This window comes from Pogoniulus pusillus, chromosome 29 (assembly GCF_015220805.1).
Source record: "Pogoniulus pusillus isolate bPogPus1 chromosome 29, bPogPus1.pri, whole genome shotgun sequence".
NCBI lineage: Eukaryota > Metazoa > Chordata > Aves > Piciformes > Lybiidae > Pogoniulus > Pogoniulus pusillus.
The window spans coordinates 17,853,555-17,958,240 of record NC_087292.1 but is presented as its reverse complement, the minus strand read 5'-3'; the positions used below and the strand labels follow the sequence as shown (position 1 = coordinate 17,958,240).

General features: G+C 61.5%; 5 protein-coding genes and 2 long non-coding RNA genes across 18 annotated transcripts; 3 read left to right on the top strand and 4 right to left on the bottom strand.

The window, feature by feature from the left end:
- Positions 1–7,639: 7,639 nt before the first annotated feature.
- On the top strand, positions 7,640–8,827 carry LOC135188230 (uncharacterized). Its single transcript, XR_010307617.1, has 2 exons — positions 7,640–7,907; positions 8,695–8,827. It is a non-coding gene; the product is annotated as an uncharacterized LOC135188230 (long non-coding RNA).
- Positions 8,828–22,194: 13,367 nt separating this feature from the next.
- On the bottom strand, positions 22,195–27,761 carry CD40 (CD40 molecule). Of its 2 annotated transcripts, none has more exons than XM_064167578.1 (9): positions 27,082–27,761; positions 26,091–26,172; positions 25,402–25,527; positions 25,147–25,290; positions 24,805–24,904; positions 23,817–23,878; positions 23,501–23,602; positions 23,074–23,099; positions 22,195–22,790 (listed from the first exon to the last, which is right to left on the bottom strand). In XM_064167578.1, exons 1-9 carry the CDS (start codon positions 27,118–27,120, stop codon positions 22,638–22,640), a joined length of 834 nt encoding a protein of 277 aa, XP_064023648.1. In that variant the 5' UTR covers positions 27,121–27,761; the 3' UTR covers positions 22,195–22,637. The 2 variants fall into 2 exon arrangements, with proteins under 2 accessions (XP_064023648.1, XP_064023649.1); XM_064167579.1 differs by having other exon boundaries at positions 23,501–23,599.
- Positions 27,762–28,660: 899 nt separating this feature from the next.
- On the top strand, positions 28,661–45,604 carry NCOA5 (nuclear receptor coactivator 5). 5 transcript variants are annotated; one of them, XM_064167420.1, is made up of 10 exons: positions 28,661–28,747; positions 31,637–31,823; positions 32,331–32,438; positions 36,046–36,112; positions 39,258–39,626; positions 39,832–39,947; positions 40,056–40,182; positions 41,012–41,211; positions 42,874–43,197; positions 43,567–45,604. In XM_064167420.1, exons 2-10 carry the CDS (start codon positions 31,661–31,663, stop codon positions 44,211–44,213), a joined length of 2,121 nt encoding a protein of 706 aa, XP_064023490.1. In that variant the 5' UTR covers positions 28,661–28,747; positions 31,637–31,660; the 3' UTR covers positions 44,214–45,604. The 5 variants fall into 5 exon arrangements, with proteins under 5 accessions (XP_064023490.1, XP_064023491.1, XP_064023493.1 ...); XM_064167421.1 differs by lacking the exons at positions 31,637–31,823; positions 32,331–32,438; XM_064167423.1 differs by lacking the exons at positions 31,637–31,823; positions 32,331–32,438; positions 36,046–36,112.
- Positions 45,605–46,205: 601 nt separating this feature from the next.
- SLC12A5 (solute carrier family 12 member 5) lies at positions 46,206–76,549 on the bottom strand. Of its 3 annotated transcripts, none has more exons than XM_064167992.1 (26): positions 76,468–76,549; positions 63,301–63,395; positions 62,949–63,080; positions 62,641–62,787; positions 62,016–62,070; positions 60,958–61,088; positions 60,536–60,777; positions 60,249–60,460; positions 58,014–58,181; positions 57,068–57,166; positions 56,859–56,916; positions 56,011–56,185; positions 55,146–55,264; positions 54,637–54,735; positions 54,411–54,530; positions 54,149–54,253; positions 53,889–54,057; positions 52,909–53,104; positions 52,659–52,828; positions 52,434–52,565; positions 52,157–52,264; positions 51,876–51,998; positions 51,612–51,796; positions 51,331–51,345; positions 50,691–50,824; positions 46,206–50,315 (listed from the first exon to the last, which is right to left on the bottom strand). In XM_064167992.1, exons 1-26 carry the CDS (start codon positions 76,532–76,534, stop codon positions 50,224–50,226), a joined length of 3,348 nt encoding a protein of 1,115 aa, XP_064024062.1. In that variant the 5' UTR covers positions 76,535–76,549; the 3' UTR covers positions 46,206–50,223. The 3 variants fall into 3 exon arrangements, with proteins under 3 accessions (XP_064024062.1, XP_064024063.1, XP_064024064.1); XM_064167993.1 differs by lacking the exon at positions 76,468–76,549 and adding an exon at positions 70,169–70,304; XM_064167994.1 differs by lacking the exon at positions 51,331–51,345.
- An 820-nt stretch (positions 76,550–77,369) lies between these two features.
- On the bottom strand, positions 77,370–81,989 carry MMP9 (matrix metallopeptidase 9). Its single transcript, XM_064167776.1, has 13 exons — positions 81,664–81,989; positions 81,210–81,448; positions 80,690–80,838; positions 80,385–80,513; positions 80,129–80,302; positions 79,873–80,046; positions 79,552–79,725; positions 79,298–79,453; positions 78,984–79,206; positions 78,692–78,831; positions 78,425–78,575; positions 78,217–78,320; positions 77,370–77,930 (listed from the first exon to the last, which is right to left on the bottom strand). Exons 1-13 carry the CDS (start codon positions 81,805–81,807, stop codon positions 77,821–77,823), a joined length of 2,067 nt encoding a protein of 688 aa, XP_064023846.1. The 5' UTR covers positions 81,808–81,989; the 3' UTR covers positions 77,370–77,820.
- A 5,811-nt stretch (positions 81,990–87,800) lies between these two features.
- On the bottom strand, positions 87,801–91,718 carry LOC135188098 (uncharacterized). The gene is made up of 3 exons (XR_010307561.1): positions 91,384–91,718; positions 89,691–89,898; positions 87,801–87,996 (listed from the first exon to the last, which is right to left on the bottom strand). It is a non-coding gene; the product is annotated as an uncharacterized LOC135188098 (long non-coding RNA).
- Positions 91,719–91,987: 269 nt separating this feature from the next.
- On the top strand, positions 91,988–101,659 carry ZNF335 (zinc finger protein 335). Of its 5 annotated transcripts, none has more exons than XM_064167325.1 (28): positions 91,988–92,067; positions 92,460–92,691; positions 93,025–93,298; positions 93,648–93,725; positions 93,922–94,251; positions 94,351–94,485; positions 94,567–94,701; positions 94,824–95,082; positions 95,186–95,363; positions 95,479–95,591; positions 95,750–95,768; positions 95,971–96,087; positions 96,173–96,249; positions 96,350–96,510; positions 96,596–96,831; positions 96,937–97,018; positions 97,097–97,191; positions 97,289–97,569; positions 97,660–97,792; positions 97,861–98,250; positions 98,339–98,481; positions 98,796–98,932; positions 99,431–99,534; positions 99,648–99,725; positions 99,863–99,946; positions 100,085–100,150; positions 100,320–100,401; positions 100,917–101,659. In XM_064167325.1, exons 2-28 carry the CDS (start codon positions 92,491–92,493, stop codon positions 101,033–101,035), a joined length of 4,107 nt encoding a protein of 1,368 aa, XP_064023395.1. In that variant the 5' UTR covers positions 91,988–92,067; positions 92,460–92,490; the 3' UTR covers positions 101,036–101,659. The 5 variants fall into 5 exon arrangements, with proteins under 5 accessions (XP_064023395.1, XP_064023394.1, XP_064023392.1 ...); XM_064167324.1 differs by having other exon boundaries at positions 94,567–94,725; positions 94,824–95,067; XM_064167322.1 differs by having other exon boundaries at positions 94,567–94,725.
- Positions 101,660–104,686: the final 3,027 nt, after the last annotated feature.

Below are 104,686 nucleotides of genomic sequence, written 5' to 3'. Positions count from 1 at the left end.
CATCCCTGGATCTGCCTCTCCCTGCTGGGTCTCCCCAGCCCCGTGTAGCACCAGTCACACATTTATCAGGGTTAATGAGGCGTGCAGCAAACGCACAGACCAGGCAGAGCAAGCAGCAGGAAGACAATGCACGGGAGCAGGGGTGGGATAAGGCAGCATTTTGTGCCTGCCTGGGGAGCAGTGAGGGCCATGTGTGCCCTCGCTGGCTGTGGCTGCACACCAGCAATGCTCCCTGGGTGCACCCGTGGGCATGCAGCAACGCTGCCGTGTGCTCACCACCACCTCTGTGCACACAGGCCCACAGGAGAGAGGGAGCAGCCACCCGTGTTCAGGAGGAGCCACTGCACACTGGCACAGCACTTAGGCCCTATTTGCATACTTGCTTAATAAAAAAGTTATGGCTGCTCACAGCCCCATCATTAATTACCCAGCATATTTTCTTTTAATTCCTCCCCCCTTTTTTATTACAGACTAAGCTGTTACCCTGCTGACTCAGCAAAATCTCCTCAGTGCTCCACCAGGACGAGATGTGCAATAAATATGCACTTATTAAGTGTGCATTACAGCCACACAAGCTGGGAGAAGTAATAAGAGGCCCGACAGAAAGCTGAAGTATTTATGCATGTACCCAGGGCCGCCTCAGCTATTTATTTCCTCACAGAAATCAGATTAGATAAGCTTGATAGCTCCTGGTGTGATTGTGGTGGGCATCTCCAGAGGCCTGCCAGCTGGAGATGTGTGTGATGGAACAAGCTGAGGATGGGCTGCAAAGGTCCTGCCTGGCTGTGCGTGCAGGCAGGGCCCTCTGCCAGGGCAGTGATGCCCCTCGGTGTGGTGTGCTCTGCCCCTCAGTGTGGTACAATGCCCCTTGGTGTGGCATGATGCCCCGTGGAGTGCGCAGCCACCCTGCAGCCCAGCCCAGCTCACCTGCCCGGTCAGGCAGCCAGTAGGCATAGTGGGCAGGGAGGACACTGCCCATGCCGGCACCGTGTGGTGATGCTTCGTGGGGAGCACAGTGCTTGGAGAAAACCTCTTGGGATGTGGAAGGCTTTTCCCAGGAAATTTGCCTTTTCGATCCGTTTGCAGCACCTCTCTTGCCTCTCCCGTTCGCTGCGGGCGCTGCCAGGCAGAACTCAGAGCACCTGCGAGGGCACAGCCGGAGCCCCCCGCCCGCCGCCCTCCAGCAGGCACCGCCCCGCGGGAGGCCCAGCAATTAGAGAGCGACCTGATTAGTGCTGATTGCTCCTCTCCGACATCCCTGAGCTCGGCGCTTCCTGCGGAGCTGCTGACGCTGTCCGCCGCGACCCCAGGGGCACAGCGAGGGGCCGGGGGGGCATCGAGCCCAGGGGTCAACTCCCTTCTGCTCTGGGGGCCGGGACGCCTGCAGCTCCCCCGGGACCAGCTTTTCCTTGTGCCTGTGCCCTCGGTGCCCGCGCCTGCCCTACCGGTTCCTGCCGTCCCTGAGCTATTACCGGTGAGTTTTTAACTGGCACGGGGGACGTGCGAGTTCTGCGCTGCCAGCACGGGGCGCGGGGAGCTGCTGCCAACCAGCCTGGCCCCTCCAGTCACTGTGTGCCTTAACCACAGCTGCCGGCACTCGCTCGGTGCCCGCCAACTCGCAGCGGGGCAGTGGCGTCCCTAGACCCCATGCTGCCGGTGCCCTGGGCACAGGCACGGTCTGCGCTGCCCCTGCCTCGGCACAGATCTCTAGCCACAATGAAACCCTGCCCGGCTGCCTGCCCAGGAGGCAGAGGCGGCTCTTGGAGCCGTGCCCTGCGCCTGCCCACACACATCCCGTGCTGTGCCGGTGCTTGATCGCCTGCGCCCTCCGGCAGCCGCCTCCACTGAGCCCTTCAGCCGGACCAGCAGCTGCCAGGCGCGGGAGATGCGCGGGGCACGGCGGGGCTGGGAGCGCGGCCGGGGCGGAGGGAGAGCTGAGCCGGCTTGGCAAGAGGAGCTCAGAGCCACGGCTGCGGTGAAGCAGGAGGGAGCAGAGCTCAGCAATTAGAGCGCAATTAGCTCCAGCAGCAGGCGGATTGTAAACTGCAGCTCTGTGCCAGCTCCAAGCACCGAGCACACGGCAGGCGGGAGCGAGCCTGCAGCCTCTGCCCGGGGCCCAGCCAAGCCGCAGGTGCAGAGCCACAGTCCCCGGCACCCTCCCTGGAGACTTCTGGCATCCAGCCCTGCTCCCTCGCCCCGACAGGCCGCCGTGGGAGGGCTGCCAGGAGCAGCCTTGGTGGGTGTCGTTGGCCCTGCCAGGGCTCTGGGGCTTGGCCTCAGCAGTGGCTGCTGGCTCAGGGCCTGGGATGAGCAGTGCCACTGGTGGCCTTGTCACAGAGGCCCAGACCACGCTGCCAGGGTGCAGCAGCCTTGCTGGAAAGCTGGCAGTGGGACCCCTTGTCCTGTAGCCAGTGTGGGGACCAGCTCAGGAGTGGGCACCCTGCAGTGAGGGGACCCTGTGTGCCCAGTCCTGTGGTGCCAGAGAGGAACAGGGCTGAGCATGGGCTCCTTGCAGGAGCTGCTGCAGCCGGGCAGAGGAGTGTTGAGTGTTGTGCTGCCAAGGGGACGAGTGGCAATTGAAGTCCTGGGTATGACCTTGCCTCAAGCAGCTTGTTCCCAGCTGCCACCCCAGGAAACTGGGAGTGTGCAGGATGCCAGCGCTGATCCACCTGGAGAGAAGAGGACACACACCCCAGGTGCCAGGTAGCCATCTGGGCCCTTGTGCAGAGTGGGGCAGCCCTGCTGCTTCGTCCCACCACAGGGATGTGGCAGGGCTCCTGTGCAGCCCTGGGGAGGGGCAGGATTCCAGGGACCCTGTTCTGGAGCCCCACATGCTGCCTCTGCTGAAGGAACCCATGGCACCACTGCAGGACAACACCGTGCTGCCCACGGGGCTTGTGGCAGCACTGTCCCTGGGGATGGCCCCCCTCTGAGGCATGCCCAGGGGTGCATGTCCCAGCCCTCTTTGGGCATGGCCATGCCCCCAGCAGGGTGCCCCATAGGTTCTGTCCTGTGGATTGTGCCAGCAGAGGGGCTGGTGTGTGTGGAGCTGCGTGCTTGGCAGGAGCTGGCAGACAGTCACCAAGCCTGCTCCGGGGGGGCGGGGGGGGGCTGTACCCGGCTGCGTGGGAGGCAGTGTCCCGAGGCTGGGGGGGCAGTGCTGTCAGCCTGCTGAGGCTGATGCCTTTCATCTCCGAGTTACTGGCTCATGTCAGGGCAGAGCTGGAAATGTCAGGGAGTGCTGCAGGGTGACCGTGCAGAGTGGCAGATGGTCAATGATGGATTTGTCACTTCAGATTCAGGCAGGTTTTAAATATTCAGCAGGATGGGAGGTGACAGCTGATGGCAGCAGGCAGAATCTCTCTGCGTGTCACTAGGACCTCCTGCCCCCCCTGGGGGAGAGGGAGCACAGCAGGACAAACCCTGGCACTGCCAGGCAGTGGCTGGGGACAGCCCGGCCTAGGACCACGCCTTGGCAGGGGCTCTCTGTGCTCCCCATTGCTGCTGACCTGGTGGCTGTGCAGGCACGAGGCTGGTGCTGTGCCCAGCCTGCCCCTGGCTTCTCCCAATGAGCTGCAGCATCCAGGTGGCACCTGTGCTGCCCATGGCCACCATGCCATTGTGAGCAATGGTGGGACAGGGGCTGTGTGGGAGGGCACTGGAGGTTCTTGCTGGCACCAGATCTTTGGTACTGTCCATGCCAGTCATGTCCTGTGCAAGGGTCCAGTGAGCAGCATTGTGCTGAAGGCTTCTGGGCCTGGAGGAAGGGGGGCCTGGGGAAGTCGATGGTGCCAGGAACATGGGCAGAGCCAGGCATGGGCTCAGCTGGGCACATGGAGCAGCCTGGTCAGAGAGCTGCCCTCTGGAGAGAAGTGTCTCCAGACAGGGGACCTGCAGCCTGCCAGGGTGTGCACAGATGTTCTGCAAATCCACAGTGGCAGCAGTATTAAGGCAGGACCTGGAGCTGCCATGGTGCTGTGCAGCCATCAGCAGGGCTGCTCGGGGCATGCTGAGGAGCAGCCCATCAGGAGATGTTCACCTTCCAGTGCTGCTGCCAGCAGCCCTGATCCCACTGCTGGTTAGTGGGGAGCAGTGCCCGGCCCCAGCACACGCTGCAGTGCAAAGAGTGCTCTGTGCCCCAGGCTGTGGGGCAGGAAGCAGCCCCCCAGACAGACACAAAAGCCAGCATGGGGAACATCTGTTGCAGGAGAAGAGTGAGCATAGTGTCGGCCCTGGCTGGTGTGAGGCTTTCCCTCCCCGGGGCGCTGTGTGACCAGGCTGAGCTGTGGATGCTGGCAAGGGAGGGAGGTCACGGAGCACTAAGGAACGTGCTGGCCTTTGAGGGCAGGCTGTGGCTTACCCACTGCATCCCCTGTGCCTGCTGCCTGGCAGAGAGCTCTTGCTCAAGCCAGCTTGATTGGCTCAGCTGTCCTCACGCTGCAGCTCATCAGGTGGAGACCTTGACTGCAGGGCACTGCCACCCAGCTGCATTTGCATCAAACTTTGCTTCCAGTGTGGGTCCTCCTCTGGTGCTGGCATCTGCCATGTGTGCAGAGGTTCCTGGCTAGGGGAAATCCACTCTCCCTGTCCCTCCTGCTGCAGGCAGGTCTGTGGTTTGTGGGGCTCGCCACAGGATGGTAGGACACTGCCAGTGTGCAGTGAGTGACCCTGGTAGGACACTGCCAGTGTGCAGTGAGTGACCCCATCCAGGCAGGACTGTGCTTGCTAGTGGGGCGAGCATGGGACGCAGGTGAGTCTGCACCCCATGGCGGTGCTGGCCATGAAGGGTGGGATGGGCAGGGCACTGCCAAGCTTGCCAGACCCAGCTCTGCTGCCAGAGGCAAAACTGCTGCCCCTTCCCTGCCAGAAGCATGGCAGGCAATCAGTGATTAATGGTGGAATCAAGCCAAAGCCAGTGGTGCCAGCTCCTCTCACCAGCTTCAGCTCTGAGAGCACTCAGCAGCAGCACTGCAGCCAGAGCCAGGACTCCCCAGGAGCCAGGCTCACAGCTGACTCCAGCTGCACCCTGCCTGCCTGCAGCTCTGCGTGGCAATGCAGAGCTGACTCCTCTTCATTACTGCTGTTTGCTATCAACAGCTTGTGCCTGTCTTCTGCAGCTTCCAGCTCTCTGCAGCCCAGCCCAGTGCCAAACTCTTCTTCCTCCATTAGGTGCTTCTCTGATCAGCAAGCAGAAGGCAATTTGCTGGCCAGAGTCTCCTGGAAGAGCTGAGCTTGGCTCTGGCTCTAGCCTGCACTTAGAGCAATTTAATACCAGCGTCAGGAGGGGATGGGGAATTAATTTTGGTTGCTGCTGCTTCTCCTTGGGGCCACACCTGCGGGCGCGGGCGTGCTGTGCACAGCGATGTGCTGCCTCCCTCCTTCCTCTGCTCGAATTTCCCTGCCCTGCCTTCATCACTCTTTGAATTAACTGTTCCTCGGCCGTCAGGCACTGACAGGACTGCAGCGGCAGCACTGGGCAGCTCCTGGCTCTGAGGAGGCCGTGCAGGACTCGCAGGCAGAGCTCAGCTGCTGGTGGCAGACACCCACACCAGGGCACCCGCAGCCCTGGGGGACGCAGGGAGACACCTCTGGGGACTCACTCAGATGCAGTCAGGACTCTGCTGTAGGGCGGCTGGACAAAGCCCTGCCCATGTGCCAGAATCCCTCAGGAGAGGATTGAGGCAGGGCTGTCCCTAGAGCTTTGGGCAGGGTGAGTGTGCTGGCAGGGTGGCTACAAGCAGCAGCAGTCCCACACAGGTGGCAGTGCCCGAGGCAGCAGGGCTGAACGCTCACCCCACGGAGGGTGCTCTGCCCTGCTCTGAAGAGGTTAAATCTTCCTAATCGCTCCATAAGACCTCTAAGAATTTATCTGCTCTCTGCCTTCCAAGAGCATATGGATGAAATCCCCCGAGCAGGACTTAGAGCATCTATTACTGAGATCAAGGTTAATCCAGAGTAATCTAATGGGGTGAAAAGGACTTTAGAGAAATCTGTTTAAATCTACAGGACATGATAGGCTGACAAGGCCATCAGAAAACTGCTGTGCCACGGCTGGGGCAGGGAGCAGTGCCAAGCTGGCTGGGGGACACAGGAGGCAGGGTTGGCTCCTCAAGTGCCCATGTCTCTGGGATGCAGAGACAGGCAGCTGGTAGGGCTGGGAGGTTCTCCTCCCCCTCTGCTCTGCCCTGCCCTGGCGAGACCTCATCTTGAATACTGTGTTCAGTTTTGGGCTCCCCAGTTTCAGAGGGACAGGGATGTGTTGGAGAAGGTCCAGCAGAGGGCTAGGAGGATGATGAGGGGACTGGAGGGCATAGCTGATGAGGAGAGGCTGAGGGACCTGGGGCTGCTTAGTCTGGAGAAGACTGAGAGGGGATTTGATCAATGTTTATAAGTATCTGAGGGCTGCCAGGAAGGGGGGGACAGGCTATGCTCACTGCTCCCTGGGACAGGACAAGGAGCAATGGGTGTAAGTTGCAGCAAAAGAGGGTCTGCCTCAACACAAGAAGGAACTTCTTTACTGTCAGGTTCACAGAGCACTGGCACAGGCTGCCCAGAGAGGTTGTGGGGTCTCTGGAGACTTTCCAGGCCTGTCTGGATGTGTTCCTGTGTGACTTGAGCTAGATTGGATGGTCCTGCTCTGGCAGCAGGGGTGGACTCGATCTCCTTGGGTCCCTTCCAACCCCTAACGTCCTATGGCTCACTGTGCTGGTTGTCCTGGTGGCTTCAGTGAGGTTGAGTGGCTCTATCCCTGCCAGGATGCTGTGCCATGGGACAGGGAGGCTGTAAATGCTCTTCCCACCAAGCTCTGAGCTGTCCCTGGGAGGTGAGATTTATCTGTGCTTACAGAGAGGGGATGCCCAGCAGGGAGGGGCAGAAGGTGAACTGCAGCTCCATCCTTCATCTGTATTCGCTCCTGAGGACCGATGATCCACCAGGGCCTAGTGCCCACAGCACTGTGCACAGGGCACTGCCAGGCTGGCAGAACAGAGGGACTTCCAGGATGACTCACTGCTGTTCTTCTGCACCCTGTGTCCCCTGCAGCCTGGCTAGCACCTGCTTTGAGAGGTCTGAATGCTGCTGCTGCTGCCCTCCATTCTCCTACCCCTGGGCTTGCTTCAGCCACTCCCTGTGCCAGTCTCGCAGCACCATGCCCAGTGCTGGGGATGTGCTGAGCCCTGGCTGCATCCAGTGCCAGCAGGCAGCCCCCTTGGCAGTGCCCAGGCCAGCGAGGCGCAGGGCGAGTCCCTTGGGCAATTGTGCAGAGCACGGCAGGTCCCTCTGCACCTGCTCAGGTGGAGACTGAGCCGCCCAGCCCCCGGGCCCAGGCCTGCCAGGAGGCAGCAGCTCAGCTAAACGATGCCCAAACGATTTAATGGAGGGAGCTAATCGGGGAGGCCAGGAGAGGCTGCTCACCGCGGGCTGCTGCGAGATTCAATTACAGCACAGCCTTTGTGGGCTTCACCGTTTTAATTTTCCACAAATTAGCTTAAAAAAGGTATGGAAATGAAGATATTGGGATTGCTTTTTTTAAGTCAAAAGGAAAACTCCTTTGAGGATTAGGGCAGCTGTTTGGCTTTAACAAACACCATTTCTCTGCTCATTTTCCTGTGTTAATCTCAGCTGCTGCGATGCTATTTCCACTTCAGCTCCGGTGTCAGTGTTTTGAGTGCAAGATGGGGAAGGTTTAACCCTTCCAGGAGCAGGCCCTGCAGCTCAGCTGCTGCAGCTCCCTGGGCTCCCATGGCACCTGTTTGGGATCAGGATGGCATGGCCAGACCTCCCATCCCTGCTGGGGCACCCAGCTGGGTGCCATTGTGGGAGCACCAGCCTCCAAAGGGAGCTTTGCCATCTGGCTCTGCCAACTGCTGCTGCTGCAGTTCCCTCCACTCTGCCTGTCCTCTCCCAGGGTGAGTACAGCTACTCTCCTCTTCCCACCACTGCCAGCACTTCTGGCACTGCCCATCTGCATCCTGCACCCACCTGCCCCACTCTGTCCACACCCTCCTGTCTCTCCCTATCCTCTCCCAGGCCCCCTCTCACCCACTGCAGCACTGTCTGGGTGACATTCTCCAGGCAGCTCCTGGAAGTGCCTCCCTGCCCCCTTCCTCTGCGCCTGGAGCTGGAAGTGAGCTCCATTTGTCACTGTCTCTTCTGAAAGGTCCAATCTCTTCCACAGGGTCACCTGGCTGCTCTGCCAGCAGCTCCCTGCGCTGGCACAGCTCTGCTGCAGCTACTGCAGCTGCCAGCACAGGGTGCATCATCCCTGTCCACTTGTCCTTGTGGTGCTGCCATGGTTCTGCCCTTCCCATGGGCAGAGGAGAACTTGGAGCCAGGGCCATGGGGGTGCCCGGGGGTGGCTGCAGCTCCCACCAGTCCTTGGGGTCTGAAGCATCTCCTCTCCCTCAGCCACAGAGAGGGGCTGAAGGATCAGGCTGTGCCTTTGGTCAGAGGCAGCTGTGGGGGCATGGGAGCTCTCCAGAACACAGTCCTGGAGCAACAGGTTGTGACATCCTGGCGACAGGGGCTGTGGCTGGACTCTACTGCTCCAGCAGCCCCTCTGCACCCCACACCCGGCGAGGGGAGCTCAGTGCTGAATTAATTTGTCAGGCTGACACTGGCCGCTCGTTGCAGAGCAGAGCCCATTCATTTGGAGAGAGAACATTTCATCTTATCTCCTGCCTTTTCATGCCTCAGCTCTCACTCTTTAACCTTGGACAACGAGACAGTCATCATCTCCTCGCTGGCTCTACGGCTCCCTCAGATAAGGACCTTATTTTTTAATCTTTCTTTCTATTGAATTTTAAACATGTTCTGTTCCAAAGCCTGATGTGTGTGTCGAGAGCCTTCACCCCGTGCTAGCATGGCCGTGCCGTGCTGCAGCCTCTGCTCTGAGCCCGGCTCCTGCCCCTGCCGTGCCTGGCAGGCTCCCGTGGCCAGGGGCCAGTGCTGCTTGCCCACAGCGCCAGGGCCCAGCAGGCACCCGGAGGTGCTGTCACCAGCTGATCCTCTGCAGCAGCGCCCACTTGCTCTAATCTGTTCTGAGCTCGGGGCAGTATTTGTTGTTCGGGAATGGTCCTTGAGGAGCCTTTGCAGCCCCACGCGTGAGCCTTGGGCACAGCAGTGTGGGGTCTGGCTCGGGCCAGGACCAGGTGCAGCTGTGGAGGGACTGATCGCGTCTGTAGCCCACGCTGCTCCCCCAGCAGAGAGCTCCACCAGGACCCCTACAAAGAGAGGCCATGATCACTTTCCACGTGCAGGAGAGCCACACAGATAAGGCTTTCACCTGCAAGGCTCTGATGAAAAATGAGGGCTGGGAGGTGGGAGGGAGCAAATTGAGATAAATGAGAGTGCTGCCTGGCACCTGCCCGCAGCAGCCCGGGCTGCGGGAGCGCTGCGTGACAGATCGCAGGGCCTTATCTGCTCGGAGCCCGCACGGCTGCGCGATAACTAGAACGGATGAGGCTGCCGAGGGGGCCCAGCGGCAGGACACCCACCCGTGCCGAGGGCCAGGGCAGCGCTGCCGCGGGCCGGCGCCTCCCGTCCCGCCCGGGGCACTGCGCCGGCTGCCGAGCCGCTGCCGCCCGTCTCTGGGAGAGGGCTCGGCCCCTTCCTCAGCGTGAAATGCGCTTCTCCGAGTCGTCCTTCAGAGGCAGGGAGCAGGCGGCTCAGCCGCGGCATTAGCCTGCAGAGCTGCGTCCCCATCTCGCTTATCTAACTCGCTGTAACAAGCTCTTTGCATTTATTCCACCAAATGTGCTGCAGAATTGCGTTAGAGCTGCTGGCTGTGAGCCAGCTGCACGCAGAAATCCACTTAGACCTTGTATAATAAGTTCCTGACAATCTTACAGAGGACTCGGGGTCATAAAAGTCTCTGGGTTTTATCACCAGTAACAGACATGGAGAGAAATTAAGTTGTCTTATCAAATTTAGATAATATACATCCCTCTGGAGTGGAAGGCTCCTGGTGGATCTCTCACGGCATGAGAACGTTTAGAGGGGTGAAGAGGAATGCACGGCAAGAGTGGCAGAGCACTGGGGAACAGGATGCCCAGGGGCAGCCAGGCAGCGGGAGCCCGGTAGGCACTGGGCAGAGATGGGCCCTGGGGAGCCCTTGAGATGCAGGAGGAGGTGAAGGCTGTTTGGGGCAGGGCCTGTGCTGAGCCAGGGGCTCTGCTCCTGCCTCGTTTACCTCAGGCACTTGTGTGCCTCCTCCTCAGGAAAGCTGTGCCCTCCAGCAGTCCTGATGTGCAACCCCCTGCCCTGCTGCCTCCTGCCTGACCACTGCGGGGACAAGGAGCAGTGGGAGGTTTGCTGCCTTTACAGGGCCTAGGATCTGCTGCCCTCAGCAGCCAAGCCTTGAGGGAAGGCTGCATATGGAGTGGGTACAGGATGCATGCCCTGCAGCTCCCCTGCCGTGGGCAGGCATGGTGAGGCAGCTGGCACAGGGCAGGAGGATCCTTGGCCTGAGAAAGGCTCTACTCCTGCAGGCTTTGCAGAGCTGGGCAGTGCATGGTGGGGTCATGGCTGAGCTCTTCCAGCTGCTGCTGGCAGGGAGAGTTCAGCTCTGCTCATCCAAGGTCTGTAAGCTCCCTACAGAAGGACTCCTGCCAGTCACATTGCCAAAGGCTTGGCCTGGTCCTTGCACCCATGGCTCAGGTGCGAAGACTCCTGTGGCCGTGTGCAGGACAGGGACATGCACAGCCCCCCTGGCCTGTGTCCCACACTGAGCAGTCCCTCCTGGGACTGTAGCTGCCTGCAGTGAGTGTGCTGCTGGCTCGGGGCAGGGCTGGGATCCTCCACACTCCTGCCCTGGGCTCAGGATTTGGCTTTCTCTGCCAGCAGAGCCCAGTAGCCATGGCAATGGAGTGGGCAGGTCCCGTGTCACCCACGTGCCATTTATGAAGAGCTCTGCAGTCTCCAGCACCAGACATGCAGATATGTGCCCCCTGAGACCTGTGCCCTGCTAAGATCTGTGCCCCTGAGATCTGTGCCCTGCTGAGATCCTGCTGCTGGTACAGAAAGGGATTCTCAGTGCTCTGTTTTCAGAGCACTTACTTTGCCTTTTCCTTTTTTGTTTGCTTTTTGAGGGCCCCTTCCATGCAGGATTATCTGCCTAGGCCATCATTAGTCTAATCACAGTTAACTCCCTCACTCCATTAATAAGACTCCAAATGGTGCCAGATCGTGGGAATGGTCCTTCACAGCCACCCTGCCGTTCTGCCAGGCCTGATGCCCAGAGTTTTTTCTCCTACCAGAGCTGCTGGTCAGTGCTGGCTGTGCTCTGCTGTGCTGTGGTGAGCTGTGCTGCTCTGTACCATGCCATGCTGTGCCATGCCATGGTGCATGCTTCTTCCTAGGCACCCTGGTCTCCCAAAGGTGCTGAGCCCTGCAGCCCAGGCAGCTCTAGGGGTGGGCACACGCTGGCAGCACATCCCTGGCAGGCTGTGTGGTGGGACTGGAGCCATTCCCACTCGCTGTGATGGGAGCAGAGAGGCTGGCAATTAGGATTTAAGCAGAAGAGGATCAAGAGCCTTCCTCACCTCCTCACAGCCACTCTTCAGGGCCTCTGCTGAGCAATGCAGGCAGAAGGGGTTTTATGTAGAACTGTGTGCCCAATGAGCTGGCCATGGGCTGGAGCCTCACATGGGTAACTGGCACCCAACGTTCCCTCACTCAGACTCGTCCATCCGTTTCTTACCACATTAAAACCAGAGTCCCTCCACTTGGCAGTGCCAGGATCCCCCCTCCACTGGCTAGCCCCTGCTGCAGGGACACCTCGGGGGGTGTTATGCAGGGGAATGGTTGGCACAGATGAAACTGCTGAGGTACCTGCTGAGTGTGGGGCCTGCAGGCAGAGAGCGCAGTGGCCAGGGCAGCCCCAGCTGGTAAATGTTTGCCTAACCAAGAGGCCTTCTCATTAACAATTTTCTTCTTGATTTCTTTCAAGAACTTCAGCAGGAAGGCAATTAGAGCCAGCAGATGGTGGAGAACACCCCAGCAACAGCACATCCTGCCATCTGCCACCTCTGGAGCGTGGGGTGGCTCTGTCACACCCACGCATCCCGTGGCAGCTGCGGGTCTGCTGGGCACTTGCTGCAACAGGAGCCACATGCAGCTGGCACCGCTGCCCGCACAGAGGGTGAGCAGAGGGGCCAGGGCTGCCTGAGCCTCTCATAATGGGGCTTTCAGGGCTGCAGGTCTGCCCGGGGCAGTCTCACCTCTCCCTGGGAAGCTCTGTGCTCTGCTGTCCCTCGGGGCTGGCTGCATAGCAGCACCGGCAGCTGGCACAGCTCGAGGCAGGCAAAGTTTGTCCTGCTGACAGGATTTGCTCCCTGGAGAGCTGGAGGCTGTGGCCTGGTGCCCTTGCCCCCTCCTCCCCGTGGGCTTGCCTGGCATGTGTTCCCAAGCAGTCTGTCCCTGCGAGGCTGGAGCAGGAGAGAAATGCTTTCAGAATGCAAGGCACTGCCACACAGGGCACATGTTGTCCTGTGCCCCCCCCCCGCCCTCCAGCTCCGCAGTCCTGCCGCTGCATCTCCACAGGTGAGCTGGCAGTGCCCGCACCTGCTGCTCTCACAATCAGGAGACTGCTGTGCACAAGAGGCTTCTGATGCCTCTCTTCCTCAATCAGCTGCTCTTCATGCCCGGTTCCGTGCCACTCGCCACTGATTGCCCTTTGTCTCCTGCAAGGCCGTGTGTGGTGGCAGCTCAGCAATAGGGCTGTGGCTCTCCCACGGCAGGCACAGTGATGCTGCCAGTGTGGCTCTGCCCTCCTCTCCCCGTGTTCCCCATGTTCCCCACAGCTCCCGGCCAGGGAAGATGCCGAGGCACTCCCAGCTCCAGGATAGGCTCTCTGCCAGGGGCTGGCTTTGGCCCCACATGGGTGCAGGGACCTACTGCTGCTGCCCTGGTCCCTACCTGCGGGAGGGTGGTCGGTGCCTGGCACATGGCCAGGCAGATCTGTCTAGTGGCCATGGCGGGGCGAGTAGCCAGGCCTGCAAACTGCCGGGGCAGGAGGAGGCGGCGAGCAGAGGGCTGAGCTGGGTGCAGAGCCAACTCGAGCATCGCAGCCCAGCTGCACTGCTGGCACAGGTCCAGAGACGTGCGAGGGAGCAAAGCACCTCAGTCCCTCCCACCAGGCCCTCCCGAGGTGCCCCCTTTATTCAAAACCGCTTTGTAATTGCCTTTTGTCACTTACAGCGAGATGGGCTCCCGGGGGCGGCAGTAATTAGTGCGGGGATGGATGCCGGCGGCCGAGCTGGCTCCGCGCTCAGCAGCGGTGATTTGTAAACCTGTCACCGCCACGCGGAGCCCTTCCCCTGCCGCGCAGCCCCGCGGGGGCACGGCGAGCACCGCGCACAGCCCCGGAGCCACCAGGGCCCGGGCACCAGCCCCAGCCGCTCCCCGCCCTGAGCCTCGCCGTGCCTCGGAGCACCCAGGTGGGTTCATCCTGCTGATGGGGAATAACCACTCGTGGGGCACATGGCCAGGACAAGCAGGACCTTCGTGGGAAGCTGGGGCAAGGAGGTACTCTGGACTGGCTGGGGTGCAGGAGGTCCTCTGGAGTCGGCACTGTTCCTGCCAGGAAGAATTAACACCTCCTGTTTCCAGCTGGCTGTGGCCAGCCTCCTCATTAGGTTTGGTGACAATGGCAATTAGTCATCCAGGTCCCCGGAGCAGTGCCTGGGACTGCAGGCAGCTCTGGCCAGGTCACTGCTCTCCACTCATGCCCCTAGACCTCCAGCTCAGCCTCTGTGGACACTCTGCCTGCTGCTGCCTGGCTTCAGTGGCCAACTGTCCTTGAGCTCAGGATGCTCTCACTCAGGCTGACAGAGTTCACCCCTGCAGATTGCCAGGTCAGTCATGGGACAGCACGGGGCAGTGGCTGGCTTGGCTGCACTCAGGGACAGCCTGCCAGGGTCTTGCTCTTGGCTCAGCCCATCCCTTCCTGGCACTTACTGATGACTCCCACAGTCCTGCTCCCAGGTGTGCAGAGTTTTGGGCACTGGAATGCTGTGGTCACCAGCCACAGGCCAAGGCCGGGCTGCAAGGACAAACCAGACACCAGCCCAAAGCGTTGGGGACAGCAGACAGAGGCTGCTGGAAGATCCATCTGGAGAGCAGCACAGTCCTTTCTACCATGGGGCTCTGCCCTGCCCTGGGTCAGCATCAGCTGTGCCCATGCCAGGGCTGCTGTCAGCCACTGCCTGCTCTCCTTCACCCTCCTCTGCTTCGTGGCTTTAGTCTAATTCCCTGTGCCCCTTTCCTATTTTTCTTCTTGACAGAAGCAGCAGGTTCATGCATCTGGAGACTCTGCAGCCCTTTCTGTGGCTGCAGATTCAATTTCCCAGCTCAGCGTCTGCTGGCCTCTGGCTGAGTCGCTGCGCAGGGCTGTGCCCCCCAGCCCCAGCAGCAGAGGGAAGCCCTGTGGTGCTGGACCGTGGCAGAGGGTCTGTGCAGAGGCATGGGACAATGCCCACCACCCAAACTGAGCTGAGCCATGCCAGCCCTCCAGGCCATGGCTGTGGGTGAAGGGAAGGGTTCACTCTTGTGTGGGCCCAGCAGCCAAACCCTGCCCTGTGTTCTGCTCTGTCCTTGGCCCCAGGGAGGGCACAGCATGCAGAGGGAGCTTGGCTGCTCTAATTAAACCATGTTTGCAAACTCCCATGGTAAGCATCACTAATTATAATTAAGGAGAGCAGCTCTGCCCTCCCTGCCTCCTGAACAAGCTCCCTGCCTGCCAACCAGGCTTGGAGGGCACCGAGGGCTGGCACATGGAACTGCCCTGCATCCCCTGGGCTGGGCACGTGCCTGGCATGGCCCTGGCAGGGTGACAGCCCCCATGGGGGGCCCTCGGGCCAGGGTGCCAGGCTGGGGGTATGGCATCGCAGTGCAGCCGGCATCACCCCCTCCATCCGTGCATGGCGTGACTGCGGCGCCGCTCCCCTGGCACTCTTCATGCTCGAACCATTGGCCTAACGATCTCAGGTTTTCCCCGTTTTCCTCTGTGATTGTTTGTCGTTGTTCCGTTACGGTTCGCTGGCCATGAATTACCGAACGTCTGCTTGCTCGCTAACTCTTTACTTCCAGCTCGGCACACAGCCGCTGCGCGGGGCGGCCGCCGGCCCCTGCTGCCAGCCCTGCCGCCAGCCTCCGTGCCTGCTGCCGTGCGAGGCTGCGGAGCGGGGGCTGCCGAAGAGCCTTCGCCCCACTCTGCTTCAGCAGCCACGGGAGCGGGAGCAGGTCAGGAGTCATTCAGCCGTGCGATCCCCAGGCTGGACGGGGACCTACTGGGATGCTGTGCGGGGGTAGGTGAGCAGCAGGGTCAAAGGGCTGGATCTCCGTTGTGCCCCGAGCAGGTGTGGCCCCGGCCATGAGCTGCACGTGGGGCTGATTTAGGGCAGTGCTCCCCACGCCCCTGCCAGGTGATAAGAGGAGCAGAAGAGAGCCTGCCTGCCTCCCTGCTGGCCTGTGCCGCGGCGTTTGCAGGAGCGAGGAGGCTCTTGGTAAGTGACCAGGATATCAAAGCTTGGGAACGCTCAGGCAGAGCTCTCTGGTGTCCTGGGACAATGGCACAAGCAGCTGGAAATGTGTGAGGGAGGCTCTCGGTATTGCCAACCCTGCCTGGGAGCAGTTCCCAGGACTACAGAACATTTCCCTCCCCTGTGTCATGCTCACTGTACTTTTTTTTGGCAGCAGAGTGGAGCTCCTGGGTTTAATGAGCCCTGTGAGCAGCCTTGGGTTGGGACAAGGATGTGGGTACCCCTTGTGCCAGGTCAAGCTGTGCCAGTGGGAGCTGGTGTGGCAGCATTTGTGCAGCTGGGATGTACTGGGTCTGGGAGCTGGCTGAGATCTTAGCCTTGCAAAGCTCTCCACACTGCTTTTGTGCTTAGGACAGAGGTGAGAAATCTCTGCTGGCATTGTGAGGTTTCACAGCAGTAAAGAATAAAGTCTCTGAAGTCCCTGCAGCTGCATTTTCTGAGCACTGCAGCACTCTGATACCTCTGAAAAGCTACTAAGCACCTGGTGCTGGGTTGTCTTTTGCAACCTTGTGTGCTAAATAAATCCCTTCACCTGTGCTGAGCCCTGCTAATGGTCCATTCGTTGTTCCGTGGCCAGCCAGCACAGCCTAGGATGAAGACTTTTTTTCCCCCCAGTCATTCCCTCCCAGAAAAAAAGAAACAAAGCTACATCTCTGCAGCATCTTTCCTGTAGGATGAGATGGAAACTGGGAGCTGTGAATTGTTGTGCAGTGCCCTTGCTTGGCTGTGCTCCTTGCCCCCCAGGCAGCATTGGATTGGGGGCTGAGGGTTGCTTCGGATCCCCCTTGCAGGGCTCGTCATGGGAACCAGCACTTGCTGGCATCAAGCTAGGCCAAGTGTTCATTGCCATGGGGCTTAGCAGCCCTTGGCAGTGCCAGAGCTGGGGAACAGAGTCCATTTCATTGTCTGCCACATATATGGCAGCAGCTCCTCCATCAGGGTGGGCTGATGGCACCCAGAGGGATGCCCAGCTCCTCCAGCTGTCCTGGATCCACAGCTCTCGCTGTCCTTCCCCTGCTGTGAACCCAGCAATTGCTGTCAAGGCTGTGCCCAGCTGGGTGTCCCATGGGGCCAGCAAGCCCCTTCCTGCCCCCATCCCTACCCACATCCACTGCCTGTTCCTGCCCTGCACCTGAGCTGGCAGGGCAAGAGCTGGCAGCCCAGCATCAGCTGTTTGGCTGAGGCCAAACCGACTGACATGCTCCTGCTTGGCCCTGGCCTTTGCACACGCGTGTGCAAGGTGCTGCCTCCCACCCATGTCCCAGCCTGGCTGCCCTCTGGCCTCTCCAGCTGCCTTGCCTGTGAGAGGCTTCCCTGGGTGACTCCATTTTTTCCTCCTTTAACCTTGAAATATAATTCCCTCCCCTAAACACCTTTTCTTTTCCCTGTAAACAACATCTCTGTAGGGGGATTACAGCAAACCCTCCCTGCGCTGCTGTGCCCGGGCGCTCTGTCAGCGGGCACTCCCCGCCCGTCGGAGCCACCCGTGTGCCCGCCCCCGCTGCCCGGCCGGGCTCTCTTCATCATTTTTACAGATTTATTCCACAATAATTTAATTCCCTCCTTAGCCCCGGGAAGACGAATCGGCCCCTGATGTGGCTGGGGATTCGGAGCCGGTCTCATAAATTTGCTGCCTCTACACAAAGCTCCTTCTGGAGTCGCAGCCGTGAGCGAGAGCCTTTAAACAGCGGGGGACAGGCTGTAAATCTCGCCTGCTGCTGGCACCACTGAGCTGCAGCTCCGGCTGGTTGGCAGGGCCTGGGCAGGGGCATGGGGTGGGGAGAGCTTTGCGGACTTCCCCAGCAGCTCCCCGTTGGACCAGGCGTTGCCAGCGGCTCTAGGGGCACCGCCAGCAGCGGCGTTGTGCTGCCAGGGTGTGGCCTGTGCACACAGCCGCCTGTTGCTGGGGTCCGGGAGCCGCCAGTGCCCAGCATCTTCTAACTGGGTGGAGCTGGTGCTGTGGTAGGCACAGGCTTGGAGCGATGCTGCCAGCTCTGCTGTGGAGCTGTGCCCGCTCTGGCACATCTGCACTCGCTGCATGTGGGACTCTCTGCCCTGTCACTGCGAGAGGCTTGTCACTGTAATTAAATCGGAGTGACTCCCCTGCCCCCCGGCGCAGCCCCTCGTTTCCCTCTGATTTATTATGTCTCCTTAATTTATTTAAATGGCTCTCAGTGCGCAGAGCTCGGCAGGGTGCTGCTGGGGCTCTGATCGCTGGAGCGAAGGGAAGGCAGAGGGAAGCACCTTCGGAGTGAAGCTCCCAGTGCTGGTGGGCACTCTGTGTACTGGCACTGGTCTCTGCCACTGCCTGCGGCTCTGCCCCAGCAGGGCTGCAGTGGGAAATGCCCAGCAGCTTTTGGGGCTGGCTTAGGGGCATCCCCCTGGGGCACCACAGGGCAGCAGATGGCATGGCTTCGAGCTGGCAAAGGCAGGAATTGGGGAGAGGGCAAAGGGGCTGGTTTCACCCTGCTCCCCATGTGCACAGGGGCCTAATGGATCTCACTGTGATTCCTGACCAGTGTGGGAGAGGTGTGTGGGACCTGGGGGGTCCAAGGGGTCTGTCTATGCTGGAGGCCAGAGGAGGTTCCTCTCTGCAGATCCCCTTGCTCCTTGCACCCAGCCCTCCCCGCTGCCCCACTCCTTTGGTTCCCAAAGGGCGGCTGGGCGGGCAGCATGCCTCCTGCCAAGCGCCTGCGTGGCCCCATGCCCAGCTAGGATGCAGGCTGCCAGCCTGGCCACCCCCAGCCTGTTTGCACAGCCTCCTGTCCCCGCCTCAGTGTTCTGCTGGCGTTTGTCCCTGCTGAATTTCATCCTATTTTTTCCAGTCCATTTCTCCAATTTGTCAAGATCATTTCGAATTCTAATCCTGTCCTCCAAGACACTTGTAGGCCCTCCCAGCTCCGTGTCATCTGCAAATTTAATAACAGCTTTCTCTATTCCATCATCCAGGTCCTTAATGAAAACATTGAGCAGAGCAGAACCAGGGCGAGCCCTTGGCTGTCCGAGCAGCCCAGCACTCAAGCTGTGCTTGCCATGCTGGCTGCCCAAATGTGATGGAAGATGGTGCCAGAGCTTTGCCACATTGGCTATGCCTCACTGCCTCCCCAGGTTCGCATGGGGTCTCTCTGCTTTGCTGCCCAGAGTAGTGCTGGGACCACAGCATGCTGCCAGCTGTGCCAGGTGTTGGTGGTGCTGGGGCGAGGCTGGGAGGGGGCAGTGGGTCATCCCAGGGAAGGCTCCAGCTTGAGCTGCTGCCAGCCAGCACAGTGCCAATGTGTGCACAATGTCCTGTGTGAAATGGAGCCTGGTGGGGCCCTGCCCTACAAACCCCTGAGGTGGAGGGAGGTGGTGTGTGGAGAGGTGGTGAGACCCAGCTCTGGTGGCACTCCTGCATCTGGGCTGGGGAACCCAGCAGTGACCACAGCCAAAGGTGGGTATCAGAAGGGAGTGGGCACCCAGCAGTGGGAGAGGAGAGCCGCTCACCTAGGTAATGGTATGGCCACAGGGGCAGCAATGGAGTGGCCCCAATGGGGCCACCCTCCCCCCAGCCTGAGCACATGGTGGAGGGCAGCAGCCCACAGCATTTTTGGTGGGTACAGGCTCTCCTCAGCCCCTGTGCTGGGGAGGCCCAAGGCTCCTCTAGATTGCACAGCAGACACCTGGCACCAGCTCAAAGAGGAGCCACACTGTGCTCCCCCAACGGCCACCAGCAGCCATTGCTTCCCTTTAATTGCTTGTAGAAAACGATTTCCCAAGCACAGAGGTCTGCCTGTGCCCACCTCTGCGTGCCCAGGCAGAGCATCCCTTCACAGTGCAATTTCAGATGCAGTGAATGGCTTCTCCAAGCACCAGTCCAGCTCCAAGGCAAGAGCTTTGCAGTCTGCATGGCCTATGTTCAGCACCCCAGAAGTGGCTCCTCCACAGCCCACAGCAACCTGTGCCAGCTGTCACAGTGGCTGTGGCAGCCCTGCCAGTGCTCATGAGGCTGACACTGCCCGGACAGGCTTGGCTGTGTGGGAGCTGCCATGGCTGCAGCCCCATCCACAGGCAGCTGCAGGCTCTGGCACAAGCTGGATGCCTCAAGTGTCCCATGCAGTGCCACCTCCTCGAGCAGGAGTTTGGGATGTGCTGGTAAGTGCAGCAGTGGCTTAGCCGAGAGCTGTTACTCCTGCACTGGCTTCTTTCCATCAGAGCTGTCAGTGCCTGCTCAGGGTCTGGAGCTTCATGCACACAGATGCAGCAGTTCTGCACTAGGTGATACCCCAGCGACTGGTGCCATGCCAGCTGGATCGACTCCCGGATGCTACAGTGGTGAGTTCTGTGCAAGAGCCCCTGGGCTGCAGGGCATGAGGAGTCCCAATGCCAGGGAGGCTGTGGTGGCAGAGGGCAGAGCCGGGCTGGGGGCATGCTGAGTGCTGGGAGAGCAGCAGCAGCACATGGTGTATTTGTCCTTTGTGGCACAGCAGCAAGGCTTGGGGCTTTTGAGCTGGTGGGTGCCAGGGGCTGCTATGCTGGGGTGAGGCACCGCCTGGGCACAGCAAGAAGTGCTGGGCTGTGCCCAGTAGGTGCTGCCAGCATTGCCAGCTCTGATGTAAATCAAGAGGAAGCTCTGGTGGGTCTGGGGCAGCAGGGAGAACCCCCTGGCTCACGTGTCTGCAGCACAGATCAGCACTGCCAGTCCTGTGGCTGCCGTGGATTGCAGGCAGAGGTAATTTGCAGATGACAAATATCCCTGGTAGTAAATATTGTCCCCACCCTCATCTTTCTAAGAGCAGATAAGGTGGCAGCAGTGTGGCACTACAGTTGCTGGAGGGAGACAAAGTCTTTGGCAGTCGTAAGAGTCTATTGTGTTGCTGCAATTATTTATAGACAAACAGAAGCAAGCCAATAAGTACCAAAGAGCTGCTCAGCTGCCTTTGCTGCTATGATGATGATGATGATGTTATTTCTCCCTCCTCACGCCCACACACGTCTCCACTGCACAAAGACTCTGCTGGCAGCAATCGCATCCCCACTGGGTGCAAGGTAGGACAGGCTGGAGGGTTTTGCCCCCTCCTCGCTGTCAGTGTCCCCCCAGAGTGATCCTAGTGTTGTTTCTGGAGCTGGGGAGCTGCAGCCCCTGCACTGCTGCAGGGTCATGGGTGCCTGCAGAGTGCAGCCCTTCCTCAGAGGCTACTGTCTCTGCCCCTGTCTGCAGCATCACGCAGGGGCCCCTGCCAAGTGCTCAGCCTTCTCAGCAGGACCTCAGCTCTGGGAAGAGCTGATCTGAGACTGCATCTGGGAGCCCTGGACTGGAGAGCAGGATGATTTTTCATTGCAGCATCATAACCAGAGGACAGGAGTAAGTGACTGGTGGGGTCCATTCCCTGGGTAAAGATTTACACAATCGCTTCATCCAGTAATTGGTATTCTGGGGAGGGAGGCAGCTGCAGCTCCAGCGCCAGCCTCCATTTGTTTGCTCTGTCTTCTCTCTCTCCCCTTTCCAGAATGAGTAATTCTGTCCCTCACCATCCCATTTAAGCACAGCATTTGCAGAGTGAATCATTAGTTACATTCAATTAGGTCTCACAAGCTCTCCCTTCTCACTTTGGGGGACAGAGGTGCTAATGAGATGGTACATGTCTGACACATGGCAGCAGGCACCCAAGGCCTTGTGCTGGCAGAGACAGGTCAGTGGTGGCAGGGAGCAGGAGGGGTCAGCCTGCTGCTGTGGGAAGAATCCTTTGAGGGGCCCTTTGGAGGCCAAAGGCTTTGTTTGTGGCTCACCATGATGCCAGCAGGAAGCAGAGTTGCATCTGTCCCCAGGGCAGGATGTTCACTGGGCTGGTGCTGAGGGGATGCTGCCCAGGCCTGGAACCATCCTGCTGGCACAGCCAGGAGCACAGAGCCCTGGCAGGGAGAGTTGCTGACATGTTTTTATCTTCCTTATTAAACCTAACATCAGGTTTTAGGAGGAGCCTTAAACAACAGTAAAAGTAGCTTTGTGCTCTGGGTGCTCCTGGCTCTGGGGTTTATGGCTGCCCCTCTGCCATGTTGGGTGGTGATGGGTCATGGGCTGCAGCTGCTCACAGGGCCTGTACTGGGCTCGGTGCCACTGCAGTCCAGCACCAGTGCTGGAGCCAGGGCCCTTGGTAGCCCTGGCTGCTGCCCACTCCCCTGGCCCTGCAGTGAGAAGCCCTACGATGGCCCAGCAGGCAAGGTGCAGCTCTGCCAGCACCCCCTGACTACTTGATGCAGGGTGAGCCCAGGGTACGGGCACTGGGGATGTGCTGGTGTGGCCTGGAGCCTCTGTGCCCACAACCCAGGGCTAGGGACCAGAGCTGCCGCAGTACCTGCAGCCTCTGCAGGGGGGAGCACGCCCTGGCTCAGGGGGTGCTGGAGGCTGAGGGGCAATGTGGGCAGAAAGTACAGCTGATGGTAGCTCTCTCCTTCCCTTCTCTGGAGCTGCAAGCGTCCCTCCCCTCCACTGGTGACCCCAACGCAGTAGGAAGCCCCCGGGGAGGCTGCCGTGGGCTGCAGGCTGCGCTGCTCGGATACGCGGGGAGGGTAATAGAGTTTAATCACCGCTTCGGCAGCGGTGCTGGGGAGAAGCACCGAGCCCAGCCCTGCCCAGTCCCGCAGCACCATCTCCCGGCCGAGACACGAGAGCCACGGCGACAGCCAGTCCTGCCTTTATTTGTCCGCGCAGAGCCCATCAACGCCAGGTGCCCGCCGTGCTGCAGCGCCAGCACCCGCTGAGCCCAGCTCCAGCCCGGGTGGACCTCCTGGGTGCTACAGGGGATGGCTAAGCTGTACTCTGCCATGGTGGTCCCACGCTTCAGCCCTGGCACCTCTGGCAGGCAGGCTGCTGGGCTCTGTCCACAGCACCTTGAGCGGGCGCTAGCACCAGGCTCTGCCCTGCATTCCTGTGTGGACTCTGCCATGGCAGCCCTGGGCGGGCAGCCAGGCCAGGCACTGCTGTGGCACTGCCACAGGGGTGATTGTACTATGTCTGCTGCCATGTCCCATCAGCCAGGCCAGATTTGCTCCTCAGTCAGAGGGGTCAGAGACAGCACTGCTGGCCTCATCTGTGCTCCGTGCAGGCAGTGCCCAGTGCCCTCACAGCCTCTCCTGCTCCGCGATGCGGCTCTCCTTGCCATCCTCCTGGGCCACAGGCTGGTGTCTGAGCAGGGTCTCCTGCCCAAGTAAGATGTCATCCCCCATCTCCACAGCCTGCTTCTGCTCCACGTTCTCCATGTTGCCAGCCTCTATCTGCACAGGGGCAGGGGTCAGGGGCAGGCAGCCTTGTCCCCGACCTCTGCACCTGCATCTTTGCCTGCTGTGCTCTTGTGCAGAGCAAGGCCTCATCCTGTCTCAGCACTTGCCAGCAGCATCCCAGGGCTGGCCCAGCCTTTCTCCTGTCCCAGCTAGGCAGCCCTAGGACAGACCCCACCCCTCCTGTCCTGCTCTGTCGCTCTCTGATGCTTGTACGTCCCTCTCTGTGCCTGGAAGGGACCACATCCCACATCTGGAGGAGAACTTGGGGCAGACTCACCTGCTTCTGCACCTGTCGCCTGGGAGCTGGATGGAAAAGGGACAGAGAAAGCAACAGTCAGTGGGGACCACTGTTGCCCTGCACTGCTACAAGCCCTCAGGGCTCGGAGCTGGGGCTTGGTGCTGCTGCACTGGAGCTCCTGCAGCTCACGTTGTGCCTACTGCCAGGCACAGTGGGGAAGCCTGGCTGGACCTGCAGGACACTGGCACTTTCCTCCAAGAGCTGGCCCAGCCTGGGCTGCAGTGGTGCAAGCAGAGCTGCTTTCAAGGACAGAGCCCACTGACCCAGCTGGGCAACAGGCTCCAGGAGTCACAGCCAACAGTGCCCCTGGAATTGCTGCCCTGTTTTAGCCACAGCAGCCGTTGGCCTGCCTTGGCTGGCTCCTCACCCTTATGCCACTCTGACCAAGGTATGGCCCCTCCCTTACCTGTGTGGACCAGACAGTAGATGCAGATGCCCACAAGGCAGGTGACGACAGCAGCTGCGATGGGGATCAGCACTGACAGCGAGGAGCGCCCGCCCGACTCTGCTGAGGAGAGGGCATCAGTGGGCACCCAGTGCCCCAAGCTGCCTCTGCCCCAGGCCCAGTCCTGCAGGGAACCCTCACAGGGCCAGAGAGAAGCAAGAAGGCATCTGGCCACTCCCCAAAGCAGCCATGGGCCAGCTCCTCCCAGTACTGTAGCAGCCAGAGCCCCAGGAGGTCCCTGCTCTGCACTGCCTGGCACAAGGCACCAGCTGCTTACCGCAGATCACATCCGAGGTGTTCGTCCCTTTCACCTTCACTGCCAGCCCCTTCTCCTCGCAGCTGCAAGGAAGAATAAGACCATGTACCCCACACAGCAGCCTGGGCAGGTGGAAAGTCTCTGAGGAGGCACAGCTGGAGCTGGGCAACCACAAGAGCTGTGTGAAGAAATGTGCTGCACTGAGCCTGCTGGGCTCTGGGGGGACCCCAGCACTGACCCTGTGTGGTGCCACAGGCACAGAGCATGGCCCCACCCCAGGGTCCTGCTCTGCACTTGCCAAATCTGCTGAAGACTGGGACAAGTTTGGGGAGAAAGGACAGGAAGAAGCACCTGCCCAGCCAGGGACCTGCCCAGCCAGGAAAGATCCTGGGATTCAGGCACAGCAGCTATCACAGAACAGCTCAGAGATGCCTCCACGACAGGCTACAAGTGGCTCCATGGGGAGGTAATTTCTGGGCAAAGATGAAAGTAAAGTGAAATCCAATGGCTGGCAGCTGAAGCAAGACTAATTCAGCCTAGAAACAAGGCTCACATTCCTACCAGGGAGTGCAATTAACCCTCAAGCAGCTTTCTAAAGACAGGGAGGACAACGTGCCAGCTGGTGGCATCCTCAAAGCCAGACTCCCCATGGGGGCTGGTCCCTTGAGCCAAGCATCGTGCTGGGAGGGGGGCCTGGCAGGGCATGGTGGCTGCCTGTAGCCCCTAATCCCTTGCTCCCCAGTGCAGATGACAGCATAGATGCGCCTGGATGGGACAGCAGTTGGCACACCCACTGAGAGGTGGTCAGAGCTCCTGGAGTCTGCCTCAAGCTTAGCCAATCAGCCTGGACACCTAACTACCCTTCTCATAGCTCTGCTCCTCTCGCTCCTGCCCTAGGCCAGCCTGTCCCTTGGAAATCATCTCACCTGCCTAGTCCCCAAGGCCCTGAGGAGGCTGACAGCAGAGGGCATGCTCATGGGGAAGGCCATGGCCAGCATTCAGACGGTACCTTGTCCAGGGGTGGCAGGGCTCTGTTTTAGAGGAGATGTTGGAGAAAGTGCCCTCTGCACAGGGCTCACAGGGAGAGGACATCCGGGCCATGGCCTTGGCTGAAGAGAAGCAGAGGTTACAGGCAGGTGAGTACAGGCTGCAGGATGTCCCTCGCCACGTGTGAGGGGGTCAGGCAAGCAGCACTCCCTGTGGCAATGGTGCTGGGCACAGGGGCAGCCCAGATCTCCCAAGGCCCTGCCAGGGGCACCTTGGTGGTGGAAACCCCCTTTCCCAGAAGGATCCAGGATCAGTGCTGCCAGAGCACCAGTCCTGCTGAGAGGGACAAGCTGGCCAGACCCACCTGCCACGAAGCCGAAGCCACGCTGGCAGGGCAGGTTCTCCAGGCAGGTCTGGCAGCTGGCATCAGAGCAGTGCATGCCAGCTCGGCACTGGCACACTGTGTTGTGTGTTGCATTTCCTTCTGTCTTCACCATGAGGCCAGCATCTGGGCAAAGGGAGCATGGGCAAGGTGAGACACTGAGTGGGTGTGCCTGTAGGGGCACTAAGCCCTGTAGCCCCCCCAGGCTAGGGCTGGCTGGCACAGGCAGCAACTTACTGTCTTCACAGATGTCGTGGGGCGCACAGTGCCTCTCCTTGGTCCAGCTCTGCTGGTAGTGCCCACTCTCGCAGCGGGTGCAGACAGACTCTTCTGTGCCATCACATTCAGAGACCAGCTTTTCCCCTGCAACAGAGGCAGATGAGGAGAGGGCAAGAGAGCTTTACTCCTCTCCAGGCAGCAGCAGTGTCAGCAGGACAGGGGCACTGGCAGCTGCAGATGCCAGAGCTGCTGTAACATACTACCCAGGACCCTCATGCCACTCTGGCAAACAGGGCTGGAGGGACCAGCTTGCCTGGTGGACATGCAGGGATGGGTGGGGAGGGCTGCTTGGTGCTAGGACGTGAGAGCCAGGGGCCATTCACTGCCTCCAGCACTCCAAGAACTGGAAAATGAACTGGCAGTGAGAGTGGAAGCTGGCAAGTACCATTGCCATTTGGTAGTGCCAGTGGTGCACCAGTTGGTCCTGCAGCTGCAGGAGCAGACAACCCCAAGAAAGCTGTGGTGGATTCAGGGAGGTCCAGGGGGCTTTTTCTCAATAAGGTCCCAGTTGCTCTAGCACCAAGGTGCCACAGAGAGATAAGCTGTCAGCACTGCTGGCACTGGGGTGAAGGGGTTTGATCACTGAGCTGGGCATGCTCTGCTGTGACCAGGCACAGGGAGCTCACGGAGGGGAAGGGTCTCCATACCTGGCTGGCAGCGGTCGCAGCACCTGCCTTTGTACTCGTACTGCCTTGCAGAGCACCTTACAGCGGCGCCAGTCTGCCAGCACTGCAAGAAACAAGACCTGGGGATTCGTGCCGCTCCCCAGCACGTCTGTGCCAAGCCGGGGGCGAGCTCACGGCCCGAGGTGAGGCCTTCCTCACACCACTCTTCCCAGCCCTGCGCTAACCGCAGACCGCAGCCGAGCCGCCTGCGTTGCCTGCTGCCACCGGTGCCCTCTTTGAAGTGGGGTGGCAGTGACTCGGGCACGGTGGCTCCACATTTCCTCCCAGACGGTGACCGCACAGTGCCCTGTGTCCTGGCCGGCGCGGCCCTGGGCACGGGGAGCAGCCGACCCACCCTAGCTCAGTGAGGCGGCGATGGGGCTGGGGCACGCTGCCAGGTCTGGCATGGGGACGCCGGAGCCGGCAGAGGGGAAGCGGCCCCTCGCATACACGTCTGAGACGGAGCAGAACGGGAAGCGAAAGGGGCGTCAGCACGTCTGCCGCTGAGCCCCGGGACGGTGACAACCTGGCTGCGAGCCCAGGCTGTACCCGGGACAGTGAACCCTCGGGGTTCACCGTTGCCCGCCCTTGCTTTGCGGGGACCCGTCCGCGTCCCGGCGCAGACCCGGGCTGCAGACTCTGCGGGCTCCGCTTCCTCGGGGCAAAACCGAAAGTGGGCGCGGGCCGGGCCGAGACTCCTGCCCAGCCCTTTCCTCCCCGCGGGCGGAGGGCTCCGGATCGACTGGAGCCGGCTGCCCCGGTACTGCTCCCGCCGCCGCCACAGGTGCGACCCCGGCCATAAGCCTCCCCCCGGGGACAAGCCGCGCCGGAGGGACGTGCAAGAACGGGCGGACAGCAGCACTTCCCAGCAAGTCCGACGGCTACGGGCCGGGGCCTGCCCGCAGGAAGCAGCTGCCGGTATCCTAGACCGCGCCCATGCCCCAGCCCCTGTCCCGGTCCCGGTCGCACTCACCGCCAGCAGCACAGCGCCCAGCAGCCCGAGCCGGTTCATGTCGCCGGCCTGGCGCCGCCGCCGCCCGCCCTATAACGCCTCGGCCAGTTCCCGCCCAGGAAAGGGGCGTTCAGCCTCCCGCCGCGGCCCACCCGGGGCTTTCCCGCCCGGGGAGCCCCTCCAGAATTCGGCCCGGGAGAGAGCAAGGGCAGAGCAACGCTCCCGGCCAAACCGGCGACCCCCATCCCGGCCCGCCCGGCTCAGCCCGGGGTCGCGGTAAGGGAACCAGCTGCGGGCCCTTCTGCCGCTGTCCTAGGCAGCCACCCGTGCTGGGCCACCCGGGCCCTGCCTGGCACAGGGGTCTTGGGAGAGCGGCTGGAGCTGTGGATGGGTGTCCCGCTGGAGATGGGCAGGTGGCTCCTGCCTGCACCCTGCCAGCACCACAGAGCCACAGTCCTGCCTGCACCATCCTCGTGTGACAAGGCGCGGGCAGGGACAGTGGCCAGCTGCAGGCCACGGTGAGGACAGGGTTGGTTCCAGCCTCGCCAGTTCATTGCTGTGGCAGAAGTTCAGAGGTTTCACTTCACCAACGGCAACCCAGAGCCCTTGGCCCTGGAGAGTCCCCTGCCGCTGCCCGCAGCGCCTGGCTGCAGCATCCGCACGAACGCGTCAGCCCCGAAACGGGAAGGTGCAGAGTGCTGGGAACAGTCCCCGGGGAAGTTCCAGGCTCCTCTGCTCCACAGACCTTCCCTGGACTCCCCTCCTTATGATAGCACACGGCAGGGCAGGAGCGCCCTTGGCTCAGCACCCCGCGGTGCCCCACTCACACCCCACTCAGTTTCCTCACATCGAGACAGCCACGGCAGCAGCACCGCAGCCACAGCCTCGGGCCCGGCTCGGGGGCTACCGGCCTTGTGCTGCCGGCCGCGGGCTCCGGCAGGCCGCTGCTGCTCGGGGAGCAGGGCAGCAAGCACCCCCGGGCAGGCACCGCCCGCTCTGGGTTCCCCGGGCCGCGGCACTTCCCCAAAGTGAGCACAGAGGGTCCCAGGGGAGTCTTGAGGGCAGAAACCGGGAGCTGACGCCGGGGAGGGGATTTCTGGCCCCAGCCCCTGCGGGCTCTGCCTGGAAGTCCCCACAGCCCCGGGCACCGGCGGCGCAGCCGCTGCAGCAGCGGGCGCGAACTTGTCCCCGCTCCTGGCCCAGGCAGGAGCCCCCGGCCCAGGCAGGAGCCCCCGGCCCGAGTGCCCGCACTGCGGGGCAGACCCGTGCTGGGGCGGCCCCCACAGCCAAGGGCAGGAGTCCGGGCCCCTGCAGGCAGGCAGCGGAGCCGCCACTGACCCTGACCCTTGCGCTGCGCGGGGGCGCGACGGGACCCCGGTGCCGGCCCCGCCCCGCCCTGCCCGCGCTCCCCGCGGTCTGCGGCGCCCCCCAGCGGCTGTGCCCGCAGCCTGCAGCGGCTCTGGCGTCCCCGCGCGCTGCGGCAGCGTCTCGCGGAGCATGCTGGGAGCCAGGCACGGCGGCGGGGGCTGACGTCAGCGCGTGGTGCCGTAAAGCGCGTAGGCGTCGTAGCCCCGGCGGTGCTTTTCCCCGCTTTACGGCAGTGCCGTGCGGCAGCGGCGGTTGGCGCCTTTGTCCTGGCGGGCGGCGGCCTGAGGCGGAGCGGAGCCGGTGCGGAGCCGCTGCGGCGGTGAGTCTGCGGCGGCCGCGCCGCGGCGGTACCGGAACGCTTGAGTGAGGGGCGCGCGCGGCAGCAAATCCCGCGGGCGGCAGTCCTGGGGCCGGGCGTGGCCCGGGGCCTACGGGCAGGCCGCGCCGCAGCCTCCCCGCCCGCGCGGCCGGGATGCGGTAGCGAGGAGCGCGGCCCCGCGGGAACCTCCTCCGCTTCTCTGGGGAGCGAGGGCCGGCCTGTAGGGCTCACGCGTCTGGGAGACGCCCGATCCGCAGTCAGGGCGTGCAGCGGGCAGTGTCGCTGTGGCGGCCCAGCGTGGAAGCGGCAGGCGCTGGTGAGGCGCCAGGGGCAGGCTCCCTCGGCGAGCAGGGGAGCAGGCCGCGGGAGCCGCGCTCCGGGCAGCCTGGCTGCGTTCTCCCGCAGCGGCAGTGCCCCGCGCAGAAGGGCGCCGGCGCTTTCTGCCGTCACCTGTCCCGTGTGGCAGCTCTGCCCCCGCCTGCTCGGCCGGTTGCGGAGGAGTGGCGGGGGGATGCTGGTGCTGCCCGAAAGCGGCTCCCCTGACCCCGGGCCCAACTTTTGGGAGCGCGGCGTGGCTTTAGGGTGCTGAGAGGAAAACTGCAACTCCTTAGCACCACTGCTCCAAGTGGTGGCTGGCATTGCTGTCTGCCTTGCCCAGGAACATCTGGCAGGCTTGTGTGCTGTGCTGTCCTCCATCTGTTTCTCATTTTCTGAAGTGATAATGTTATTGATATCTGTAATTTAGTTTTCAATTTAAGGTTTTTAAGGAAAGGTGGTTTTAATTAACTCCCAGGGGGTTTATTGGAATGTGAACCAACTGTCCTGTGTAGGGAATCTGTTCAGACTGGCAGTCAGTTTCTGCCTGAGAACTGGCACCTTGAAGCCCCCCCTGTGCGTGGTTGGTCTCTGTTAACCTGGTGCAGCTTGCCTGTAGCTGGGACAGCAGTCATTTGGTGTGGTTTTGTGATTGCTGAGTGACCCTGAGCTCTATCATCTACCAAATGGGAAATGGTGAGAGGCAGTGAATGCTTTGGTAACTCAACCCACCCGAGTGGCTTTTCCAATCGTTGCCTGCTTTTTCTCCCCATGGAAAGCTCAGCTGTTCCCACCTATAAGTAATAGCAAAGGGAATTTCTTGCTGCTCTTGTACTGGAAGTGAGCTGTCCTGCCAGCACTGGTTTCGGTGCTGTTGCTGTGTGTACAGGGGACCTTCTAAGGCCACACGTGGGTCGTGCTGACAGAGCCTTGGTCCTGGTCATGCTTGGAGTTGGCTGGAGACAGCCGTGATGACTGGATCATGCCTGGACATCACCCTGTCCCCAGACAGCTTGGGCTGGATGGGCCTTCCCGTGCTTTACTGCTGCGCTGGGGAGAATTTTGAACACTTCTTTCCCCTCCAGTGCTGAGAATTTGAACAACAGTAGTAGAATAGAAGAGAACTCTAGTGCCTCTGTGCAGAAAAATGGGATGAGGCTTGGTACTTCTGATGGGGAAGGTAAAACTCTGTGTGGACAAACAGGAGGATTGAGCCAATCTTCGTAGAAGTGGTGGCTTTTTTTGCTTGTTTGTGAGTGGAGTGTTGGTTTTCTCCTGCCTGTTCTGGCAGTCTGTCAGACTAGGTGAGGTTCTCTGCCTCCCACCTACACAGGGCATCTGAACCGGAGGAGAAAACATAGTCAGTGTGAAGTGATCCCCAAGGTTTCCATCTCGGATCTGGAGTGGATGTTGTTTTACATGCCAGCTGGGTGTTATCCAGAGGTATAAAATGGCTTTACATAAACACTTTTATATTTGACTTGTTTATTTGGAGACTACTGAGGACGAGTACAGGCCATTGTCACCGGGAGGTGGCTGTCACTTCTCGTGACCAGCAGTAGCGGTTTCTTTTGATTTCACTCCATTTCATCAGCCCTCTTGCCTGTTACACACAGAAACCCCCCACCCCCATGTTCCTGTAGGTGATTGTTCAGGTCTATGACAACTTTTTATTAAAGAGTTTTTCAACTTCCAAGCTAACTTCAGCAGTTTCAGTATTTTTTCATTCCTTTCATCTGTGTATAATGATGACTTCCACAGCAGCAAGTGAGACCCTGGCTGAGCTTTGGGAGTTTGTAGCTGGGTGCAGTGTGTTGTGTTGGGTGCTGGATGCTTTGCTGTTGTTATTGGAGTGAGTTTGTGCAGGGAGTGCTGCTGCTGGCACAAGTCTTTCACCATGCTGGGGGAGGTGAGGCCTCAGTCCAGCACCGGGGATGGGAGGGCCATGGGGCTAAACTCCCAACTGTGGACCCGTCTTCCGTGGGAGGTGACAACTCAACAAGGACAGGGATACACTCTTAAGTGGAGATAGGAGTAAGAAACAAGTGTTTGCTGGTGCTGGCAAGCTGCTGTTTCATACCGGGGGAAGTGACCCAGGTGTGGTCGCTGCAGTGCCTGCAGGTAGCACTTCCTGGTGCCCTGTTCCAAGCCAGCTGTGGAATCTCTGGGTCTTGTGCAGTGCTGTGGTAGTTCCTCTCTGCTTGTTAAATACTGCATCAATTCCACCTCTGCTCACCAGAGGATTGAGGTGGATGAGACAATAACTGGTACATTGGAAATCTTAAAGTTAAGATATTTTAGTGGACAATCAGTTTTATTGGTATCTTAGTTTGGAATTAAACCACTAAAATTTTCCTGCCAAGTCCCTGGGTTTGCTGCCTGCCAGCGTTACCCCAGCGAGTGTCATGCTGTGTGTTTTGCCAGCCCTCCCTGCCTCTGGGCTGAGGTTTCTCTGGAGTGAAGCTTGCCTGAAGCAGACCCAGCCGGGCTGTAGTGCAGTTTGCTGTTGTTCCAGTGTGGTGTTGCTGTGGTGGATTGCAATGACAAGCTTGGCCGTTTCTCTTTTTTGCGAAGAGCTGGATTTGGAGCGAAAGCAAAATGGCTCGAGGACGCAAGAGCAATAGCATCAAACAGAGCGACTTCACTAACAGCACCAACCCTCAGGACTTAGAGAGAAGACTTTTTGTCGGCAATTTGCCCACAGACCACATGACTCGTGAAGAAATGGAAGAGATATTTTCAAAATATGGCAAGATCAGGGGTTAGTATTTTGTCTTATGCCTCTTGGTGCCTGGGAATCCAGTGAGAAATGCTACTGCTGGGCTTGTCAAATGCTGTTTGATGATGGGAGGAATAACTAATGTTGTTCCTAAAAAGTGACCTTTTAATGATAATTTTCACTGAAAAAGTGATTCCTTCAGCACAGCTGAAACGTAACACACATATCAGCTACAAATTAGCTTTTGGGGCTGCAGTGGGAGGGCTACACCACTTTTCAAGTGACTTCACACTCTCCCAATCCAATCTCAGTCACTTCATGGGCTGTTTTTTGGTCACTTCCTTCTCAGAAGGAAACTGATCTGTGAAATGTATCTCAGAGTCTCTAAGCTCTGCACTTCTATCCTGATGGATTTGTTTTTTTCCCTGGAAAGCTGTTTTTGGGCAGGGCCCCTCTGTGTGCTGTCCCGGTGGGGTTTGTGGCGGCTGGCGCACGGGTCCATGCTGTGCCTGCTTGTAACCAGTCTTGCCCTGCTGTTGCCTTTTGCAGCCCTCAGCATGTACCGTGGCTATGGGTTCGTGCAGTATGACCGCCTGGAGGACGTCCAGGCCGCTCTGGATGGGGAGAAGGGCCGCCTTTATAAAGGGTATAGATTAGGTAAGGATGCTGCTCTGTGCTCTCCTCCTGCCCCAGCATGCCTCCCAGTGCAGAGAGCTGCTGCTTTAGAGCTCTCCGGAGAGATGAGTGTGTGAAACGTGCCTGGCTCTGGTCTACAGCCACCCTTGCTGAGTAGGTGTTGGCCTTGGTGTTAACCTGCGGCAAGTGCTGTGTGGTCCAGCCACTGCCCAGGCTCCCTTCTGAGCTAAGGGCTGTGTGTGTCCGTGGCTGAATACCCCACGTAACAAACTGTTCCACGTGCCAGCCCTGAATTATGGCCACAAACATCACACATTTAAAATTCCCAAACCAAGGCTGGGCTTGATCCCAGCAGGTTCAGAGGGACTGGTCCCAGCACTCAGCAGCCTGTTTGATAAGAGATCTTACCACACCTGAAGTCAGAGTAGAGCTGCAAGCACCAGCTGCTTTACAGAGGCTGTTTTCATAAAGATGAAATAATTCTGCTATGTGTGCTGGGAGCAAACTTGGACAGAAATGAATGGTTAGAAATCTGAGAGTAAGCTCTTAATGCAGACAACAAAGTAAGAAGAAAACCAGTTTGATTTAGGAAGGCAAAGAGCAATAAATAACTTGTGGAAGAGTCTGTTCAGGAGCATACCCAAGTCTGACAATGAGTATGGAAGCTAATAGGCAGTGAGGGTGCAAGGGTACCCAGAGAAGTCGTGACCACTGTTATCCAGGTCTTGAAGCTTGAACAGAAACAACCATGTTAGTTTAGAAGTCAAGGGGTAACTGTCTGGAAATTACCACCTTTGGAATGGAAAGGACACCTGGTCCTCAGTTAGGGTGTGCTGTCTGTTTCTGAAGAGCCAAAAGGTGTGTTTCACAGTTTCCATTTTGGCAGCAAAACAAAGCAGCAGCTGCCAAAACTAGACTTCTCAAGCCTGAAATCCATTGTCTGCAAGGCTGAGTGAAATGGAGCCTGCCCAGGCTGTTAGTGTTGGTTTTCCACCATGCCTGGAAAACTGGGGAGTTTCCAGGGCCTGCAGAGCACTGGGAATGTGCAGTGCAAAGAGAATGAGCCTGGTTCAGCCTCTGGTAACAGAGGAAGTCTTTCACCTGACCCTTGGTGAGGAGGGCATGAATTAATGCCAGTCAAAATCAATCCTGTCAAACTTATCAACGGCTTTGAGGCTGCAGATGGCAATGTTGGTGTGGAAGACTTGTGTAAGATGTTTGATTTAAGAAACTAGAACAATTAGAGCAAAGGGTTAAACCAATTCCAGGTGAATCTCCATGTACCGTGGGTGGGATTGCCCAGTGCTTTGAGTAGAGCTCTGGAAGAGCTGATTCCTGGCTGTACACTACTTTTGAGTGACTTGATTTTGAAAGAGTGAGGTGGTGAAAATTTGGTCTCTGCTCGTGGAATGTCCTTGCATGGGGACTGTCACCACTGCCCTGTAGGAGGAAGACTTGGTGCCTGTGGGGGTTGCTGCTTGAATACTGTGTGCAGTTCTGGTCCCTGGCTCAGAAGGGGTAATGCTGGATTGCAGAAGACTTAGGAAAACTTAAAGAAGGCTTAAAGAGCTGAAGAGCAGGCCCCAGCAGAAGCCTCAGGGTGCAGGAGTGATGTGATCTGTGTCAGCTGCAGGGGAGGAAGTGTTGTAGGTGTTGGCTATGACGAGCCCTTAAATGGAAAGCCTGATAGTTTCTCTATCAGCAGAGTAATTTTCTTCTGGAATAATTTATTGGAGCTTTGGTGGTGTCTGTGCTCTGAAGACTTGAATTGGAATTGGGAGCTTTGCTAAAAGATAAGCTGTAGTTTAGTGGTGCTGCTGCACTGGAGGTAGGGGTTCCTGTCACCTCTGCTTGTTCAGAAGGTTCCACTCTGGCTGCAGTGCCTCTGTCAGCTCAGAATCCTGCAGGACAGAAGACTTTTTCATCAGTTTTGTCAGTGGTCAATAACTTCACCTGTAAATGCTTTTGGCATTAAATAAAGTGTAATTAAATCCATTCATTTTGCACAAGTAAAGGATCCTTGTTTAAAAGTATTTTTCTTCTACCAAAATACTTCAAATGTTCAGATTGAAATACCTTTTTATTATTACTTGAAAGAAATGTATCATGCTGAGTGTAAAAATCATCATAGGTTTCTGCAATGGCATCTTAAAAGAGAAAATAAAAATACTCTTAAACCAAAGAAAGCAGATAGTGTCTTGCTTAAAGATAACACTGGACTTTAAGGGGCAAAAGAAATCTCAACTGAAAAACTAAGTGTGAGGAGAAGAGCTGCTTCACTCTGCAGTGTGAGTGGTAAATGTAATTGCTGACAACGGGAAGGTGAAGGGCTCTGGGAGATCTAACTCCCTGTTGCATTGTTCTGATCCTTCACACACACACAGAAGTGTTTCTGTGTCTTTGAGTAAAACTATCTAGGGAATAAAGGTCCTTCCAGCTGGGCTTGTGCCAGTGGACAGGGGCTGCTCTGTGCTCTTGTCAGTGCTGTGCCACTGCTTGTGTAGGGGGTGTTCAGATCACTCTTGCTTCTCTCCCCTGCCCTCAAAAAAAGCAAAAGTCAAAATGAATCCCTGACTTCTATTTTTAATCTTGAAATTAATGAAGGGTAGTTTGAGAAGTGACAGAAGATGTTAGAAGTGAGTCTGCCTAAGGACATTCTGGCGTGTTTATTCTCTTGCAAGAGCTTTGAAAGTCATTAATGCAAACAACTAAAGAGATCTTAACTGTCAGTAGATTCTCAGGGAGCAGGACTCGGGTTTGTTTTCTTCTTTTCCTTCAAAGTCCCTCAGAATCAGAGACCGAAAGTCTCTTCTGTTTGTTCTTGCCCCCCTCCAGTTGGTTATTTCCTCTTCCAGCAGAGGCTCTGTCTCTGCACTGTAGAGCAGGGTGGGCCCCTGCCAGTTCTGGGCAGCTTCACTTTTTCTGGTTGAGTACAAGACTTTCTTCTGCCCTCTTCTCTGTATTGCACTTCATGCTGTTTCTCGTGGAGGTGCTCAGAAACCAGCCAGTTTCCAGATTTCTGATCTCTTGCACTGGTTTGTATCCTGTTGTCAGTGATGTTGAGTGCATCACCTTGGCCTCCTGAGGAGCATGTGCCTCCTGCCTGGTGGAGGCTGTAGAAGCTGATGCTGCGGCAGTCCCTGAGGGCAGTTGCGTGTGCCACTTGGGATCCATTGAGCTGTTTTCCACGAGGGTAGCAGCATGCTCCACTGAACAGCACTGGCTGTGAACGTGAGGCTGTGCTGGCCATCAGCTTCCATTCTCGGAGGTTTTCAGACTCTGCTTTTTCTCCTAGAGTCCATGAGTTGCTTTCTGCTTGCTCATAGACTGCAGAAGAAACAGGTTCTCTTACAGAATGAAGAGTCTGGATGTAGGCCTGAACATAAAGGGTTAAAACTTCACCCAAGCTGGCCATCCTAGTTTGAAGTCAGAAATCCCTGAGAACTTCATTTTGTTGTACTACCTAAACTTAATAAAACAAAATAGTCAAAGTGACAGTGTCTCTCTGCTGAATGGACTTTCTTGCACCATCTGGATGTTGTTGAGCTTGTTGCTTTCATATGAACTGTGCTGACGCTCTGTTTTTTGTTCCATAGCATTGAACAGATGGGTTGATTATTCTTTACAGATATTAAGAAAGCAGTGGAAAGAAGAAATATGAGTAAGGCTTCATCAAGGTCCAGCCCGACACGAAGGTAAAGTACCTGGAAGCAGTGAGTTGTAGTAGGAAGGTCAGGCTGTTGGGGCATGAGCTCAGCAGCCTGTGCCAGTGTCTGTGTCTCCTCCCCACTGCCACCTCCCCAGCCCAGCGGAGATGCTCAAGTGAGACCCTTGGGATGTGGCCCCTAACTTGTGAGAGCCCTTCTGGCACCTTGGGAGGCATGAGGAGAGCCTTGTGCCTGATGCTGTTTCTACAGCTAAGGTTGTGTTTTGTAGCACAGGTTGAGGGAGACTTGTGAGGAAGAAGACTCTTGGTGCTTGCTCCTGCCTCGGGCGCTGCAGCAGCTGAGGCGTAGCTAGAGAGCACTGCGCGGGGGCTGCAGCCTATCCAGTGCAGTGCTGCAGAGCACCTGTGGATCTCACTTGTTATGTCACAAGCTTCCAGTGCTGAAACAAGACTGGGAAAGGGCACAACGTTGAGCCATCTTTCTGCTACACCATCCCATCTGCACATGTGCTGCTTGGTTGGGTCCTAGGGCCAGTGCCCTTTGTGCAGTCACTGATGTGTGCTGCCAGCTTCCTCTCCCAGCCCCTCAGCAGGCACAGCAGGAACAGCTCCTGTGCGTCGCATGGCACACAGAGGACATGGAAGTGGAGTAGACACAGACGGTTGCAGGAAGGCAACTTGTTTCCTTTGTGTTATTGCTGGGGAGCATGTGAGGACCTGCTGTGGTTAGCTAGATCTCAGATGTGCATCTTCTGTGCCTGTCCTCTAAAGCTTTCCCCTCAAAGGAGTATCTCCTTGGACCTAAAGTAATGAAGCTCTCCTGTGTCTGGAGTGCTATACTGACTTCACCCCTTAAATTACCACAAATGGGGAAAAACTGCAACTAGCAAGAGATTTGCCACAAAAATCCACACAAGAGTAGCTGCAGGCTTTTGTGTGCACTTATCCTACACAGAACCAAATGCTCTCACAGAGACCTTCTGCAGGGGTCCTGTTGCACGCAGTACAAGTCTTGGGCCTGGGCAGGGTAAGGTGTACTTGGTGCTGGCTTCAAGACCCCAGCAATCTTGCACATGTAGAGCAGCAGGCACTGGTGGCATGGCTGTGGCCTCTGGCACCACAGGTGCTAGGCAACATTGTGGATAAGAGGCTGGCACTCATGTCATGAGTGCTGGATCTTGGACCATGCTGTGGAGGGATAAGCACCAGGCACTGATGCTACAGGCATTGGGACCTGTGTCATCCTGTAGGTGCCCCTGTCATGGGCCAGAGGAGCACTGGAGGGTCTGTGGATTGGACTGCCACTTCTGCAACAGACACTGGGTTCCAGCTGGTACTACAGACTGGACATAGGTGGCAATATGGATGTGGGTATTGAGCCATGATGGGCTCTGGGTCATGCCTCGGGTACCCAAGGCCAGATGCTGGCCCCATGCTGAGCTGCAGGCAGCAATGCTGGCCTTGCAGGGTGTAGTCCCAGCAGCCATAGGCAGTAGTACTGATGCTGCAGTAGCAGCAGGAGTATGGAAGCAGGAGCAGCTGTGCCTTTGTGCTGCCACCTCTGTGAGACCCAGCACCTCTGTGCTGCCCTTGCAGTTGTGCCTGCTTCACCCCAGATCGTTCTGTCCCTGCAGCCACCAAACGGGGCCAGTTCTGTTCACCTCTCCAGCTGGTATGAGTGTCATGTCCCAAACAGCTGGGCTGTATCCAGCTGTTTGCTGTGGCTCTGCAGCTGCAGGAAGATCAATTCCTTGGTGTCCATTAGAGGAAATCAGACTTTTTCCCCAGGCTTCTGCGCTCGCTTGCTGCAGGCTGGGGCAGGGGGCAGTGATGTCCCTCTGGGGGTGGTTTCCATGCAGACCTCAAAGCATATTTGTGTGTCCGGGAGGCCCAGAGAGTTCACACTTGTGTGCATGGCTTCTTTTCCAGGAGGAGGCTGGATCTGCTCCTGCTGGCAGCCCTTAGCTTGTGCCAAGGTGTGTTTGGTGTCTGATATGAGAGCAGAGCATGCCAGGACTCTTGTGGAGTCTGACTGCAGCATCCACAAGTGGGTTCTGCACATCTGCCTGCTCTGCCAACACTGAGCTGGGTGCTCTGCTCCTGGAGCTTGCTCCGGGCAGCTGCTGCCTGAGCATACTGTAGTAGCAGCAGACTTGTGTTCTGCTTGTCCTTCACAGCTGAGACTGGCCCATCAGAGGCCTTCCAGAGTCTGACAAGTTGTGGAAATGAAAAGATTCCAAAAGCCAGGTTTTTCTGATGGGAAGGAACTCTCCCAACACCTGGAGCTCAGGAATTTCTTTGCAAGATTCTTTTATGTTTAGCTCAGACTCCAGCGGAGTTGTGTTTCCCTATGGAAAAAGGAGAAATGGCCCGGAGAAAAGCTCACTCTTTGGGGAAGAGATGAAGACTGGAATGTTGTTCTTTCTTGCTACTGAAGACAGCGCAGTACAAGGCTAGAATGAGCTGGGTCCCTCAGGATGATGGAGAAGCCTGTTACTATGGAGGATGTGGTTCTGGCTGGGCTTGGTACCATTAACATCTTAAGCATCAAACTGGATTTCTATGGAAACTGTCCCTTCACATCCAGGACACAGCAATGTCTGTCACTGCATCCTGCCTGCAGCACAAAGCCAGCCTCAATGTGGAGCTTACAGTGTCCTTCACCACAAGGAGCTCCTTTTTAATCCTACTCCAGTAATAAGTGATGTCAGGTGTCCTGCTGTCACCGACCAGTGAACTTGCTGGATCCCTCCCTTGAATGCTTCTTGCTGTTGCATGTCTGTGGGTACTGGGCTCCAGCACCCTGAATTCCCTCTTAAGAACTTACAGAAAGCAGGTTTGATGGATGAGCTGTGGGTGACCTTGGGAGCTGGAGGCCTTGAAATGGTGGCTTCTGCGCTGCCTGTTCCCTTCCACAGGCACTTGACACTCTCAGTGATGCTCCATCAAGGAGCTGTCTGGGTCTTGTCTGACACTGACAAATGGTAGTATTAAGAAGCTTCTCCAGGTGGCATCAGCAGCCATGGTTTGTTGGGCAGTTCTTGCTGTTGTGGGCTAGGAGGGAGGATTCAGCTGCCGAGAGAAGGGTCACTGTGGCACCTCAGGTAAGAGCTGATGAGGTGACCTAGGCTGTGTCATAGTGGCCTAATGGGGTTCCCTGGCGTTCTCCTCAGGGAGCCATATGCCTTCGGGGACGGCCGCGATGCCAGGCGTGAGCGCTCCCCTCTGCGGGGCAGCCCGCGCAGGGACGGCCGCAACGGGCGGGACGCCAGAGACGCTCGAGACATGCGCGCCAGAGACATGCGCGAGCACAGGGACCCACGGGACCTGCGAGACCCCCGCGACATAAGGGATCCACGGGACCTGCGGGACCCCCGCGACATGAGAGACCTGCGGGACCCTCGGGAGCCCTTCTACGATCGATACAGGGACCCCCGGGACATGAGGGACCCACGGGACATGAGGAACCCACGAGATGCGAGGGACCCGCGGGACATGAGGGATCCGTGGGATATGAGAGACCCTCGGGACCCTATGTACAGGTAACCTCTGTGGGCTGGCACTGGCTGATGTGGTGTGAGTGGGATCGGGCATTTAAGATGAGGGAGTTGCTCTGGCTGGGGACAGCTGGGTGCCTGCTGTGTGTCCTGTGAGGACTGGGTGGCTTCCAGCAGTATCCGTCTGAGGCCTTGGCCAGAATCAGTGCCCACAGCATGGACACCCTTTGCTGCTTCTCTGCACTTGCAGGCGAGAGGAATCTTACGACCGCTACCTTCCCATGGAGGACTACTATAGGCACAAGGATGAGTCCTGCTACGAGCGCTACAAGGAGCCCTTTGACAGGGCACCAGGGGGTTCCGAAGGTGAGGTGCCCCTTGAAGGTGCCTGCAGTGCCGATGCTGCTGTGTTCCATGGTTCTCTGAGCAAGGCTGAAAGAGTTGACCTGCCCTGTCCCTCTGACTTGTTTTCAGACCGTTTGAAGCGGGAGGAGCGGCGCCGGGAGGAGCTCTACCGGCAGTACTACGAAGAAATCAAGAGGCGCTTCGATGCAGAGAGGCCTGTGGACTGTTCTGTGATAGTGGTCAACAAACAGACAAAGTAAGAGCAGCTTTAGGACACTTTTTGTAATGGCATGGTGGAAGAGAATGAAATTGAAGTTGGTCCTGCCTCGAGGCTGTCTTACAGGCTGCTGGTGAGCAAGGTGGCTCAAGAGTCAAAGCAGCAGCCCCTTGTGCTGCTGTGGGAATGTATGTTGGTGAGATGGAGAGAGGGATCTTGTGCTTTACATTTCTTGTTTTCTTGTCCTCTCTGTCCATACTTTCTTCTCATTGAGACATTTGCATCCAAATATGTTGAGCTGCAGCTCCTGCAGGGCCTGTGTTTGCTTGCAGGCTTGGAGCCTCAGGATGCTCATGCGGCCAGCAGGGCAATTCAGTCCTGAGTGTGGTCAGTTTGAAGACCTAGGAGCTCCCAGCTCAGCGTGAGCTGCCATTTGTGCTTGGAGCAGAGGTCTGCAGGTTGTTGGCTGCAGCAGGGATGGATCTGCAGATGCTGTGCTGGTGTTAAGCTGCTCTGCTGCAGGCTGGCTGCTCTGCTACGTGGCCCCCACATCTCTGCAGGTCTAAATTACTTCCCTTAATGAGTTTGGTTCAAACACATTTGCGAGTAAACAAATTCCTGACAGAGTCAGTTCCTTGGCACAGGCTCTGCCTTAGCCCAGCACAGATTTTCAGTGCAACTGAAAGGGCTGAGCCAGACCAGAATAAGGCTTCATGGTGCTGTGATGGGGCTGCTCCAGTACTGTCCTGCTGAACAAAGAGAATTTTGTCAGCCATCAGGAGAGCCATTCTGAGGTGCTGGGGGGTGGATGTGCCAGAGTTCCTCTTTCTGAGCATGATGACTTGACCTGTGGCTTTGTCTGTGACAGGGACTATGCGGAGTCAGTGGGGCGCAAGGTGCGGGACCTGGGCATGGTGGTGGATCTCATCTTCCTCAACACAGAGATGTCCCTGACACAAGCCCTGGACGATGTGAGCAGAGGAGGATCTCCTTTTGCCATTGTCATCACCCAGCAGCATCAAGTTCACCGCTCTTGCACTGTTAACATCATGTTTGGCACCCCCCAAGGTACTGAGGTCTTGGTGGGCTTATGATCATGCTGAGCTGCAGTGTTGTTCAAACATGCTGCCTTTTCAAGCAGAGGCACACAAGACAGAGTTCACCCTTGCTGTAGCAGCAGTTATTAGTGAGTTGACACCATGTCACAAATGGAAATAGAATTACCTGCAAGCCTTTGTGGTACTTTTGTCCCTTGCCAAAGGAACTGTCTCAATTCTGCCAAGAGAGTGTTCTTAGCACCTGGCATTATCAAGCCTTTGCAGCTGAAGGCAGCTCTGAACCCCAAGCTCTAGAAATGACTGAGTGATCCCAGTCCCACCTCAGCTCAGCACTTGTGACTCTTGGAGAGTGTGTTTGGAGTGGGACAAATTACAAAGGGGATTCTAAAACCAGACATGATCTGAAGAAAACAGAGGGCAGTGCACTGAGCCAGGGCAGAGATCTGCTTGTGAAACTGGGGAGAATTACAAGGCAACAGCTCTAAAGTGATTGGGTGTTTGTGCTGCACCTTCTCGGCGCCACTGACACTTGCCATGCCACTCTCCCTCTTGGACTGTGGCGTGGCAGCTGTGAGCGTGTGGGTGGCTGTGAGAAGACATGAGGCTGATCTCACAAATCTCTGTTGCTCTGCTCTGGGCCTGCTCACAAAGATGTGGTTCTGCAGGCCGAGCTTAGAGAGGTTATTTCTCCCTTACTATGTTCTCAAGGAGTGTTTTGTAAGGTTCATCTGGGAAGGCAAACTTCCCAGTCTGTGTCTCGTGTGCTCACTGACTGGAGAAGCCATGTTCTTCTAACACAGCTGCAGATGTGGTAGGAGGGTCACTCATTTCCTGCTGCAAGACACTCACACTTCCACTGGGCTTTCCTCTGCCCTTGGTTTCACTCTCGACTCTTTTGATCTGGTGCCCATGCTCCTGCCAGAGCTTCTTTAGGACCTGAGGGTGTGCCAGATCTGGTAACCCCAGTTATCAGCTCATCCATGGCTCTCTGGAGGTCAAATGTGCTCTCTTGAAGTGCATGCGAGTTTCAGGGAACTCTTCCACAAGTGTTGAAATGACCCCCAGATCCCTGCTAGGAAGAAGGTGGCAGGTTTGGTGTGCTGCAGTGAGCAGGGCCCAGAGTTTTGGGCACTTCTTGGGAAGCAGAGGCTCTGTCGATCTCCTGCTTTGTGTGGTGGAAATAATTACCTCAAAAACTTTAAAAGGCAGCTGCAAAAAAAACCCAAACATTGGAATTGGCCATAATTTGTTGTATCACAGCAGAGCTCCATTGCTGTGTGTTGTGCCAGCACAGTCACTATAAGCAGCAATGTGATACTGAGCCAGTGCCCGTCTCTGTTTTGGATCTGTCCCCTCCCCAGTTGTGGATCTATCCAAGGGTTTAGCAGCAGAGTGGCTGGAACTGTCTCCTCTTGGAGCATGCAGAGTGTGAGAGGTAGAGGGAGCTGCTTTCCCTGTTAATTGGATGTGAGGCAGGAAGGATGTTTCTTGGGCTGGTGGGAGACCACCTGAGAGTCCTCAGCTGTGGCAGAGGGATGGCTTTGCCGGATGGTGGCCTTGAGCCTGCTGCTCTCTTAGGACACCGAACTGGTGTAGAGTGCCCAGCAGCCCCAGAGCACTGCTGGGTGCATGAGGCAGGGCACGCTGCTGAGTGCATCTTCTCCTTCTGCAGAGCACCGCAACATGCCCCAGGCTGATGCCATGGTGCTGGTGGCGAGGAACTATGAGCGCTACAAGACAGAGTCTCGGGAGAAGGAGCGGGAGGAAATCGCCCGGCAGGCTGCCAAGATGGCAGACGAGGCTGTGCTGCAGGAGCGGGACCGCCCGCCCCCCTTGGAGGAAGGGGTCAGAGGAGGGCACCCCCCGGGCATCCAGACGCTGCTGAACCTGCTGGCAGACAACCGCTACCTCACCGCTGAGGAGACCGACAAAGTCATCAACTACCTGCGGGAGCGCAAGGAGCGGCTGCTGAGGGGCAGCTCGGAGCCTCTGCAGGGTGAGTGGTGCCACTCTGAGCTGACACAGGAAAGCAGCCCTGGGAGCACAGGTCTGTGGTGGGTTCCTTGTGCATCTCCTCCCTTAGCTGGGATGCAGTCATGCTTGGAGTCCCAAGACAACTCGGGGCTGGTTTGCATTACAGTGGCTTCTCTCAGGGAGCCGCAGGTCTGCCCTGGCTGGTTTGGGTGCTGTGGAAGGGGCAATAATTCTACCATGGTGTGTGGGCTCCCCAGAGCCATGCAGCTCTCCTGGTGGAGGGGTGGGTGTCCATCCATGCCTGTGTCTTGCGTAGCAGTTTCATGCATTTCTTTCGGTGCCCCTTTGAGGCCGCTTGCAGAGCTTTAACTCCCTTTCCTTTCTTTCCCAGCACCCATGTCAAGGCAGTCTTTGGGGGCGCCTTCAGGATCATCTCTGGGTGCTCAGCCCAGCCTTCCAAGCTCTCAGGCTCATCAGGGTTCACAGCCTCTGGTTTCTGCTCCTTCTGTGCCAGTGTCCTCTTCTACTCCCCAGCAGGAGCTCCAAGCGAAGATCCTCAGCCTCTTCAATAGTGGAGCGGCAGCAGCTGCGGTAGCCAACAGCAGCCCCGCGGCCTCCACAGGCACGGCAGGCACCACTCCCAACCAGAACTTTGCTGGCGTGGCTGGTGCCCAGCCCCGGCCACAGATGGGTGCTGGAAATTTAAACCAGGCTCAGCAGCGGTTGCAGACTCCCAGCACGCAGCTCCCTGCTCTCCCAGGCCCTTCAAGAAATGCAGGTCCAAGGCCTGGAGCTCCTCCACAGCCTCAGCCGCTCTATGGTCAGCACCAGAATCGCCTGCCAGCGCCTGGCAGCATACCCACTCAGAGGCCAGTGTCTTCTGGTATCAACTTCGACAACCCCAGTGTACAGAAAGCCTTGGACACCCTCATCCAGAGTGGTCCTGCGCTCTCCCATCTTGTGAGCCAGACCGTAGCCCAGGGACGGGCAGGGTCTTCAGCCCAGCAACCCATAGGCTCCTTCCAGCGGCACTACTAAAGCTGAGCAGCCAGGCCCTTTCCCCTCCCCTTGGCCATTCCACACTTAGAGCTGTTTGAAAAGTCTCCTGGCCCTGACACGGGGCAGATACTCCTAGATTTGCATGTCCTCTCCTCTTTGGTGAGGGTGCCCCCAGTGCTGCTGAGTGCTGCCAGTGCTGCCCTGCCTCTGTGTGGGCTGCTCAGTGGCACTCAGAGCAGCACTCCAGTCTCGGCAGCATGTTGTGCTGCAAGCTGCTTTGCCTCGTGGGCTGTTTGTGCGGCGCCAGCAGCTGCTGCAGTGACAGTCCCCCTGCATTTCCTCACCCCCAGCAGCTGCATGACCCTCGGGTCACGGTGCAGTCTGGTCGTGCTGCCCTGGGCAAGGTGTCAGGTTCTGAGGAAGTCAGGGCTGCACAGCAGTACACCGAGGGGCTCCATGGAGACCCATCCCTGGAATGGGCACTGTGTTCCTTTGTACTGATGCCTTTTTGCAAGGGCATGTGGGAGGTGCAGGGTGGTGCTGGCAGCCGAGCTCACGAAGCAGCTGCCTGACCACTTCTTGGTAACCCAGGACCATGCCTCAGATCCTTCTGTAGCTGTCAGGTCCCGGCAGGGTAAGGCAGAGAACCTCTCCCCACCTCCTCCAGCTGATGGAAACCAGCAGCACTGGTCCAGGCACTGTGGCAGAGCTGCCAGCCAGGCCCAGATTTCAGGCAGTCTCTCAGTTTCCCTACCCCAGGGCAGTGTTCATATACCTTGGTTCAGGTTAGCCCATTTGTTCGTTTCCTTTCTCACCACCTCGCTGTGGAACGGTTGGTTACTGGGGCCCAGCAGCTCCTGAGCTGTCACCCTCCCTTGGAGCACCAGCAGCCAGGTGCCCAGGGTGAGCGCCTGCCCCTCACCTCGCTGTCAGTTGGGGTTGTCCCTCCGAGGTGCAGGGGCAGTGCCAAGATGCAGTAGCACCATTTTGTATGTTTTGTTTTATTCAACACTTTGGTAGCCACAGCAGGCAGCTGAGTGGGAAATCAGGCAGTGATTCCTCACTGGTTTTAGCCAGAAACTCTTTGATACCAGCACTCGGAGCAGCACTGAGCTCTGCTCCCTGGCACAGCAGCACCAGAGTCCGTGGGCTCCCCGCAGCACCGACGGGCAGCAGGAGAGCAGCGTGCTCGGAGCAGAGATCTTCCCTGTCCCCGGTGGTTTGTGTTGTAGCATTTTCTCTGTGTGCTGTTTAACAGGAGGACAATACTTTCTAATAAAAAGGCAGGAAAAAAGCTTCTCTTGCATTTTTGACCCATGACAGCTCGGGCAGGCTGGCATTCACCGTTGCATCACGGGCCCCAGGTGCTGGGGCAGAGGCTGCCCGGTGCAGGGACCTTGCTGTGACCTGTTGTGAGCATTTCACAGCCTGTGGGGTATGGTTTGGATTTGAGGCACCTCTGGTACCTTTGGGTGGTCTTGGGAAGCTGATGTGCCTGGGATGGGGGATGTGCTGGAGAGGTGTGAGGCTCTGCTGGGCTGGCGGTGGGAGGGGAAGGGAGAGGAGAGGTCAGGGGCTGTATGCTCAGGACAGCTGCTCCTGTGGCACAGTTCAAGGTATTGCCTGGGGCTGTGTTGCTGGGCCTGGACTTCATGGGACCATTACATATCTAGGGTAGGGTGTCCCTGCCCATGGCAGGGAGGTTGGAACTGGATGATCCTTGTGGTCCTTTCCAACCCTGACTGATTCTATGGCTCTACTAGTATCTGGTGCTGGATGCAAGTCTGTCTGTCTGCCAACTTCCCTCTCTCTGAGTCTTCGTTCTTACAGCCCTTTCTCTGTCCTTACCACCCTGCAGCCAAGGGAAGTGCCTTTGCTGGGGCATCAGAAATTTGCATGACCTTGAGCTGTGGCCCCTAGGAACAGCTGCTCCCTGCTGGGGCTTGCCCCTTAATTAGGAGAACGGCAGCAGGCAAGTGCAGAAGGGGTCTGGATCCCCTAGCAGGCAGTGAAAGATCCCCACGGCGGCAGTGAAGGGTGTAATAAAATCATTTATTGCATTTTGTGCAGACAGGAGTCTAGAAAAATGGATACAGGTAAAGCAGTAAAGCATTAACAGGGAGCATTCAACAGCCGAGGAGCCTCTCCTCCATTGGTACCTGCACAGAGAACACAGAGCTGCATGGGGGCCTAACACACGATACTCAAACACCCACGGAAATTAAATGCAAGCTTAATACTGGGGGTGGGGGTGGGGCTGGGGTTCCTTTTTTTTTTTTTTTTTTTTTTTTTTTTTTTTTTTTTTTTTTGGGTTCCCAGCCTGGTTTTATTTACAAGGGGTTTTCAACTGAATTGCATTGCTCTGCACACAGATTCTCTAACACAGGAAGCGTTACTAAGGTCACTACATGTCTATTGAAATATTGCACTGGAAGAAAAGTCACTTGAATGTACGGAGAACATCTAAGCTACGGTGGGTCGGAGAGCATCGACTGAGCCGACTGTGGGGACATTCAGAACAGATATTGCACGTGGAGCGCGGAGTGGTGTCCCCAGCAGCAAGCAGACCCTGGGGGCTTGCTGCTGGGTTTTAGTCCTGCTACACAGAGGAGGGTCTTGACTCTTCTAGTGCAACTCCTACCCTTGTGCAGTGCCTTCGTCCTTCTTGCCATCCAGCCACGGACCCGCAGCTGCCCAGGCTGGGCTGGGCACCTCCTGTGAGTGCTGACTGATGGCTTGTGGCCACAGTGCCCTGAGGTGCTGCGCCTGTGCCGGGGGGAGCGGGCAGCTCGGTGCTCCCACGGCAGGGATACCAACGCGGCGTCCGGCCGTGGTTCCGTGTGCTCCCCGCCTGCCGCAGGCCACGCTGCCAGCCCACGACCCTGGCACCCAGCTCTGCTCTCGGCAGCAGCCTGCCTGCAAAACCCACCTGGAGGTCAAGACCTTCCTGTCTGGAACGAAAACCAAAAGCTTGCCTGCGCATGTGCCAGGGAGGAGCTCGCACAACGACCGCAGGAGGACGCTGTCTTCACCAGGGTGGAACGGCGGAAAGGTGCTCCAGGGGAAACCAAACACTCGCAGAGGCCGAACGTGCAGGGCTGGGTTTGTAAACTAACATGCAGTGCTGTCTGCTAAGACTGGTCCTCTGCACCCCGCCTGAGAGCTCGCTGCGGAGCTGCCACCGTTCTGCCACAGGCAAACTGCCTGGCAGGGGGTGCAGGACAGAGCTGTGCCCCTGCCCCTTGCTGGAGGATGAAGAAGGGGAATGCCTTTTTTTTTTTGGTAGCAGCGATGGGCTGGGCTCGCCTGCCTGCCTGCTCCCCGGGGGGAGCTGGGACTGGGCTTTACCGGGGAGGGGGTGAGAGTGGTGCAGAGGGGCGTGGGGATGCACTGGGGATGCTGGGGCGGCAGTGATGCGAAACCTTCAGCGCAGAAGCATGCCTTGCCTGGCTGTGTTCCCACTGCCCTGCAGTGCCACTCCTGCTGCCCTGTACCTGTGTACCTCTGCAAACACCGAGCTCGCCCTGCTCCTGGAACTCACTTCCTGAGGAGAGCCTGCGGCACAGAGCAGTGCAGCCACGCAGGGAGCTGAGCCGAGCGGCAGAAAGTCTGTCTGGGTCTGGGTCTGCTGCTGGAGAGAAGGGAGGCACTTTGGGAGGGATGGCAATGTAGGAGCAAGGTGTGAGCAGGCACAGATGTGCAGCTGGGACTTGGTTTTGGTCTGGGCGAGTGTCCAAGGAGTATCTTAAAGCAAAAAAAACACCCAACTACCACCAAAAGCCTCACTGCCTTGTATCCAAGCAGCCAAATGTAGCTTTGGCCTGGCCCTGGAGGAGTGGAAGAGGGAGCAGGGCCTGAAGTGCAGAGGGACTTCCCAGCTCTTGGGAGCCATACTCAGCTGGTAGGAGGGACCAGCAGCAGCTGGACACTGGCACCGGCCAGGCCCGCCCGTGGGGAGACTGCAGCAGTAACCACTCCCTCTATTCCAGCTGGGGAGACTGCAGGTCATGTAGTGCCCACTGAGGTGTGGGTGGCTTTGGGGGGCAGAGGGGAGTGCTTCAGCACAGGAGCTCGGTTCTGGCTGGAGGCAGAGTGCTGCCACTTCAGTCAGACTGGCACCGAGCAGCCAGCACTGCCAGGAGAGGGCAACTCTTAGCAGGCTGCACTCTGAGTGGAAGCTCAAATCTGCTGTGGAACAAGTTCAGAATAGTCTGTGACTTCTTTTCCCTGAAAACTCCTAAATTGAGAAGAGGCTGAACCTGTGGCCTGGCCCTTTCCCAGGGGTGCTGGTGGCTGGGGAAGGCTGCAGCCTTTGGGTGGGCAGTGGATGGGTGCCCGCTTGTGCAGGAGCAGCCTGTGTCTGCTCTCCATGCCCCGGCCCGGTGCTAGCAGAGCCCTGCAGCTCTCAGAATAGATATAGATCTCTATATATAGACTTCATCTGGTTCTATTAACATAAATATGATCACTTTAAAAATACACGACTGTATTATGTACACTATGTACAGGGGCCGGGGCGGGGGGCACCCTGGCTGCCCGGGGGGTGCCCTGGCTGCCCGTGGCACCGCTCCTGCCTGGTTCCTGGAACCGTTCACATTTGTTAAAAGCTCCTCCAGTTTCTCTGGCATGAGAGATGCTGTGGGGGGAGAGGGAGGCAACTATGAGGTGGTGGGGGCGACCCTGCAGCTGCTGCCGAAGGTAGGAGGTGTTGGAGCTGTCCTGTGTGCCCTGTTGCCTTCACACGGGGCTGCCGTAAGCAGGCAGGCTTCATGCCCTATTGGCTGTGAGGCCAGTGCCTGAGCCCTAGCCAGCTGAGTGAGGGGATGCCATGGTGCTGGGGGGCAGCAGGACCCCTACAGCTGCCCCTTGCCATGGGGTATGGCCCTGTCAGACCAGGCAAACACTTTGCATATGTTCAAAAACTACGCAGGGATCCAGACTATTCTACAGGGCTGGGGCCAGGCCAGCAGCGAAGCCCTGGGGAGCAGCGGGAGCAGCGTGGGGCATGGGGGGACCCAGATGCACACATGAGTGCTGGGACCAGCCTGGCTGGCCAGTGCTGGGGACCTAAGGGCCCCCAGTTCCCAAGTGCAGTGGTGGGGAGCTGAGAGAGGTATGACAGGTTGGGACTCATCTGTGCCAAGAGCAGGCACCGGTGCCTCATGTGGTCAGCGACCCCTAGGCAGCTCCAGCTGGTCACTATGTGGCCAAGGAGGGGTCTCTGCTTAGCTCTGGGCACCGCAGCTCCAGGCCAGAACCACGGCACAAGCACCAGGAGAGCGCCAGGGAAAAGCAAGCCCAGAGTCATTGGGAAGAGGGACAGGGAGCACCCACCCACCCCAGGCTAGCTCTGCTGCTGTCGTGGGACCTCCCCTAGGACTGCCCCCCGCCCCCTGTCCCCTCCAAACCAGCACTCTGCATCTCCGCAAGCTCGGCCTGTGGCCTCCAGAGACGGGCAGCACTGAGTCAGCAGCGTGGTGTGGATGTCCAGGTCCTTCGTGGCGAGGGGCAGCCAGGGGTCAGCTCCACGGCAGGCAGCCCTGGGCACTGCCAGAGGTGGGGAGAGGAGCGTCCGGCAAGAAAAGTCGTGCTGGTGGCCTCTCTCTTCTCCCTGGGCCTCAGCGGGGAGGCAGGGCACGGGCAGCAGGCGGGCACGGGGCACGGTCGCGTCCAGCCAAGCTCCACGCAGGGGCGGTGGCACGGCAGGGCGCAGCGCCCATCTCGGCACAGCCACATCCTGCCTGGCCAGGGCCCGCGGGCGGCGGGGCTGGGGCCGGGCGGCGGTGGCGGCGCAGCCGCGGCACTCGGTCTGTATTTATGTACAAACAAGGACAGCAGTGCTGTGATGTTGCAATGAGGGACAGCTGCTCTGGTGCTGGATGCTCCCGGAAGATCTGGTGCTGCAGTTCGCATGGAGAGGTCAGGGGCACGGCCGAAGCCAGGTGAAGTTTCTGCGCACCGGTGCCATCCGGCCTGCCCTCCTCCCTCCAGCCGCGGTGCAAGGGGTGGCAGGGCTCAGCGTGCACGCAACCTCTCTGCACGCCGGGTTTCAGGAGTAGATGGTGATGACCTCTCGGCCCCCACCACGCACCAGGAGCACTCGGTCCAGGTGCTCTGTCAGCACCTCCAGGAACTCCATATCTGCGAGGCCGTCAAGGAGGGCCAACGCCACAGCGGAGGGTGGGCACAGCCCTGGTACCGCCCAGGCACAGCCCTGGTACCGCCCCTGCCCAGCCCCATGTCTGGGGAGCCAAGCCCGCTGCACCAACAAGCTCACCCCAGAGCCAGTGGCTCAAGGCCCTGGCCCCGACCCCATGTGTGTTAGCTCTGCCTGCCAGGCAGGCTGCTGCCAGTGACAGTTGCCAGACCCCACCAGGGGCAGGAGGGGTATGGGGGAGTCTGGGGCCTGATGCTAGATCTCTCCCTCTTGGCACTCGCTTGCGAGAGCCGGCAGCTTTGGTGGGAGCAAAGTGCCGTGGTGCCAGTGCCAGGGCAGTCACCCAGCAGGAAGGATACAGTTCTCATCCCCTTTCCGGTTGCGGGGAGGCCCTGGCATGTTCAGCAGGACCAGTTTGGCATCCTGGGACTTCTTCACGATCACTTCGTTGAGCTTCACGGCCGTGTGCATCCTCCGCACGTTGGACTGGTTCCTGGGGGTGACAGCAACGGTGGGCACAGGGCTGGGCACAGCCAGCCTCTGGCCCCACACTAGACCAGAGGGACTACAGCATGACCTTAGGGGTGCAGAAAGCTTTCCTGGGCACAGCTGCTGGTGGCTCTGAGCCTGTACTGTTGGCCATGAGCTGCAGGACTATGTACAGTGGTCCCATGGGCAGTGGCACACTGCAGCTGCTCAGGGCTAAGCTGTGTGGGAGTGGGGAGGAGCAGCCAGCACCACCATCACTACGGATGCCCAAGCCCAGGTTTGCAGGAAGGTCCCAGCAGCCTCACAGGACAGGCAGGGGGCACATGGCACAGTCTGCATGGGGGCTGGCAGCCTCCATATGCCACCCAGGTAAGCCAGCTCACACCATGCCAACAGCCACTAAGCTACCCTCATCATGAGAGCAACCCTAATGGCCTCAGCTGTGCCACTCCATGAGCAGTGACCCAGCTCCCCACTCCACGCCCAGGACCCAGCCAAACCCAGACTTACAGGTTCTCCCACTCCCTGCAAGGGGCACGGCGAGGCCAGAGGGAAGAGAGAAAGAGACAAGAGGTGAGTGCCAGATGTGCACCCCAGGTCCCCACAGCACATACTGCCCGGGCACCTGCCACAGATACACACCCCACTCCCACCCAGCCCCTCCACAGAGGTGAGCTCAGGACACCCAGACCCTCCTTGAGCAGGGACTGAGCTGGTGCTGCCAGGGCAGGCAGGGGTGGCCAGGGACACGGGGCACGGGTGGGAAGGGGTGGCAATGGGTAGGGCCATACGGCTTCATGTTGAAGAAGTCCTTGATGCCCTCGGGGCTGACAGGGCTCTTGGCCTTGTTCTTCTCTGCAACTGACTTCTCCTTGGTCCAGGTGAGATGCACCTTCTCGGGGGCTGTCTCCACCTCATCCCCAGGGGACTGAGAGCTGCTGGAGAAGGTGGTGGTTTTGTCGTGGATGAGCTGGACCTGCAGACAGGAGAGGGGGAGGGTGGGCAGGGTCCAGGAGCAGCCGCCTGCCCAGACCCATCCCGGTGCAGCCACTCACCTCCTCCTCCGGCTTCTCTTCGCCGTCTCCCACCTGCTCCTCAGGGACGTTCAGGCGCAGGCGCGTGTTGGCCGGGTTCTTGCGCCGGATGGAGCCGCGGGACTCATCCGTGATGCTCTGGATCTGTACGGGACAGGCTCAGCCAGGGCGGAGGGGCAGAAGAGCGAGGGCTTGGCCATGCAGCCCCCAGCCCGGGCTCCCCGCAGGGCATACACGGAGCCGTGGGGCACCGCCGGCACGGGTGCTGGGTGGCAGCCAGCACCAGCCCGTCCTGCGCTCACCTCCCGCTCCCGCTCGTTCTTAGTGAGGTGCATTTGCTTGAGGATCTGCGAGCGCTGCTCCATCACCAGCGTCTTCTCGTAGGTGTAGGCGGAGATGTCACTCTCGTGCTGCGGAGGGGAACAGGAGGCGCTGTGGGGCAGGGGGAACCGCACCCACCGCTGCCTGTCTGGTCCTGCCTGTCTCCATAGGTCTAAGTGTGCCCCTGCGGCAGGGACTGCCTGGCTCGCTCACAAACGGCACCCTAGGCTGCGGGTCGTGCCCCGTCGCAGCACTTACCATCTCCACCACCTCCACCTCCGCGGTGATGCGCAGGTGGTACAGGAATGTGGTCAGGTCCTTCTTCATCTGGATGCTGTTGTCGTCCATCTGTGCCACCGTGAAGATCCGCATCTTGCACTTGCGCCAGACCTGTGTGGAAGGCAGGCACGGGCATGGGCGCGGCCCGACGGAGACAGCCCCAGCCACGGCCCCCCCCGCCCCACACCGCGGGGCCTGAGCTACCTTGTGGTGCCGCAGGAGGAAGGGCAGCAGCATGAGCATCCCCCCGTCATGGACGATCCACCAGACATCGATGTGGCCCTCTGAGAACCGCTCCTGGTTGCCCGGGAACATGGCGACATTCTTGGCCACCAGCAAGGCCAGGTGCCCGGCTGTGGTCTCTCGCACCAGCTCTGGGAGGGGAAGGGCCACGTCAGCCAAGGTGGCTCGCAGCGCCCCCAGCCCAGCAGCACCTGCCCTCCGTGGTGCCTACCGATGAAGTTCCTCCAGGTCTGGTGGTCCTCCTTCTGACGCCAGCTGCGGGGCCAGCCCACCAGCACGGTGTTGTGCTGCAGCCCGCCCAGCCCGCTGGACTGGATGAGGTGGGACATGCCATCGCGCAGGTTGGACGAGATCACCACCTGGCAGAAGCCCTTCACCTTCTCTGCCTCCATCAGCCGGCGGATGGACTGGCGGGAAGAGAGGGGCGTCAGAGGAGGGCATGGGGATGCTCTGGCAGTGGCACCCTGGCTAGGTGGGGTGCGGGGAGGAGGGTCTGGATGCAGGTCCCCACGGGGTGCCCAGGACTCCACACCCCACAGCAGACCTGCGGCTCCGGGCTGCGAGGGGTGAGGCTCGGTGGTGAGCGGAGCTGGCACACGGCTCTGTGCCGTGCCGAGCGGAGGGTGTCCCTGTGCCAGCGCTCTGACGGGCAGCGCGGAGGCAATTAGAGTTATTTACTCAGAGAAATTATAAGGTCTGCACGGGGGAGAAGCTGTTTGCTGCCGAGGCTTTAATCTCATTAATGTGCCACCGGCTGCGGCAGCGGCAGGGCAGGGAGAGCTCTCCCTCCAGCGGGGAAAGGTCTCAGCTCCCGCCCTGCCTGGCACTAGGGCCATGGGGGCTGCGAGGGTCGTGGGGCAGCTGAGAGGCTGCTCAGCCCAGCAGAACAGCAGGCCCTGGCCAAGCACCATGCGGTGCTGTGCCATGCCTTGTCAAGCATTGTAGCAGCTGGCCAAGACTGGGACCAGTGCTCAGCTGGTGCTGATATCTCCAGTGCCTGAAGAAGCATGCAGGGGTCCAGAGATCCCCACGGTGCCCTGAGTACTGGTGACGTGTGAGGTCTCTGGGCTCTTGCCAGTGTCACTCCAGCACTCTCGTGACCAGGTCTGGCCATAGGGGTGCAATGCTTCTGGACTCGCAGGGACAGCAGCACCTACAGCCAGAGCCCCAAATGTTATGGGCAGCTCTCACCTCCTCTGCCCTCTGTGCCTGTGGGTGGTTGTCCAGGAAGGTCCCTTCCAGCACAGAGGCCACAATGGTGAGCCCCTTGCCAGCCTTGAGCTGCGATGTGAAGGAGAGGAGCTGTGGGTGCACCACATTCTGTTCCTGATCCCCGCGGACCAACACCAGCAGCTGTGGCCTGGAAGAAGAGGCCAGCAGTCAGTGCCCATGCCCCAGCCATCTCCCACCATGGACCCCTGGTGTCCCCAGCCCTTGGGACCTGGCCTCACCTCCAGTTCTTGGTGTGGGGAGGTCCCTCCTCCAGCCGCAGCAGGGCATAGCGGGCAGCGCTCAGGGACAGCCCACGGATGCCATCACCCCACTCCTTCTCTGCGCTGCGGGAACAGGCACCACACAAGAGATACCCACAGGATGCCCACGGCTCTGGCGGCTGAGCACCACACTGGCACCGTGGGGCAAGAAGCCCATGCCAAGGGGCCGAGGTGGGGCTGTGGGCACTGGCTGGGGGCTGCAAGCTGTGGCCACTCTTACCCTCGGTACTCGATGTATTTGTAGATGAGGCCAGCGATCAGCATGGCCACCAGCGCGTAGTACCAGGAGCAGATGAACATCAGTGCCAGGCAGAGGCTCATGCCCAGGAAGGACAGGGTCCTGCCAAGACCACCATGCTGTCACAGCAGTGCCAGTGCCCCTGGCCTGAGGTGGCCCAGGGGGGGTGACAGGACCTTGTGTCCTGCTCGTGCCCACCCCAGCTCACCAGTGGTAGTAGCGGAAGCGAGGTCGCCAGTTGGGTGTCCGCAGCAGCGTCTGCACGGCACACGCCAGGTTGACAAACATGTAGCACATGAGGAAGAACCTGCAGGAGAGAGTGCAGGGCTGAGCCAGGTGTGCCAGGATGGACCAGGGCTTCAGCCCAGATCAGTGGCACTGACCAGCCCCAAGGCCACTCAACAGACTCTGGCCAGCCTGATCTAGGGTAGGGTGTCCCTGCCCATGGCAGGGGGGTTGGAACTGGCTGCTCCTTGTGATCCCTTCCAACCCTGACTGATTCTATGACAACAGAAGTGCAGCTGGGGCCAAAGAGCCACCAGGTCCAGACACCAGACAAGGAAGGGCCCTGGGCTCTCTCTTCCCAGGGTGGAGTCAGGGGCATTCCCCCCTCCCCAAGGAGCAGAGACATGCATGTGCCACCCGCCTGATCAGGGCAAGGGGCGTGGGCCCACCAGCCGCTCGCGAAGGTGCAGGTGGACAGAGCATGCTGCCTACATGGAGAGGATGGGAGCCACCTCGTCCAGGGAGGCGATCAGGATCCCGATCTCGCAGATGCAGGCTGTGAGCAGCAGGGCCCATGTTGGCTCTCCATTGGCTTTGCCATGCCCAAAAACCTGGCAGTGGGAGGACAAGAGGGGTGAGTCAGGACTCTGTGATGCCAGCGCCACAATAGCCCCAATGGGACCAGACCCCCCCCCCAAAATCCAGCCCTGGCTGTGAGCAGGGACCAGGCACAAGCAGGACCACAAGCTGCCACGCATCCTGTGCCATGGAAGTGCCCCCCAAGGCTAGTGGGACTGGCACCCATTGATGGTCCTGCCTCTCTCTCAGCAGGCCCCACGGTCCTCCCTGCACTCAGAGCGTCCTCTGTCCCCCCGGAATCCCCACCCAGGCACAGGTCCCAGCTCAGCCTGGGCGCAGACACCCCGCGCTGAGGACAGAGACGCTGCCGGTGGAGAGCGGCTCCTGCTGTGGCTGCGGTGCACAGAGCGGGGGGGGTCTGGGCACAAGGGAGGGGGCAGGGGCGCGTGTCCGGACGCATTAGAGGGTGGTGAGGCAGGAGCGAGCGGGAGCTGGGGCTGGCGGGGTGAAGGAGGAAGATAAAATTAGCTGCCTCTGCCCCGGGGGGAGCTGTCGGCTCGGATTTGCAGAGCGCAGGCTGTGGGAAGGCGTCCGCCGAGAGCGGCAGAGAACCGCACGCAGCGGGGGGAGGGCAGCCTGACCTTTCCCGGCACTCTCCCACCGACGCCGCAGCTAAACCCACTTGGGCAGCACAGGTGCCCACCAGTCTCCCATGCTGGTGAGAGGTGCAGCTGCAGTGGCCAGCTGGGGCTGGCGGTGCAGGCTTGGGGGTTCCTACCCTGAGGAAAGGCACGATCCCATCCCTGGAGATGGCTTGCAGGAGGCGAGGGGCTCCTGTGAGGCTCTGCAGTCCGGCCCCACATGTGGAGAAGAAGGAGCCGATGACAATGACCCATGGGGACGGCCATGCCAGGGTGCCAACCACCAGGTTCCCATTGACGGCTTCACCAAACCTGTGGGGCACCAGCATCACCCACGGCTCCAGCCCAGGGCTAAGCCCCAAGAGTGCCAGCACTGCAGTGGCACAACCAGCCCCCACAGGACAGCCACCAAGAGATGCTTCTGGGGTGGGGGCAGGAAAGGACCGGGAAAGAGTCTGCCCCAGCTGCCAATGGCCTCCACTCCACGCAAGAAGTGAGCAAAGGAGAAGGGCCCCCCCTGCCAGTGACTGGGGGGGGGCAGGGCACAAGGGGATGAGGTGGGTTGGGAGACCCTATCCCCTGTGCCAGGAGGAGGCCAATTCAGGCTGCATGCAGCTGGGTCTGTTTGTGTTGGTGCTGGCGACCCGAAAGTGTCACCTGCCGCATGTGGTGAGCAGAGTGCCCCAGATAGGTGGCACAGGCAGTGCAGGCAGCTCTGCCTGTTGACAAACAAGCACTGCCTGCAGCCCTGGAGCTGCAGATTGCAGCAAAACATAGTCAGGGCACATACAGACTCCCACCTGAGAGGTTCCCCCCCCCCACCCCAGACCCCAGCACTCTCACTCCGAGACACCCATGGACGTGGACTTCACACCCAGTGTGTCCGGGCTGCAGGCCCTGCCCCTGCCCCAGCCCATGCCAGGGGGCTGCTCCCAGGGGGCTGCCAGGCTCCTCTGTCCCTGCCTTACAGCCTCAGGACACTCACTTGTCACGCAGGACAACCCCCTCGATGCACGCCCCAAAGAGAACCACAGAGCTGATATCTGCCAGATGGTCAAGGAAAGATGAGAAGACACAAAGCTCCATCTGCCCACCTGCCCCTTTGCCAGCAGAGTGCCACAAGCCCTGTCCCAGCCCGGCATGGCACAGTGAGGCCAAACACCCTCGGTTTGGCAGGCAAGCTCGGAAGGATACAGACCGCAGAGGTGGTGGCGATGGCCAGGATGGTGCCCGTGGGGATGGACTTCTGGGCATCTCGCAGGTCTCCGGAGCGGTTGGAGCCAGCCATGATGCCTGAGGAAAGAGAGGATGGTGCCACAGTGGGCAGAGCCACAGCCCTTGCTGGCAAGATGGCTCATGTAGGGCACCACACAAACCCCAGCTGTGGTAGGGCACTGGCTCAGCAGTGAGCCAGGATGGAGAGTGGGCTCACAGCTGGCAGTGGAGCAGGCGCTGCTGTGGCTCAGGGCCCCCAGCCCACTCCCTCCATCTTCCTCAAACCACAGTCTGAGGCCACTCAAGGATTAGGCTCAAAATGCTCTTAAGTGACTTGTCTCATTAGCCCTTAATTAGCTCAAGCAGGGACACGGTGACTGCAGCAGTGGCAGGGTCCAGCCCCAGCGCCGCTCTGGGAAGGCAGGAAGCCAGACTGGGACACAGTTGGCACCAGCAGATGTGGCACAGCCCAAGGGACAACCTCATGCTCCTGCCCTGGCAATGGCCAGGGTGAATGTGGCACTGGGCAGGACGGTGGCAGGGTGTGTGTGCCGTGCAGTGTTGCAGCACTCATCTGCCTGCCAGAGCCGCCTGGGACAGCCCTGGCACCCGTGGAGCTACAGGCGGGACCTGGCAGCCGCACCCGTGGCAGCTCCGCAAGGGGGCTGGGGCGGGGGGCCCTGCCGCCCCCGGGGAGCTATAAATACCGCGGGACGTCAACGCTGCGCTGAGCGGCACCGCCAGATCTGGAGCGCGGGTGGCTGCGTGGGAGGGGCAGGCTGCCAGCCACCCCCGCACCCCGCACCCCATATCCGGCACCCAGCACGGGGGGCAAGCACACGTGGGGCTTGGCAAGAGTGTGCCCGGTGGCACGTGTGCCAGCCGGTGCCCACAGCATGCGAGGGAGATCAGCGTCGGCTCCCACCTGTGACCGAGGGGAAGTAGATGCCAACGAGCAGGGTGAAGTAGGAGGTCATGTCGCTGAAGACGTAGGGCTGGTCCATGTCCACCGGTGTGTCGGGGGCGCTGACAGAGGGCAGCCCTCTCTTCTCCACGATCACGCCCTTGGTCAGGTACGAGCTCCAGAGGTTCTCTGCAAGAAGGCCTGCATGAGCTGGCAGTGCCCAAGAGCAGCCTGCACCCTGCACAGCACCCTCTTGCGCCACAGCCCAAAGGGAGGGAGCACGAGGGCATCCAGGGCTGCTGGCACCCAGTGGGCAAGCAATGGTCCCCAGCTTGGCATGGCCATGCAGGCTGGGCAGTGCAGGTGGGCAGCCAGAGCAGGTCCCTCCTGACACCGGTGCCATCCCTGCAAGATACTGGAGCAGCTGACAGGGGATCACAGCAGCAAATAATTAAGAGGGTAATATAATTAATGCTGATCAACACAGGTTTAAGGAAAGTGGATCGTGTCAGAGTAACTTGCTAATGGTTTTGATGGGATTATGAGCACAGGGCTGATGTAACAGGCTTAGAGTCCCTCCCTGTGCTGCCTTGGCCACAGATCCTGCTGGAAAACTGGAGCAGCAGAAAGCAAACAGCAGCCCTCAGCATGGCACTGCAGAAGGGTCCAAAGGAGGCCCTGCAGGAGCAGCCCCAAACATCCCTCCCCAGCTGCATCACCTCCCCTGCCCACTCTGGGGTGATGGATGAGGATGGCAGCTCTCAGCCACACAGCCCTGCCTGGCTTGTCCCCCTGCAAAGGCATGATGCAGTGCCAGGGGCACATCCAGGCCCAGGCACCTCTGCCAGGGCCACGTGGTGACACACTCCATCCCGAAGCACTGACAGCCTGGTCACTGTGACCACCTATTGTCCCACAGCTACATCCTAGCTTTGCCCTGTGCACATCAGAAGCAGGAGCTTTTGATGTTGACTGCCCTGACCAAGACAGGCTGGCCAGGAGGTTTTGCATCCCCTCCCCAACAGGGCCATTGCCAGCAGGACCCAGCTATACCAGGCAGACAGGGGCCCTTTATCTGGCTCACGAGACCTTGGTACAGGATGGCATCAGGACCTCCCACCACCCAGCAACTGCACTCCACCACATCACTGTGACATGGCCTGGCAGCCCCAGCCCTTCGCACTCAGCAGTGTCTGAACTCCTGCACCTGGGTCCATGCAGCTGCTGTGAGAAGAACAGGCTGGAATCGTCCCACAGCCATCCTGGCACCAGGTGGTGATGCAGCCAGGGCTGCCCCCTGGCAAGGGCCTGCCGTTCCCAGGCATCTTGGCTCCTGCCCTGTTCCATGGGACTTGCCAGAGATGGGGCTACCAAAAGCTCACTGCATGCTGCAGGGTCACCAACCTGGCACCTGCCTGGCACTTCCTGGCCCAGCTGCAGCACCAGAGAAGGCTGATCCTGCTCGCAGCTTTGCAAGCCCTAACGCCCACCTGGATACGCTCAGAGTGGGTCCTGCCGACACAGCTCTGCCGAGCAAGGGTCTGCAAACGCCCCCTGAGTGTGGCCTTGAGCATTGTCCTCTGCCAGCCGGCGAGGAGCGTGAGCGCCTGGTGAGTGTGGCAGCAGCTCGGGAAAAGCAGGTCAGGAGTGGCTCCTCCCCGCAGCCCCAAGAGCCTGGCTGCGGCCCTGGCCACTCTCCCGGCACGGCTGCGGCCGCAGCGGCAAAGTGTCCCCAAGGGACAATCACTCCTCGCAAAACCTCGGATCGATACCAGCCTCTCCCAAGGCCAAGAGGAGGCAGAGGGAGGATTTATTCCTCCCCAGCCTCTGAGTCTCCTTTGGAGCCATCCTGCTGCAGCCTGGCTGGCACAGACCATGCTCAGGCAGCGGCAGCATACAACTTGGTTGCCTGGTGTGAGAATCCATCCTGCTGCCCAGCACGTTGTAGGCACAGCTCACTGCACCCAATGGGCAGAGCAGCCTAGGGCAGGTATCACCTACATGCCACCATTCCCAGACACAGCACTACCCATCCCCCCTCCCCCCCAACATCTGCCAGGCATGCCCGAGCGGATGGCAGCCCAACTGCCAACCCTACCAGTGGAGCTGCCTGGCAGGCACAGCCACTAACCCACCACAGCTCCTCTGGGGCCTGTCCTACACCTCCATCCCCCTGCCTCTGTCCCCATTCCTCTGTCCTTGCTTCTTCATATATATTCCTCCAACCCCACTCCTCCACCCCAGCACTCTGCCCACCTTGGATGAGGCCACTGGCAGCCCCAGGGATGCCTTCGATCTCGGTCACGTTGTTCATGGTGAAGTACTCATCACAGGTGGCATTGAGGAAGCGGGAGGTGCAGAAAAGCTCCCACAGCTTGGAGCCCACCGTCTCATTCCCTTCCACCACCATCTTGGTGCAGAGGTCAAAGCCATGGCGGGAGAGGGTCCTGTTGCCCAGGAGGCAGATCCTGGTGGGGAGCAGGCACTCAAACCCGGGTCTGCAGCCCTGGCCCCGCCACCGCCCCTCCGGATGCCGCACTCACGGGAAGCTGGGCGGGTCGAAGGCAGACTTGATGACCCCGGCATAGATGGCGAGGATGGAGAGGATGACGCAGCCCAGGAAGACCAAGGCAAACTTGTTGACATACTTGACCCCCACAAAGACCACGGTGGCCATGCAGGTCAGCACGCAGGTGCCATACACACGCATGTTGTTGAGCATCGCTGCTGCCTCCCCGCTGGCATCCTCTGCCTTGAAGATGGCCATGGCTGGGAAGATGTAGGCCTGGGAGAGAGTCACAGCATCACCACTCAGCGGTGGGGCCCATAGACAGAACCCTGGGAAAGGGTCCCTCAGCCTCACTTCAAAGCCTCAGAAGTAGAAAGCACAGGCAGGCAAGGATAGATCTGCCCTGCCAGGACCTGAGCCCCTGGCATGGCACTGGGGCAAGCATTGGGCACATACCAGCAAGATTTCGATGGTGCCCAGGATGTACATGGCGCCAGCAAAGGTGGTACCCAGGTAGAAGCAGAGCCCAACAGCTCCACCAAACTCAGGTCCCAGGGAGCGTGAGATCATGTAGTAGGAGCCACCAGCTGCCAGAAAGAGCAAAGATGGGCCTCAGGCAGACTCCAGTGCCACCCCAGCCCTGCCAGGGCAGGACGGAGCCAGGACAGCCCTGGACCCTGGTCCAGAACAGAGCAGGACACTGTTCCCAGGGCCCTGGAGCAGCAGGAGCAATGTGCTAGCAGAGCCCTTGCCTGGGAGCTCAGCAGCCAGGTGGGATGGCTTCGGAGACCTGTCCCCTGGGGCACCAGACAGGCCCAGGGACATGGCCACGCCCTGCTCCGTCCTCCCAGAGGAGCCCTTAGAGCTGGGCTGCCAGGATCGATGGTCCCACTGCGGCAGCAGGATGATGAATGGCTTTAATTACACCGTGCTGGGGCTGTCAGTGCAGTGCCCAGCCAGGCCGGCACAGCTCACTCGAGCTCTGGGGCTGGGCACGCTCTGGGAGAGGCAGGCCAGGGTCACCCACAAGGCCAGACCCCACCAGTGCCTCCCCTGGGGTAGGGACCACACACAGCATCATCCTCATGTCTGGCACAGCTTGGGGTAGCCGTGGAAGTGGTTGCCCCTCTGCCCAGCGTGCCTGGCACACCCAGCTCCCCATCCTCCTGTCAGCAGGTCTCCCTGGCTTCCCTGCGGCCTCCCAAGTCTGGCAGAGGGTGGAGCCGTGGCTGGCGGCTCTCGCTGCCATCTGCACTTCACAGCTCTGGGGACGGGTGGTGGCTCCAGCTCGGTGCTCCCCCAGCCGCAGGAACCCATGCGGGCTGGTGGCAGATGCCGAGGAGCTGCTGACGGTGACATCCGCGGCAAGGGGCAGCTCAGCTGGCACAACCCAGGGAGCAAGGCAGCCTTGAGGCCACTCTCTGGGAAAAGCCCTTTGCCAGCCAGGTGCCCAAGCCACAGGAAGCCAGCTCCCCTTGACCCCAGCACACACAGAGACATGGTCTGGGTCCTACCTGGCACCACGCCGTTGGTGGCAATCGCGCTCATGGAGATGGCAGTCAGCATTGTCTGTGGGAAGGAAAACCAGGTGGGCACCATGCAGTGCCCCTTCCGCACTGGGGCAGAAGAGCAGGCAGTGGGAGGAGACGTGGGGTCACATCAGGACATGGGGCTCCCCCGGGCCGTGCTGGGATGCCTGTGGCAGAGCTGGAGGGAGGGATGGAGGGAGGGAGGGATGGATGGCAGGCAGAGTTTGGAAGGACCAGAAGCACAGCAAGGAGTTGAGGATTCCCAGGCTGCCAAGGACACTGCCTGTGTTCAGCACCCCCAGCTTCTGCCCTGGGGTGACTGTCCTGGGCAGGTGTGTCACTGCAGCTTGGCAGGGGCAGAGGACTCCCCCACCACTTCCCTCCCAGACAGCAGCTTCAGTCTGCATCATTTGCACTGTTCTGCTGCTGATAGCTTCGGGAAGCTGAATGCTTCTCCTCACTCAGAGTGGGGCAGGGGAAGGGCAGGGGTGGGGGAAGGGGCAGGAGCAGCGCAGGGTGGCCCAGCAGCCAGTGCACCTTTCCACGGCCTGGCCAGCCCAGCTGGTGGCCCCTAGCCTTCAGGCAAGGTCCACGGGGGTTCATCACTCACACAGGAGCAGCAGAGGAAGACCATGCAGAAGGACTCCATGATGCCAGCAATTCCCACCACCCAGGTGAGGCGTAGGAAGAGAATGACTCCGAAGATGTTCTGGAGGCAGGGCAGGTAGACACCCATGAAGGTGCCCATCCGTGGGGCCTGCCAAAGGAGAGGGCAGCCATCAGGGCTCACAGGCCTGCCTGGCAAAGGAGCAAGGGGTCCTGCTCCTCCTGTCACACAGACAGGGACCCAAGCAGTGGCTGAGGGACCCAGCTGTCCCTGGGGCAGCCCCTGGGCTGTGTCACTCCTCTGCCCCTCACCTGCACTGGCTTCTTCTTGCCACCATCATTGTTCTCAGCCTCCTCATGCTCCCGGCTGCCCTGTGGCAGGTTGGTGTAGTTGGCCAACCCACTCAGCAGGGACGAGACCATGGGACTGGTGTCCATCTCCTCCTGTAGAGAGCAGAGCCCTGAGATATGAGAGCAGTCCCAAGAGACTCCAGCCACCCCTGGGACTTAGCCTTTATCAGATGCCACCCCACCACAGCAGTGGCAGCCAAGGGACCCTGTCCTGGGACTCCAGGATGGGCCAGTGCCAGGGTGCATTGGGTCAGCTGCCCAATTCAATCCTCTTCCCAGGGATCATCCCTTCCCTGCCACCCACATGCCCTACCTCGAAGAGGGCCATGTTTTTGCCATCGTACTCCTTGCCCTTCTCCAGGTCCGTGCTGTTGATGAAGGGGCTGCTCTCCTTGGGGTTGCCATCGCCTGCAGAGATGTCACCAGGTCAGCCAGGCAGCTCCAGCCTCACTGGGGCAGTCATGTTTGCACCTCAGCTCCCACAGGAGGGCTGCCATGGCCACGGGCACCATGCTTATGCCTGACCCAAGGCAGGCGATGGCACCCCGTGTCCCAGCTGCTGGCGTCGCCTCTTGTGCCACATATGGGCAGGGACCAGGAGTCACACGGGGCCCTGCCTGGCCGTGCTGGCACTCAGGCCCACCGGAGCGCATCCACGCAGTGAGGCGAGCAGCACGGATCCAGGGGGAACCCTCCCGGCAGGACGGCTGGCAGCAATAACTCATGGCACGGGGCACCCGCAGGTGAGCCTGCCAGGGCTGCCCGCAGTGCTGCGTCGGCAGGGGCAGGATCTGGCTGGCTGCTCAGCATGTCACCGCGGAGGGGGACAGTCCCGGCACGGTGCCTGCAGCAGGGTGAGCAGACGGATGTCTGGTCCTGCTCCCCGACACGCACCAGAGGAGCAGGGGCCACGGCCTCGCCGGCTGCGCCGTGCAACGGAGAGGTGTCCAGTGGTGCCACCAGCTAGAAGAGGGTCTGCCCAGGGCAGCGGAGCCACCTGCAGCAGTGCAGAGCCCGCAGAGCTGCTGGGACAGGGCTGCGGCTGCTTGCTGCATTGACAACCGCGCAGAAGAAAGCCGGCGCTGGCTTCACAAGGAGGAAAACAGCCGAGCTGCAGAGCAGCAGAAATAAATCAGGCTGGAGATGGAGCGGCAGCGAGGACGGCACTGCCGGAGCGGCACAGCCCTGAACGGAGGCCCAGAGGACAGGGGGGCCGGGTGGAACAGGGATGAAGAGCCAGAGGACATGGTGCTGAACTGAGCGGCACAGGGAAACCTGAGCAGCCTGGCTCCTGGCCCTGTGCTCCCCACCACACACAGATCCCCACCAACATGGCCTCACAGCCAGGGCCATTGCACCGTGACAGCAGCAGCCTCATGGAACAGGCTGCCTGAACAGGCTGGGTCACAGACGTGCCCCACGCCACGGGCCAGAGTGGGAGCCTTCCCTTCCACCAGCCCTGAACCCCGAGTCCGGGAACACACAGGGTGCACGGACAGCACCAGGGCCACCCACAGGCCCTGCATGCCGGCAGCCCCCGGACAGAGCTGGACCGTTGGGCTCAGCCCAGCCCTTGGAATGCCTCCTGCCAGGTGACTCATGTTTGGGATCCGGGAGCCCGTTCGGCTGTGTGTGGTGGTGATTCACCATCTGCAGTTCCCCTGGCAGACACAGCACTCCTGGCTGACCAAGAGGTGAAGCCCTGAGCACCGCAGGTGACACCGACCTGTGGGCTGGCCCCACCTCCTGCCAGTCCACTCACTCCTCTGGTGTGGGGCAGCAGTGTCCCTGATGGCACAACCAAACTCCTGCACAGGAACGGCTGCGGCACCACCAGGACACTCTGGCCAATGGTGCAGCCAGCCCCAGCCTCACTCCAGAGCCCCCTCGATCATGCACCTGGCACCGTGTGCTGCACCCTCGGTATGTTGTTCCATCTAAGGGGCACAGTGGGTTCTCAGTGTGGACACACCGTGCTTTTTGCTCTAGGTTTCCCTAAATCTCTGCACCCAGCGCTTGTTAGGTAACAGCAGCATGGGCTGGCACACAGCTGCCCATCATGGCACCCATCTGCTCCAGGAAGTGCATGGACATAACACAACCAACAAGCCAACAGGAACACCCTCCGGGCCACCAGTGGGGCCCACCCCTAGCACGGGTGCACAAGGGTGCAGGACTGGGGCTCCCTGGAGCCCACACCTCCCGTCAGGACCCGACGCTTCGAGGCAGTGGCCAAGGGATGCAGGCAGCCAGGCAGGAGGAATGCACTCACAGCCGCGGGGGCCTGGGGACCCCACCGGGAGAGTGGAGCCCGCGGGGGCCTCGCCTCGCCGCCTGATACCCGGCCGACGACATCACCGTGCTGGTTTCCATGGCAACGCCGAGCCACGGCCGCCTCGGCTCCCGCTCTTATGTAACGGCGCAGGCGGCTGGCCCCGCACCCGCGCCCCAGACCCCCGGCCCCCGCCACCGCGACCCTGGCCCCTGCCCACCCCGACCGCAGGGCCTGGCACTACCCAGATCCGCACCACAGACACCGGCAGCACCCCAGGGTGCCCAGGCTTCCATTCGGCACCACAGCAGCACCCAAACCTCGCGGTCCTTCACCCCTCGGCCCGGTACATGTCCCCTCCTGGCACCGCATGGACAGCGACCCCGGGCTTACATCACCTGGACTGGCCCAGGGCGCAGCAGCCCCTCTCCGGGTGGCGTCACCGGGAGGACTGGCACTGGGAGAGGCCTCAGGCTGGCAGGAGGTGGGGACATAGGGATGTGCGAGTGGCACAGCTCCGGCATCCCCAGGGCACGGCTCAGGAGACCCCTGTCCCCTGCCTCAGCCTAGCCCCGCAGGCTGGCAGGAGTTAACAGCCAGGGCCGCAGGTTCCCAGGTGACAATGCTCCTTCTCCCCACTCCTGACAGAGACCATTTTGCCGCAGAGGGGCTGGTGCAGCTCTCCCCAGCAGCTGCCGCGTTTGTGGGCTATGCAGGCAGGGACAGGCAGAAGCACTGGGCAGTGCCCAGTCTGTCACCGATCCACCACCATAGCCAGTCCCTGCCTGGCAGCACTGAGTGGGCGGCACCGCCCGGCCGGCGGGACACACAGGACATTGACAGGTAATGCCAGCACCCGGCAGGCCTGTCTGTGCCCCCAGCCCAGCCCATCGTGGGAGAGGCAGTGTGAGCAGAGCCGAGCCGTGCCAGGCTTCGATCCCGGCGCTCAGCTGCCCCCCTCCCCAGGGATCACTCAACATGAATCGGCCTTTTAATTTGCTGCGGCGGCTGGAAGGGCTCACAGCAGGGTTGCTGGCAGGAACCCACGGCCCTGCCATGGGCACCATGCTGCCCTGCTCTCCGCAGGGGCTACCACCAACCGTGCCTACCCTGGGCACTCCAGATACAACCTTGCTGCCTGGCCGAAGGGACTGTGGCTGTACCCCTGGGAGCTCACCCGCCCCATGGGCCAGCGCTGGGGCACAGCGCAGCCACGGCTTGATTTACTAATGGCTTTTCACTCAGCCCTAAATTGGGTTGGAAGCATCATGTCCCCTATCCCCAAGCCTCCCTAATCACGTTACATGGTGCAGGGCACGGAGCACTGCCTGGGGAGCCTCAGCAGCCAAACCCCACGGGCTAACTGACCAGAGCTGCTGCTGCTCCGGCTGTGGCCAGCCTGTCCCCACCGTGGCACACCATGCAGACCATCTCCCTGGCAACACAGGCCTCTGGGGTTGTGGCACCAACTGGAAGGCACAGCAGGCGAGGGGGGACATGACAGGGATAGCCTCCAGCCCCACACTGCCCCCCTGCCTCTGTTGGTGCTCCTGCAGTGCTCACAGACCATCGGGTGGGTGCTGGCACAAGGGACCTGACAGCCCAGGGACCTCTGCACTGAACTGTCCCCCGACACCATCCTACCAGCCCCAGGACCAGCAGCAGTGTGGTGGATGCTCGCACGCCCAGGGCTGCCCTGGGTCTCCCCAGAAGGCATTCAGGGCACCTTGACTTTTGCCAGAGCATTCGATGGCACCGGCTGGCAAGGAGCCTCCTCCTGCTCCTTGGGGCTCTGCCGGCAGCCAGCAGCAAGGGGCACCCCAGGGTGACCCCAGCAGCCCAGCAAGCACATGGGTGAGCACGTGGCCCTGGCTGATGTCCCCAGCTGCCACCGTTCTGCAGGAGCTGCTGACTGGGGAGGCCACGCTGCTGTGCTGTCACCCCTGGCCATAAAGGGGACTCAGTCACACATCCACTGGACTGCTGGACTGAGGCAGATGGAGGTAACCAAGCAGCCATTGTGGCCCCTGGCACCTCTACTCCACCCAAGCTTCCAGTGCCCTTAGTGAGAGTATTTGCCTACTGCCCTGGGTAGGGTGACACTCGGAGAGGCCATGGAGCCCCCACTGAAGCAGACACCACCCTGCCCAGCAGCAGTCTTGGTGGGCAGAGCAGCCCCGGCTGACGCTGGCAGCATGCACAGCGGTGCCAGCTCCCGGCTGCAGCAGGGGACTGGGGTGAGGGTTGTGGGCTGCAGGCTGCTCCCTCTGTGCTGCCCAGCCAGCCAGCAGGCACACTGAGTGGCCTTTTGGGCTGAATTCTTTCACTGCCTGACCCAAATTGGACCAACTGCTACTTCAGACCTATCCTCTTCCTCCCTAACCAGGGGATTATCCTCCCTTTGATCTGCCGGCCCTGCAGGCGCAGGATTTCCAGCACAGGCGCTTTGGCTGCTGCCTTTAAACAGCTTCCCAGATTCTCCGACAGCCTGAGCCCTGTCTTGGAAATGGCCGTGGACGCAAGCTCCAGCAAAGCTCCTGGGCCCACGTCTCCCCTCCCTGGGCAGCTGGGTGTCTCCAGGCTGGAGCATGGGTACAGCAGCCTGCAGCAGGGCTGCACCTGGCATCTCCACACCCCAAACAGAGCAGTGCAAGCTGCCAGCCTGGACACTGCAGCCCTGTCCGCTTCTGCTCCTTACACCTCCCCAGAGGGACTGCCATTGGCCCAGCCCTTGCTAGAGCCCTTTTAGCCTTTGTCAGGAGTCTCTTGCTCTCTGCCCCTGAACAGGGACCTGCACAGGGACAGTTTGGCCTTTCTGACAGCAATGGCCTACATGGCACCTAAGGCTTCAGAAACTCCTCTGTGCCCAGCAAGTCCCTGGATGGTCAGTGCTGGAGCAGCACTGGCAAACTGAGGTGTGGTGGGGGGCACTGACAAGCAATAGCTCTGCCACCTCCCTGGGGCATCCAGTGGTTCCCACAGACAGATTCTGTGCAGGCAGCACAGTGCGACCCTCAGCAATCCACTACCCCACAGCAGCTGCCCTCAGCACAGATACAGGGTGCTCTGCTGTCCTCCTCCAGCAGATGCTCTCCCGAGCCGCCCAGAGTCCTGTCACCTCCAGCCCTGCGTCTGCCATCCCACAGGACACCATCTAGCCAGGCCCGGCTCCAACAGCAGTCTGCCTGGTCCATCTGTAGTGGCACCGTGTCCAGCCCTCCCGCCAGACCCCAGCAAGGCAGAAATGCCTGCTACCGTGCCGCCGGCACTGCCATAATGGAAACACAGAGAACAGAATGGATCCTGGCACTGCAGAGGGCAAGGGGAGGGCAAGAGCTCAGGGAAGGGCATGGACAGGGACCAGTGCAGCTCTCCCCAGCCCGGCAAGGTGTCCCCAGAAAGCTCCTGCCAGCCCTGACCTTGAGTGAAGCCCTGAATAAACAAGTCAATAAACAGACTCAGGTCAGCAGTGCAGAGCATCTCCCCAAAGCCTCACCGTGGCTGTGCCCAGCGCTCCTCACTGCAGGCACCTGGGCACTCCTGCAGCGGCAGATGGGGCCAGCTGTCCCCTCGCGGATGGGGACCTGCCGAGGTGACCTGGCGAGGGACTGGGGCACTCAGGCCCTGCAGGTCCCCTCGTGTACATCGCACCGTGTCCCTAGCTCCAGTCAACCTCTGTGCCCGATGGAAGCACCTGCAGCGGAGCTGCTGTGCCGGCCCACCTGCCGGAGATGGATGTGCCCCCACAGGGCCCCAGGACCCTCCGTCGCACCTTAGCTGGCGGTGGGTGTCCCAGGAGAGCCCTGTCACAAACACGGCTGCTGCCATGGCCTGGCGGCCCCACCGCCCGGGAGCTGCGGCCCCGGCCCTGCCCGTCTGCACTGCAGCACGCCCGGCACGACACGGGTTGGCACGGTTTGGACCGGGCTGGCACGGAACGATACGGGCTGGACCGAGAGGTCCAGCCCGGCGCGGCTTGGCACAGCTCAGCTCGGCTTGGCACGGCTGTGCTCGGCTCGACGCTGCAAAGCTCAGCGGCCAGGGGCCGAGCGGCTCCTCCTGCCCCGGCGGCCGGTTCAGCACCGCGGACAGCGGCGGGACCGGGAGTTGGCGGGGGAAGCGGGGAGGGATTGGGAAGGCTGGGGGATGGCAGCGGGGAGAAAGCGGGAGGCGGGAGCAGGGATGAGGGAAGCGGGAGAAGGTGATGGGGGGCGGTAGCCAAAGATGGGGGGCAACAGCAGGCAAGGTTGGGGGGGCGGCAGCGGGAGGTAGGAGGCGATTAGGAGGAATGGGAAGGAGGTAGATGGGATCGGGGGGCGGCAGCCAGAGGAGAGAGCAGCTGGGAAAGGGTAGTTGGGGGTGGGGGACAGAGAGGAGAGGGGTGACAGCGGGGAGCGGGAAGCCCTGAGGGGGTCTTGGGAGGGAAGGAACGGGCCGGTGCAACGGCAGTCAGCGCTGCCCGGAGATGTCAGGGGCCGGCGCCCGCTAGGATCGCCCGGAGCGCAGTCCACAGCCCCTGACCGGGACGAGACTCCCGGGAATCCCGAGCATGGCTCGGCCCCGCCGCGGCTCAAACCCTGCCGAGCCGTTTAGTCGCGCTGCCGCAGCGGCGAGAGCAGGACCGGGCCGGTGCGGAGGCGATGGCAGCGGGAACGCGAGCAGCCCCGCACCGCCCTCCGCATCCCCGCACCGCCCTCCGCATCCCCGCGAGTTCCACATACCGAGAGCAGCCGGCGTCCGGTGGTGCTGCCTGCCTACCCCGCGGCGGAGCCCGGTGCCCGTAGCACCCTCCGCCTTCGTCTTTTCTCCGAGTCCCGGCCTCAGCCCGGCAGAGGTGGCCACCCCGGTCCCCGCGGTCCCCAGTGTCCCGATGCCCGATGTGCCAGTGCCCGGTGTACCGGTGCCTCACCTTGGCTGGCGCCGCCGTCGCCGTCCTCGCAGTCGGCCAGGTTGTTCAGCATGGCGCCGGCTGCCCGCGGCCGCACGCCGCTGCCCGCGAGCTCCGCGCTCCGCTCCGCAGCCAGCCGCGTCCCGCGCCGCCTCCCGCCGCCCCCCGCCGCCGGTGGGAGGGGGCTGCAGTGCGGAGGCGCCCGGGCTCACGGCTCGCTGCTGCCGACGGAGCGCAGCCCGGCCGCTCGCTTCATCACGTATGCGGGAGGCATTGCCCCCGCCGCGGCGGGGAGGGGAGCAGCGGCGGGGGAGGGCGCGGAGCCGGGGAGGGGGGGCTGGGGGGGAACTAGGGCACGGCAATGCTGCGTGCCCCGGCTGGGCGGGACGACCCGCACCCCGCACGTCACACCGGCCCCTGCACCTGCACTGAACCCCCCACCCAGCACTGGCCCCCACATCCTGCACCGGGCTCAGCGCAGCCCCAGGCACCCGGCTCGAGGGGGTGAAGTGGGGCAGACCCTGTGCCTGCGGGACAGACACATCCCCGGGGAACGCCGAGGCCTGGGGTTAAGGCAAGCCCCTGCCCGGGCAGCTCCGGGCGGGTGTGAGGCTTTGGGTGAGGGGTAGTTCCTGCTGGGGGGGGGCAGTGCCAGCCACGCTGAGGACCCCTCCGCAGAGAGCAGGGCATCGGCGTGGGTGAAGATCCCCCAGCCACAGCAGCAGAATCAGGTACAGCCATCATCACCCAGGGCCAGTCCGGGCTGGGCAGCCCCCCCCCAGCATCTGGGTCGGGAGTCCGGCAGAGGCTGCTCTCCACCCCCCCGCTCTGCCCCACAGGGCTTCAGCAACCCTGCGGAGTGTACTGGGCCTGAGCCCCTCCGGGGTATCGAGGTGGGGGGAGGTGTCGGGGTCTCACCGGAACACTTGCACAGAATCTCCCCCGCGGCAAGGCCGGGCCGGGGCTGTCCCCGGGGAAGGGCTGCGAAAGGGCCGAGCCCGTTGGGACTCTGCGGGGCAGGGTCGCTGGGCGCCGGGCCGCTGCAGGCGTGGACTGCCGGCAGCTCCTCTCGACCCGGGAGGGTCCCGGGGCCGGCTGCAGCTCCGGCGTCTCCTCGGAGCAGGTGAAATCGCTAAGCCCGCCGGCTCCCGTTAATTCTCAGCGGCTGTAATTAATTGTTTACTTTCTTCTGGGCCGGGGCCAGCGGCTCTGCAGCGCCGAGGCTCCCCGGGCCTGGCCCCGCGGGGCGGGAGGCTCGGATCGCCTCCCCAGCAGCCCTTGCCCCTGCCTGCTGCAGCCAGGCCCCCGGTGACTCGCATCCCCTGGGAGCCACACCTGGCACAGCCCTGGCTCCACCACCAGTGACGCCAGGCAGCCTGCAGGCTTGCAGCTCAGGGGGCAGTGTGCTGCCATACTCCACATGTTCAGCCCCCAGACCCCTGTCTCTGCCCAGGCCCTCCATGCCCTCGTCCCTGCATCCCTTGGTCTCAAGTGGTGTCAGGGCTTGAGCAAGGGCCTGGCTGGCTCCCAGGGCTGGCCCTTGCACGAAGCCTGCACAACCTGGGATGCAGGCAGTAGGCAATGGGCAAAGCCTGCCTCCCCGGGGAGCTGCAGGGACCCTCCACCTGCAGAAGCTGTGAGCAGGCAGAGGGGCAGGGGGCCAGAGGCCAGCCGGCTGGCGAGGGCCAAGAGGGTGATCTTTGCACAGGAGGCCACGGCGCGTGGGCTCACCCAGGAGGGATTTTCCTGCTCAAGCAGATGGGGGGAGGGAACACGTGAAAGACCACTAATCCCCTAATCCCGGGATTATGGCTCCATTTCAGGGGCTGGGATTTGCCAGCCGTGCAAGGGGTCTGCAATTTGCCAGCCGTGCACGGGGGCTGCGCTGTCCACTGCATCCTCAGCCCGCACACAAAGTCCCATCAGCGTGGCAGGGCACACTGAGGGTGTCCCCAGGGCACAGCCAGACCAAGGGGCATTGACGCTCCAACACAGCACCGACCTGACCCTGGCCCCAGCATGCCAGAAACAGAGAGGCTTGGCATGGCTTGGGCAGTACCTGCAGCACTCAGGGTGCCAGGAAAGGGGTCTAGCACTGAGGCTACAGACATGGGCATGGGCAAAGGAGCTGGGAATGGAGGCAGGCAGCTTTCCCTGGGTATAGGAGAGGGATCAGCTGTTTGGGTGCAGACAGGATCCTGGCATGAGGCCAGGCATGGCATCAGTGCCCCACTTAACCGCAAGAGGCTGCCCAGGAATGATGAGGGAGAGCTGCACAGCTCCTCTGTCAGGCCGAAGGCTTGGCATGGCACAGCTGGACCATCCCCGCTCAACGCCTCCACACCCGCCCAGGGATGGAGACTGCTGAGCTGTGTGAGCTCCCCAGGAGCCACAGCCTGCCTGGGACGTGGAACACCTCTGTAAATCAACCTGTGCCACCACAGACCCCAGAGTCTCATAGGCATGACTCAGACCCCCCCCCCTGCACCCATCACGTTGGCAGGGCCCAGGTGGAGAGAAGTGTGCTTGCAGCCTCTCCCCAGGCAGGTGCCTTTTCAGCTGCCGCGCAGACCTGTCCTGTCCTGGCACTGCAGCGATCAAACCTCCCCGGAGCGAGACACGTGCTGCAGGTGCTGGGAAACCTCCTGAGGGCAGGGAGCGGGCAGCCTGGCAGCAGGCCACCCAGGAGGCAAGGGTGGCCACATGGCAGAGATGTCACTCAGTATGCTGCATCTCTGCAGTGATCTCAGGTACTGCCAGTAGCCTGCCCAACACATACCCAGGCACAGGAGAGCCCCTGGCCTGCCTCTGCACAGTGATCCTCGCACTGCTGGGGGTCTCCATGGCATGAGGTCAGACCAGGGCTTTGGGGCTGTACTGGAGGATGTGTATCCATCCCAGTGTGCCCCACACGGGTCTGTGCTGCCAATCCCAGACCCGTGAGCCTGTGGACAGCGTGTGCTGCAGCATCTCAGTGGGTTAGAGGGTCTTGCTTGTCCCTATCAAAACGAGGCAGAGCCCTGCCACCAGCGCCAGGACAAAACCAGAGCCTGGAGGTGACATGGGTGTCAGCTGGGACCTGTGACAAGCTACATCAGGACAGTGTCCTGTAGGGCTAGAAGTGGAGCCATGATAAGCTGATAAAGCTGCTCAAGGTGCCAAGCACCAAAGGACGGCAGTGGGGCAGGACAGGAGGACATGAGCTGCTGAATCACAACAGCCCAGCTCTGCTTGCAGCTGGCTCAGCGTCCCTGGCTGCCCTGCCCAGATGTCTTGCCACCAGCAGGCAGCCACAGACATCACCTCCTTGCACCAGGCCCTGTTCCCAGGCATGGCAGACAAGGAGCCCCCAAGCAGCCCCATGCCAGCTGCAGTGCCCCCAGCATGCAGGGGCTGAGCAAGGGCCAGAAGGGACAGCGTTGGCTGAGGAGTGGCTGCGCAGCATCACTGGCTGCTCCCAGAAGGGTCAGGCACAGGAGTGCAGCTTACCGAGGCACTGGAGTGCCCTGCATCCCACATGCCAGCCCCTGTCCAGGGCACAGCTTGTGCAAGCACCCCCAGCTCCTGGCACTCCGTGATGGGCTGGGTGGCAGAGAAAGGCCTTGGGAAGGTGCTGCAGGCAGCACCTAGGGTTTGAACTGCCTCAGTCCTCTCGGGAGCAGTCCCACACACCCTCCATAGTGCAGCCCCTTGGTGCTTTTAGTGACAACTCTCAAGGGCACCCTGTCCCCCACAAACATGCCTGGCACAAACCGGTGGTCAGAGGAGGCTGGCCCCTCTGCCTGAGCCACTCCTGCTGCCCTTTACATGCGCCCCTCTGTGTCTGATGTCTTGAGTGAGGGCCCTGTCCTAGCACCCTACATGCACATCAGCTGCCCAGGACAGTGGGCCCGCAGTGGTGTGCCCACTGCACCTGCCTTTCCCCCAGGGCCAGCCCACGCCACAGCTGCCCCCCTACAGCCATGCCTATAGCCCCACAGTGGGTCTGGGAGAGCAACTGAGCCCCCTGCAGCATCAGAAGTCGCGGCTGGGGTGACACCAGGCCCGGTTTCCGTGGCAACGAGAAAGGCTCCTTAACCAGTTGGTTGCCATGGCGACTGCCGCCGAGCCCGGCTGCCTCGGGACACGGCGCGGGGGCTCCGCTCCTGGGGTGCCCCAGTGCCCACTCTGAGTCAGGGCAGCAGCCCGGGGCACCGGGAAGGTCCAGCCCCACTGTCAACGACCGGGGGAGGGCGCGGCCCTGCGCCCATGAAGGGGCCGGACCTGCCCAGCTGGGTGGCAGGGTATGCCCACCCGATGACCCCCACGCCGCAGCTGCTGAGCGGAGCCCCCGGCGGGGGGCGGCAGCGGCCGGGTCCACTGAAAGGCTCCAGGGCGGGGCCGGGCCGGGCCGTCCCGACAGCGCCCCCTGGCGGCGGCCGAGCCCCGCGCCGCCCGCTGGTCTTCTGTCCCGTCTCGTTTGGACCGGGGCACAGCCTCCGCTCCAGCCGCAACCTGCTGCCATGCCCGGACCAGCCGGGAGCGGGACCCCTCGGAGCCCGGCTGGTGCCACAGCGCCGGGACAGAGGGTCCATACATAGCAAAGCACCGAGCGGCAGCCCCCGCTCACTCCCGCCTTTAGTGCCCGAGCCTCCGTGACTCACCCCAGTGCCGCTGCCAGCCCCACGCGCGACGCTGGGAAGGATCAGACGGCACCGAGCACCCGCCCAAGTCCTGGTGTCCCTGTCCGGTAGAACGCAGGCAGCTCTACCACCCTCAACTTCATGCAAGCCCCACAGCACCCAGCTCCACGGCCCCCAGCCCCATGGACGCCCCCGGGAGATGGCACCCGGGCCCACGGAGCAGCACAGGGCACGAAATGAGGCAGGCCGGGGGCTCGGCAGCAGCATGCCCCAACACTCAGCACCTTGTTCCGACCCTCGAGCATCCTGCAGTGGCCACAGCCCTGGTCGACCCACAGTGCAAAATGGGTCTCGAGGCGGCAGCCAGCATGGCCGAGCTGCTGGCTGTCCTCTGCAAGGGCACAAGGTCACAGCTCAGCCGTCCCTGCACCTCCCCTGCCACGGTCCCCAAGGCATGGCCCACCCAGCTCCCCCCAGCCAGGCCTGCTCCATGCAGTCCATGTAAGCAGATCTGCCGCCGAGCAGATAAAGCCATTCCTGGAGAGGCACCGGCTCTGACCACAGCACCAGCTCAGCACCGACTGCTCCGCCTCTGGCACAGCCCACGGACCAGGTCCAGCTGCCCTGGGATGCCACAGAGTGACAGGTGGCCCTGTGCCCCCTTGCCACTGGGTCCAACCATCCCTCCACGGCCAGGATGCCAGGCAGGGCACTCCAGAGATCATAGCCCACTGGCAGGGGCACAGCTGGGCCTGGGTGCATGGTGTCCATCCGGCTGTTTGCTGCCTCCCACCAGCGCCCTTCCCCAAGGGCGCAAGGTCACAGCTCCGTGCCGCGCGGCGCTCCTACCGGCCGGCTTTCTGGGATCGATACAGCTCTGGTGACGGCGCAGCCCTGCCACCAGCTCCCCTGGGCACTACGAGGCGACAGCCTGTCGGCCCCAGAGCACATAGTCACCACAGCCCAGTGTGCCACTGTTGCCAAAGGCTGGCTACAGCCTGGCCTTGAAACCCTCATGCTATCAGCCACAGCCCCCAGCCCACCCTCCGCCACGGCTCCCCGTGGAGCCACAAGCAGCCTTGTACCCTGCCACCACCCTCTTCAGTGTGCCAGCTGTGACTGCAACTCTGCCCCAATGCCAGTGCTGCAGGAGCCTAGCTCCAACAGCCCCTGGGCTGGGGACAGGGCAGCAGAGCTCCCCGAGGACCAGGGGCAGCCCTGGGGGTACTCAGCAGTGTGGGGTCCTGCCTGAGTCCCAAACTCCGCTTCGCACCCCCTGTTCCCTGCGTGCTGCAGCCCTGTGCCAGCCCCACTCCGGGGGTCCCTGCTGCTTCCGGGGATCCTGAACGACAGATCGCTGGCCCAGGACACCACAACTCCCCCACGGCGCCCCGATGGCCCTGCCCCCACTCCACGGACCCTACTCACGGACCTTGCTCCACTGGTTCTGCCCCACAGACACACACACACACACAGCCCCCCCCCCGACCTTGCCGCGCCAGACCTCGCTTCACGGGGGATCTCATGGACCCCCGCCCATGGACCCTGCCCTGCGGACCTTGCCCCACCGGACCTTGCTCACCGACCCTGCACCACCGCCCCTGCCCCGACGGACTCTGCCCCACGGAGCGTGCCCCACCGCTGTGCCTCCCGAAGCCCACCCCCGGCTCCCCCCGCCGGCTGTGGCCCGGCGCTCACCTCCGCCGCCGCGGGCGGGCGGGTCGGCGCGGCGGGCGGGCGCGGTGACGGTGAACCGCCGGCTCATGGCCCCGCCGCTTCCACAAGTGGCTCAGGGCCCCGGCGCCGCCGAGCGCGGCCCCGCCGGGCGCTGACCGGGGTCCTAGTGCCCGCGGCACCGCCCGCTGCGCCGCCCCCGCCCTAAACGGCTGGCACGGCTCGGCTGGCACGGCTCGGCGGGCACAACTGGCACGGCTCGACTGGCACAGCTGGCTCGGGGGGCACAGCTGGCGGGGCTGGTCCGGCAAGGTTCGGTTCGGCTGGGCTCGGCTCGACGGAGCTGTCCGTGTTCAGTGGTCTCACGGGTTGAAGCCAGGACTGGCTCCCGACGAACCGAACCGGGCCGAGCTAAGTCCGCACTCCACCCCCGCCCTGCTCGGAGCCACGGACACTAATTACAGCTAATTACAGCCCCCGGCTGTGGCCGCCCCACCCGGCCCCGGGCAGCGTCCCGGCATGGCCCCGGCCTCGGCCGCGCTGGGCTGGGCTGGGCCGGGCCAGGCCGGGGCAGGGAGGCTCGGAGTGGGTGGGTGCAGCCCGCAGCCGGGGGGGCTCGGCCACCCGCCGCGCCCCAGCCTGTGACGACTGCGCGTCCCTCGCCCCGGTGCGGAGCTGGGCGCCGGTGTGGTACAGGGGAGCTGGGGCCGGGATGGGTTTGGAGGATGGAGGGGCACTGGGGACTGGTGACCGGAATGCCGGGACCGGAGGATGTCCTCCCGGCGGAACCCGGCGGCCCCGAGGGATCCCAGAGCCCTCAGCAGAAGCACATTGGCCGCAGCCCAGCGGCCCTCTCCCCGTCGACGCTGGTTCCCTCCAGACCGGGGGAGCCCGCGGTGCGCTGTGGTGCTGACGGAGCGCTCGGAGCCGTGTCCGAAAGATCTTTATTAAAAACATTCGGGCAGGAGCCGAGCTGACACCCGCTCCGGCCGAGCCCCGGCACACCGCGGAGCTCGGCCCGGCCCGGCCCGGCGCGACCCGGCTGGCTCAGCACAAAGACAAATTCGTTCCAAATCCACCTGCAATTTGCACCAGGCAAACGCCTCAGCGCAGCGGGACCTGTGGCACGGTGCCGGCTGCGGCGAGAGTCCTGCTCCCCAGCCTGCGCTCCCAGGGCCCGGCAGCTCCCGAGGGGCCACCCTGGGACTTCCCGCTGGGGAGACAGCAAAGCCCCGACCTCGACGGCTGTTGCCCCACAGCCACGAGGCCACATACCTCCCGGTGTCCCGGGGGTCAGGCTGCAGGGCAGAATCCTGGGGACCGGGAGCGGCGGGCAGGGAGCAGCGGTCGGCTAAAGCCGGGTGGATGTTGGGACCCTCAGTGCTCGGGGCACTGCAGGATGTCATACTTGACGTAGCCCACCCGATCCACCTGGTAGCGTGGCGTCATCCTCCAGTAGAAGCTGCCCCGGCAGAAGTGGTACTTGTCTGGGCAAGGAGAGTGGCAGAAAGAACAAAAGGTCAGCGGGAGGGTGGCTGTGCCAGGAGCTGGCCCAGCAGCCACCCAAGCAGCGTGGGTACATGGGAATCTGGGCCTGGCAGATGCCCCTTTACAGGGCCCAGCCAGCTCCACCACAAGGACTCGCAGCGACCGGTGATGTGCCTTGATCCAGAACCATTTTGAGCCCAGCACCAGTGCAATCAACCCCTGTCCAGAGGCTCAGGGCAGCCCATAGGTGACCACACAGTCCTCAGCCACCAAGCCCCTGCTCACCTTGGTAGAGGAAGACATTGTGTGCATCAAGGGGGACACCGGTGAAAACATCATCGGTGGCACGGGGGTAGCCCTTGTCCACCCTCTGAACCTTCACGTCCAGCCTGTGGGGAAAGTGGAGTGGTGCCAGGGGCTGCCAGGAGGCCTCTCTGCCAGCCTCTCACTGGGGATCCAGCAGGCTCTGCCATGGCCATCTGTATCCACTCACCTCCAGTAGTTCTCCCCGCTGAAGAGCAGCACTTTGCCGCGGCCCCGCTGCAGGGCCCCCGAGATGCGACCCACACCTTTCCCAATGCCCAGCTTCTCGATGCCCCGCGGGCCCAGCATGGTCTTGCCAGAGAACACCCAGAACTGCCGGCCTGCCAGCAGGACAGAGCACAGGAGTCAGCCAGTTCCGAGGGCACAGAACTGGTGGCACTGGGCTCCTCGCCGTGCTGGTAGCACTTGGGCTGAGGGCAGCAGGGGCAGAGCTCACCAGCAAAGAAGAAGATCCTCTTGGTGAGCAGGTCCTGGAAGGCAGCATCGATGACAAGCGGGAGGCCAGGCCAGGTGTCTGCCACAGAGAAGGCGCCCTGGATGCCAGTCTTCCAGAAGGATGGGTGGGTCCAGTATTTCCTGGTGGGGAAGGTCAGCTGTTCTAATAGCCTCGCTTCATGTCTCCCCACACCCCTGGCATGGCATCATATCCCCCCCATGCCCCCAGCACAGCACTGTCCCACCATGTCCCCTTGTCACCAGAGCAGGAGGTGCTGGGCACTGCCACTCACCCATCCTTGAAGAAATGCAGCTCCCCATTGATCTCTGTGATGGCATCAAAGTTCTTCTCCACACAGGCATCCCGGCTGGGGTCCACTGGAATGGGCTCACCCGTGGGCTCTGGCGTCTCCTCCTCCTCAGTGGTGGAGGTGCTGCCAGCCTCTGTGGGCATAGGCTGGGGCTTCTCAGTGGGCACAGGTGCAGGGGCAGTGGGCTCAGGACCAGAGCCACGACCTGAGGGAATACAGAGTGAGGATGTGAGGATGGGGGCTGGCACAGCACTGCAGCCCCCCCTGGCATGCCCAGCTGTAGTGTGGCTGCTCACCATAGAGGTACTGGATGCCCTGGACATCATCTGGGTGCAGCTGGAAGTCCTGGATGTAGCTGTACATGGGATACATCAGGGCCTCACGCACGCTGGAGTGGTCCAACCCCAGTGAGTGCCCAAACTCGTGGGCAGCCACCAGGAAGATGCTGTAACCTGGGGGAAAGCACCAGCCTCAGCACCTGGCAGGATGGGACACACTGGCCAGAGACTGCAACCCCCGTGGAGAGCGTGGGGCCAGAGAGTGCCAGTACCTCTGTCTGGGCAGAAGCCCCACTTCTTGTCAGTGTCATAGTTGCTGGTGGTGGCACACCAGAGCTTGCCATCCTGCCGGCCCTGGCTGGTGCAGGTGCTGTAGGACTGCCCGAGGAAGGTGAAGGGGAAGACACAAGGATCTCCCTGGGAGTTGCCACCAACCACCGCCGTGTCTGCAGTGCAGCATCAGTGGGGCTGGCCCTGACGCTGGCTCATCCAGCCAGACCCAGGACAGCCCCAGGGCCCCTCAGGTGCCCAATCATCTGGGGATTGCCCGCTCCACACCCCCTCCCTCCCTAGAGCCCCTTCTTTGCTCACACCTCTGTTGGGGCAGAAGCCATACTTCTTGTCCTGGTCAAAGTTGGCAGTGGTGGCACACCAGCGGTAGCCATCGGAGCGCCCGTCCGTGGTGCAGGCATCGTAGGAGGTGCCATCGAAGATGAAGGGGAAGACACAGGGGGACCCATCACCGTTGCCACCGGTGGTGTAGAGGACTGTGGGGTGAGAAGGGGTGGAGGTTGGCCCCGGGCGCCTGTAGGCGGGGCAGGGGCTGCGGCCGTGGCTGCCAGCACTCACGCTCGCTGGGGCAGAAGCCGTATTTCTTGTCCCGGTCGTAGCTGCCGGTGGTAGCGCACCAGGGCAGCCCATCCGTGCGCCCCTCTGTGATGCACCGCGAGTATGAGTGGCCCTCGAAGACGAAGGGGAAGTGGCAGTCTGCCCCATTAGCATTCCCGTGGCGTGTCTTCACCACTGTTTGGCAGAGGAATGGCTCAGCAGCAGGGCTGGAAGGGGCACCATTGGCTCCCCACAACCTGCCAGGCCCTGCCCTTACCTATGCCAGTTCCCAGTGTCCAGAGCTCATCCTCATCAAAGTGGGCATCACCCTGAATGCCCTGGCCAGGGGGAAAGGCATGGGCCAAGAGCCCATCCTTGCCATCGAAGGGGTACCCATCCCCATGTTCTGTGGGAACAAGAACAAGTAAGCCCTGCACACCTTGGCATGCAGAGGGGCAGAGGGACCTTGGCTATGTGGAAACATGGCCAAAGGGACATGGGGTGTGGGACCCATAGGCAGGGAGTGTCACCAGCCATCTCCCCACTGCTGAACTGGCTCCCAGTCTCCTGGCAGGGCATCACCTTGGCTGCCAAACATGATCATGATGTCGGCCTCGCCACTGTAGATCTGGGTGAAGGTGAGGGGGGTGACATCGCTCCACACTTTGAAGGCCCTCTGGAAGGCATCGTCGATGACAGCACGGTCCAGGTCAGGGGAGTAGTTCATCACCCTGCAGGGGCAGGTGGGCAGTCAGTACTGCTAGGTTGTAACTTGTGATGCAGGAGTGACCCTGCCCTGGGTGCACAGTGGGCATGTGTCCCACCCCGGGAGAGGATGGCAGAGCTGTCAGGATCAGGCAAAGCAGCCAGCCACCACCACCAGCCCGGGGCTCAGATGCTCTGCTGGTCTCTGGGGAGCAGATGCTGCTGCTGTGCCGGCCTGGCTATGTCTGTGCCAAGACCTAGCTGTGTCAGCAGCACCAAGGCATGGCCAGTGGGCTGGGCCGAGGCTGCCATCCTGCCTGGGCCCTGGTACCCACCTCCATTCCCTGGGGACCACAGCCCCATGGGTATGAGACTGTCTTCCACCGCAGAGACTCACCGGTACGTCAGGTCCATGTGGTCCCACTTGAGGTCCCCCTCAAAGGTGAGGAAGGTTCCCACGTCGGGGACGCCACAGCGGGGGGCTCGCATGGCCTCCAGCGTGCCAGCGTCCAGCTCCCCTGTCTCCTTCAGGCCCAGCTGCTTCTGCATCCTGCGCAGTGCCTTGGCCAGAGACATGTGCTTGCTGCCCGTCCGCGCCTCTGCCCCCGTGGTGTAGCCAAACCGCAGCAGGTAATTCTGCAGGAGAAAGGCAGCCAGAGGAACTGAGCAAGGGATGAGGCTCAGGCGGTCCCGGGCACTACAGAACTCAGGTGCTTGACCTCAGCCTGGGCACCTCTGAGGGCACAGGGACAACAGCAAGCCCCGAGCTCAGCGTGCAGCCCCACGTTGCTGCCCCGGGAGCCCGCCGCAGCGTGTGGCAGGAGGGTGCCGTGGGGCCACATCCCCCTCACCTCCGCCAGTTCCACATCTGACAAGTTGCTGAGCAGCTCCCCCGGGAAGGTGACAACTGCCTGCGGCTTGCTCTGCAGCGGGGCCGCGCAGCAGGAGAGGGCCAACAGCCCCGCGGCGAGCGGGGCCAGCAGGATGAGGGCCATGGTGGTGGAGGCAAGAGGGCTGTGGCTGCGCCGGGTCCCAATGCTCTGCTCTGGGTGCCGCGGGCTCGGCTCCTATTTATGGCTGAGAGGGCAGTGAGTCACCCTCAGACCCCTCAGCCGCCGACTCACTCCCTTCCCACGGTGACGAAACGCACACTCAGGCTCCTCCGTTCCTGCCTTAACTGTTTCATCACCTTGTTTACTAAACACGCTCGATCCCACGCCGTGCCAGGTGCCAGCACAGGCGTGAAGGCAAGTGGCTGTGCTGGGGCATGACATAGCTTGGCTGCCCTGGGGCTGCTCCACAGTGAGGGGCATCGCCCTGACAGCCCCGAGGCTGTGGGGCTGGCCTGGTGCTCCGGACCCTGCAGTTGTGCCAGCAGTTGGCACTGAGCTCAGCCAGCCAAGGGCTGATGCCACCGGACCTAGAAGGCCCTGAGTGGGAACCAAGGTTGTGTGGGCAGAGCTGGAGGAGATCCTCTGCCCAGAGCCCCACTGCCTACAGCCTACCTGCCTGGGAGCTGGACACCAGAGACCAGACCCTCACCAGGACACAGTGTCCATCCCCACGTCCCCCACTTTGTCTGCATCACCCCAGTGGGGCAGAGCATTCCCAGCAGAGGAGATCCCTGTGCTTCGATCAACCCAAAGGTGCCTCTAAGTTTGTTCCCTGGCAGAGCTTCATGCAACTGGGGCAGTGCCTGCCCGGGAGCAGCTCTGTGCCCAGGGATGCTCTGGCAGTGCTGTGGGCCATGGGGATGTCTTGTCCTCACTGGTACTCCATCCTCACCACCAGCTGTTCTGCAGGGTGCTGCTGACTCAGGTTCCCACCCGGCACAACACAAACCTCACCAGGAGATGGTGTTTTCCTGTTGTCCCAAAGTGCCGACGCTTGTGGGAATGAGACTGGTGAGGGGGAAAGCAAACAGGGATGAGGAGCATGAGGCAAGCAGATAGCAGAGCCTGGGGAAAGGCACAGCTTCAGCTGGAGGGGTGGCAGGGCTGGTGCAGCCCTGCAGTACTGCCCATGACCACAGGTCCCGGGACAGGTGCCCCTTCCCCAACCCTGAACCCTCTCAGGATGATCTTCCTGTGCCACCCCATCCCTGCTGGTGCTCTGTGCTCCTGCCTCCCGACCCTCACTGCAGCCACCTCCTCCCTGCATCACCCCGGCCTCAGCCGAGACAAAGCAGCAGCTCCTGGCCCAGCCAGAGCACGGGCAGGGCTGCTCTGGCACCCAGCGAGGGGAGAGGGACTGTGCTGCTGGTGGCCTTGCAGAGGAGCCTCCTTGCCGGGAGGGCTCAGCCCAGGGGAGGATGGGCCCACTGAGGGGCCTCACCCCGGGCACAGGTCCAGGGGCCTCGCTCCCAGCCCAGCTGCTTGCAGCTGCCGCGGGTGCAGTGCCCGGGCTGCAGGCAGGCAGGCAGGCAGGCAGGCACGGGGAGCTGCGGGCAGGGCAAGTCAGGCTGGGAGGAAGCAGAGCTGAGAAATTGTTTTCTTGCTTGATTCCCCACCACAGCCCTGCAAGAGCAGCTCCAGTTCCTGGGCAGAGGAAGTTGCTCCACAGCAGCTGCTGTGCCCCTCTGTGACAAACATGTCCAAGCTGTGGTGCCTGTAGAGGCACTGGCCAGGGACCCCCACAGCCACGTCAGGTCACTGCCGTCGCCTTCTCTCCCCGTGGAGCCCAGCCTGGAGCCCAGCCTGCCACTCCTCACCCCTAGTCTCACTGCCTGCCCACAGCCAAGGTGGAGCTAAGGCTCTGTCACGGGCCCTGAGATCCCCACCACAGCTGATGGCTCTGGGCACGTGCAGTGAGCTGGCACCACACCATGCCCTCAGCCCTCGGCTCTGCCAGGATCTCAGCCCACAGCACACGAAGCCAGTGCAGGAAGCTGGATACAGGAGCTCTCCTGGGACAGACAGGCAGGGGATGTCTGACACCTGCTGTGGGCACAGGAGGACCAGATCTGGACCTGGCCTCCCTGGGTGCTGTGGCAGATTCCTGGGCCTTTCCCATGCTATTTCCATCCCTCGTTTCTGCCACATGCAGGACCTGCAGCTCCCACAGCCTGAGCACACTGCCACAGCACTGCCCACACCACAATGGCACCACTCGTACCCCATCACCATGGCACTGCCATCACCACATCATCCTGAGGGCAGAGCTATTGCCCTGCAGACCACAGCAGTGCTGGCAGAGATGGGGATCAAAGAGCAGGGGCACAGAGCAAGTGGCAGCAAGAGAAGCCAAGAGCCAGGGCCCCACACACCACACAGCCCATCCTGGTGAGCCCACACTTGCCCAGACCTGGCTCACATCAGGGTGCACCGGTGGGGCTGTGTCCAATGGCCCTGAGCACCCTCAGGCTGGGCAGCCAGGGTCCTGGTGGTGGGCTGCCAGGCACAGCTCTGTCCCCAGCCCAGCCTCTCTCACTGACTCAGAGTCCTGCTCACCAGCTTCCTCCCGGCACCAGCGCGGGGATTTTCTGGTGACTCTCTGGATGCTCTGCAGGGAGCAGGGGCAGGGCACCAGGGAAACCCCCACGTCTGGTAGCACCAGCAGCCTCCATGCTGGGCAGGGGAACTCCGCAGGGACGAGCTCTGCAGGCACGACCTGGGATGTGGAGCAGCCCTGCTTGGGCAGGGAGCTGGGCAAGGCATTATTCCCTCTCCATGGGCACATGTGCAGGGATGCTTGAAGCAGCTCAGCTCAGGAGTGAGCACAGGCAGGTCAGTGGGCAGGGAAGGGACCCCTGGCACATCCAGGTTCTGTGCTGCCCAGCCTGCATCTGCCCAGGGGCATCATTTACACCCTGCAGAGATGAACAAAATGGAAAAACCTCAGTGGACATCCTGCATCCCACGAGGCTGCCTGTCACCACTGCTGCCACCGAAAGGGGAAGGAACAGGCACCACAGACCCTTCCCACGCTCTTGCTCACTGCAGTGAGGTTTTGTGGAGGGGACCCTGGCTGGGGCTGGATGCCTGCATGGATCCTTGCCCAGGGCAGAGGCTGGTGGGATATGGCAGCAACTCAGTGAGGCTGCACGTCTTCAGCCAGGAGATACTGAGCAGGCCAGCAGTAAGATGTGGGGGACTGGGCAGAGCCAGAGACCTGCAGAGCCAGGCCCAGACTCTGTCCAGCTCCCTTTGGAGTGAGGCCAGGCAGGCAGAGAGCACAGCACTGCTCAGCCAGGGCAGAGTTCGGACAGCCACAGCTGGGGGGGGCACCAGAGTGGTAAATGTGACAGGAGAGCCAAGGAGCAAGGCAAGGGGACACCTGCTGCCTCACACCTGGCCACCCAAAGAGCTGGGCAGGTGACAGAGTGGGCATAGGAATGAAGGGCAGGCCTGGACATGTGGATGGCACTGGGTATGGCAAAGCGTAGCAGTAAGGGGAAGCAGGGCAGTGGGGAGTCAGCATCTTGTGCCAGTGAGACAGCACTGGGGCAAGGAGAGCCCAGAGCTAGGCACCGTGGGAAAGCACAGCCTCTGCTGAGGGCAGAGAGCAGCTCAGGAAGCACCAGTGCCAGCGCCACCATGGCTCAGCCAGAGCCCCTGGCTGGTGGGCAGAGGATACCAGTGCGTGCCCTGAGCCAAGCTGGGCAGCTGCAGCTGCCAGTCCCACTGCCCCCAGCCCAGCCCTGCTCCCACCCCTCAGGCTCTGCAGCACCCCATGAGCCACTGCCCACTCATTGACTGCCCTGATCAGTGCCAGCCCACCACAGAGCACCTTGTCCTAGGCAGGAGGACTTCTGGCACGGGAGCAGCTCTGCGTCAGAGGCTCGGAAGTGCCTTTGCTCCTGCTCGAGGTCTCCAGACAGAAACAACATTCCTGCACACGCTGCCCGGCTGCTGCCCGGCACGGGGCCCTGCGGGGGCTGCGACCGCAGCCTCCAGCTGCGCCCAGGACCCTTCTTGGCAAACCATTCTGCATGCCACTGCCCCACAGTGCTCCCAGCAGTGCTGGTCCCCGGCCCTGCATGTCACCCCTGCCTGCCCGAAGAGACAGGAGTGCACCTGTGGCATCTCTCTGCCCACCCCTGCCAGTCCCTTGCCCCACCTGGGGAAACCCCCAGCCCTTCAACACCAGCTTCTTGTGAATCCTTTGCCTGTTTGCTCAGTCCTGCCCCGCCAGCTCCACTGCCCCCCCAGTGCTGTGCTGCTGCTCCCTGCAGCCTCACCTGGGTGAGGGTGACGTGGGCAATGCCAGCCAGGCTGATCATCTCCACCCTGCAGGCACCGAAACCAGCGCTGCCGTTTCGCCACCTACAGCACCCACCCCAGCTGCCAACCACCCATGACAGATCCCCATGGCCCTCACACTGGCTTCAGGCACCCAGCGGGGTGGCCCAGACACCTTCCCGTGTTGGGCTGGGACACGTTTCCCCTGCCTTCACTGACCCTGTTGCACCTCCTAAACCCTCCCTGCTTGCCCCCTCGGAATATCCCACCCTGATACCGAAGCTCCAAGTACCCATTGACAGGCAGAGCGGCACAGCCCATGCCAAGGCAGCCAGACAAAGACCCACTGGGGGAACCCAACACAGAGCCCAGCATCAAGGGGTGTGGAGGGTCACAGCTGCTGGGAAGCCTCCAAAGGTGGAAGCCCGGGAAGGGCTTGAAGAAACGAGTCCATCTCTGCCCTTTTTGATTCAGTCAGAGGGAAACCAGCTCAGACTGTGCCATCTGTCCATGAGCAGCACCTCAAGCCTGGCAACCCAGGCAGCCCTAGAGCCCTAGGAAAGGGGTGTGAGAGCTCCAAATGCCGCAGGGCTCTTGCTCTGCTCCATGACTGTGCTGTAATCTCCCCCACACCCCTTGACTCGTGTCCTGGCTCAGTGCTTGCCTCCAGCTTTGACCAACTTTTGTTCTACCAAACGTCCCCTGCCCTCCAGGGGCAGGAATGGGTTCGGGCGTGTGGGGTGGGGCAACACTGATACTTTGTCATCTGCGGTGACTTTGGGAAGGGGTACCCATGGGCAGCCCTGCTGCTGTCATCCCCTAGTCACACGGGGCCACCCTCTCTGGTGCGACCTGCCCCTGTTTCCTGCACCCTGCGGAGTCAGGCTGGAAGGCAAGCAGGATGGGACGCGGCTGGGTGGCCACAGGCAGAGCTGCTGGCACGGCACAGCACGGGTGGGCAGCGTTTTGTTCCCCGGTGTGAGACAGGCACAGCAGCTGCCTGCTAAATCGGGATGGGGAACAATGGTGACAATGACGGTGAACCTGCCCGGCAGGCGGAGGGGACAATGGAGCCGGTGCCAGGCACTCGCTGGCTGCCAGCCACCCAGCGGCTCCGGAACAAGGAGCGGGGGTTTGTGGAAGGTGAAACATGGGCAGAACTGGTTGTATTTAATCGTAAACTGCAGGCGGCAGAAGGAGAGTGGTGGAGGCAACACGCTCGGCTCCCAGGCAAACATTTGACAACTGTTCTGACGCTCGCTGCCAAATTAACTCAGAGTGGCTCCGTTGTCAACACAGGCATATGGACAGAGCCCAGGAACGGCACACGGCTGGGCTGCCAGCCGGGCGCTGCCGAGGCTGTGCGACCCTTGGGGGCCTCAAAAACTCTTCTGTGGGCACCACGGAGGGGAGGCAGCCAGTCACAGTGGGGGCACTGGGGACCGAGGGAGCTTCTTCTGTGCTGCTGGGGGAGGAGCAAGGCTGAGAGTATCCAGGTGAGAGCCACCAGCCCCCTGGCAGCTGCCATGCTTCAAGCACCACATGGCAGAGAGCAGCCCTGGGGTCCAGCGACTCCCCTCCACTCAGAGCAAGGTCGGGGGACCAACCAGACCACCACTGCACCTCAGTCACTGCCTGGTGTGCTCAGGACCACTGAGGAGTCTGGTGGCAGGCAGGGCTGTGGTGGCAGCACAGGCTGAGCCCCTTGCTGTAGCACTGCTGTGATGCTGGGCTACTCCAGCTCCACAGGTGCTCAGCAGAATGATGCCACGCACGGGTGATGGGAACGGCACAGCAAAACACGAGTGTCAGGTCTCTGGGGCCCTGCCACACAGAGTTCTCCTGCCCACCTTGTTTATTTTACTTATATTTCAGTAATTTGCTGATTACCCTTTTTTAAGTAACCAGCAATGATGAATCAGCAGCACAGGAGGGGCTGAAGTCGGTGGCCTTGGACCGTGGCTCTGAGGTCTCAGGTTCTGGGAAGGAAGCCACAGGATCCCTCTAGAAGGGAAAGAAAACAACTAGCAGCAGCAGTTCTGGCAGTGAGAAGAAGCTCTGCTGGGCCTGGCCATGGCTGCTCATGTTCAGCAGCTCCAAATTCATGTTATCAGTGGCCCTGGAGCCCTGCAGGAACGGCAGGCACAGCTCTGAGCTGGCTGCGAGGCAGGATGTGCGGCAGAGCTCAGCCCTGCCATTGCCCCAGCTGGTGTGCAGGGTGGCAGGCAGCAACGGTCTGAGTGGCAGTGGGACACAAGTATGGCACTTTGGTCCCTGTGAGCAGGCAGGAGTGCAGCCAGCCCAGCCAGATTGTTTCAGCCCACGGAGAGCCCTTTGGTGTTCATGGCACAGCCACTGGGCAGAGCCAGGGCCAGCGAGCTGCCTCTTGCCCAGAGCATCTCACGAGGGTGTAAGTGATCAGCACAGGCTTTCCTCGGCTCCTCTGAGCCCCTGGGAAGCAGCTGGGAGTGGCTCCTGCCTGTCTCGGGAGAGCCCAAGGGTGGCATTAGGGCTTCAGCCGCAGCCCCGGTGGCCACAGAATATAGGGCATTACCCTACGACACTCCCACTGCTGCCAGAGCCCCAAGAAACACAGATGCCAGCAAGCACAGTTGGCACTAGACGGAGGCTGCTCACTGCAGAGCCCAGGGCACATGACAGAGAGGCCCGAGCAGTGCCCAGTGGGCAGCTACGCCGGCTCGCTGCCACCCTGGCACACAGCGATCCCCGGGGAGAGCCGCGGGCGCCTGCTGCAGCAGCCGCGTTGCTGGGAAGGAGCTGAGTGGTGAAGCAATCTGGTGTGAGGAAAAGCCATTTCCTGCAGCACGAGCTGCTTTGCTCAACGCTTTGCAAAATGTGCTGATGCAACTGCCCGGCCCAGGTGGGTACAAACAGCAGCCTGGCGATGCGGTTCCTGCCCCGCAGCTATGCAAACAGCCCCGGCAAGGCTCCCGTTAGAAAAGGAAACAAGGGCAACGAACGGCCCCGACAGCAAAATCACCACTGTGGGAGCCCGGGGCTCGGGCTGCACAAGGTCGGGGGTGGGGCACGGCCCTGGGCACCGCGCCGGGCACCGCCCTGGACTATTCTGGGACAGTGAGCGACGATGCCAGCCCACAGGGAAGCTGCTGCGGCAGTGGGACAGGCTGCGCAGGGTGAGTGACAAAGTGCTGGGGACAGGGCAGGCCGTCGTGGCTGAGGACCAGAGCCCAGCAGGACCCCACCTGGAGTCCCAGGTCACTGCTCTCGCCCTGCCCTGAGCAGCAGCTCCTCTGGCTGGTGATCCTTCCAAGCACCACTTCCAGATTGCAGAGCGTGGAGCCAGGAAATCTGCCCCGGCCCGGGACTGCCTTCACATAACAGAGCAGGCAGCCCACTGGGAGCAGCCACAGCCCAGCCGAGGTCATCCTCCTGCTCTCCAGGCACAGCTGCTCCTATCTGCTCCGCTCACTCCCCAGACGCCTTCACCTGGCACCGCCCTGCTCGGCTGCCTGGACACACACCCAGTGCACAGCCACCCCTGGATTGTCCCAGCGAGACTTGTGTTTGCTTTAGCCCCGAAGTGATCTCAGGCCCAGGAACCACAACGGGAGGCGTTCTCAGAGAGAAGCTGCGCTCCAGAGCAGGGCACAGGAGCTGGGCTTGGAAATTCCCTGCCTGGGGGCAGGCAACATCGTTAAATAGAGCTGAGTACTCACCCCAGCAACATCCCTGCGCTATGGTCCTTGGAGACAGAGAGCACAGTGCAGCGCCGCAGGGTAACTGGGGAAGCTCCAAGCACTTTCCATCAGTCCAGCCAGCATCAGGTGGCTCCACATGAGCCCCCGAGGCTCCCAGGTCAGGCTGCTCTGCCCTGAAACCAGCATCCGCTGGGAAAATCCTTCACTTATCCCAGGCAGCAACTAGCTGAAGGCAAAAGAAAAGAAACCTGCTGGTCCCACACAGATCCAGCCCTTTTCCTCCCCCTGACAGGGGCTTTTGCAGGGGGCTCCCAAGACTCACTCCCCTGACGGAAACCAGCCCCATGGCCAGTCACAGGCAGTATCAGGCTCCTCCAGTGTGAGCCGCAGAGCAATGGAAAGGGGATGTTGGAGAGGGGAGATCAGCCACAGGAGCCCTCACATCCTCCCCAGCTCCACTTCCCTACAGCAAGCACACTGCTATCCAGGCTAACTTTAAAGAGGAGCAAGTGAAAAAGAGCAGCCCTAGGGTCTCTCCCAGCTGCTGGCATGACGGCGACTGCAGCAGCCAGCTGTGTGTGGGCACTTGGCACCCTAGGCCCTGTCTGGCCACGCTGCTGTGGCAGCAGCACTGGTGTGGCCATCCCCTGCTCAAGTGGCACCAGCCCAGGACTGGATCTCATTGGTGCTGTCTCCGGGTGATGGATGAGGACAAACCTTTCAAGGATGCACTTAATTAGCTGTGGAAAGGGCTGGAAAGCACTTGCAGAGATGGATGTTTGGCAGCAGCTCTTCAGCTGTGTTCAGGGTGTCTCAGCAGGGCAGGAGTGCTGGATGGACAGAAGGGACCCACTGAGCCCCAGAGAGCAGCCCTGGGCTGTGGGAAGCGGAGTTTAGCCACTCACCCTGAACCAGAATCACCACTGCCAAGCGATGCAGAGTGCTGGTCCAGCCACCCCACTGCCTGAACACTCACCCACTGTCATGCTCACCGCCTGTGCCAGGCAAGACTCTGCCTGTCCTTCTGGTGCTGGCACCACATCAGCACCAGCTCTGCACCGGTTGCTCTGGCCAGCGAACCAACACAGCTTCTGGCCCAGACTGGCTCTGGACAGAGCTGCACTGCAGGTTGGCTCAGTCCTGGTGGCCCTAGGACCCGCATATGGATCCTTGGCCCCTATGCTCAGTGTGTCTCTTTCACTGGGACTGAGCCAAGTTCCACCCAAACACAGTCCTGCCCGGAGGCAGTGCAGGCACAAGGCTGCCATTAGTCCAGAAAAACCTGGGATAGAGGCTCTCAGCAGAGCCCTGTAACATGAGAAACCATCAGTGACAGCCTGCTCTTGAGTGCATTGCAGACGTCAGAGCAGAGCAAGGGCAGCGGGGCCAGAGAACGCAGAACCCAGACTCGGTCCACAGCTGAGCTGGGCTGGAGCAGACGGCGCTGCCAGAGCCGAGCGCACTCCCGTGGGGACACCGCTGTGACGAGGGCCGGCAAATCCCCACCACCCACAGCCAGCCCAGCGCAGCACCCCGCTTGTCGTGACTACGGAGCCAGAGGTGCTACCAGCAGCGGATCCAGGCCCGCCAGACCGGGCGCTCGTCGCACCTGCAGCAGGGCGCAGCCAGCCCGGGTGACGGCAAGGAGGGGACAGAGGGGAACCGCGGACGCTCAGCCGCACAACCGCCATCGAAAGCCTGCAGCACAAACCTACAGCAGGCGGCGTTCCCAGCCCGGAGCGGTGCGGAGAGCGCCCAGCAGGCGGCACAGCCCCCGGGGCTCAGCACGGTCAGGCCGCCGGCGCCGCAGCTCGCTCCGGGAGTCACAGTCAAACTCTGTGCCCACCGCGGGCTACGAGAAGGGACCCACGGACCCGGGGCCGCCCGAATGCCGGGACAGGCGCGGGGCAGAGCGCGGAGCGGAGGGATCCGAGGGCCTAAAGCACCCCGGCACAAGGAGCCCCAGCCCGGCCCGGTCCCGCCCGGCCCCGCCGCGGCCGCGGCCGCTTCCGCCCCGCCGTCACGTGACACGCGCATCCCCGGCGCGACGGCGGCGCTCAGGGCCCGGGCGCCGCTGCTGCGTCATGACGCGCGGCCCTGCACCGCCCGTGTAATCCCTCCGCGGAGAAAATAGCTCCCCGGCGGGGCGCTGAGCCCTTCTCCAGCCTGTGGACGGCGGAGAATGCCGCTCAGTGCCGCTCCTCGGTGGTGGCGGCTGGAGAGAGGGAGCGCGGGCCGGCGGCGTCGAGTCCTGCGGCCGAAGCGGGGACTCGGAGAAGTAGTTCCGGCCCGCGCCGCGCGCGGCTGTACCGCTGCGCGGCGCGAGGGCGGGGGGGCATGGCGGCCGCCGTGGTGCCGGCTCCGGCGGGGACGCGGTGGAGGCGCGGCGGGCAGGGTAAGGGCGCGGGCCGCAGGGTGGCCGGGCGGCGGCGGCAGCAAGGCCCCTCGACCCGCCGCGACGGCGACTCCCCCCAGCCCCGGCGCACCGGGGCCGCCCCGCCGTGTGCGCGCGCGCGGAGGCGGCGGGGGGGACCCCGCGGCAAGATGGCGGCCGGGGGCCGGGCGGGGCCGCGGGGCACGATGGGACCGGGAGCGCCGGGCGGCGCCGGGACCCCCGGCGGGGGCGGGCGGCACCCCCGGGCATGGGGCCGCCGCAGCTCCGGTCCCTCCGGCGGAGCCTCGCGGGGCGGCCCGGGCGCCCGGGCCGTGTCCCGAGCGCTGGCCGGGGGCGGCGGGGAGCGGCGCTCTGGCCGCGACGCTGACGGCGGCGGCGGCCTCCCCACGCAGGTCGGTCCTAGGCGGCCCGGGCAGGGCGGGCATGGAGGAGAATGCGGTGGAGAGCAGCAGCGACGCGGCCCCGCAGGAGGCCCGGGAGGAGCCCTCCGAGAGCGGTCTGGGCGTCGGGACGTCGGAGGCCGTGTCGGCAGACAGCAGCGATGCCGCCTCGGCCGCCGGAGCCCTCTCCCGTGCCGATGAGTCTGCCGTGGGCCAGAGCTCTGACAGCAGCGGGGGCTCTTTGGTGGGTGCTGACGGGGAGGACGGGGCAGCGGTAGGCTCGGGGAGGGCGGCTTGTGGCAAACGCAGCCGGCGCTGGAGCTCAGCAGCCTTGGCAGGCGCTGTGGGCGGTCAGATGTCTGCCGCCGGTCAGAGGAGAGCTCTCCTTGGTAGCGGGAGCAGTGCTGGGGGTCCCGGGACCTCAGCAGTGCCAAAGGAACCGTCCTGCTCCCCTTCCTGGCAGTCCCGTGGTGACGTGCCGGTGTCGTTTGCTTTGCTGGCTGCCCCGAGGGTCTGGCCTGGCCACGGGCTCTCAGCTGAGCTTTTCTGGCCTGTTGGTGGTTTTTTGTTGCATCAGGAGGAGGTGTCGGAGAGCAGCTCCAGCACAGATGCCGTTCCTCAGATTTACCTGCCAGACTCATCCTCCATTGCCCAGTCCACCTTAGGGTCCAGTGTGTCCACTGTGAGCCAGTCCATCATGGTGTCAGAGTCTCCACAAGTCCTTGTCCACTCCAGCGTCATCACCGACGGAGCCACGATCGTCTCTGACTCCACCGCGTCCACTTCCTCCGACCTGGGCTCTGCCATCGACAAGATCATCGAGTCCACCATCGGCCCTGACATCATCCAGAGTGAGTCTGGGCTGCAGCGGCTGGCACGGGGGCACCGCTGCCTCCGCTGGAGCCTGCATGTGGCCTGAGGGGCTGGGGAGGGAGCTGCTGCCATGCCAGCCCTTGGGAGACAAGGGTGGCAGTGCCTACCTGCATGCAGACGCAGGTCCAGCAGTGGGGATTTATCTTCTTGCATTTCTGGAGGGTTTGACAAGGAGGCTGCAGCCCTCCTTCTCCTGCCCATCTGCTCCTCCAGCTGTGTGCCAGGGCAGACTTCATCTCTGCAGCCAGACCTTCCTTGCCCCTTCCCACTGTGTATGAGAGAGCCCTTGCGACTACAGCCCTTGCTTTGCCCTCCTCTTCCTCACAGGCTGCATCGCTGTGACCAGTGCTGAGGATGGTGGAGCAGAGACTACTCAGTACCTCATTCTGCAGGGCCCTGATGATGGTGAGGGTGTGCTCTGGGGTGTCTGGTGGTGGCTGTCTGTACCCCAGGCCTGAGAGGCATGGGGCTTGGAGCAAGTGTCCCAACCATAGCACCTGTCCCAGCATCTCCTGGCTGGTGGGAGCTTGTCTCTGAGTTCCTGTGCACCCTGGGGGTAGGGGAGGGTTTGCTTCTTGGCTGAGCTGTCATGGTGTTTCAGGTGCTCCCATAGTGTCCCAGATGGCCACCTCTGCCCTGGCCAGTAGCTTAGCAATTGAAGCGGTCGTTGAGGGGCCTACCTCCACAAGCCTCGATCAGCCTGGCCCTTCAGACCCTGCTGAGCAGCTGGAAGTGCTGAAGTTGCCCACACAGCCAGATCAGGCCCAAGAAGCAGATGGTGGGGAGGAGCTGGACCAGCCAGACATGGAGACCCTAGAGGAGATGATGGAGGTGGTGGTGGTGCAGCAGTTCAAGTGCAAGATGTGTCAGTACAAGAGTGTCTCCAAGAAGACTTTGATTAACCATATGAAGGAGAGGCACTTCCAGCCAGGTGTGTGCTGAGGAAAGGGAACCAGGGAGGGCTGTGGTGGTGAGGGACTCTTCCACCACACAGCCTGCTAAGTAGTCTCTGTACTGTCCTTTCTGGCAGTGGGCTCAGCACTGGCTTTGAAGAAAGGACGCCCACGGAAGGGGGGAGCAGCTGCAAAGACCGCAGAGCAGGAAGCTGCTGAAGAAGAGGAGGAGGATGATATCATGGATGCTGGTGCTATTGATGACCCTGAAGGTAGGACTCATCCTCCCCACTTCATAGGTGACTTAGTTTCCTCCCAGTCTCTGTCTGATGTTCTGGGCCTCTTCCCTGCAGAGGACAGTGACTATAACCCAGCTGAGGATGAGCCTCGTGGGCGCCAGGCCAAGTACAGCCGCAGCATCCCTACATCCAGTGAGGAGAGGCCACGCCGGCGCCCAGGGAGGCCCCGCAAGTTTCCTCGTCTGGAGGGTATGACCCAGGGCTTGCCTGAGGGTGAGAGGAGTGGGAAGCAGCAGTCCTGTGCTGGGCTGGAGCTGGGCAGTGGTGCAGGGAGGGCATCTGATGGAGCTGTGCCATGTCCTGTCGAGCAGGAGCAGAGGTGGAGCCCCTGGTGACCTCCCAGAGCACACCGAGTCGTGAGCTGCAGCCTTTGGAAGCAGCCAGTTCCTCTGGGCTGGAGAACGGTGCCAGCGAGAGCGTGGCAGAGCCCAGCATCAGCCAGTCCGACTCAGAGAACAAGGACCCTTCCTCCAATGCCAGCCCTGAGGAGGCCGACGTCCTGCCCCGGCGGCGAGGGCGGCCCTCCCGCCGCTTCCTGGGCAAGAAATACCGCAAGTACATGGGGCGCAGGTGAGGGGTGCCAGCCGAGCCAGCGCTGGGCCCTCTGGCTCTGCCCAGGGCTGGTCCAGCCCCGGCTGGCCACCACAGCCCCGACCCCGGCCCTGTTCCCCAGGTACTACTACAAGTCGGCCAGGCCCCTGATGAGGCCCTACCTGTGCCGCATCTGCGGCTCGCGCTTCCTCACGCACGAGGACCTGCGCTTCCACGTCAGCTCCCACGAGGCCAGCGACCCCCAGGTCTTCAAGTGCCTGCAGTGCAGCTACCGCTCCCGACGCTGGTCCTCCCTCAAGGTGGGCACCCTCTGGCCTGATCCAGGACCCACAGGCCTTGAGGTTTTGTCCTACCCTTGACCTGCACGGGGGGCTGTTGGCCCCAGGTCTCACAGCCCCGCTCTGCTTCTGCCAGGAGCACATGTTCAACCACGTGGGCAGCAAGCCCTACAAGTGTGAGGAGTGCAGCTACACCAGCGTGTACAAGAAGGATGTCATTCGGCACTCCACGGTGCACAGCCGTGACAGGTGAGGGAGCTGCCTGCCTCGCAGCCTGCCCCAACCACACCAGCTGTTCCCTCTGCCCCTTCCCCAGCCCCAGAATGGGCAGTTCTGGTGTATGGGTAGAAGGGAGCTCAGTCCCAGCATGTGGCTGACGGGAGGGGCTTTGCTCCTTTCTTTTCCAGGAAGAAGAGAGTGGATCCGGTGAGTCTGGAGTGCTGCTGGCCTGTCTCCACCTGCTGTGCAGGAGGAGGCATGCCTGGGCTGCCCCGGGCTCTTGGTGCCTGGCTGGAGGCAGCATTTTGGGATCCCCTGAGGATCAGCAGCCCAGGTCCTACAATGGGGAGGGGGGTCAGGACACTGGTGACCCCTCCCTAGCAATCTCATCCTCGTGGTCTCCCTTCAGCCCCCAAAGATGAACTCCTTCCCGTGCCCTGTCTGCAACCGCATCTATCCCATGCAGAAGAGGCTGACACAGCACATGAAGACACACAGCACCGAGAAGCCACACATGTGTGACAAGGTGGCAGAGGGGCATGGCCTGGGGTGGGGCTGGTGGGCAGGTGGAGCTGGATGGGAGGTGAGTGCTGCTCTTTGTTCTGCTGCAGTGTGGGAAGTCCTTCAAGAAGCGCTACACCTTCAAGATGCATCTGCTGACGCACATCCAGGCCATCGCCAACCGCAGGTAGGGGCCCGGCAACAGCCTGCTGGGTAGAGCCAGGTCCCGCTGCCCGCAGAGGCAGGCACAGGAGGTCCCTGCTGCCCCTGTGCCGCTGTCCTGGCAGGTTCAAGTGCGAGTTCTGCGACTACATCTGTGAGGACAAGAAGGTGCTGCTGAACCACCAGCTGTCGCACATGAACGACAAGCCCTACAAGTGCAGCTTCTGCAAGTACTCCACCTTCCGCGAGGACTTCCTGGTCTCGCACATGGCTGTCAAGCACACGGGTGAGAGCAGCCGCCTGGCCCCGTCCCGCCCCTCGGCTCCGCAGCGGGGCCGCGGCAGCTCCCCGCTGAGCGCAGCGTCCCGCAGGAGGGAAGCCTTTCGCCTGCGAGTTCTGCCACTTCACCACCAAGCACAAGAAGAACCTGCGGCTGCACGTGCAGTGCCGCCACGCCGACTGCTTCCAGGAGTGGGCGCAGAGGCACCCCGAGGAGCCGCCCTGCCGCCGCCGCCCCTTCTTCACCCTGCAGCAGATCGAGGAGCTGAAGCAGCAGCACAGCCAGGGACAGGCCCCTGCTGAGCCAGAGCCAGAGCCAGGCCTACCGGTCGGTGCCACCTCCATATCCTGCCTCCTCCCGTGCCCACTGTCTCCAGTCATGCTGCCAGCTTGCTCTCTAATGCAGGCTTCTCTTGTCCCTGTCACCTTCTAGGCATCCCAGGCTGTGGCAGGAGCAGATGCCCCTGTCCTCTCACAGGACTCCCTGGGAGGGGCCACCATTATTTATGAGGAAGGCAAGTGAGCTCCCGGCGTGGGGGATGGAGAGGGAGTGGGGGGCACCTGCCTGATTCCCGCCTCTCTGGTTCCTGCAGATGTGGCCGGGTCGGCTGAGCTGGCCACACAGACAGCTCTGGACCTCCTGCTGAACATGAGCACGCAGCGGGAGCTGGCCACAGGCTCTCTGCAGGTGAGGAGGGCTGAGGTGGCTGTGCCTGCAGGGGAAGGTCTCTCCACAGCACCCAGCCCTATTCTGCAGCCGTGCCTGAGCTGCTGTCTGTCCCCAGGTGGCTGTGGTGAAGCAGAGCGATTCGGGAGAGGTGCAGGCACCCTGTGAGCCACCAGCACGGGAGGAGGGGGCAGAGGTGGACCTTAAGCAGCAGCAGCGGAAGCTGGTGACGCTGCACATGGCAGAGGCTGGGGAGGCGCTGGTGCAGGAGGCTTACGAGGAGGCGGCGCTGGGTGGCTCGGAGCTGCAGCAGATCACCATCCCCTTCGGCGGGACGGCAGAGTACAGCATCATCGCACCCATTGGCGAGGAGATACCAGCTGCAGGCACCCTCTACAGGTCAGCTGGGGGTGGGAACGCTTCTGACCTAAACGAGGAGGCTTTGGTGGTGAGGAGGAAGAGGCAGCTCTGACTTGTCTTCACCCGCAGCGAGGAGAGCCCTGCGGAGACCTCCCACGCGGTGGTGGTGAGCGAGGCGGTGATGACAGAGGAGGTTCTGAAGGAGCACAGCGACCACTACATCGTGTCCAGTGCTGCGGGGAGCCAGCTGCAGCCGGTGGAGGTAAGGAGCTGTGCTCTCCCCGCCGCGGCAGCGGTGTGAGCTGGCGTGACCGCGTGTTTCTCCCGCAGCCCCTCAGCGGGGACGCTGCCTTCCCCCCGCCGGCAGAGGGCCCGGAGGCGCAGCCCACCGGCGTCAAGTGGCCCTTGGTGCAGTGTGTCACCAGGCAGCTCCAGAAGGACTCGTCTTTATCCCCAGCCTCCGAGGGGCAGGAAGTCTCATCCCCAAAGGTCAAGTGGCCTGTGCTACAAGGCATGGCCAAGAAGCTCTCCTGCAAGGTTTCCACAGCCAAGAAGCTTTCGTGCAAGATTTCCACAGCCAAAAAGTTTTCCTGCAAGATTTGCACAGCCTTGTTCACGGGGAGGGCAGAAATGGAGAGGCACAAGAGAGCCCACGTTGGGCCCAGCACCTTCAAGTGTCCTGACTGCCCCTTCACTGCAGCACTGTGGCCTGAGGTTCGGGTAGGTCCCTGGCACAGGGCAGCCTGGGGAGCTAGAAATGTGGGGACATGTGGGCTTCCTGACCCCACACGTGTACCTTTGTCCCCAGAGCCACATGGTCCAGCATGCCAGCCTGCGGCCGCACAAGTGCTCCCACTGCAGCTTCGCCTCCAAGAACAAGAAGGACCTGCGCAGGCATGTGCTGACACACACCAATGAGAAGCCCTTTGCCTGCCAGATCTGTGGGCAGAGGTGGGTGAGGCCTGGCTGCATTTGGGCTCTCTAAGACTTCAGCGAAGATGGGATGTTGGCAGAGAGCTGACCTGACCCCTGAGGGCTCTCCCCTCCTGACAGGGAACTGTGCCCACAAGTGGTTTATTCTGTGGGTGGGGACCAGCTTCTGTCCTCGAGGAACTTCTGCTCGAGAAGCTTCAGTGCTTGGATCTGATGGAAGCGTTGTGGGAGCTGGGGCAGGCTGTGCTGTGCTCCTGTTTCCCATGGCATGGGTCTCTGCAGAGAGCACCAAGCTGCCTACAGCAACTCCACCCTGCTCTGTCCCTCTGCAGGTTCAACCGCAACGGGCACCTCAAGTTCCACATGCAACGTTTGCACAGCTCGGAGGGCAAGCGCCTGGCACCGCCAGCAGCTGCCCAGCAAACCATCATCCTGAACAGTGACGAGGACACGCTGGCCACCCTGCAGAGTAAGTCGTGTCCCTGTCACCTGCATCACCCCCAGGGCTGCTCTATAGGCTTCACCCAGCCTGTGGGCAAATAGGGCTGAGGTACCTCAGGGCCCAGAAATTCCAGGTGTGGGTCAGAGTTGGCCACGGTGTCAGGGCATGGTGGGTTTGGAGATGAAGGGGTGGGTGTGTAGACCTGTCCTAGCAAGGCACTGGCTCCTGTGGTTCTGTGCATAACTGGGAACCAGCACTTGCCCCAAGCAGGCCTCAGCAGATCAGGATGTGGTGGGAGCCGCAGTGCTGAAAGGAAGAGCAGAGTTCATGGTCTGATGGGGAGGTTGCCTGCCCACGGTGACCTCTGGTTCCCTTCAGCCAGAGAGAGTTTGCTTTAGCTTCTGGCCTTCTGCCAGCAGAGCTGAGACTGCCCTGTGCTCCTCATGGAGTGGGCACCGGGCAGGGTCCAGCTGGCAGCCGTGGCAGGGTGTGTCAGTGTTGGCAGCAGCTCTCTCTGCGTTGCAGCGGCTCTGCAGTCAGGCCAGGCAGTGCTGGCTCCCGAGCGGCTGCAGCAGGCCCTGGGGCAGGAGCACATCATTGTGGCCCAGGAGCAGAGCGTCAGTAGCCAGGTGAGTCAGGCTGCATAGTCCCTGCAGCTGCTCCCTGTGGCCTCTGAGGTTGCCTCCTCGGGGGCACACAGCTGGGCATCCTGCCCTGACCATGGGCTCTGGGCGCTGTGCAGGAGGAGGCTGCATACATCCAGGAGATCACCACAGCCGACGGGCAGACACTGCAGCACTTAGTCACCTCGGACAACCAGGTGAGGGCCCTGAGGAGCTGTCTGGCTGCACTGGGGAGAGCTCAGGTGGAAACGGGCACAGGAGGCAGGCAAGAGCCAGCCCTGCTGCAGCGCAGGGGCTGGGATGGCCTTTCCTGGGTCTGAATCCCTCTTTGCAGGTTCAGTACTTCATCGCCCAGGACTCCCTCCAGCACTTGCTCCCCCATCAGTACGTTGTTGTCCCAGAGGGGCATCACATCCAGGTGAGCTTTGGGCTGCCCTTCTCTGCTGTGCATGGGGCTCAGGCTCCTCCTGCTCCTCACGGCTTACTCCAGTTGAGTGACAGCTTTGTTCAGAGCCTGCTGGCACTCTCACAGCCCAACGGTGGCTCTCACCCCCAGGTCCAGGACGGGCAGATCACCCACATCCAGTATGAGCAGGGCAGCCAGTTCCTCCAGGAGCCACAGGTGAGGGGCCGAGCATGGATGGGGCTGCCAGGGCTGTCTTAGCAGGGTGCCCAATGCCCATCTTGGAGAGGGAAGGATGTGAAGTGGAAGGCGTGTGTGGGCTGGTGACAGAGCAGTGCCCCAGGAGGGCTGCAGGCCTTCCCTGAGCCCACTGCCCTCTGCCCTGCAGATCCAGTACATGCCTGTCTCCCCGGAGCAGCAGCTGGTCACCCAGGCACAGCTGGAGGCAGCAGCACACTCTGCAGTTTCAGGTAGGACCTGGGTCCAGGGCTGGGCTCTGGGGTAGCTGTGGCTGTCCCATCTCACTCCAGCTCTTCCAGGAGCCAGGCCTGCTGTGTGATGCCATCAGCTCGGCCAAGCTCTGCCTGCAGAGGCTTTTTGGTGGTTGTCACCAGCAGGGGTTCACAGGTACCCATGTCACAGCTCTTGCCAGCTGCTCCAGGGTTGGCGACGAGAGCTTGCCACCTTGCTGCCAGCATCCCTGGAACTGTGGGCAAGGGTTGGGCTTCCCCCAGGCACCAGGGTGAGCTCAAGGCCTCCACTGGCCCCAGCTTGTCAGCTGTGGGTCGGCACCGTCCTCTTTCCCCTGGGAATGAGCTTCCACAGGGAGGAGATTGCAGGATGTGCGTTTCCAGACTTCTGCTGGAGCCCTTGTGCTCACCTTGGTGCCCTGCCCGTGCCCCGGGGCAAGCAGGGTTGGGTGCCTGGGCAGACCCTGGTTGGCTGCTGGCCCTCGTGTGACTGCTGTGCTCTGCTGTCCCCACAGCGGTGGCCGACGCGGCGATGGCGCAGGCCCAGGGAGTGTTCACCGCCGAGGCCACAGCCGAGCAGCTACAGCAGCTGCAGGAGGGGATCCACTACGACGTCATCACGCTGGCAGAGTAGCAGTGGCACCAGGCCCAGTGGGCACTGGCACACCGAGCTCAGCGAGGTGGCCGTGACAGGCAGGAGCCACCTCAGTCAGCAGCTGCCTTACTCCTCTGGGGGCTGTGCCCAGGTGCACTGTGACAGAGACGTGCTGCCACTTGGCCACCCCACCAGGCTGCTGCACATCTCCCTGGCACAGGCCACTGCTTCCAGCCAGGTTCTGAGGCTGGCAACGCTCGCAGGCCTGGGCTCTGCCTGCTGCACTTGATGGTCTGAACCTCCTTTCCGTGAATCATGTCCGTGCAGGCCCTGCGTTGGCCTGCCTGGCACACAAGGGTACAGCCAGGGGGCTGGCACAGCTGCGATGTGGTGTGAGGGGTGTGCTGCAGCCACGCTCCCTGTGACACAGCCATGGGCTGTGAGGGCACCCGCTCCTCCCTTGGTGTCTCCTGCCTGCGGGCAGGCAGCAGCGAGGCTCGGCCCGGAGGAGCCCGCGGCGGGGGGAGCGTGGGCGGGAGATGCTCTATTTTTGTTCTGAGGAGGGTTGGACTCTGGTGGTGGTTCGTGGGTGGTTGTGGGAGGGGTTCGGGTCCCGTTCTCGAGCTTTGACTCTGCTTATGAATAAAAAGGGATTGCAGCAGGCATGGGCTCTGTTGTCCTGCCCCGACAGCACTGGCATGGGCTCTGTTGTCCTGCCCCGACAGCACTGGCACCCTCTGCCCCACAGGCCTCTCGGAGCCTGGCCCAGGCTGCTGGCAGATGTGGCTGCCCTGTGCCATCAGCTGCCTTCTGCCTGGGTGACCTTGACTCTTGGGCTTCGAGCCGGGCATCTGCTACAGGGGTGGGTTTGAGGCCGGAGTCCTGAAATTAATCGAGTGGTAAACAGCCTAAATCCCATGTAGCTGCCCCGCGCTACACGCGGCGCCGCCCTGAGCCGCTTGTCTGGAGGTGCTTACATGCGCTTATGACAGCTGAGCCCCGGTGCCGGCTCAGCCTCCGCCCCGCGGCCTCCCCGCCTCGGCGGCAGCACGCCCTGACCCCAGCCCCTTGGCCGCGGCCCTGGCGGGCTCGGTCCACTTGCCACAGGGCATGTGGATGGCACCGAGGGCTGTGCGTTGCCCTGCCTGGCAGTTGGGGTACCCAGCAAAGAGTGGGGTGCGGCTGGCCTCGCAGCCCTGGCTGCCGTTGGTTGTCCTGTGCCCACTCGCGCTGTTGCTGTGCGGCTCTGCCTGTCTGGCCGCGGCTGGGCCAGCATCCAGCTGTGTCCAGCTGCCGTGGCAGCCCCCGGCCGCAGCTGTGCGGCACAGGGTTAAGGCGCGGCGCAATCCGCGGGCGCTCCCCTGGCTTACGGCCGCATTATCTCATCAAGCCGATCCGCGGCGCCGCGGGCAGCGCCGATTAGGGCTGCAAGAGTCCTGTGGGGACAAGGTTACAGGGCCGCTGCGGGGCTGTGGCCGGGGCTGGCCTGGCTGCCCGACCTGGCTGTCCGCTCCTGCTCGGTGACACCGGTGACACGGCCGTCCCGGGGCTTCCGTGCCTGCGGCTGCCCAGAGCTTGGGACCGGCCCGAAGTGGGGACGGTACTGAGATGAATGGATGGAACCAGGGGTCCTGGCTGCGGGAGATGGAGCGCTCCGGGTGCTGCTGGCACTCTGGGCACACGCAGTAGGGCACAGCAGGGGTTCGAGGCCCCTCAGCGCTGGCACCTCCCCTGTGACTGGGTGCCTGGGGCTGTGGCAGGGCTCGTTAGCGCCGGTGACCTTCCCGTTGCCGTCCCCGGGCAGCGCTAAGCGGGTTTGTTACATCTTTAATATCCTGAGAGCGTTATTATCGGTATTTAACCACGGGTACAACCTGAGGGATAATCCCGGGCTGAGCGGGGGGCACAGCGCAGGAGCTGGGCACCCGGCGGGTCGCAAGCCCACGGGGCTCCTTGCACAGCTGCCCACCGCTGCCCTGCCTGCCTGCTGCCCCCACTCCCACAGCGGGCAGGAATGTCTCTATCTGGGCAAAGGGTCCCCAGGGTTGTGGGGTCTCTACCTCTTTGCTCCTCTGCAGCCAGAAGTCTGTGGTGCCACCAGGGCTTGGGCAAGAACCTGGTCAAGCTGGGGGAGCAGCCAAGCTCTAGCCCAGCAAGTTGTGTCACTCATATCCTGCCAACCATGCACAAGCTCTGCCCAGCCTTCTGACCTGACCCGCGGCGGGGGAACTCTGCTGACCCCTGTCCCGGGCCCAGGTGGAGCTGGAGTCAAGGATGGGGACCAACAGCTCTTGGCACTGCAATTGAGCCTGGTGTGTGCCATGTCCCATGGGCATCCCCAGGCCTGTGGTGCTTCCCTGGGCTCAGTGCACCAACCCCCAATGCCACTGCCCCCCATCCCTGGGGGCCACTCCCCACGCATGGTGGTTGTGCAGGGCAGGGAGCCCAAAGGGACCAGAAGTCTTGGTGGGGGTCCTGGCCACGTCCTGGCTGATGGTGGGCACGGTGGGGGGGGGCTGCCCCCTGCCAGTCCCTGCCAACACGAGCTGTGGGAGGGGGGACTTATGCAGTGCCCCAGATCCTGCTGCAGCTCCCCTGGGCACTAATACCCCCTGGTCAGCTGCCAGTCACAGCAGACCCAGCAGCTATAAAATGCCCAGGAGCAGCTCCCTGGATTCTCTCCCTGCAGCATGGCAGCAACTCAGGGTGAGGGAAGCCCAGGCCGAGAGCTGGGGGGCTGTGCAGGACCCTGGGGAGCCCTGCGGGGGCCTCCCCAAACCTTGATGCCCTACCCTTGCCCTGTGCTGGCTGGCTACAGCCTGCTGCCACCACCCCTCAGCCTCCTGGCACCCTCGGTAAGTGTTGCAGTGTGTAGCTGGGATGCGGAACCCTCCTGGGACTGGGCTGGGGCTGTGCCGGGGCGGTCGGGGCTGGGGACTTGCTGTCCTGGGTTCTCTGTATCCTCTGCACCCACCCCCTCCACCCCCCCTTACACCCTCGGGCACCTCGGGACACCCAGTGCCAGGCACGGGAGAGAATGAGGAGGGGCAGGACCCAGCTTTGCCCCTTCCCATGTGCCCGAGCCACTCTGTCCCCCAGCCCCTACCCTCTGGCTGTGGTTGTCCCTGTCCTGACATCCATTTGCCCTCTCCAGGTCTCACCAGCCTACGAGGTGCTGCCGGGGCTGGTACCTAGTGCTGGGCTCTGCCCACCGTGCTGCCAGCAGCCCCTGCCTGTGGAGCCGGGGCGGGCAAAGGTGGCAGCGGCACGGGAGAGCACTGGGGCATTGAAGGCCTGGCTGGCACGGCACCCCAGGAACCCCTACCCCAGCAAAGGGGAGAAGGTGATGCTGGCCGTGGTCAGCAGGATGAGCCTCACCCAGGTCTCCACGTGGTTCGCCAATGCCCGCCGGCGCCTCAAGAAGGAGAACAAGGCAGGTTGGGCGCCGCGGGGTGCCTCAGACAGCGAGGACAGCGAAGGAGAAGAGACCACGCCAGGTGCCAACCCTGTCCCTGACCCTATCCCCGTGCAGGATGGATGCAGGGTGAGTCCTGAGCAAGAGAAGCCAGACCCCGACCAGGGCACGGAACACCACAAACCCAAGATCTGGAGTGTGGCAGCGATGCTGGCATCTCCCGGCAGGGAGAGCAGGTCCCCCCCAGGGGCGCCAGTGATGCCGAAGCAAGGGTA

Bases quoted from the DNA above. Each gene is read 5' to 3' on its own strand.
- CD40 (XM_064167578.1), bottom strand. From the start codon at position 27,120: ATGAACCGGCTCGGGCTGCTGGGCGCTGTGCTGCTGGCG. The intron at 24,905-25,146 runs GTGGGTCTGGCC...GCTTCTCTTCAG, and splicing joins TGGCTTCGGCTTCGTGGCAG to CCAAGGCCATGGCCCGGATG. The intron at 23,879-24,804 runs GTACCGTCTGAA...TCTTCCTTGCAG, and splicing joins CCCTGCCACCCCTGGACAAG to CTGCGAGGAGAAGGGGCTGG.
- NCOA5 (XM_064167420.1), top strand. From the start codon at position 31,661: ATGGCTCGAGGACGCAAGAGCAATAGCATCAAACAGAGCGACTTCACT. The intron at 31,824-32,330 runs GTTAGTATTTTG...TGCCTTTTGCAG, and splicing joins AAAATATGGCAAGATCAGGG to CCCTCAGCATGTACCGTGGC. The intron at 32,439-36,045 runs GTAAGGATGCTG...TATTCTTTACAG, and splicing joins TTATAAAGGGTATAGATTAG to ATATTAAGAAAGCAGTGGAA.
- SLC12A5 (XM_064167992.1), bottom strand. From the start codon at position 76,534: ATGAGCCGGCGGTTCACCGTCACCGCGCCCGCCCGCCGCGCCGACCCG. The intron at 56,917-57,067 runs GTATCCTTCCGA...ACCATCTGGCAG, and splicing joins CGCCACCACCTCTGCGGTCT to ATATCAGCTCTGTGGTTCTC. The intron at 56,186-56,858 runs GTGAGTGTCCTG...GGTGCCCCACAG, and splicing joins GGGGTTGTCCTGCGTGACAA to GTTTGGTGAAGCCGTCAATG.
- MMP9 (XM_064167776.1), bottom strand. From the start codon at position 81,807: ATGGCCCTCATCCTGCTGGCCCCGCTCGCCGCGGGGCTGTTGGCCCTC. The intron at 81,449-81,663 runs GTGAGGGGGATG...TTTCTCCTGCAG, and splicing joins CAGATGTGGAACTGGCGGAG to AATTACCTGCTGCGGTTTGG. The intron at 79,726-79,872 runs GTGTGAGCAAAG...GCTGCACTGCAG, and splicing joins TGGCTTCTGCCCCAACAGAG to ACACGGCGGTGGTTGGTGGC.
- ZNF335 (XM_064167322.1), top strand. From the start codon at position 92,491: ATGGAGGAGAATGCGGTGGAGAGCAGCAGCGACGCGGCCCCGCAGGAG. The intron at 97,570-97,659 runs GTCAGCTGGGGG...CTTCACCCGCAG, and splicing joins GCTGCAGGCACCCTCTACAG to CGAGGAGAGCCCTGCGGAGA. The intron at 97,793-97,860 runs GTAAGGAGCTGT...TTTCTCCCGCAG, and splicing joins GCCAGCTGCAGCCGGTGGAG to CCCCTCAGCGGGGACGCTGC.